This window comes from Artemia sp. Qi Xiang Cuo, chromosome 4 (genome assembly GCF_049724085.1).
Source record: "Artemia sp. Qi Xiang Cuo chromosome 4, ASM4972408v1, whole genome shotgun sequence".
Lineage (NCBI taxonomy): Eukaryota > Metazoa > Arthropoda > Branchiopoda > Anostraca > Artemiidae > Artemia > Artemia sp. Qi Xiang Cuo.
Window position 1 is genome coordinate 45,502,639 of NC_142797.1, and position 121,549 is coordinate 45,624,187.

The window sequence follows — 121,549 nt, forward strand, 5'->3', positions numbered from 1 at the left end:
AGTGGTGGCAGCGAGTTAAGGTCCTATCAGTCAATTTGATAATAAAAGAATTCAGCGCTATCGAAGAGACGATTAATTTGGCCTAGAAAGTAGTCTATTGTGGTGGCATATAAAAAGACAAAAATACGCAATTAATTAATAAGAAGGTCTATAATGGGCTATTGCCCTTTTAGACAAAAATAAAAAAAAATAATATGAAATGAATGACTTAAGTCAACAATAGGGGAATCTTCGTATTTAAAAGTATTACAGGGTTTAAGGATAGATTAGAAAACGTTGGAAGTTGGGTTATTATTTGAGTGAGTTGGTGGACTTTGATATAATCTCCAGTGACGAAGGTTATAAGAGTATTGAGGACAGCAAATTAGGAGAATTTGTCAATTTGTGCGCATATTGGACAGGGAAGGTGAGAAGCACCTGTCCTATTGAGCAATCTGCCCTGGAGGAGATTATATTTGGAATACGAGTATCCAGGAGGGATACATGAGTGGTTTTACAGGGTAGTTCCCCTGTTTGAGTTTAGTCCAGCTAATTCACTAGTGGAATATTCGCGTGGTTTTTCTGATTATTTTCTCGTCCAACCCCTGTTAATTCATTTTTCGGAGATATAATTCACTCGCGTAAGACTGCTTGTTGTGTAAGAAGTTGTTATTCCCTAATTAAGTCTAGACATTCCGGTTATTTGAAAGATTGTTCATCTCATTACACGGAGCTGATAATTCACAATAGTAATTGCGTACCATAATTTTTGCGTGACAGTTTTTGAACTTACCAAGATTGACTAATTGAATAAGAGATAATATAATCAAAGAGAAGTAGACGCGGTAAAATGAGGGGGTACGAAAAAAAGTTAGGAAGGATATATGAAAAAACAAAACAAACTAACCCCTCAGAGTCTGTGCCAAATGAAGGAGAATTATGAATAACAGAAAATACGGATAGATATAGGACAGATATAGAACAAATGAATTCAGAAAAGGAATTGAAAAGAAATAATCACAAACGAAATTTTGAAATTATGTCGGACAGAGATGAGATTAAAAGGGCGAGTGAAGCCCATAGAAAAAAAGAGAGAGAGATAGAAAAGAAAGGGAGAAAGATATGAGACACCGTATATTAAATTTGGAGCAAGAGAGAGAGAAAAACATGGAGAAAGAGACGCGAGCCAGAGAGGTAGCCGAAAGTAAGCACATAGAGTATATTAAAAAATTACAGGATGAGATAGATCAAATTGAAAAAGATTGTCAAGCCAAAGAAATACTTCATCAGGCCAGTATGTAAAAAATTGAAAAAGATAAACGAGAAAGAGAAAGATAGACAAGAAAGAGAGAAACATAGACAAGAAAGAGAGGGTAGAAAGAGAAAGAAAGGAAGAGGCTGATAGAATAGATAGAGAACGAAAGGAAGAGGCTGATAGAACAGCCAGAGAACAAAAGGAAGAGGCCGATAGAATAGCCAGAGAACGAAAAAAGGAAAATGATAAAATAGCTAGAAAGAAAGAAGAAACACATCACCAAGAGTTTAAAAGAACCATGACAGATCTAATTCCAGAAAGTGAGATTTTATCATAACTAACTTCTAGGCTGTCAGATACCCATAATAATTTGTCTAAGAATCAATTGGGAGAAAACAAAAATTACCAAACATTAAACACTTTTACGAGAAAATATCAACTCCGTTAACTACGGGGGGAGGTGAACCGGCCCATAAAACAAATTGGAAGGATGTGCCGTCCTATCGTAAAAATGAAATGCTTGATAGTCAAAATGATGATAATCTGGTAAAAATTTATTTCTTGGAGCCTTTTTCTAAGAATTACCAAAATAAAGAAAAGAAAGTAACCTATAAAAGATCGAATTGGGCTATAGCACATAATCAATGAAATATTGACGAGTTTGTTAAATCACATAAAATAGAAGGAAAATTAAACGGAAAATTGACCGAAATGGTAATTGACTCAAAGAGTGAGCAAACTTTTGTGCGAATGGACCTGATTAAAGAGACGGAAATAGACCATAAAAATAATATTACAACATTATGTTATTACGGAGATAAGCACCAATGCCCGTCTGCTTGGGTAAGAATAGAAATTGCAAGGAACGACGGTAAGGTCCAGAGAAAAACGATAAAAGTAGGCTTAGTACCTATGCTAGCAGTGGATGTTTTAGTAGGAGGAGACTTTGGAGATATCGGAAATCAGAAATCCAAATTTCCAGAAAATGGAAAAATTGAGGACACTTTTAACGAGTGCGAGACGCCGAAAAGAATTTGCCAAAATGAAACACCAATTGTACCAGAGAAAAAGGAGACAAAATTTATTGTACGCGCTTTTCCTCGGAAAATTCGAGAAATTTTTGTAGAATATGAAAAACCAAATGTCGGAGTACAGTTCCCATTTGATGACGAAATATTTGTTTCTGCGTTAAAAAAAAGAAGACTAAAAGAGAGAAAAGAGATATTAAACGGAGCTACAATGAAGTGATGCAGTCAAAGATAGTGGACACTGGAGTCCAAATTAGATATAACGTTGATTTATTATTTTGCGCGAATGACAGAATTGAGAAAAGTAGAGACGAAAAGAGGAATGTAAAGAAGAGACAAAATTTGGAGATTCAGCCTGCAGTGGCGAAAAATAAAAAAATGTTGGATGGGCTTTGCCTTGAAAACATAGACAATAAGGGGGAAAAAGAGGTCAAAGACCCATGGAGAATAAAAGAAGATAATTACAAAAGAGAGATGAATGACCTACAACGGGTTGGGGGAAAGTTGGGAGATATTGAATGTCGAGTCGGAGTGTAAAAATTTGGAAATGAATCTGAAATTAGTATTATCAATTCAAAAGATATGTTGATCCTTTATGAGGGGGAGGAATCCCTTGGGGAAGATCCCCTGCGGGAAGTTGCAAAAGATAGCCATTTTTCCCAATGCACAACTGGCGGACAAGTTGTGATCCCTTTACCGAGATTTTGCTTTTTTGATCTGGTGTCCTTGGGGGATACTCTCTCCTAGTTACTTCATAGTTCGCCCAAGCTGTTGTCCAGCAATCCCACTCAGAGTTGTTACTCTTCATGGGAATCAACAATTATTTCCAGCAAATTGCACTCAGTGGGAGATGTATCCAAGTTTAATTTTCAATTAGCATCAACTTATATTTATCAGTTAAATATCCCGTGGGAAGGGAACCAGAAAAAGGCGATTCATGGTTCGGTCAGATTTTTACTTCATTTTCCTGAACCCTTGTCGTTTTCACGGGCCTGTGTATTTTCGGCCTTAGACTATTTGAAATTATGCCAAGGGGCAACTTACTTTTTTATCGAGATTTGGGGTTGTTTCCACAGATGAAAATTAAGAGGGTAGTGCAGATAATTTTTCACAATGGCTGGCATGATTACATGTGCCAGAAATTGATTCTCTGCTCCTCTCAAATATAAATTCGTGAGACCGAGCAAAATTTGTTGTTTTTTATTTTTTCTGTGCACAAGGAATTCCTACGAATCTTGGGGATTTGTATTTTCAAAAACGAAATGCGCATGTTAGACGATCTAGACTATGGTGGTCCTACAGTAGAGACGGGTCGAGGAGAACCGATCCAGAGCCAAGCAGAGGAAGCACAGGCATTGGTAGAAGAGAAGATAAAAAGGAAATTTAGTGTTTATTTTAATTTGATATTGTGTTTGAATTTCCAGCCAATCCAACGGGGATGTGGGCCATTTATCTTAGGAGGGAGGTGTTGGAACCCGTGGTCCCAGTTTTGTCAGATAAATGTCCCTCCCAGATTCATTTTTTCCGGCCCCTTAATTATTTTCCTTCCTTAAGTAATAAATATTAATTTTCCTATTATTTTCTTTGACGCCATTTTGGGTCCTCTTAACTGCGTACGTGCTTAAAAGACCACGAGGGAAAAATTGCGCAGTTAGGGAGATTGGCCAGTAAATTAGTAGTCCTGGGATTGGCTGGAAAGATTCTTTACCACCCCTAGTAACCCCTACCGCGTGCTGCGGCTAGCGGGCTGAGAGGATAAGTCCATTTTTTAGTTAGTTCATTTTATAACGCGTGACAGTGAATATAGTAAGCCTTTTCTATGTACTCTTTTTAACTTTTCAGCTTAGTTCGAAACTAAAGGGTTAATTAGAAAATCTTATCGGTAAACTTTGGCTTTAAATGTGGCCATAGAACATCCGATCACGTTAGTATAAAGGAACCGTTGGAGTAACCGCGGAAATCCCACTAATTTGGGGCCCAAGAGGGATCGTCCCCCTCCAGTAAGTGGCATAGAAACTTTTTGCGCCATTTTTGCCTTTAAAAGTGGTGACCCCGCACAATAAACCTCCAATAGTTCACTTTAGATTTTTTTCTCTGAAATGCACGAGTTAGATTATTTCAGTAGGGTTTTGTAGTGGTTTACCATGTCACTGTTACGTTCTCTTTCTGTTTCAAAGTTCATTTTGGATCTTTTTTGTTGAAATACAAGAGTTGGAATATTTCAGTAGTGTCTTGTTGTGGTTTACCTTAACATTGGTACATTCTTTTGATGTTTCACAGTTGACTTTAGATTTTTTTAGTTGAAATGCAAGAGTTAGATTATTTCAATAGTGTTTTGTAGTGGTTTACCATGTCACTGTTACAATCTCTTGATGTTTGAAAGTTCATTTTTTTATCTTTTTAGTTTTAATGCTAGGGTTAGATTATTTCAGAAGTGTTCTTTCTTTGTTTGCCATATCACTTTTACAGTCGCTTTATGCCTCAAATTTCTTTTTGATAATTTTCGTTGAAATGCAAAAATCGAATTATTTAAGGAGTGTTTTCTTATTTTTTACAATATCACTGTTACATTCTCTTGATGTTTCAAAGTTCATTTTGGATTTCTTTCGTTGAAATGCAAGAGTTGGAATATTTCAGTAGTGTTTGTTGTGGTTTACCATATCACTGTTACATTCCCTTGATGTTCATTAGGTTCATTTAGGTTCATTTAGCGTGGCACGCCACGCTAAGTGAACCTAAATGAACCTAGCATGAATGCTGTTACTTGAAAAAGATTGGTATTATAGGTTGGCTGCAGGTGCCCGGGTGAAGGAAAAATCAGTTGTGCTGCCATCTATACCTTAATTGAAATGGATGGTCGCACTTGCCTTAGTAAAAAAAAATTAACCTATTTTTTTGCATGTCTCTCTCACTAGGCCCCCTGGGGCGAATTCAAGAAAGAGTTTGTTACTTACTTACTTACAATTTTTTTCATAATTTCATGAATGAAATTTCTGTAATGTGTATCCAAGAGATGAATTCAAGAAAGAGTTTGTTACTTACTTACAATTTTTTCATAATTCCAAGATTGGAATCCCTATACTGTCTATCCAATAGGTTGAATTCGAAAAAAAGTTTGTCATCTACTAAAATTTTTTTCATAATTTCTTTAATGATATGTCTTGAATGAAAGTTTCATATTGTGTATCCAAGAGGTTAAAACAATAAAGAGTTTATTACTTACTTGCGATTTTTTCATAATTTCTTGAATGAAATATCTGTAATATATATCCAAGAGGTGAACTCAATAAAGAGTATGTTACTTACTTACAAATATTTTCATAATTTCTTGAATGAAATTTCCATATTCTGTATCCAAGAGGGGACTTCAATAAAGAGATTGTTACTTACTTAGATTTTTTTCATAATTTCTTATATGAAATTTCTGCATCGTGTATCCAAGAGGTGAAAACAATAATGAGTTTGTTACATATTTACGATTTTTCATAATTTCTTGAACAAAATATCTGTATTGTGTATCCAAGAGATGAAATCAATAGAGTTTTTTTACTTACTTACAATTTTTTTTATAATTTCTTGAATGAAATTTCTGTGTTGTGTATCCAAGAGGAGAATTCAAGAAAGAGTTTGTTACTTACTTACTTACAACTTTTTCATCAATTCTTCAGTGAACTTTCTATATTTTATGTCCAGGAATCGAATTCAAGAAAGAGCTTGTTTACAGTTTTTTTTTCATAAATTCCTGAATTAAATTTCTGTATTGTGCATCCAAACGGCGAATTCAAGAAAGATTTTGTTACTTACTTAGAATTTTGTTTTATAATTTCTGGAATGAAATGTCTGTACTGTGTATCCAGGAGGAGAATTCAAGAAAGAGTTTTTTACTTACTTACTTACAATTTTTTCATAATTTCTTTAGTGAAATTGCTATATTATCTGTCCAGGAAGCGAATTCAAGAAAGAGTTTGTTTACAGTTTTTTCATGAATTCCTGAATTAAATTTCTGGATTGTGCATCCAAACGGCGAATTCAAGAAAGATTTTGTTACATACTTAGAATTTTGTCATAATTTCTTGAATGAAATGTTTTTATTGTGTATCCAGGGGGCAAATTCAAGAAAGAATTTTTTACTTACTTACAATTTTTTCATAATTTTTGAAATAATCTAACTCTTGCATTTCAATGAAAGAAATCCAAAATAAATTCTGAAAAATCATGAGAATGTAGCAGTAACATGGTAAAGCACGAAAAGCATGACAAGGTAAACCACGGGGAAAGAGTACTGAAAAATTCCAACTCTTACATTTCCAGGAAAAAGATCCAAAATGAACTTTAAAACATCAAGAAAATGTAACAGTGACATAGTAAACCATGACAAAACACTATTGAAATATTCCTACTCTTGCATTTCAACGAAAAGATTCAAAATGAACTTTGAAACATCATGAGAATGTAACAGTGACATGGTAAACCACGAGAAAACACTACTGAAATAATCTAACTCTTGCTTTTCAATGAAAAAGATCTAAAATGAACTTTGAAACATCAAGAGAATGTACTAGTGAAAAGATAAACCACAACAAAACACTACTGAAATATTCCAACTCTTTAATTTCAATGAAAAAAATCAAAAAATGAACTTTGAAAAATCAAGCGAATGTAACAGTGACTAGATAAACCACGACAAAACACTACTGAAATAATCCAACTCTTGCATTTCAACGAAAATGATCCAAAATGAAGTTTGAAACATCAAGAGAATGTAACAGTGAGATGGTAAACCACAACAAACACTACTGAAATATTCCAACTCTTATATTTCAACGAAAGAAATCCAAAATGAACTTTGAAACATCAAGAGAATGTAACAATGAAATGGTAAACCATGAGAAAACACTACTGAAATAATCCAACTCTTGCTCTTCAATGAAAAGGATCCAAATGAACTTTGAAACATCAAGAGAATGTAACAGTGACATAGTAAAACACTAGAAAACACTACGGAAACATTCCAACTCTTGCATTTCAACGAAAAAGATCTAAAAAGAACTGTGGAACAATCAAGAGAATGTAACAGGGACATGGTAAACCTCTAGAAAACACTACTGAAATATTCCAACTCTTACATTTCAACGAAAAAGATCCAAAAATGAACTTTGAAAATTCAAGATAATGTAACAGTTACATGGTAAACCACAATAAAACACTACTGAAATATTCAAACTCTTGCATTTCAACGAAAAAGATCTAAAATGAACTGTGAAACATCAAGAGAATGTACCAGTGTCAAGTTAAACCACAACAAAACACTACTGATCTATTCAAACTCTTACATTTCAAATAAAAAAATACAAAATTAACTTTTAAACATCTAGAGAATGTAACAATGACAAGGTAAACCGCGAAAAAGCAATACTTAAATAATATAACTCTTTAATTTCAATTAAAAAAAAAATTAACTTTCAAAAATAGATGGAATATAACAGTGACTAGGTAAACCATAACAAACACTACTGAAATATTCCAACTCTTAAATTTCAAGGAATGAAAAATAAAAAATAAACTTTGAAACACCATGAGAATGTAACAGTGACTAGGTAAACCACAATAAACACTACTGAAAATTCCAACTCTCACATTTCAACGAAAGAAATCCGAAATGAACTTTGAAACATCAAGAGAATGTAGCAGTGACAAAGTAAACCATGAGAAAACACTACTGAAATAATCCAACTCTTGCATTTCAACGAAGAAATCCAAAATGAACTTTGAAACATCAAGAGAATGTAACAGTGACAAGATAAACCATAAAAAACACTACTGAAATAATCTAACTCTTACATTTCAACAAAAAAAATCTAAAATGAACTTTGAAACGTCAAGAGAATGTAACGGTGACTAGATAAACCATAACAAACACTACTGAAATAATACAACTCTTACATTTCAAGGAAAGAAAAATCTAAAATGAACTTTGAAACATCAAGAGAATGTAACAGTGACTAGATAAACCACAACAAACACTACTGAAATATTTCAACTTACATTTCAATGAATGAAAAATTTAAAATGAACTTTGAAACATCAAGAGAATGTATCTGTGACAAGGTAAACCGCAGCAAACACTACTGAAATAATCCAAATCTTGCATTTCAACGAAAAGGATCCAAAATGTTCTTTGAAACATCAAGAGAATGTAACAGTGACAAGGTAAACCACTACAAAACACTACTGAAATAATCCAACTCTTACATTTCAACAAAAAAATCTAAAATGAACTTTGAAACAGAAAGAGAATATAACAGTGACAAGGTAAACCATGAGAAAACACTACTGAAATAATACAACTCTTGTATTTCAACGAAAGAAATCCAAAATGAACTTTTAAAAATCAAAAGAATGTAATAGTGACAAGGTAAACCACGACAAAACACTATTGAAATATTCCATCTCTTACATTTCAAGGAAAGAAAAATCTAAAATGAACTTTGAAACATCAAGAGAATGTAACAGTGACAAGTAAACCACGACAAAACACTACTGAAATATTCCAACTCTTGCATTTCAAGGAAAAAAATCCAAAATGAACTTTGAAACATGAAGAGAATGTAACAGTGACATGGTAAACCACGACGAAACACTACTGAAATAATCCAACCCTTGCATTTGAACGAAAAAGATCTAAAATGAACTTTGAAACATAAAGAGAATGTACCAGTGACAAGGTAAATCACGAAAAAACACTACTGAAATATTCCAACTCCTACATTTCAAAAAAAAAAAAATCTAAAATGAACTCTGAAACATCAAGAGAATGTAACAGTGACAAGGTAAACCACAACAACGGAGACAGGGGACGGGGGAGGGTAGTGGGCTCTTTGGGGGCCCCGGGGGCCTTTGGGGGCTGGGGGGCCTTTAGGGGTCCGGGGGGCCTTTGGGAGCTTGGAGAGCCTTTGGGGGCCTGGGGGCCCTTTGGGGGCCCGGGGGCCATTTGGGGGCTCGAGGGGCCTTTGGGGGCCTGGGGGTCTTTGGGGGCTCTGGGGACCTTTGGGGGCCCGGGGGCCCTTTGGGGTTGGGGTAGGGGTCCTCACAACACCGTTCAAATGGAACTTGTGTATTATAACGACCACAGACTTTCACCCAAAATCATCTTCTAAATCATCTTCTAAAATCATCTTCTAAAATGTCTCAAACGGTTTTGCCCAAATAATCCCTAAAATGTCTCCAACTGTTTCGCCTGAATCATCTTCTAAAATGTCTCAAATGGTTTCGCCCAAATCATCTTCTAAAATTTCTCAAACGGTTTCGCCCAAATAATCCCTAAACGTAATTTCTGCGTGTTCCTTTTGTTTTGGCATCCCTGCGCTTTCACATTTGAAATTCCTATGAAAAAGTTTCCGCGTTAATCTCTTCATCTCTAAGGTGTTTACTCTTTTAAGGCTTCGATAGAATATTAATTTATCGTTAAGTCTAATGACCTGAGAAGCCATATTTAAAAAATAGAATATTAATTTATCTCTGTCACTAAAGACCATTTATCCCTCAGACCTAAAGATCAAAGAAGCCATGTTTCTTAATTCCCTTTTTCGTGGATCAATAATCCCCCTTGATTATGTAATCAATTTCCCAGAAATCTACTTTCCCTCTTGTCCTAGTCGATTATGCAATCAATTTCTCAGAAATCTGTCCCCCCTTCGTGGATCAATAATCCATGAATAAATTATGTCCTGTCAGCATTAGACTTGATTATAGATGGCAGCATGCTGTGTATTCAGGAGTCGAAAGGGCTTCCCTACTACTGCTTTGTAGAGTAAAAACAAATTTTGAGTTCTTTCCGTTTTTTTGTAAAGTAGAAGAAGTCATATGAGGAAAACAGTCTGCGAACTTGACGAAGAACTTCATTAACTTCAGTCTCGGCGCGGGAGATCCACACAAAGTCAAGTTCATATAGAGAGAAAAAAATAACGGCCAGATTCTGAAAGTCCTACGGTCGGATTTCATCCTTAATACCGAGTCGTGTTATTTTTTAAATGTAATAAAGGGCTTTTCCACATACAAACCACAATATTGAGACAAGTTTAAAAATTATCAGTTGAAAAAATAATTTTATTTGTAGACGGTCTTATAAAAAAACATTGTTAAGTTATAAACTGCGGAATAACAAAATTATAAACCAGATAAAACTCAAAATTCAAATTTGCAAACTTTTTTCGAGTGAAACTTAGTATGCACAGCCTAGATTATGAATACATGATACTGACTTTCAGTGAACACTTTTGTAATCAAAATGATCAGTAACACAGCATTACAGTCCACTAGCCGACTTTACATCACAGACAACGTCATACAAAAATCAACTTATGGATAGTTCCAACTATCAACTTACCATAGCAACAAACTGCCTTTGGCCAACACAACCTCCTCCTCAGACCATAGTAGAACTGAATGTTTTCGCACACAGTATTTGTGGATAAGATCAAAACAAACAATTATTCACCCATGTACTGAGAGGTGCTCAGGCACTTCAACCTGCGCTTTTTACGTTAAAGTTTGGCCAGTGATTTCTGGAAAGCATCTTAGAGAAAATATAATCAATTGTTCATTCTTGTTAAGAATAAAAAAAATTCTTAACAAGAATGAACAATTTCTTGTTAGAACAATTTCAAGACACTTTTTAAGTGTCTTGTTCAGCGACTGTCTTAATTAGCTAACTGAGCCTATTAAGCTAAATGAGCCCCTTCATATTTTGCAATGTGATACAAAAAATAAAACTTTTCACCATATCACCGTTGCATTAAACGACCCATTACTGTAGTATCAAGATAAAATAGCACAGCATTAGTGCAATGAGATCGGTGGCATGCCCCCTTTATAACTGAGATAATTGTTTTTTCATTTCCAGTTTTTACGGTGTTATTTACTTTGATTAAAAAAACTTGTTTTTTAAATTTGTGCTTGCGTTAAATATCCTATTCATGGCATTCATAAACATGAAAATGGTGACTACTCCTTTCCCTCAACCTTTAGCCTAAAATCTTAAACTGCACCTATCTCACCCATTAAGTTACCAATATTTTTTGGTAGTTATCAAGTGCTATTGACCAGAGCTAAAAAACCGTATCTCTCTTGGTTTAAGTTGATTTTCTTGCCACGAGCCAACTTTCTAATTTTGTTATTTAGAAAGAAGCAAAGGGCAAGCTCCAATATTAGTTTCGTGTGTTTGTTATCAGTAAGAGAACTAATAAGCTTTAAAAGGCAGATGTGGTACCATTCACTTGCCTCATTCCCGGTCACCAAAATAAAACTCAGTTAAATTCATGAACAGAAGTGGTTAATAACAGTAGATAGCATCATTTTCACACCCATGAAAAAAAGGCCCCTATTTAGTTCGATATATTTCATTTTATCCGGGTTGCAGCGGTAGCTATCAACCTAGTAAGTGACGATCACGTCCAATGTTAAGAAATATAAAAACCCATAACTCCTAAAAAAAGAGTCAGATCAAAACAAAAAATACACCATTAGAACCACCTTGTCCGAAATACCTGTATAGGAAGCCTGTATAGTTTGACTTTAAGAGCAAGGGAAATATATTGGCTTGAAAATCAAGAAAAGTGACAGCTGCTACAGAATTCCGCCCAAACGGCATCTTTTTTTTCTTTTTCTTATATACCTTGGCACTGGAACATCGTAGAGAGTCGTTCAATGGCTCATTTTAAAGGAAATAATTGGGTTAAAAACCTTTTGTAACTAAAATAAATTATTTTTAAAACAGAATAAATTTTTCCGCTAAAATGATACGTAAAGGATTACATTAAAGGACGAACTATGGCCCATAATAACTGGAATCCGGGATGGGGCGGTAGCTAGCAACCTAGTAAGAGACGATAACGCCCCATAGTAAAAAATAAAATAGTTACATTAAACTACGATCATTGGAATAAAAACCATTGCATACATTGGATTTAGTTAGCAACTTGATTGTTTGAGGTTCGTCTCTTAATATTTCAAAGAAGAAAAAGCCGTAGGCTTTTTCCTGTTTGTAATCAGGTTTACATTCTATATCCGGGTTGCAGCGGTAGCTAGCAGCCTAGTTTACATTAAAAGACGATCATTGGCATAACAGACACTTGTAAATATTGAATTTAGTTAGCTACTTGATTGTTTGAGGTTCGTCTCTTGCTATTTCAAAAGAGTAAAAACCATCATTTTCCTGTTTGAAATAATGTTACAGTGAGGACCGAAGTCTATCTCATAGTTACTAAAGCAACCTTACATTAAAAGACAATTATTGGAATAAAAAACCATTGCATAAATTGGACTTAGTAAGCTTCTTGATTGTTTGAGGTTCGCTATCTGGGTTGCAGCGGTAGCTAGCAACCTAGTTAGAGACGATCACGTCTAATGTTAAGAAATATAAAAACCCATAACTCCAAACAAAAAGTCAGATCAAAACAAAAAGTATACCATTAGAACTGCCTTGTCCAAAACCCCTATATAGGAAACTTTCTGTCATTTAACTTTAACAGCAAGCGAAATATATTGGCTTGAAAATCAAGAAAAGTGACAGCTAGTACAGCATTCTGCCCAAACGGCATCTTCTTTTCCTTTTTTTCTTTTCCACAGATAGCTTGGCACAGGAACATCATAGAGAGTTGTTCAACGGCTCATTTTAAAGGAAATTAATTAGGTTAAAAACATTTTGTAACTAAAACAAATTATTTTAAAAACAGAATAAATTTTTCCACTAAAAGCTTCATTTTTGATGTCTTTTCATACTGCAGTCTTTCAAAGATATTTTATTTTTGAAGCAATCAAACAGTTCGTGGTAAAGTTGTATTAAAACTTTATATTCCATATCCGGGTTGCAGCGGTAGCTAGCAACCTAGTAAGAGACGATCACGTCCAATGTTCTGAAATATAAAAACCCATAACTCCTAAAAAAAAAGTCAGATTAAAAAAAGTACACCATTAGAACCGCCTTGTCCGAAACCCCTGTATAGTAAACTTTCTTTTATTTGGCTTCAACAGCAAGGGAAATATATTGTCTTGAAAATCATGAAAAGTGGCGGATACTACAACATTCTGCCTAAACGGCATATTTTTTTCTTTCTTTTTTTTTCTTTTCCAAAGATAGCTTGGCACTGGCCCATCGTAGAGAGTTGTTCAATGGCTCATTTTAAAGGAAATTAATTGGGTTAAAAATATTTTGTAACTAAAATAAATTATTTATAAAAGAGAATAAATTTTTCCACTAAAAACTGCATTTTTGATGTCTTTTCATAATTCAGTCTTTTCAAATATATTTGATTTTTGTGCATAACTCCTAATCGTATACCAGCGGTAAGATTTGAACCCACGCCTCCGAAGAGACTGGTAGCTGACACTGGCTGACTGGTGGGCCACTCGGACACGCTGCCTGTCATAACTGTATATGTTAATCCGGGTTGCAGCAGTAGCTAGCAACCTATTAAGAGACGATCAGTCCAATGCTAAGAAATATAAAAAACCAGAACTCCTAAAAATAGAGTCAGATCAAAACAAAAGTACATCATTATAACCACCTTGTCTGAAAACCTACTAGATAAATAATTATTGTCTTTATAGTTTTATTATTGCTATGACGTGAATAGATAAAAACGACATTATGTTGTTGTTTCTGAAGACGTCATGAAATAATATAATTACGCCATGATGTCATGAAATAATTACATTAAAAGACGATCATTGGAATAACAAATCATTGTATACATTAGATTTAGTTATCTTCTTGATTGTTTGAAGTTCGTCTTTTTTATTTCAAAGATCCGGGTTGCAGCGGTAGCTAGCAACCTAGTAAGAGATGATCACGCCCCATAGTAAAAGTAACCCATAGTTATGGGTTACTAAAGTAACCCATAACTCCTGAAAAAATATTCGGATTAAAACAAGAAGTACACTATTAGAACCGCCTTATCCAAAACTTCTATATAGCAAACTTACCGTCCTATGGCTTGAATAACAAAGAAAATAGATTGGCTTGAAAATCAAGAAAATTTACATTAAAGAACGAACTTTAGTCCATAGTAACTGAAGTATTACAAGGAATCATTATATAGATGATGAATTTTCCTTAAGAAATCATCATAGGCGAAAATTTCCCATACCGGGAATCGAACTCAAGCCAACTAGGTGAGAGCCAGCTATCCTAACCACTATGCCATGTAGAATATTATAAAATATCTTATCAATAAAGTTTATGTTAAAGATCCGGTTGCAGCGGTAGCTAGTAACCCAGTAAGAGACGATCACGTCCAATGCTAAGATATATAACAGCCCATAACTCATAAAAATAGAGTTAAATCAAAACAAAAAGTACACCGTTAGAACTGCCTTGTCCTAATTCCCTATATAGGAAACTTACCGTCCCTTGGCTTGAACAACAAGGGAACCACAAGGGAAATATATTGTCGTGAAAATGAAGAAAAGTGGTAGCTACTACGATATTCTGCATAAACGGCATATTTCTTCTTGTCTCTATTCTTTTCCACAGATAGCTTGGCACTGAAACATCGTAGAGAGTTTTTCAATTGCTCACTTTAAAGGAAATTTCTAGATCTAATGCCATGTGTAATTAAAAATTTTTTTTTTTTTAAATAGAATCAGTTTTTCAACTGAAAACTGTATTTTTATGGCCAATCTTGATGAATGCCAGCTATCCTAACCAAAAGTTACAAGCACGGATGCTTACCATTGTACTATCGGAGACTTACGAATACATATAAGACATGATAATAAATTCGTTAATCCAGCTTGCAGCGGTAGCTAGTAATTTGGTAAGAAACGATCGCGCCCATAGTAAAAAACTAAAATAATCCATAACTCCTAAAAATTGAGTCAGATTAAAACAAGAATTATAGTAAAGAACGAACTCAAGCCCATGATAACTATTAATAATATATAGGGATGTAAGTTTCATTGGTATCATGGATGTAGATATGGCTGAAACCTATTAAAGAACAAATCATGGCACATATATAGCATGGCTAGCTAAACATAGTTATGTTCGTTTCCGCATGTCGCAAGGAATTTTCATTATTTCCACCCTTTCTCTAATTTTTTTTTCTTTTTAGATTGTGGAATTTTGTAGAATGTTGGTCGAAAAATTCCTTTATGAGAAATTTATTTTGCAAAAAAGTTATTCGGGTATGTCAAATTTCTTATATAAACACAAAATGTTTATATACAATTACGTATGTTAGTCTCCCATTGACTCGCCAAAACTAGCGAAAATTAGAATGCAAACTATGCAATATTTTTACCTCTCATTTTTGGTTTTTGAGTTTTTACTTCTGAGTTCTGACATGATTTCAAATCTGGAATTCAACATGATTTTTCAAATCCAGAAGGGAGGGCTATTTTGTTTTTTTTCCGAATTTTTAAATGAAAATACCCAACAATAGTATTTATAAGAATCTAGAGGGAAACCTCCCCCTCCAATTGGTGCCATTGCAGTTTCCGCATTAAAATTTTATAAAGATGGCAGTGTTTTTGCACCTTAGTGCGAAATTCTCATTGTGACTTCAAATTTCAAATCTGGGCCTCACCATATCTGGAGTCAAATCATATTAAAAGTATAAAACAAATTATTTGCTTTAATTCGTACATTTAATTTGCATCGGAATAAAACGCAAAAAAATACTTTGAAAATCGCTTGCATGATGTGGAGAAATCGCAACTGCCCTTGACTTATCTTATAGAAGATTTTTCAGTTCATTTGTTGCTGTTAAACCACTATTATTGCTACAAAATAATCGGCGAAATCTCACAAATTACTACGAAATGTTTGCAGAAATGATCAGTTTTTCAATGTAGTCATTTTTTAACAATTTGCTATTCACGTGATTCCTGAAAACGTTTTCTCGCGTGCACTTGAAAATTACAACGCATGTAACCGTTTATTTTCCCACAAAAGAGCTCGTAAGAAATCGTCCGTAATCTGAACAATTTCTGAGGTATGTCGGAACTAAGGGTTACTGTTTTACGGTCTTCAGAGCAATAAGAATTCCTTGTTTTTAAAACCAACAGTGATAAAAAAAAATTTTCGCAGGTGAAAATCCTCGGTGAGCGATGAAATTTCACAAAAATGGTGGCATTTTCAGAGCATTGTAGGAGAATTCAATTTCAATTGCAAATTTTCATGGGGAACGTGTAAAATCTAATATTAGATTTTTGGTTTAAGGTTGGCATGCTTGTAAAGGCCACACATTTTCAGGTTGACTGCGCTTGACGTTGAAAAATATGTTCAATAAAATTATCCGTAATGGCGTAAAGTTTCACAAGGTTTTAGATGTCACACATAGCACAAGTTAACTGAGCTTGAATTTGATAAATATTTTGGATATAATTAGGCAAAGATGGCGGTAATGTCCCAAGAAATGCAACAATTGCACTCCAATTGCAAATTTTGCATTGTGAATGCAAAATTTTGACGGGAAACGTTGGACATGTAAAACAATTTTGTTGTCATTTTGTTGTAAACAATAAATATCAGACTTTTACTTCCTATGGTAGCATATTGAATTGCAAATTTTTATGGGAACTATGGAAAACCTTCTGTTTAAAAATTTTTGGTTTAAACTTGTCACGATTTTAAAGGCAATAATTACAAAATCGACTGCCCTGGAAGTTGGAAAATATAAGCTGTCATTCCATACGAAAACTGGCAGTATGTGTGACAAAATTTCGCAAATATGGCGGTGGTATTTTTGTACACAGCTACGTGCGCTCCTCCTCCATCCCAATCCTTTAAGAGCCTTCCTTTTCCCACCCTCCCATGAAATTCCCATTTCCCTTAATTCTTTCCTTGCATCCTCCCACCCCATTCTATTCATATCTTAGTATAATGCTAAAATAATCTGAAGTCTAGATTATACCCTTGATCGTACCAAAACGTGTATGGAACAGACTACGATCACGAAAACCCTTCCAAATTTTGAAACAAAATTTAACAATTTTGTAAAAAAAATTGTCAGTCATTTATTTAGACTCATATTGATTTTATGCACACTTATTCGCGATTTCGAAATAAAATAGAAAGAAGGAAAATATCGAAACAAGGACTGAAAAAGACAATTGAACTACTACGAGGAGGCAAAATATAGGCCCTGACCACGAGGGCTCATCTGACGTTTTTTTCCCCTCGGACGAATATTTAAGCAAAATCTATTATTTTCGGTAAAAGGTCCGGTTTTGTCTAATGGTTGAGATAGAAATTGATCGTACTGTTTATATCTCTCTACAGTGCCCGGGATTATCAAAATGGGTACAGGATTATATTTGGATTAGCGCTGCATTTCGTGTTGCCAATTTTAGCAATTCAACGTGTGCTGGAATATAATCCATGGATTTCGAATTTCCATTGAAACAAATTTCCAAACAAATCCTCAAAACTGCTTTAGAATATGCTAAAAAGTGACTACGTCAACTAAAATTCTTTTGTTGGAAATATGAAAACAACAATGTTTCAGAAGAATCATATTTTCAGTCACCTTACGATAGCGCTGAGGAAAGAGGTGTGCGTTCTAATTGGTTATGCATAGGTTCAATCCCGCGTGTCGTAAGGAAGCTTCGTGAATTTTAAATTTTCTCAATTTTTTTTTCTTTTTACTTTGTGGAATTTTATAGAATGTTGGTTGAACAATTCCTTTTTAAGAAATTTGTTTTGCAAAAAAGTTATTCGGGTATGCCAAAATTTTTATATGAACACAAAATGTTTATATACAAACATTTGTATTAGTCTCCCATTGAATCGCAAAAACTAGCGAAAATTAGAACGCAAACCGTGCAGCATTTTTACCTCTGTTTTGGCTTCTGATTTTTTAACTTCTGAGTTCTGACATGATTTTAAAAGAGACGAGAATTTTGTATTCCGCAATCCAAGTACGATGAAATAAAAAAAAGGACGTGAATTACAAGCAAAAATTTGCAGTTTCTCAGTGGCACCAACTCACAAAAACGTAGGGGTAGGGAGGGAGGAGGGCACATTATTTTTCAAATCCAGAAGGGCGAGGGGTTATTTTTTTCAAATTTTAAATGAAAATACCCAACAAGGGAATTTATAAAAATCTAGAGGGAAACATCCCCCTCCAGTTGGTGCTATTGCATTTTTCGTGTTAAAACTTTATGAAGATGGTAGTGTTTTAGCATCTCAGTGCGAAATTCTCCTTGTGACTTCAGATTTCACAATTGGACTTCACCATATCTGACGTCAAATCATATACAAACTATATAAACCTTGTTTGCTTGAAATTCTCGATATTTCCTTTAATTCCTACATGGCGCTATTGGCGAAAAAACGCAATTCTAACATTTAATTTGCATAGGAATAAAACACGCAAAAAACACTTTGAAAATCGCTGGCACGATGTGCAGAGATCACAACTACTCTTGACTTATCTTATAGAAGATTTTTCAGTTCATTTGCTGCTGTTAAACCACCATTATTGCTACAAAATAATCAGCGAAATCTCACAAAATACTACAAAATTTTTACAGAAACAATTTTTTTCATTGTAGTCCTTTTTTAACAATTTGCTACTCACCTGATTCCCGAACACGTTTTCCCGCGTGCATTGGAAAATTACAATGCATGTGAATGTTTATTTTCCCACAAAAGAGCTCGTAAAAAATTGTTGCTGTGAATATATCTGCTGTTGCTGCTGGATAAGTGCTGGAGTCCCCTGCAATAGCATTTAGCAATAGCATTGTGACTAAGTTGTATTTTTTTCTGTGTGACAGCTGACAGCATCTATATTGCTATCAAGAGTCACGTAAGAAAATATGTCTTCATTGAACACTCAGTTATAATTGAAAAAAAGCAAAGTTTTTTTTATACTTCCGTAGTGTAGGTGTTACAACTAAATTGCCATATACTGAGTGTCAACTGTCAAGCTGGTCAAAATTGTCACTAATTTTGCCTGGTAGAATTGTCAATAGATGGTTGTTTTACGAGTTTCTTTTTTCATTCTTAGAACACATGGTGACTATGGGGCCAGGGAACATTCACACATCTTCATTACTTTTAGTTCAAATTCAATGTAAAAACCAATGGCTGACTCCTAAAACAGAGCTTTCCACTGGAAAGCAGAAGTAAGGATAAAAGAAACAAAAACTTGGTGGACAACTTCAGATATTCTTCTCCATCTTAGCCTTACCAATTTAATTACAGATCCAAAAATGTTTGCTTTAGCTCAGAGACTAGAATAAACCCAACTTTTTGGTCTCAGGCAAGAATTACACACAGCAAACTGTAAAATAATACTCATCGAGCTAGCCAGAGGTCAGCTTTCTGGCCATAATCATCCTTTGTGAGGAAGGGGGTCTTCCCCTCCTTGCCCTTTTTAGGTATCCCCTCTGCTCAACACCAATCGACGTTTTGAAATCGTCATTTTTGCTGAAACTATTCTTTAGGTCTATTAACTATACTTCCGGGGATACCACGCCCCTCCCCCATAGCCGTGGGGCAAGAACAGTAAATTATGCAATTTGCCAATTGTTTACATGCAGAATTTATCATTAGGAAAAGCTGAAATATTTAATTCTGGGTGTATCTGAAAAGGCTAAGGGCATTACGATGAAGCTTTGGAGAATGTTGAGGGACATGTTATACTAAATCAAAAGGCACTAGGCTATATGCACCCAGTTTATCAAAAAGGAGGATCTGCAATATTTGGAGAACTGCTGAGGGCGTTTTAAAAAGTGATCAGAGGGTCACCAGCCCCGCTCCATGTCCTTTTCAGCTGCCCTCCCTCCAAAAGTATTTTTATAAAAATTTTGAAATAGAAATCTTGTTCAAAATAGTTAAAAGCTCAAACAACCATGCCTATGGGGATGACGTAATCCCCCACAGCTTTGGGGAAGGATGCCAAACCTAATAAAACACATTGTATGCGTGCTGGTTGTCAGAAGGACATATCATCAAAAACTAAGGAATGGCTGAGGTTATTAAGTTGAAAACTTCAAAGAGACGTTGAGGGGATGTTGAAGAGCTATCGGAAGGTAACCAGCCCCCTTGACTTTTTTATTTTCTCCCGTCCATCACAACTGATCAAAATTTGGGTAAAGGGATTTTGTGTAAAACAATCAAAAGGTCTAGTAACTATGCCTTCGGGGATGCAATGCCCCCACTGCCTCCAGAGCAAGGATTATACATTATTCAATTTGCCCTTTTTTTACAAGCAGGAATTATTATTCGAAAAGGGGGAAAGTTTGATTCAAGGTTTTTTCGAAAAGGCTTAGGGTGTTAAGGTGAAACTTCAGAAAATGTTGAGGGGTGCATTTAACTAAATCAAAAGATACTATGTGCATTCTGTTTATCAAAAAAGTGCATATGCAATTTCACAAGAATATCTGAGAGAATTAACTTTAAACTTTCAGTGCTTGTTGAAGAGGAAGTTAAAAAGTAGTCGGAGGATATTCAGTCCCCCTCCCATTCCATTTTCAGCTGCCCTTCAAGTTTGTCTTTACTTTTGTCAGCTTCTGTCTCTTTGGTTTCTTCTCCTTTATTCTCCAACTTTATTGTCAGATTATAAATAAAAGTTCAAAATAGGGATAAAATCCTTTTTAATAGACAGTGTATAATAAATTTCACAAAAAAATACCAGATATTTCGGTCACATATACAGTGACCGTCATCAGTAGTAAAAGCTCAGTTTTACTACTGATGACGGTCACTGTATATGTGACCGAAATATCTGGTATTTTTTGTGAAATTTATTATACACTGTCTATTAAGAAGGATTTTATCCCTATTTGGAACTTTTATTTATCGTCATGGAAAGGCAGTGTAGTCTCCGAAATTATTCATTGTCAGTTTGCGGCACATATATCTCCATTTTTATTTTTCTTCTCCCGACAACGTCTTTTCTAATTCATAATATAATGCGAAAACAGGCTTGCGGCTCTATCTACAAAAATTCAAATAATCAATGCTTTTTCACTATAATGATTGTCAATTTTTACAAACATTTGCCACTACTTTCCCTAGTTACTCAATTAAATAAGGTGCCACAAAACAATACAAGTTGTGTCATCCATAGTCAGCAACGATTGAACAAATGGAGTAGGTTGATGTGGCTTTGGGGGTGTTGGCACATCAGCAACTGGAGCCACCGATGGACTAGTAATTGTTACACTGCTCCCCATAAGTATGGGTATTTGACTCGTAGAAAGTTTGCTATTTGCCACAAGAGTGGCAAGTGGTAGAGAGACCTGGGCTGGAGCTTTTCAGGCTATGAGAAATGCATTTTATTGAAAAATATGTAGGTCTTGAAATTAAACTGAATAGTTCACACATAATGATATTAATTACTGAAAGCTCAGCAATTCAAGACTTTATTTCACTGTAATTTTTATTTATTTTTCCAATGTTGTAAGCATAAAAGAAATTATTTGTAATATAATTCGCTTTCAGTAAAGCGCAAACGACACAGTAGGCTTTAACATTTACAGTTAGGGTAGGGGGAAGGAAGCAATTGCCAAACTCTTGTTTGTAGTGATTTTTTTTCGCTTTAAGCTCGATTTGAATATTCAGTTTAAGTTTTACACGTTTTAAGATTTACTAATTCATTTGCATCAGGACCGTTGTATGTTTGTTTGCTATGATTGTTTATTTAATTTTTTATCGTTTTGGGTTTCATTTAATTTGTGGTCGTTCATTGAGTTTCATTTAATTTGCGGTTGTTTTGAGTTTGAATAATTATTGGAATTTATTTCTGCTGCTTTTAAGTTTAATATGGCTCTTTACTCTTCTTTGACAACTTTCTTTTTCGGAAAATTTCGTTTTAATTAATAATTGATAACAGTGTTTAGCAAAACAAAAAGATGGAATAAGTGTAAAATTCAACTTACTATAAAAACGAGGAACTAGTCAACTTAGGTAAAAAATCTAAAGAAGTAGTTAACATAAGTTTTTGTCAGAATATGGAATTAAATACATGTTTCAATGAATTTGATCCATGAAAGTAGTCAAAAGTAGATGTAGTAGCAGTCACAGTCACAGTTGGAAGTAGCAGTTTTGCAGTCACAATCAGCCTCATTTGTACCCGCAACTGAAGCAGTTGTAGTAGTGGTCCCGAAAGTTTACAAGTTAATACCCTTACCCGTTCCTAAAATATTGCAGATTGACCTTTTCGATGACTTGGATACAGATAGTTTATTTTAATTTAGCTCAGCATACCCCTCAAGATCTCCCAAAATTTTGCCGGAATACCCTTAGCCTTTTTGAAGAGCTTGTTCAAAAACAGCTTGTATTGTTTAGTTATTAGTTTTGTGCCACCTTATTTGATTGAGAAACTAGGGAAAGTAGAGTCAAATGTTTGTGAAAATCGACAAGAAGAGATGGATGAACTAGAAAAGAAGTTGTCGGGAGAAGAAAACGAAAAAAATGGATGTAGTTGTACATAAATCTGACAAGAAAGTTGAATAATAAAGAATAAAAAACCAAAGAGACAGAAGCTGATAAAAGTAAAGAAAAACTTGAAGTCAGAAACAAAAAAAGCAAAACCAGAAGAGAAAAAAAGTATGCCGAGTATGGAAAAGAAACTAGCTAGTTTCTTCGATAGCTCAATTTGAAAATTCTTTCAACACATTGGAAGTAGTTTAGTGACCGAATTCTTAAATGTTAAACTTAAGAAGGTAATGAAGGCGGATGAGGGTGAAAGAAGGTAAATCTGGCGGTGCTTCACCCTCTGATTCTTCTGGAGTATCGAGATTAACCAATTTACTTGAGCATTCCTTTGCCGAAGAGGAGCTGCTCTTTCTGTAACTTCTTCTGCCTTAGCTTTTGATAAATGGACACAATTACCTTACCTTAAATTACTTTAAATCGCATTGTCAAGCGAAATAAGGAAAAAATCCTGTAGAGTCGCTGGTCAGTGACGATGGGGAGCCATTGGTTCGGCGACGTCCTACACAATACTCAGTCATCTTCTTTCTCTTTGCCTTCTTCTTTTCTGTATGCTGAGCAATAACTTGTTCAATTTCTTGATTGCCATCTAATTCAATCACAACTGGCTTTGATATACGCTCACCATTTAAAGTATTATCTCGTGTACATTCCTCATCATTATCACTTTATGGCACTTCCTACCCTCAGAATTAGCCAATGATAAAATCAGGGTCAAAATCCTATGCAATATTTACACTGTTCACAGCCAGTTTCATTATTTAACACAGTTGGTGCTGGTGCAGTGAAAGTTGATTAATTATTCTCCAATTTTCCGTTTTTTTTTTGTATGTGATTATTTAAATTTTAAACATTATTTTTGCGCCTGTCGTTTTTTTATAAGATTTTACCGTTAACTTTTTTTGTAATTTATAATAATAGGAAAAAACAGAAACCATTTATTTCTACATTTCAAGGAATATGATGACATATCAGGGGATACAAAAAAAGGGGAAACAAAAAAGGCAAAATCAGAAGAGAAAAAAGTACACACTGGAAGTAGTCTAGTGACCAAATTTGTATATATTAAACTTAAGACCAGCAGAAATAAATTCCAATAATAATTCAAACTTAAAAAGATCAGAAATCACTATTAAAGAATAAATGAAAATCTTATCATTTTTTTTATTTCAGGTGTCGCTGGTCTTTTGGCGACCCAAATTTAGGTACAGTCTTGGTGATTGTTGCACTTGGCATTTGTTTCAAGGCTGGTGTGGGTTTTTTTGTAGCGTCGATTGTGATTTTAACCTTTTTGCACCGGTAGATATAAATATGTTATTCACATGCACATTAAAAGATTATGGAATGGACCTATTCAAAAATGACGCCACTCGCTTGAGAAGCAAATTTTTAAGATACGTTTGTTACATCATACTTGTGTACAAAAGTAACCGATCTTAGTATCTCTCCAAGCTGACGGGCAATGTAAAGGACACCCCCTGGATTATGTTCCCCAAATAGAAGAGAAAATGATAAATTCATGGAGCTTAGAAAAAATATTCTCTGGAGAGGCAAGATATGGCAAACCTCAAAAAGCATTAAAACTGAAAGACGTTGCCAATAGATGTATGGTTTGACGTTGCCAACAGCTGTTGGAAATGCAGCTAAAACCACTCCGATAATTTCTAGGGATGAAGAGATGGGTCTGTTCATCCCGAAAAAAATGCCCCTTAGATTTTGGGTCAAATATTGCAGTACTTTACATGAACAGAGCTATTGCTAAAAAAGAAACTTCATAGCTTTTACACTGCGTCCATCATAAAGGACTGTACTAAAGAGATTATGGCTAATCCTTCTTACGTGAAGCCATATTTAATACGAGCAAAATGCTACAAACATACCAGAAGAGTTGATAATGCTCTTAAAGATCTAGAATCAGTTCGGAAGAGGAGTTTATAAGGAAATGAGAAGCAATGATATACAAAGAGATACAAGACGATGTTGCTAAAAGGGACGAAATAATAGAAGAACTGAAAGGTCAGCTAAAGCCAATCGCTAATTGGTCTGAACCCATTTTGTTACTCCACTGACAACTTCAAATTTGACCTAACGACAACTTTCCTATGCCTCCAGCAATAAGCTATAATAACCGCAACGGCCGCCCCGGGGGGGGGGGGTTTGACCCCCCCCGAAATGTTTGTCTGACTCGTAAAAACGTAACAAAAATGGATATAAACGATTTTTTTATGCATTTTTGGTGTACCCCCCCCCCCGAAAAAATCTTTGAGCAACCCTCCTCCCTCAGAATAAATCCTGGGTACCGCCTTGGTAACCGCAATATAGCTCCTAAATCGATGAGGCAATTATGGATAGGGAACGTCGTTGTCTTTCCAGTTCGGTTCGAGGACATCCTGCTATTCGTTTGGCCCCAGATAGATCACCAAAAAACATGAATTGTCGAAAAACTTTGATCCATGATATGCAACACGTAATCTAATTATCTTGACCAGTCTTTCATTATTCTACGGAGCAGCATTCGGTACTAAGCGTATCCTCCCGTAGAAAATTCTTTCCGAAAAATCTTCCACCCCCGAAAATCCCCCAGTGGATAATACCCTTCCGAAATGTTCCCCCATAGATAAACTTGAGTAGCCAAAGGGACAGTATGACAAATAAAAATTATTAATAAAATAAGTATTTTTTGTATATTATACCAAATTTCCAAAATATAACAATAATTTATATTTTATAATATCTTGTAGTAATAATTTTATACACTTTTAATTCTTTTTTTCGTGTTATTTGGGGGGGGGGGTATCATAACAGGGGCGGATAGAAGTTAGAACAAAAAATCGCGAAGAAAGGAAGAAAATTAGGAAAATTAAAAGCCAGGGGAAAAATTTAAAAATTATTCAAATATGTCGGTAAAGACCTCCGCGTGAACGTCCTCAGTGCAGAATTAAACTGATAAAAAAATAAAAATCAAACATTAAAATAAACCACCAAACTGAATTAGGACGACCCTTTATTAGTAACGGTCAATGGGTAATTGTCATCTATTTCTTCCTTTCGCCGCGATTTTTTGTTTTATCATGATTAGCCAGTGTGGTCTCAGAAATTATTTAGGATAGATTTAAAAAAAAAATATTTTAAAAATACGAAATTAGTGGCAAATGTAGAAGGGTTGCACTGTGATGGAAGTGCACAGCGATAACAGGCTGGGACTAAAAAGTAAGAGTAATTACTTCCCATGGACTTGGTCTGGTATCGATAATTACAGTATATGATACCAGTTCACCCCTTTCGATTCTTATCTAGGTTGAAATACCTTTAAGAAGCATTTTTTGTTTATCTTTTCCTATTCATATACACAATTTTAATGTATTTACAAATTTGTACATAAAGTATTTAAACAACAGAGAACCCTACTCTAGAGGTCATGATGTCAGGTCGATGTCGAGCAGAGTTTCCATCTATTTGAAAAATAATACCTCTTTCAGCCCACTCAAAATTCTATAGGAAAGATATTACTACTACTACTACTACTAACAACTCACCGTAGCACTAAGCCGCCTGAGGCCAACACAGCTACGCACGCTCCTCCGCCACCCCAATCTATTCAAAGCCTCCCTTTTTACTTGCGCCCACGAAGTTCCCATTTCCTTTAAATCTTTCTTTATGACGTCCTCCCACCCCAGACGGGGACGACCTGCTTTCCGTTTAGCCCTAGATGGTTGGCCAAAAAGAAAAATCTTCGGCAATCTGTCATCCTTCATCCGCACAACGTGCCCTAGCCACCTCAACCTTTCTTTCATTATAGCCCTAGAGAGCGGTATTGAACCACATTTTTCGTATAGCCTATTGTTTGAAACACGGTCAGTCAGCCGGGTACCCAGAACAATCCTTAAGCAATTTCTCTGGTACAGATTTATTCAACATTTTAATTCTTATGCAGAAGAACTGACAAATCGGGACAATGCCAATCAATTGCAGTTATTGATATAGACAATTTAACAATAAGAAATCGGAGGCTATTGGACCAATACCCCTCATCATATCTGGGCATTGGCGCCCATCAGCGGACTTTTAGGGAGGATGGGCTTAGCTGATCTAATCGGCACTACCAAAGCTGTATAATAGAAAATAAAAAAATATATACACTACATACATTATTCCGCCAGGGGGGGGGGCTGGAGCACCCCTCCCCGATATGGGCGTCCATGTATCTTGGTTTTGCCTGGACGTGAATTGAATAACAATCAGATATTAAACATACAAGAAAATTGTTCTACTTTCAACGAACAAAATTATTCCGTACATGAGGGGGGGGGGCTGCCCCCCCCCCACCGCCCTCGCTTTTTATGTTAAAGTTTAACTTTTGTCCCATTTGTTTATGAACGACTGCTGAAACAAAAGGGCCATTAAATTAATATAAAACGCTTTATTGTAACGAGCGAGGGGTGTAGGAAGGACAGCCCCCCTATTATGCGGAATAATCTAACAGAAGGGATTACTGGATCTCAGCCAAAAATTAGTTTTACGTTGCTTAGTAACGTAAAGTGCTGTAGCAACCTTGGTCGGGCTGACTGACAAAACTATAACAGGAGAAACGTTTTGGTCTCGTTTCTTGGCAATCAATTAAAAGCCATATTAGTTCACCCCTCAAAACAAATTACATAAGTATAGCCTACGGCCGGCAAAATACCAATGCCTCTAATTACTTTCGGTTAGCCATTAAGCTTCTTTGATTAATTTTATAAATAAAGCTGGCACCTTTCCTCATTCTACATATTAATCCATTAATCACAAGAAGCGCTTAGGTTTGCTATTTTTATTATAACATTTGAATATAGGAAGTTTCTAATTTTCTCTTTATGACCTATCTGGTTTTCTTGCTTTCAAACAATTTTGTTTCTCCAGAATCAAAATCTGATTGTTATCTGATATCTTTTTACCTAATTTGTAATTACCAGTTACTCCTTAAAATTGACTCGATGAATCAAGCGCAATAAATTGTCAAGGGTACTTTTTAAGGTTTTTAAACTAAAGATATAGCTTTACATTGCGAATGATGCTCTTTTCAAGTCTCTCTGTAAGTAACCCCACAACTAGAAAGGTTTTTCTCCAGTACATGGACACAACCCATGCTAATTCTGAAAAATCACACGTAAAAAGGGCTCGTCAACTTCCAACACATTAGAAATTCATCTAGTCGCCGTCAATAGTTTCCCCAATGTCACTTATAAGGGCCCTTGTGTAACTATCAATGAGATGATGAGGTCAATGTTTGAATACATGGAGTGACAAAAATGAAGGTGAAAAGTAACGCCACCAGATTCACTTTTCTCAGAAAAGGCAAGATAAATAAACTCCCTTTCCTGTGTTCTTCCAGAGCGCCAAAAACTTGGTCAAAGGTTTTCTTTTCTAAAATTTTGATGGGAACCGTTGGACATGTAAAACAATTTTGTTGTAAACAATAAATATCAGACTTTTACTTCCTATGGTAGCATACTGAATTGCCAATTTTTATGGGTACTTTGTAAAACATTTAGTTTCAAATTTTTTGTTTTAAAATTGGCACGCTTTTAAAGGCCATAATTAAAAAATCGACTGCCCTGGAAGTTGGAAAATATAAGCTGTCATTCCATACGGAAACTGACAGTATGTGTGATAAAATTTCGCAAATACGGCGGTGATATATTTGTACACAGCTACGAGCACTCCTCTTCCATCCCAATCCATTCAAAGCCTCCCTATTCACACCCTCCCCTGAAGTTCCCATTTCCCTTAAATATTTTTTTGTATCCTCCCGCCCCATTCTATTCATATCTTAGTGTAATACTAAAATAATCCGGATTCTAGATTATACCCTTGATCGTACCAAAACGTGTATGTAGCAGACTACAATGTCGAAATCCCTTCCAAATTTTGCAACAAAATTCAACGCTTTTGGAAAAAAAATTGTCCGTCATTTATTTAGACTCATATTGAATTTATGCACACTTATGCGCGGTTTCGAAAGAACATAAAAGGAAGAAAAATATCGAAACAAGGAATGGAAACGACAATTGAACTACTACGAGGAGGCAAAATATAGGCCCTGACCATGAGGGCTCATATGACAGTTTTTTTCCCCTTCGCACGAATATTTAAGCAAAATCTAGTATTTTCGGTAAAAGATCCGGCTTTGTCTAATGGTTGAGATGATCCTACTGTTTATATCTCTCTACAGTGCCCGGGATTATCAAAATGGGTACAGGATTATATTTGTATTAGCGCTGCATTTCGTGTTGCCAATTTTAGCAATTCAACGTATGCTGGAATATAACCCATGGATTTCGAATTTCTATTGATGTAAGCAAATCCTCAAAACTGCTTTCGAATATGCTAAAAAGTAACTACGTCAACTAAAATTCATATATAAAAACAACAATGTTACAGAAGAATCATTATTTCTGTCACCTTACGATTGCGCTGAGGAAAGAGGTGTGCTTGCCAATTGGTTGGGCATAGGTTCAATCCCGCGTGTCGTAAGGAAGGGTTGTGAGATTGTAATTGTTCTTTAATTTTTTTTTCTTTTTACTTTATGAAATTTTATAGAATGTTGGTTGAACAATTCCTTTTTAAGAAATTTATTTTGCAAAAAAGTTATTCGGGTATGCCAAAATTTTTATATAAACACAAAATGTTTATATACAAAACATTTATGTTTGTATATAATTAATTACATATGAAACATTTATGTTTGTATATTACAAACATATATGTTTGTATATATAGTGTAATTACATATGAAACATTTATGTTTGTATATAATTACAATATTATATAATTGTATATAATAGAGACCAGAAAATATAAAATGGCAATACCTGTTGGAGTTGAAGATACGATAAATGAGAGTAGGCATCAACCTAATTTGGGAATAATTATGAATACTTTTTATTTTTGAATAATTTACCAAAACACCAATAAGCCATTTAATTTTCATCACCAACCACAACAAAAATAACTTAAAAGCATTTGAAAAGAAACCACTCCACTTTACACACCAGTGGGCTTTGGCATAACTCTTTGGATGGCATTCACTTTATCACCAAGACTTAAAGCCATTCCCTAAAAATAAAAATATAGAAATAAGTCAATAATCAACTTAAATGGCCATGCCTCCTCAGAGGTGGGGTTCTATAGAGATTAGAATGGTTCAGTTACCAAATCGAATAACTTCATAAAAAAATGAAGAAAAATGGGATAGAAGACAAATTTCCAATTTGCGTTATAATATACCAGTCATCTGGTGAATATAATCCACATAATTTTTTTTCTTTTTTTATTGTATTTGCTCCTGTATTTCAACAGGAATAACAAGTCTTTAAATGTATTACAGTCCGAAATTAGTCAAATTTACATCTGAAAAAAAAAGAAAATAAAAAAAATACAAATGGCAGAATCATTCTAATGCTTTTTTATGATTATGGGGTATAATTTTTTTCAATTTTTTAATCTTATAGAAAATTTACTAATAAAGGAGCAAACTAATTTGTCTTTACTAATTTGTCAAAACTGTGCAAGGGTTTCTAAAGATTTCCAAATGGATTCTGTTGTGTCTTTTTGCGCAATGCTACCCTAGAGATGGGTCCCAAGATAGCTGTGAACTGATCTAAAAACAAATCTATTAAATCTCTCTTGTTTAAGCTTGATACTATAAATGGAATATTGTAGTTTGAATGAAAGTTCTTTTATTACTCTGTAATCAAAACCGTCAATCAAGAGACTTGCGCAAAATCTACTAAAAAACTTGAAAGGCAGAGTTCAATCTGCCTGGCTTCCTGTTGACTTCATTTCATCAAGGCACAATTTGATACGGTGGTGACACTTCACTTGATGATACCACACTCATCAGAACTTCGTGCAGTTTGATTTTACAATCAATCGCTTCAAAAAATTCCGCTAGGACAAGGACAATATTTAGGGAGAGAACAACACAATTTATTATGGAAAAAATTCAAACACTTGGTTTTTAATTCAGCATTCCAATATTTCATTACGACTTAATTTGTATTTCTAGCTACAAAACATGAGTCGAAGCTTTAGCCTAAATTCAGCTCAAAACTTCCCACAATCTTTGATGATTAAGAGCAATCGTTTGCTCTTAATCACTGTGATGGCATACCAATTGGCTTACATCATGGCATTTTTGTCTGATGAGCGTAAAAGTAGGACAGCAAAATATTTTCGAGAATTATTGAATTTCAAAAAAGAAAAAAACATGAACACATGGAAGTTGCTGAGGAGTTGATGAATCCAAGTTAAAAACAATACAGAGCTGCTGGAACTTGTCACAATAGGTAAGGAAACATCTCTTTGCAGATACATACATTTTAAGGCTCATTCGTCCTAGTAGAGGCGGTCTGGACCTTAAGAACAGTAAAAATTAATTACTATAATAATTCAAATTCAAAACGACCAGAAATTACTATTAGAGAATAAATGCAACCCAAGACGAACAGAAATTATAATAAACCAACATAGAAAACATATAGATAGCAGGTATTAATTTAGATGAATAATTTAACCTTAAAGCAAGTAGAAATTAAACTGAATGTTCAAGTCAAACTTAAAAGAAATAAAAATACTATAAACTGCGTTTTACTTAAAACTATATGTTTTGTTATGCTTTTGTTTTTCAAAACATCGACGACAAATAAATATGAGATCATTATAATAATCATGATGACTGGGAAGAACTAATGAAAATAAACTGAATATTTAATATATAATGATTTGGATTCCCAGAAGCTCATGAATTCAAAATTTTATTTCGCAGTAATTTCTATTTTATTTTTCAATATTGTAAATATATATGAAAACATTTGTAATGCGCAAATCACGCAACAAGCTTTAGAAAAGCTATAGCATAACTTACAGCCCTTACCCCGGGAGTTGGGGGAGGGGAGTTTGTCAACCCCAAAGACATAGTTATTTGGACTGTTTTGAACAAAAAGTCTATCTCAAAATTTTGATCGAATACACTTGGAGAAAAAGAGTGTTGGGGGGGGGGGGGGAGATTGCCGGCCGATCACTTGTTAATCTTTAGAAGGGAATGAGAAATATCAATGTCCGGTCGAATGAGCCACCTCCGAAGTTTATACGACAACCCCGTCTATAAAAAGCTCATATGTTAACAATGGACAACTTGCATAATTTACAACCCTTGGTCCAGAGCTGTGGGGGGTTTTGTCCTCCCTGGAGGCACAGTTATTTGACCTTTGGCCTATTTTGAACAAAATAGCAATCTCAACATTTTGATCTGATGCATTTGAGGAAAAGAGGGCGTGGGAAGTTGCCCTCCAATCGCTCTTGATTTTTAGGAAGGGTACTAGAACTTCTGATTTCCACTCGAATGAGCCCCCTCCAAAGTTTATACAACCACCCCTTCCATATGAAGTGCCTCTAGGGACAAATAAAAATAAATAAATAATAAAGCATTGAAGCCTTATGGCTATTTACTATAGACAACACTCCTGGCCTGAGCAACATGAAGTATTGCAGAAGCAACACTTGGATTTTGTCTCTTCGCTATAAATTAACACCATAAAACGCACCTTTAAAAGTGCGTTCCAAGAAAAATTTCTTCTCCGAGAGATTTCACGACACGTTTCTTAATGAGAAGAAAATGACATAAGAAAACGCTGTTTCTGCTTAAAAGCACCATTATTCTCTATTTTACTGACATCCAATAATTGCTATTAACTTTAAAAATGCATCATGTATGGAAGCAGATTCTGTGTTACTTTGGTCCAAAACATAAAGACTCTATTTCCAATTTATTTGATAGTAAAAACAGTTTGATTCAGGAAGAAAATTTTTCTTACCATCAAATATACATAAGTAGTCAATAATATGTACTTAGTACAAGTATCTAATTCCTTCCTTTATTTTTGAGCAGGGTATTATATTCTTCCTTACCAGCCACTCCTCGTGATAAAGACAGAAGCAAAGGTTTCTGGCCTCGAATACATGTGAGAAACCAGCAATAGGCTGCAAAGTTGCAAACCAGTGATAACTGATGATTATGATCTGCCAATTGATGTCCCAAAATATAAAACTTATATCAACGCATTACAATAGTCAAACAATCCGGCTCGAGCTTCAATTTTTGTGTAAAACCACAGATTGAGGACCCTTACTACTTTCTCGCAGGAAACCAAAATTTACAACACAAAAAAGAACAGAAAAAAAAAGGCAAAACCAAAGTGTTGCTTATACAACACAATTACAGAGATATAAAGATAGAAAGGGGGAAAGAAGAGGCATATATAAATAAAACTGATAGACGACAGGAAGACAAAATGAGGAAAAAAAGAAGGAAAGGACAAGAACAACAATACCTGAGTTTTTGCACGAATTCGAATGTGTCCTACAACAGAACCATTGTTCTCACCTAATGGCTTCTCAATGCTGACGTTTGCAAGAGCATCTTCTCCAAAAATTGACTTGGCATACAAATTGGCTGCCAGCATATTGCAATCTCCTGCTAAAGTCTGTAAAAAGGGAGACAAACATTTTCTTTCTTTTTTTAAAGGAGCTATTTAGCAATAGTTGAGATAGCCCTAGTTGCTGCAAAAGAGTGCTGAACAGGATAGAGTTCCTCCTGAGTCATTGACGGCACATAAGGCGTCAAATAGACGTTTCAGTAGTTCGATCTTTTTCACAGGAACTGATAGCAAGCCTGTCATCGAGCCAGGCGACAGCTGGAATCGATCCCTGGGCCCCGTTTTGCCAAGCAGAGTATCAATCCACTCCGCTATCACAGGATAAGGCCGAAACAGGTCAGTCTAGAAAAACACCTCAAGATACAATCTCTAAGATAAGAAGCTGTCCGTTGATATAGAATCTAAAGTAAATCTGGAAGTTCTTAACAGAATATGGGAACTGTTTTATCAAGACAGTGACTACAGGGAATAGTTTGGAGATCAGAGTTGATCATCTTCTTTTATCACATCTAGAATTATCAAATTAAAACTTGACCGTAATAAAACTGTAGACCCCACCCCTCTCCACCCTACCACATTTTTTTTTCTTTATTTAAAGGCTAAAAAAGAAAATAATTAAAACAAGAATGATGAGATTTGTACCGAAAAATGTATCATAAATGCGCTTCAAACCCATTACTTTTTGAATAATGGTCAGGTGTCTCTACTAGGCATGGTTTAAATGTGGTTTACAGAATGAGCAGAATACACACTACATGTTTAAATCTATATCTTATGTATGATGAGTATATTAGAGCTGTGTCAATTTGCAAATACAGGAATTGATGGACCCTTAAATACACAGATGTCTTGCAGTAGAAATTATTTACGGCACGTCCTTGGGACTAACCATGAATTAAATAATGGTCGACTAATAAGGTAACGAATTGACTATAATACTGACATACTATGAAGATAGAATTTTTCGTTAATTATCTGTGGCCATAGCATATCTGTTCTCTAACCTTAATCTTGTGTAATACATAAAGTTATTAATCAAACTTTAAAAATGTTACATTCAAAAAAAAAATAACAAGAAAAGTGAGAAACGGATAAATATTCAACACAATATGAAAAATATTCACTTTCCGAGTAAATAAATCCTTTTTGGTCAACTTTCTCTCAAAATTTTGATGAAAGTAGTTGAGCTAGGTGGAAAAAACTTTCAGAGAATTTTCATATGAGATAATATCTGAAAGTTTTCAACCCATTCCCAACGATTTTCATAAACCTTTGTCCCTTTCCCCACTGTTGATACTCAACGGACAGTATATTCCAAATTTTCAAAAAACAACAGCAATTCTCATCACAACGCCATCTAAAATAAACTCATCACACAGCTGTGTCAGTTTCTTGGCTATATTTACCTCAAGGGTTACCACTCCTTGAGGGAGTATCGCACACTTACAAAATATAAAAGCTATAAACTAGAATTCAAATATATTTAAAAAGTGCAACATTCGACAATTCAAGGAAGAAGAAAACAAGTTTTGGTTACACAGTAGATTTTATTGCTGTCTTGCATTACAGCTAAAGTGGCACAGCGAAAAATTTAATTACAAAAAGTGAAAAGGACTTTCGGAGATCCAGAAAATCTATATGCTTTGGCAAATTGTGTCGATATTTACCCTGGCGACATATCGAGGCATCTACTATAGAATAATACGGGATAATAATTCAAGTATATTTGCATATAAATAGCAAGAGATGAATCGAACAAATGATAAACGATGAGTTCTTGTTCATAAGAGGAACGTTAAGCATAACGGAACGGAATCTTTGTTTTGCCACCAAGACTTTCAAAATCCATAACAGCCACAAAGCTAAACATAGCTTAATTGTAATGACCGTAGAATTGCCATGAAAACAAAGACTATTTGAAAAGTTTTGGTAAGATTACGAATTACAGTCTATGGCATTTATTCAACTTAAGAAGCCCCTTTCTCAACATCTTTTTCTCGGCATTTGCTTCGCTTTAATACTTAATTAAAAGACAAGAGAGTAAGGGAAATAAAACTGGCGTCTTTATTTATATTAATAGTTAAAAAGATGCTATTGTTAGGTTCAGTTGGCTTCCCTTTAATAAATGTTAGAAGTTAATAAACACAAAATATCTAAAGGCCTTTGTTCTGTGCCGCAGAAAGAAAGGATTAAAGGAAAAGAGAATAGTGAGTATTCAACCCAGAAACTGGAACTGAAAAATGGAACCTGATAGGATGATATTCTTAAATTTATGTTCCCGTATCTCAATTTTAGCCCCTAAACAAGCCTGAAAAACTTGCAAACTTATGAGACTAATAAAACAAGCCAGTTCTCCAGGATTCGACTTTAAACCCATCTATTATCAGTCAACAGAGAATTATAAAAAGCGGAATCCCTCAGAACGCATTATATTAAATGGTTTCTAACCTAACCTAACGAAAATACCAACTAAAATATTTAATTAAAATATATCTACATTGCAGTTTTTCTCTCTCACGCTAAGCTGATTATCACCAAGTGAAATATAGAAAGAAACCGGTTTTTGTCAAATCTTACAGAGCGTAAATCTTGAGTGTGTTCCATTTACTTAACAAGTGCCAGCACTCTACAGAAATGAGATCACTACAAAGAACAAACAGCCTTGAACATTGAATGAAGGGGGGATCATCACAGGATCTTATAGGTTGTTGGAAACATGAAAATATATATATTAGGCAACAATTCTTCCTTTTTTGATAATGGATTTACAGACTATTTTTAAGGGAACTGTCATGGAAAACTTCCCAGCCATGATCATACATGTTTCTATATGATATATTAAAGTATCAACCTTATATTCCTTATGTTTGACTAGGGCACTTGTTCTTTCCTCTAAGTGAGCCCTGGTCTTGACTGGGCAATTATCCAAAGCAATCAAGACTAGGAGTTCCACCCCCAGCATGGTGCTCCCTGACTAGCAAGTGCAAAGTTAAGATTATAATGTTGTCACTGAAAGCAATTTAGCTTACTTAAGCTCATTTCTGTTTATTCAACTTTGTAATAATAGATATTATTCATTCAAGTTCATATTCTTTTTCATTAATACTACGATAAATTCGACTTCTAGCTGCCCAAAGTAGATACGACGTTATATACATAAAAAAAAACATGGAACTACCCCTACTACTACTAAGGGCTCAATGAAGCACCTAGCCACCTTACGCTAACACAGCTGCGCACGCTCCTCTCATCCCACTCTATACAAAGCTTCCTCCTTTACCCCCTCCTAAGCAATACTAATTTCCTTTAAATCCTTCCTTACGATCTCCCACTCGAGGATGACCTGCTTTTCCTCAGGCCCTAGACGGATGGCCGAAAAGGACCATCCATGAAATCAGTAAGCCTTCATCTACAAAACGCGTCAAAGCCATCTCAACCTTCCTCTCATTATAACCCCTAAAAAGTGGATTAGAACCACGCAACGGAACATCGGTTCTATTTTCTTACTCCTTATGCTCATATAACAGATTTGGAGCATTCGTCACTTAAATATAATCTTTGGAGGCAAGAGATATTAAGCACAGGTGGAATCTTCATCTGTAGCTTAAGCTTCTCTATTTCAAGTTTTCTACCATATTTTTGAGCCTTATTTTTTTTTTCCCTGTGCAGCATCTTGCAGAGCAAAACGGCCAAACAACTATTTATGATTAAAAATTATTATTTCAAGCAAATACAATTCCCTTAACTTGTACAACGAATGTGTCACGCTAAATTTCTTTCCCAAAATCCTATCAATTGAACACTATTTTTTTAGTTAAAATTTTGCAACAACATTATTCAATAGACAAATACGCAAAATAAACCGTGCACAGAAGTTTAATTAGATATGTTGTGCAAGAAGTCCAAAGGAAGAAAAAGAAGAAAAGATAAAGGTAAAACCTTTGCTGGTGTCAAGCACTTCATATTCGTAGATTTAACCAAATGCTCTAAATAATTGTGCAGGTCGGTAAGAGTAGTGTTCACAGTGACTTTATTTTCCCATTCGAAATCTGCCCACATTTGCCTGAATTCCTCAAGATTACACGCCGCTGGAACAATGTAATCCATGATGTCAACGTGAATGTCATTTATAATGATAACATTTCGATCTGATTGAGAGCCACCCACATCATAAACTATAACAGAGACAAAGAGCTTTAAATTTAACCGAAATAGTAGAGACTTTTAAGGTACAATGCAGGATATACATACATAAAACCATAAAAAGACAATAAATATCTAAATGCACACAGAATATGTAGGATTAATTTATTAAAATTAACCAACCCCGAAAAAATAAAAAATAGGCTAAATATCTAAATAAACACAGAATATGTAGGATTAATTTATTAAAATTCACCAGTAGGATAAATTTATTAAAATTAACCAAACCCGAAAAAATATGTTAAATATGCTAAATATCTAAATGAACACAGATTATGTCGGATTAATTTACTAAAAACAACCAAACCCGAAAAAATGAACCCCAGATGGTATATAACTGCAGCTAAACCGCTTGTTCAGTCATAATTTTTAAAACTCTAAAAGTTCAACATTGTTAATGCTGGCTCAAACACGGCTGAAAGTCTATATTTTTTTTGTGCCTTCATAAGCGAAGTTCAAATTTGCAAATTGGCTGACACATTTCAAAATTTGCCAAGGGGCTCTAAAAAAAATGTGTCAAATTTGTCAAATTTGTTCAAATTTGACACATTTGTTATCATGTTCAAATTTGCAAATTGGCTGACACATTTCAAAATTTGCCAATGGGCTCTAAAAAAATGTGTCAAATTTGTTCAAATTTGACACATTTGTTCAAATCTTCAAATTTGCAAATTGGCTGACACATTTCAAAATTTGCCAAGGGGCTCTAAAAAATGAGTAAAATTTGTTCGAATTTGACACATTTGTTCAAATGTTCAAATTTGCACATTGGCTGACACATTTGTTCAAATGTTCAAATTTGCAAATTGGCTGACACATTTCAAAATTTGCCAAGGGGCTCTAAAAAAATGTGTAAAATTTGAAAATTGGCTGACACAATTTCAAAATTTCCCAAGGGGCTCTAAAAAAATGTGTCAAATTTGTTCAAATTTGACACATTTGTTCAAACGTTCAAATTTGCACATTGGCTGACACATTTCACAATTTGCCTAAATATAAGCTAAAAAGATGTGTCTTTCTTTCTGAGCAACGATCGCTTTCTTTTTATTTTCAGCTTTTACCAGAAGGCTAATGCACTTATGTAACAAAATGCTTTTGCAAATTCTTAATGGTTAATACAATTTTAAAGAAAGTAAGAGACCGAATTTTCATCATGTAGTTTAATTCATTCAAGTAAGCATTAAGTTAGCTATAACTCATATTCTACAGGAGATATGTTTATGAGAGTTTGGCGAGGATTACGAGTTCTTCTGCCACAAAAACACACACGCTTCAAATTTCTACTTAACTCTTAATTTAATGTATCACACAAATATATATTTTTGACCTATTCAATCAGCCAGTTTACAACGAAGTTATAATAAATAAGAATCTAAAGTGATCCAAGCTCATTTTAAATATACCTTTTAAGAGCTTTTGTTCTTAAAGCATATCAAAATAACTCAATTCGGGATTCTTCAATGAAGGGGGGGGGTGGATTTCACTAGCTATCAGAAAATATAAGCTATCAGCTATCTAGAAACTATTCGTTTCTAGAGTTACATAAATAAAGAGAATGCAACTTTTGCACGCTAGTTTTTCTTCAGCTTTTCAGATGTGCTTAATACCTATTATTGTTATGACTTTCTCAACTTATCTCTTCTAGAATTTACTACTCGAAGCAATCTACAACGATTTGCTGCCTCCAGAAAAGTTTCAGAAATTTTGTAGTGTTAACGCGGAAAAAATAAATAAAGAAAAGTTTAACACCATGCAAACTGTACGCCGCCGACGGAAATCTTGATTTCCATTTGGTATAAATGCAAAAATTGTTCAGGAAGTCTAGAGTAAAATGAGGGAAGTAGATGCCCCTAGGATTAAAACAACAAGTTTATGTTAATAACTTGGTTACGCCTATGTCAGTGTTTTCTCTGGTTTTTAGAGGGTTTAGTTATGAGATTCGTTCGGTGGGGGAATCGAGAAGTGGGTTATTGAAAAATAAAGTATTTTCTAAATCATTAAATTACGAGTATTTTTTTTTAGTAATGGTTGATGGGGTTTAAAGAATAAGTTGAGTATTAAGTTAGTGGTAGTAGGGTAGATGATGTTGTATTATTATTTTTTTTTTTTTTTTTCCTATTTCTTTTTTTTATTTTTATTTTAAAAAAAGTATAATAAATTATAAAAAACTGAAAATTTGTATAAATGAAACGACTCGTTTTTGGTGAATAGATGGGAAGAAGAGAGAAATTGAAGAAGCATGTTCTCAGCTAAGATTATTAAACTTGTCTGAAACAGCCAAAACTTGATAGAAACAATAAACTCCAGCTCAGCACCTTATCTTCAGGCCAATGTTCTAATTAGCACCATTTCAAAAGTTGATAAGTTGATAGAAACAATAAACTCTAGCTTATTTTCTGGCTCATATTCTATTTGCACCATTTCAAAACTTGATAGAAACAATAATTTCTAACTCAGCACCTTATTTTCTGGCCCTTGTTCTATTTAGCACCATTTTAAAAGATTTCTAAATTTCTCAGCGAATATTGATAATTTCCTTGAGATAAAATCAAGGCACCGAAATTCTATTCTATTGCTCTGTAAAATAAGAGGAAAAAGTGAGAAGACTCAATCAAAAGCAAAACGGCGCCAGTTTCGTGTATTTTATAGGGTCTCGAGCGTAAGCAACCCTTGAATTATCCATGACATTTCAGATTAATAACTATTGTAATTTGTGATGGTATTATTACATCTAAAAATGCCAAGGACACACCGAATACATTTGCTTCGTGGATTTGCAGCCTTCGAATTACAAACACAGTACAAGATAATACGATCATGTTATTACCAGAGTGCAAAGTTTAAAGTAACTAATTAGTGTTTCACCGCTGCAATATGATTCTACTTTTTAGCCAATTTTGGCATAAACAAGAAAAGAAGAATTACCAATATTTCCAAAAATTATGCCATTTTCAGTGGATGCAACTTTAACGCTGGCCTTTATGTTGATAAAATCGTAAGGAGTCATAACGACAGAAGAGGGTTTTTCTACAAGTTTCAAATCGCCGATTGTTGCTAATTCTAGAGTACAGTTTTGGAGCGTATCACCTAAAAAAAATAAAATAAAAATACATATATAAGCATGTTCTACATATGGAAATCATGATGAATGTAGAAAATTATTTCTAAGACCACTCTGGCTATGTCTCATAAAATGAAAAAAAACGTGAAGAAGTCAAAACGAAGACACTTCCAGCCAGTACAAAAAGGAAGAATAAATATACAGATATTTCGATTGAAACTTCCATTCAACTATCCTCAGTGCAAAAAAGTAAAATAAAGAGCAAAAAATATACAGAAAAAAGTCCTAAGGACAAAATGAAACAAAACGAACCTCAACAGAAAAAACACTAGATTAAAGTTAGCATCAAGAAAAACTAGATTAACAAGCAACGGTGAAAGGGTAACTAAATAACAGCATCAAATATTTAATGGGTATTCAAGATTGAAAAGTCGTTTTGCGCAAAGCCTTTTAGTTTATTGTTTCAATTCATTTATAAGCACGATGACAAACTACAAGAGATTTATGCTTTAATCTAATTTACTGAATAAACAGACAAAGCTACATACTTGTCCGATTCACCATAAGAACATCAAGGACAATGTCGAACTGATTAACATTAACGTAAGCTTCCGCATAAACTGGGTCAGAAAAACCTGTAAGTTGGCTGATTTTGCTTAACAGAGTTGAATCAAACCCTTCATCTTTTTTGTCTGAAGATTTGCCAACGGCTTGATTGAAGCTCATCTCGAATACATCTTCAGCTTTATCACCACCACGAGAGTTCAAAACATTGCCGAAAGCCGTCTGTACATCATAATCTGCGTCATGGCTATAGTCTTGATCCTGTATCAGAGCCTGTGGTTAGTATCAAAGAGTGACTTTTTTTTTCAAAGGCTAAGTCATTAGTCTTTCACACATTTTACACAAAAAACAACTCTCAGAATAAATATATGACTTTCCACTTAGTTTCATTTATTCAAAGGACAAAGTTGTCGTCACTATATTTTCTTATAATTGCATGTCCTTCAAAAGATTCATAGTAACAACTTTGTTTAAATTAACACCTTGAAATGTCAGATGACACTTTTTAAATTGACAAAATATTAAATAATTCACCAATTCATTTTCTATACAAACTGATTTCAAAGAATGAAAAGTTAGGTGATAATTTACTGAATATTGGACCAAAAAAATAAACTGACAGTTTTAAGATTTACTGTGGTATGATAAAATAAAAGTTATTTGAAATCACAACACTTTTTTTTTCGTCATAATACCCTAAATTGTTTATTTTCATAGACCACACTGCCTTTTTATGACGAACAAATAAACGTTCAAATGGGGATAAGTCCATTTATTAGACAGCGAAAACGGATACAAAAGTCTGGATATTATGATCACATGTACAGCGTTCGTCATCAACAGAAATACAAAAACATTAAAATTAAAGCTAGAATATTTATACAGAGCAAAATAATTAATTCCATATTTCTGCTGATGACGATCGCTGTACATGTGATCAAAATATCCTGACTTTTGTATCTGTTTTCGTTGTCTAATAAATGGATTTTTCCCCATTTGAACGTTTATTTGTAAGTCTAAACACTATTTAATTTATAATAGTATAAAGAAAGAAAAACAACAACTATTAAACATATAATTTTTAATAGTATAAAAAAAACAATAAGTTTTAAGCATATATTTGTTTTCAATAAGGTGCAAATAACACACCAGAATTTAGGAGCTTGGGGGGTGGTAGCATGTTAATTTTTTTAATTATTTAAATTTCAGGTCGTTATATGCCTCATTTTACCATTCATAGTAATTTCGGTTCGTTTTAAGTTGGACTCATTATACTATATTTGTGCTCATCCTATGTTTCGAAATCACGCCTCACTTTTCTTTGAAAAGTAAACAAGAGTTCAGCATAGAAACGGGACATTTTTGCAAAACAATCTTGGTACCAAGGGAATTGGAAAATACCATGGTAATTTAAAAAAACTCTCACTGAACAAAAGACTAAGAAAACTAGACCTCTGGCCCCAAGAAGCTGTAGAGTGCTGGAGCAACTGTAACTAATGGGTCACAGTTGCGGAGCAACACATGCAACTATATCTCACGGCTAATAAAGGTGTATGCTCTTGTCTCCAGTTTGAAGGTGCGTTACGATTATCATAGGTTATTATTTACAGGGTCTACGTCTAATTAGAGAGCTTCTGAAAAGGTTTATGTGTGTACGAAGCAATTGTCAAACTCTGTATCCGCAATGTTCTTGTTTTTAGCAATACTTAGACTGTGTACTATTTACTGGGTTTAAAGAGCATCCGTGAAATGGCTCACTGTGTTAACCTTTGTTTCTTAGCGTAGGGTTCATTTTCGGGTGTAGAAGAATGCATGTCTTCTTGCTTACTTTTAAAGGCATTAAACTTTTAAAATTTAATACACGGCAATTCCGCTTAGGTTGTCGAACAGACGATATGAAGTTCTATTAGTATTCGACGTTTTCTTTATTTATAAAAAATTAAGCTTGAAAGCTATAGCGTTTTATTTATACAAAATTTAGCGAATTCGCAGAATCAAAACTTCAAAAAAGAATAAGTCACAGAAGAATTTTATTTACGGAAAATCAATATAAGCTCCACTTCTTAGAAGATCAAAATCTGTCTATCTGCGTTGAAAAAAAAAAAAAAAAAAATCTACCTTGTCTAAAAAAAAGTCAACTCTAGGATGTCAAGGAAAAACATACGGTGTGACAACTTTAGCAATTAATTTTTAGTCAACAAAAGTACTTTTGGGTTCGTTTTTGGATATATTCATCTTGCTTACTTTTCATGGCATTTAATGTCTAAAATATAATAAGCGTCAAAACCGAAGATTTTAGTAAAAATATAAAGAAATTACTCTGACAAACTATGTACAATCTACATACCCTTTTGGTTCCACCTTGTTCTTCACTATAAACTTGGAGCATGTAATCAGTAGACTCCTTGCTTTCAGAAACATAAGCATTGTATAGAACGGGGCATCTATTCGACAAAGCTCGCAGACAAAGAGAAATCCGGTTTTCTTCATCATCAGTTAGGGATTTTGTGACCGCACCTGAAATAACATGGCCAAACCAAGTTTGAATCCATTCTGGCTATTGCTCGGAGGACAAAGCATCAAAGCTATGCCTTTAATAAGCGCTCTCAAATTTACGGCAGTGTTGCCAACGGGGTACAATTGTAACGTTTTTGGTTAAATTTAGAGGTCCTGGTACAATACGGTACATTGGAAAATCTTTTCGGTAAAATCAAATTTTCCGTTACATAATGGCTTTGCTTGCTCCTTTTTTCATTCAGATATCTGTTCCAAGTTTTATTTCATCGAAAATTTTATTCCTGGTCCGGCAAATTTTTTACCTGCTGTTCAAATGGTACAAATTAGTCTCTTGCGGCAGAGTTTTAGTCGGAGAACTGGTACAGTTTATTTCAAAGTGTTGGCAACGCTGCTTTACGGTTTGTTGTTGATTACAGGTTTTTGAGGGTGGTCAAAGAGAGGAAAATCAGTTTTTCATTAATTGAAAAGCCATCCCAGGAAGTCTAACATTGCGAGTAAAACGATCAATATTTTTATTAAGTTGCTGCCATAGCTGGCTTTACCAAAGTACAGTTTATCCTTAGTTAAAGTGTCGTGAAATACGCCTTATGCTTAATGCGTTATGCTTATGCTTAATGCGTCTTATGCTGAAATGCGTCTACCTGACAGAAGAAGCACGAAGTTAATTGAAAATTGAAGTTAAGTCCTAGAAGAAATTGTTAGCCAATAAGCATTCTGAGACGAACATTCTCATTGGTTAGCATTAAGTAAGTTCAAATCAACTGCGCCCCGCTTTTGGCTTGATCAAGCAATCAAAGGTAGATAAAACCATACCGTGAATGATGAACAGATTCACATTTAACTGTTTTCAAAAACCACTATCACCTGCATATCGGTGACTATCGGTATAACAATAGGATATCCATTCTTGAATAGCTTTTTTTATGCGAAACATGAACAAATTATTATTGTTAAAGAGAAAAAAATAATATTTTTTTTAACTTTGAATATTCAGATTCTCACCTTACATAACACGAAGAGTGAAATATAAATTTATTTTTAGACTTTAGAATCCCGCGTCAATCCCATTTATTCATTGGAAACAGTATACCTATCTAAATTAATAAATGCATTGCAAAAAATAAGTGTTATATAAGCCAGTCATAAATAGACCTTGTTTTCATTATTTTGTAAAAGATGGAACAAGTTGGGGGAACAAGTAATCATACTTAGAAGTTATTGTATAGCTAAACTGAAAAAAAACAATCAAACTATATCTTTCAGTTACATCTTGAGGAAGAGCTAGCATATTCTAGTGGGTCAACGTAATATGTCAGATGAAACAAATTCATAAAAGAGTGAAATAAACATTCTAAATACTTAATACTTAGATCTAAATAAAATTAATTAGATCTAATAAAATTAATTAGATCTAAATAATAAATTAGATCTAAACAATCTAAATACTTAGAGTGAAATCTAAGTAAATCATACTTAGAAGTTATTGTATAGCTAAACTGAAAAAAACAATCAAATTATATCTTTCAGTCACATCTTGAGGAAGAGCTAGCATATTCTAGTGGGTCAACGTAATATGTCAGATGAAAAAAATCCATAAAAGAGTGAAATAAACATACTAGATCTTCCTAGCCGTAGCATAGACGTCACGATGAGCATCGCTTCAGCAAAAAAGCCATTGATTCGATTTTCGTCCACTTTCATTGTTTGAAATTTCAAAGCCAGTTTAACCAAACTGGAAGCCAAGCAGACAGATATTGCAAAATCTGAATCCAACATGTACTTCTTTAATACTGGCAAATGACTAGCCTTACCAGAAACCCTGTAAAAAACGGGAACATCAGAGATAGTTAAAAGTCAAGATATTTGATTTCTGTTAGGAAGCAGAAAACACGTCACAATTCAAACGGTAGGCAAAAGATGAAACACAGGTGATCAAAAAAGACTCCATGAACAAGATCACTTCTACCATACAATTTTCTAATATTGTATGTTTTATTTTTTTTTTCTTCTCAAAATATCAAAACTTTAATACTCCAGTAATTAAACGTTTTAATTAGAAAAATATTAATCACCATTACAATCATAGCTAAAATTGATACAAGTAAACTGTTACTTATACGTCAACTACAAACCGAGATACGAATCAGCTGGAAGCCCCCTACTTTGACAGTTCAGTTGTAAAAAGTCTTTATTTTTACCCTCATAAATGAAGGAAACCATTTTTCTTAAGATTCCTACAAGCATTTTTATCACTACAGTTATTAATAAGAAATTCTTGCAGCTTGAGGGCACCGAGGGACAATTCCCTTCTCTAAAATCCTCAGACCCAGCCCGATCATTATTTTCAATCCACCCTTAAAGCCAAACATTTAATTTGGTAAATTCGATTATATTAAGATGTTGCAGAACCCTGCAAATGAATTATTTTAAGACCTGTCTCAAGTTTCTACTAAATAATATTTAATGTTTATCTTCCTCGGTGTACTCTCATTGTTTATCTTGAATATACCGCTAGCCAAAGGGGGATTTCAACCTATTTGTGGTACACTTGAATGTGTCATGTGTTTATTTCTGTCATGGTTTTGAATTGAAACAAAATATTCAATTTTTGTCCTTTATGTGATACGAGCCAAACAATAAAAATATTGGAATAAGTATTTAGAAGGCAGAAATATGGCTAAATAGGATAATTGGTCTTTCCAAAAAAAATACTCTTATAGATTAGTCAAAAACTAATAATTTGAATCACTGAATAATTTTAATAATAAACAAATTAATGCCAGGCTTATAGAGTCTTAGCTGTTACGTGATACAAACACTTCTTTCCAATTCCTATTTGCTAACAAGATGTTAGGATAAGTCTATATTTTACTTGTCCAATCACTTGATTTTTACCCACTTTACTGCCAATTAATGGCTGTGTTTTCCTTCTGCAAGTAACACTTTCTAGAGCTCTGTGATAATTCATTTTTTCGCTCATTTTCAGCCGATTTTTTAAAATCTTTTTCAACGATTCTTTATTTTTAAAATCGACGGGCGCTTAAAAAAAAATGAAGATCTTCTCCATTACAAACGTAATTCTTGTTTTTTCTATTATTTTAAGACATATATGGCTGCGTAAGTTTCCACTAAACCAATTTAAATAATTAGATTTCAATTTGTTGTCCTCAGTATGTTTTGTTGTTCTTTGTACTTAAGAAATTCCTATCAATGTAAGCAAAAGCAGAACAAAATTGAACTGCCGGATTACTGAACTTGAGAGCTTTCAGGTGGTCAATAGTTAGAAGCACAAACTTGAAAGTACTTGAATTAGTTTTCAATTTATTTGCTCAAAAAATTAAGAAGATCTTTCTCAATAGAACCACTTGCTATACCTGAACTTCTCTAGACTAAAACCCATTCTCAGTCATCAAACCCATAAAAAAAAACAGTCATGTTAACTACACTTCAGGTGCATTCCTAAAGGTAATTATCATTAATAATAAATCATTGTTTGAGCTCTAAAATACCAGATAATAGAAAAGTTTTGTAAATCCTTTGCATTATCGGTGCAAGTGGAACTAAAATGGTAACACCCTTTGCTTATTATGAGCATATAAGGGGTAAACTTTGTTATGTCCCATTTTAGCCGGAAGATAATAACAAAAAATTGGTTACAATTAATGTGAATGTGGCTTCTGGAAAGTATCCTTCGCATCGACATTAAAGCTAATATTTGAAACTATTCAAATTATCTAAAGTTAATGAATTTTAGTCTTGAAAGTAGGAACTATTTTTCTTGCCTTCAAGGATTCACCATTTTACGAAACGTAATCAATGCACAAAAGTGCGTGATTCACTGGCACTTTTGTCAACTCCCTCCTTTATCAAAGATTTTGTGCTCATAAATACGACCTGATATTATCTCCCCTCGCTCGCTATGGTTAGCAGGTCAGACCTTTCTCCCTCCCAAGCTTCTGTTTCTTCTGCGTTCTCGACAGTCTTTTTTTCGGCCTTCCTTTCCGTGTCAACATCATTTTGTTATTTATTTATGCTCTTCTATTGCTTTTCTTTTATCTATCAGCTTTTTTGAATCCATTTCTACTATAGCATCAAATTCCCAGTGCTATATGCAATGCATGAGAATAACATTGGTGCGGTTAAGGAGGGAAATGAGGTAGGTAGTTGGTTTTGTATTGAATTAGGAGATAAACAGGGTTGCGTTCTATCCCCATTCAAGTGAATCATTTTGATAGACTTTGTCCTAAGGAAAACAATAAGGGCTATAGGAGAGCATGGGGTCAGATGGGAAACTAAAATTCTTCTAGATTTAGAAGATGATGATTTGCGCGTCCTAGATGAAAACGTTAGCAAAATGAATGAGTTTTTCGAGGTTTTGATAGTTCAGGGTGCAAGAATAGGTTTGAAAATTAATGCTAAGAAGACCGCGTGAAGGCGAAGAAGTAATGTTGGGTAACGAGACGCTTGATCAAGCTGAAAGCTTTACTTACTTAGGTAGTATTATTAGTAAAGACGGTGTAGGTAGCAAACATGCTTTTACCTACGCCCTGTATCCTAAAAGTCGTATTTGTGTTACTGATGTCCTAACTGTATTGCTCTGGAAGTGTCGAAACATACGATTGTCAAAACTTAACATAACTCAAATTTAAGTAGCGTATGTTTCTACTGAGTTCAATAATATAACTGAGTTCAATCAATAACAGTATAATTAATTGTGCAACATACTTACTTGGGTGTTAAATACGAAGATTCCGTAGCGTAGGTGCCATCAGCAGTGATCTTCGTAGTTGTAACAATGGTTGACTTTTTCCCAGTTGCTACTGCTGGTTCTGTAGCTTTGTCATCATCGCTAAAAAAAAGAGAAAATAGAATCAACAAAGTAAAAAAATAACATAGCTTTAGATACTTAGTTGGCAATACTTCTGACGAAAACGACATTGATACGGCAAGTATTATTTTTCTATAAGATTTAATCATATAAAATATGAGATTTTAATATTATGTCTAAATTGTATATTATATTGTTATATTGAAAGTTTACGTTCCCTTTGCACGTTTCCTTGGTGTGTTATTTTTTGCATTCCCAAGGTTCTAATTTTTCAACGTTTCAAGACGGCAATTTGCTTCCATTTGATAGCTGAGATTCATATAATTGCATCGTTTAAACCAGTTTTCATTTTTTTAAGGTTAATAAACAAGGTGAAAACAGGCGAAAATAGAAAAAAATTCCTATTTTTTTTTATGTAAGTTTAGACCATTTTCAAAGAACAAATCTAACCAATATCATAATTCTGACTATGTGAATTGATAGAGCTGAAGATTATGAGCCCAGTGATACAAGTGTCTTGTTCTTTCAGTACAAGAAGAATCTGTAAGCTTGTCACATAATCCCAAGTTTCACAGAGAATATCAACACAGTGAATAAGATTCATTTTTTGGTATTGAGAGAAATGGAAGGCGTATAATTCAGTGGGAAAAGTTCAGGTAACATTCTCCAATTAATCAAACAATTCGTGGTAACGAATTGTAAGTAAGAAGCGACCCGGCTCAATAGTAACCGAAACTCTAAAAAATGGAATTTTGATACCAATAGATACATCAAAAGAATCAGATTTAAATGCTGATTTCAAATATATAAGTTTCATCAAGTTTAATCTTACACATGAAAAGTTACGCGCCTGAGAAAATGTGGCTGATTTTCGAAAAAAGGGGCAAAGACCCCCTAAAAGCTATAGAACCTTAATGAAAATCATACCATCATATTCAGCGTATCAGAGAACCCTACTGTAGAGGTTTCAAGCTCCTATCTACAAAAATGTGGAATTTTCCATTTTTTGCCAGAAGAAAGATTACGGATGCGTCTTTATTTGTTTTTTTTTGTTTTTTTCTTTTTCCCAGGGGTGATCGTATCGACCCAGATGTCCTAGAATATCGCGGGAGGGCTCATTGGAACGGAAATTAAAAGTTCTAGCGCCCTTTTTAAGTGACCAAAAACAATGGAGGACAACTAGGCCTCCTCCCACGCTCATTTTTCCCCCAGTCACCCGATCAAAATTTTGAGATAGCCATTTTGTTCAACATGGTCAAAAATATTTTAACAATTTCTTTTAGGATGACTTAATCCCTCAAAGCCCCCAGGGAAAGGGCTGAAAGTTATGAACTTTACCAAATGTCAACATATGGTATTGGTTATTAAGAAGCATACAGACGTTTTCAGGGGAAACTTTTTCTGGTAGTGAGGGGTGGGGGTGGGTCGGGGGTTATATGGGAGGATCTTTTCATGAAGGAAGTTTTCATGGGGGCAGGGACATGGTTATGAAGGGGGCGCCGGATTTCCCATCAATGAAGGAAGTTTTCATGGGGGAAGGGACATGGCTATGAATGGCACGGGATTTCCCATCATTATTTAAAACAAAAATCAGAAATTAAATATAAAAAAACAAGTTTTAAGAGCTATTTATTCTAATTAACGGCCTTTGTGATTAAGGGGTCATTTTTAAAGAATTGGAACAAAATTCAAACTTTAGCTTAAAGAGCAAGGTATTGACTAGGGTTACGTAAGTTAATTTGTAAATTACGTCAGAACCAAATTTAGAGACAGCCATTTAAGAAAAGAATAGTAACATTTTTATGCAAATTTTGTTTACTTATTCAATGACGGTGAGCCAAAATAAAAGCTGCATTAACTAAAAAACGATCAGAAATTAAATAAAAAACAAGTTTTTTAAACTGAAAGTAAGGAGCGACATTAAAACTTAAAACGAACAGAAATTATTCCGTATATGAAAGGGGCTGTCCCCTCCTCAACGCCTCGCTCGTTACGCATAACTTTGACTCTGTCTCACAACTTTATTTTTTAAAACAATAAAAAACTTTAGCGTAGAGAGCGAGGCGCTGAGGAGGGGACATCCCCTTTCATATACGGAATAATTTCTGTTCGTTTTAAGTTTTAATGTCGCTCCTTACTTTCAGTTTAAAAAACTTGTTTTTTTTTTTAATATTAGAAAAAAGAAAGGCTTGATTGTTATAACACAACTACATTTTGTTTAATGAGCAGCCAAATTTAAAAATCAAAATCTAATAACGAATAAAAAACGCTCGACTGGTGAAATATTTCCTTTTCCTTATTAAGAAAAAGTAAAAGAAAACCTTGTTTAACCCTCAGTTTATTTTAACAGTATTTTATTTTCAACGGAATACACAACTTGTACTGATCCAAGTTGTTTTTCATTTTTGACAAACTTAGCACTCTTTGGACATGATAGGAAGGTAAAAAAAAATAAAGCTTATTTACAAAGCAATAAAATATGTTGTTTAATCAAAAGGTTACCGCATTGTGGTTCACAGTCTTGGCCCTTTGTCGGTATGGAATTTTACAGAAAACAAAAGGATTCAAATTGTGCACTTTAACTTAAAATTGGACATTCTAATTGAAAAATATCTTTCAATACGATTCTGAATATATATATATATATATATATATATATATATATATATATATATATATATATATATATATATATATATCTATACTACGCGCCTCAAGAACAGTTGCGTAAATTCACGAAAATGAGAGAGAAAAGTGGGGGGGGGGGGAGGGGCAAAATGTATTTATGCAATTAAAGAGGGCAATGTCACCACCCCCTGTTTAAAGTCTCTGCTCACGAATAGGCATTTAACTAATGCCACCACATTCCCAACTCAACCACTCTTTAGATACAATTTTCCTTTCTTTGGTAAATGATCTAAAATAACAACCCTGAACTCTATCAAGTTTCGAGAATGGTTTAGAAGATCAAAAAAGAGTTCATCTGTAGTGACTCAAAATCATGTTTCATCCTTATTAAAAATAAACATAAGCCTTAAATTTACCATATCATTGCACTGGAGACGGGTGAGATCTCTGAAATAATTTCTACGAGGACTTTATCCTAAAACAGTTGCCACGTAGAGCAAACTACCATCAGCTAGATCCAGAAATCAATTTCTCAAATCCTTTATGGATTTTTGTTTAACTTTTTACATGAAAAAAAAAATGCCATTTGTAAAAAAAAAAAAAAAAAAAAAAAAAAAAAAAAAAAAAAAAAAAAAAACAGAAAAAAAGGAAGGTAAAATTTAAGACTTTGCCATAGTATAGAGGTAAAAAACACAATGTGAAAAGTGCATAATCTCTATCACTTATTGGAAATAGTATCCTTTATGGATTTTGGCTCAAATCCTTTATGTGTAAAATCCTTTATGGATATTTGTTTAACTTTTTATATGAAAAAAAATGCCATTTGTAAAAAAAGAAAAAAAACTGAAAATAAGGAAGGGAGATATTTAGGAAAAAGAGAAAAAAGAAAAATTCAAGACTTTGCCACAGAATAGAGGTAATAAACACAATGTGAAAATTGCATAATCTCTGTAACTTATTGGAAATAGTAGTGGTGAGTTACTAGAATACACAAAATTTAAGTTTAACTGATAGAAGGCCTATACACCGAAAAAAAACACAACAAAAGACACACAAATACTTCTCCTCAGTATAGTCAACAAAGGTATTCCAAGAAATACAAAAGCATTTCTCGTATGAAAAGGAAAAAACGGTGAGTTCCTAGAATAAAAGAAACGAAAAAGAAGGCCTATAAACTGAAAGAAAAAAAAACATACTTCTCCTCGGTATCGTCAACAAAGGGTATTTTTCCCAGACCCACGCGCATTTCCTGCACAATGGCAATAATTTCTTGGGGAGTTTCTGCGTATTCGGCAAGGATCCATAACGTCGCACGATGAACTTTGAAAGATTCAATGCTTTGGAAATATTCTAAGAGTTTCTACAATAAAAATAAGAGGTAAAGACCAGACAAAAAGGTAATATAAGCTTTCATGCAAATTTAACGTTACGGTGCAAGACCAAACCCTCAGCGGAGGGAGCATTGAGCTATCTAAGAATATTTTCTTCTAAACAGAGGAAAAACTGTAAAAAAAATAAATAAATAAAAATAAAATAAAAACAACTATTTGTAAATCGCATTTTGAAGAAACTAATGTGTTCCGCATTTATCTTAAGCCGCCAGATTTTCATGCTAAGTCCATGAAGAAGGAGGGAGTGCAACAATTTTGGCTCTTTGGCTGAATTTTAAAATTGTACACTTTTTCTTTTTTTTTTACTAAAAATCCAAATGAGAGTTCATTTTAAAAGAAATCGCGAGTTAGACAAACTTAAGCCAAAAAAATTTGATTGTGGCAAGTGGCGGTGTCACATTTTAAAAAGCTAGTCCTTTTAAAAATGCATACGACTGGATAATAAGAAGCTGTAATTAGATTAAGCACGTTCACGGGTAGTAAAACAGAATTGTAACTTTTTTTAAGTTGCATAGGAAAATTTAAATGGCTCAGTTCTAACTGAAATCGTGAGATTACCTGAATCTACACACTTACCACCGCGTGGGATTGTGCCCATGGAAACATTTGTGCATTTTTTGCACAAGACACTTAGACATAATTGTAAACTTGTTGTTTTCCCTAAAATCCAACTTAAGAAGCTTGCGCCTGCTTCTTAACAAGGAGAGAAAAATAATAATAAAAAAGATAAATAAAAAAGCGAAAGAAACTCATATAAGATAAACTATAGTTTTTTTTTTTATCAATCACAAACCGATACCTGCAGCTAACGTTTATTATTATTATTATTATTAGTATATTATTATTGTATATTATATTATTGTATACTATATTATTATATATTATTATATTATTATATATGAGTATATTATTATATATTATATTACGTATTATAAGTTTATTATTATAGGCGTTTGTTATTTTTTCTCAAATCTTTTTATGTGATTTTCTAGCGTATGTTGACTGCTTAATATAATATTTTTCCCATTTTTCTTTTTTCTCCATTAATAAAGGCTTTCAGACGCGTAGCCAAAATACGCATACAACACTAATATTTCAGACTGAAAGATGAGTATTTTCCTGTCAGAATCAATACCACTTAGAAGCAAAATACTGAGTGCACCGAGGGGTAACAACTGGGCATTTTGAGGGACACCTGGAGGCATGAGGCACGAAGGCACGCCGGAGGCATATTCCAAAGGGCGCAATATGTAAATATATACAGCTTGCCTCTTATTCAGTATATGTCGAATATTTCAGAACCTTCAAAAGCGATTTTTTAAAACTTGGAAAAAATCATTTACGGGTTTATTTGGCAAGGAAAAGAACCCCCAAGACTGAAAACAACTAATATGTACCTAAAGAAGAAGAACGGAGGACTGCAAGTTGTTGATATCCATGCAAAAACTAGGTAACCCTACGATGGCACTGATGGTGTCACTTTTTCCTATTACACATGCAGCGTTGCCACCAGCTCAAAATAAAATTCCGATTTTTCTTCAAAAAAAAAAAATCCCGAAATTTCAAAAAAAATCCCGGAACACGGTTTTTAAGTTATACAACATAGGGCTGCACGGTGATGACGTAAAAAGCAAGGTGCGAAATTCAAAGTACCGTGAAACGTGGTTTCTAGTTGTAACGAACAACTGATTGTCAATATTCCTAGTATTATTTCGACGTGAAGTGTTCTGGTGGATTAGTAGGATCTACGACAAATATTTCAGGCCAAAACAATTTGCCAAAGTTCCGAAAAAACGTGTCTACACATCCACGTTTCATCGTTATTTGAATTTTCCGCCCAAGAATTGACGTCACGCTTCGCAGCCCTATTCAATATGGCTTGGCCAGCGGTAAAAGTTGCCTTTTATCACGTCTTCACACGCCCCTTTTCCTTTTATCATACATGCTTTTATGTTTAGTGGCTGTGCCAAGACACACCTTTGGATCTCGGATTCTTAATTGTACTAAAAAAAAGGAATCAGCTGCTTTGACACGAAAGAATCCGGAAGAAACACAGATCCCTTTTTCCCGAATGTACTTAGAATCCAACTTTCTTGGTATTGAACCCAGGCCTTTAGGTATTTGAAGAGAAAACTGTAAAGCAACAGTTAGAAAAACTGTTACTACCGAGTTATTAGTAAAAAGTGCTAAGTAAAGCAACCAACTAAAAAAAAAATAACTAAAAATCCAAATGAGAGTTCATTTTAAAAGAAATCGCGAGTTCAACAAACTTAAGCCAAAAAACTTTGATTGTGGCAAGTGGCGGTGTCACATTTGAAAAACTAGTCCTTTTAAAAATGCATACGACTGGATAATAAGAAGCTGTAATTAGATTAAGCACGTTCACGGGTAGTAAAACAGAATTGTAACTTTTTTTAAGTTGCATAGGAAAATTTAAATGGCTCAGTTCTAACTGAAATCGTGAGATTACCTGAATCTACACACTTACCACCGCGTGGGATTGTGCCCATGGAAACATTTGTGCATTTTTTGCACAAGACACTTAGACATAATTGTAAACTTGTTGTTTTCCCTAAAATCCAACTTAAGAAGCTTGCGCCTGCTTCTTAACAAGGAGAGAAAAATAATAATAAAAAAGATAAATAAAAAAGCGAAAGAAACTCATATAAGATAAACTATAGTTTTTTTTTTATCAATCACAAACCGATAACTGCAGCTAACGTTTATTATTATTATATATTATATTATTATATTATTATATATAAGTATATTATTATATATTATATTATTATATATGAGTATATTATTATATATTATATTACGTATTATAAGTTTATTATTATAGGCGTTTGTTATTTTTTCTCAAATCTTTTTATGTGATTTTCTAGCGTATGTTGACTGCTTATATTTAGTTTCTCAGATATTTATTGGTACGTTTCAGTAATCATCTCGATAATCAAAGCTCAAATGAAAACTCTAAGAAACTGGACAAATGAGCTTCAGTAAATCGAACTAAGCTCGGTTAGAACAAGTATAAACACTAAGTCTTCTACTACTAAGTCTTCTACTGAGCAGAACAAGTTTTCCGATGGTATTCATCGCTTCCGCTGCCCTAGATCTTGGAATGTATTTGAGACTCATAAAATTTTATCAAGAACTCAAGCGAATGGGGGACGAGGGGCACACGGAGTTGAGCTGGAAGGACCAGCCCCGCCGTGGGTGGCCTCCTCGTCCGTCGGAGACGTGGTTCAAGATTCTGTTTAGTTCTGTGCCCTCATGCACGTCGGTATTAAGGTTATTTTTGTTTTTTTGTTGCTGGGTTGGTTGTATTTTGTTTTTTTTTTGTTGATTAAGTCTGGTCGTAAAAAGGGCTGAAAAAAAGGAAAAAAAAGAAGGAAAAAAGTGCCACCGCAAGAATGAGTTTCTTGTGGACGGAGGACGCCCAGTCTACGGGAGAGCAAATAGTTTTTTTTTGTGTTAAAAAATTTTAAAGTTGTAAGAGTAAGCCTTTTGGAAGACCACCTTTAAAATTCGAATTCGTATTAGTGAAAATTGAAGGATATGAATTTTAAGAAATTGAAGTAAAAATGCCACCGGAAAAGCGTCTCCTAGAGAGGGAAGGACACCATGGAACGAGGGGAGCGATAGATATTTGGCAAGAAAAAGTTAAATGGTAGTATGCCTTCATGTCCACTAATACATTGACTGGTATATAATAAATTTTTCTTTGAAGTTTAGGTGATATGATAATGCATAAAGTTGTAAGATTTATATGTTTTTGTATTAAAATATCACCGAGTGGAGAGGAGGAGGGAGAAAAAAAAAATAAACAATTATCTCTGAAAAATGTTAAACAAAACTCCTTCTGTTGACACACAGAACATGGCGATGGTGGTGGTTATGGTCTTGAGGTCAGTTTTGGGTTTAGGTGCCATTTTTAACATGATGAGTGCGATGCTAACGAGACATAAAAAAAAGTGGAACCCTTTCTTCTGGATAAATGAATTCAGCTTTGTGAAGACATCTGAGTCAAAGACATAGACAATGTTGGTGCCAATGTCCATAGAAAAGGGTTCTGCTGAATGCATGATATACAGGCTGGAGTCACAGTAACACTGGTCTACCAATGCGGCAGCTAATGTGAGTTCAGCATTCAACTATTACCCCTGGCACATAATTTCTATGTTCTCGGGGAACGGTATCGCTATATTCTGCGTGTCAAAAGAGTGACATCCTCACCGAGACAAATAGTCTCACTGTAGGACCCGCCCAATTAATACTCTCTTTCCCCTGCCAACCGGTCTGTAAACGCACCATTCACCGATACGCAATTCCGATTTCACACCGACCTCTGCATTGGTTTGTGGTGACTCACGTAGCCCTACTCGTCGGCCCTGGACCATCACTCGTTTTAATCGGTCACTACTCAGCTTCTCAGAGCTTTCCCTCAGAAGCCACAACAGCGTGGATTTTTTTATTGGTGTTATGGAGCCGTGAGAAGTCTTGACAAGACAAAACCTAGAATTCTTCATGTTCGTCACAGACTCACTAACCCAATTTTTCTCAACTTGGTGTTTCACACAGTGAGCAATCACTGGCAAATCTTCAAAGAAGCCGTCACTTTCCGAGCCCGATTCAGTGTCAATCGAAGCCTTTTCCTGCTCATCGGACAGAGTTTTTTCCTCTGAGTCATCGTCTGAGTCACTGTCGTGAAGTACAGAAAGACGAACATTCGGTACTTGGTGACCGAAAGCAGAAAGTACGTCGTCAGGTATCAAGGCTTTCATTATTCGCTGGCTTTCAATACGTGCTCGCCCTAGCTCGAGCTTGATTTCATTGTCCCCGGGCAAAGAAAAATCGGAACTGACAGACACAACACCAATGGATCTAACTCGCTTGGCCTTGGGCAAGGACAACTGTTCATTAGAATATTGAGCTTCAAAATCCGTTATACTTTCATATCGACGAATTCGATGTAGAAGTTGGAGGAACGAAAAGTTTATTACAGTACTGTAAGTGCTGGTTTGAGACCGTATCTTCCTAAAAAAAATCTTGAAACGGTTGGCTATTCATGTCTGAGAGTTTGAAAAGACGTTCGAGCCCAAGCCGTTTGAATCGACGAATTATTCGCACTAGGGAATGCATATTTTTCTCTAGGCAATGGTGAAGGTTTGTGGTAATAAAATTCTCGTTCAAAGCATAATGTCCACTTTTTAGGACCCAGGATCTCCAATGTCGAACGCAGTAAACAACACGACCAAGTAAAGATAACCTCTAAAGAGGAGAAAGTTTGCCGTCGTAAAAAACGCGGCGTACGCTTTCCATAAGCCAAAGATAAAACTGATTCTTCGCTTCCAGGAACACGCTGTTTCAGGTGTGCCGGAGGCACGTGCCTCCATGCCGGAGGCATAGCCGGAGGCACGAAGGAAGGGACACCTGCGACGGTCAGGTATTAGCCCCTCGGAGTGCACAATGTCAATGAAAAGATGCCAAACAATAAAATTTGGACATAGTGTACTATTATAGTGCATACATTAATACCATTTAAATCTAATAAACATTTGAAATCAAAACTGAAGCTTTCATGCAGAATAATGATTTTATATTGCTTTGTCTTGCACTTTGAAAGGCTTAGTTTGCTACCCGTACTTAAGGACAAACAAGATAGTAAAAGTAATTTTAACGAAAAAATAATCAAGACAGAAAAACCAATAAACAATACGCCCTACCTCAACGACAAGCGGTCGCAGATCATTCAATTTCTGTACAGCTTCTCTAAGAAACTCTAACACATCAAGGGCAGCCAACTCATTCAGGTCTGAGACAAATTCCACAAGCATTGGAATAATGGAAGAAGCAACGTTAGGGAACTAGAAAAATTTGTACACAAAATAAGAAATTTCGCTTAAAAAAGTTCGTACAGTGTCCTAACTAATGAGCTCTTCAGAATTCGTCGCTTCAGATTTTAGAATAATATAAATATAGATAGTCATAAAGCTAGCCTATACCTCAATCCTCAAGGTTCTTTCCCAGCCCACTGTACCACTTAAGAAAGGGCCATTCATCTTGTGTTCCACCAAGTCTGGAATACAAACACAGGGTTACCATTTTAGACTCATAATTGAACAGCAAGATTTGTTGGATCAAAGCCGATATATGTAAACTCTACTTTATCAGTGAGAAACTCATTTGCAACACAATACATCAAAGTGTCCTTACTCCTGACTAAACGTCTGCAAGATCAAAATAATAAATTTGTTTCAGGATAAATTTGAACGACTTAGTAATCAGTTCTTTGAATCAGTTTGTAGAGAAATGATTTTGTCCAATGAAATTAGTTTTGCTCCAAAAATACATTAATATACGTTATTTGCTTCCTATTTTGACTCATATCTTATTTAATAGTTGGTTAGTTTTATTTACTTAAATTTGACGAAAGAACCCATGGCTCGGATTCAGAAACAAACAAATAAATTTATTTCTTTTGAGGGAAGTAAGTCAAACAAGTAGCAGAAAAAAAATTGTTTGAAAATGACTCAATTGCACATGAATCATAGAAAAATCACACACACACAAAAAAAACCATAAATTTTCAAATGTCGAGAGGCGAGTTGAACTCCCTACCTGAGCGTCACAAGTGGGAGTTCCTACGTACATACCCATTCAATTTCCTCTCTCAAATTTCTATATTTTTGTTTTCTAAAAGTACATTTCATCTAAAAAATGGAAATGTTCTAATTTTATCCTTGTCAGGTTTTTAACCTGACAAGGTTAAACTTTTAACCTTGTCACTTGTTAAACTTGTATTTTGTTTTGACATTGTTAGTTTAGTTTTTTGTTGTGACGTTGTTTAGTGACTCTTATTTGTTTTGACGTGTTTAGTTTAAACACGTCAAAGTTTAAAACTTAAAAAGTTTTAAACAAACTTTAACCACGAACGACCCCCTTTCCGTTTAGCCCTGAAGGGCTTTCCGTTTAGCCCTAGACGGTTGGCCGAAACGGACAATCTTTTGCATTTTGTCATTCTTCATCTGCAGAACGTGCCCTAGCCAGCTCAACCTATCTCTCATTGTTTTTTAATTATTCAATAAAAATTGACAAAAAAAATAACATGAACCCATCCCCTCCAAATGCCAAAGCATGATATGGAGGAGGGATAGCGAAAAAAACCCATAAACTTCAGAAGGGGTTAAAAAAAAACAACTACAACATCACATACCCTGCTACCACTAGCTTATCACTCCACACTCAACTCCTTCCTTGGCACACCTCAATAAAAGTAAAACACTACCTTAATGATTTATTACCAATTTAATCTATCAACTATGCATCCTCTTACATTAATCATTAAAATCCTATTTGGAAAACAATTGATTCTTCAATAGCCTTTTAAACTCACTTAAAATACTATTTTCATATATTCATTTAACGAATTCCTTAGCTTCGCCCCGCTAAAAATAAGAGACACCCCTGACCTATACGTAATCAAATTATTAATATAAATTTTGTTCATTGACCTTGTGCCACGGGAATGAAAAGAGCGAATAACACAAAAAAAGTTAAAAAAATATATGGAATAATCATGAAAATCTCAGCTTTTTGACAAGGAGAGGACGGAGGGCCATACGTCACAGAAGTTCTTGGTGTGATCAGGACCGGTTGGTCCATAAGTACTGGGCAAAATTTCCCCTGGACCAGTGAGACCCAAATATCATTTTCAATGGGATAAATTAATATTTAGATTACTTTTCAGACTTATTCCTTTTACTGCCACAACGTGCACATCATTTTTATCAGGTTTAGTAATGCTAAAGCAGTTTATATTTCCAGCATCAAAGATTTCCTATGACAAAAGGCTACAGTCAAAGGCTGTTAGTACACGATTATTTCCTGAATTCCAAGCAATGATATGGTATGAGCTAAAACTACGACATTTAACAATTGTCTTTCAACTACAAAAACTTAATGTAAAAAAAGGTGACAAGTATATCTTTAATTAATTTATGAATTGTAGCTGTGAGAAGCATATTAAATCCATTTTAAATGAATAAGAAAGAGGGCTGAACAAACAAAACTGTAAAAGAAACCTTGCTTTAGGTAAGAGCTACTCCCAATGAGAGGAATTTGTCTATTTTAAAAATCAACGAATGTTATACCCATTCAAAATGAGATTTTACTTATACCTAGATTTTAGCTAGCGCTCATTCAAGCCGATCAAATTTTTCACAGGATTTCCTGATTGGCTAAAAAGTTTCATGAAAAATTCTGATTGGCTTCAATTAGCGCTAGCTAAATCTTGATATTAGTAAAATCTCACTGTGAATCGGTATATGTGCAAAACTTTCTGAATCTGTGTAAGTTTGACTCGGCATATTGATGGAATATATCAAAAGCAATAAATATTAAGATATGGAAATGTAATGAAACTGGTAAGATGTTTAATAGTAAAGACATAAACATGTAAGAGGGAGGGGAAAGGGGGGGGGAGATTTCTTCCATCTGGTACCTCCAGGATAATTCGGGCCTTAAAATATTAGTAGCCTACAGTATATGGCCTCAGAATTCCCTTCCTTAACAGTATCCACTGATAGCCCCCTTTCAGAACAGCTTCCCATAAGTTATACTTCACAATTTATAATTATAGCAATCTACAGCTTTGAGATTACCCGAATATTAAAATTGTCAGTCGGTACACAAGTCAACTGGACTGATTACAAGTTACATGCAAAAGCTATTATAGATACGACCTATATTTTTGACTGAAGAGTTCTAGGCTTATCCTTTTGAACTTAATTCAAGCCGAATATGCGTCTAATCTCCCACTAAAGAAAACAAAACAAGCATATGAAAAGAATTCTATATTGAAGTTTTACGAGATTTTTCTATCGACCGAGGGGGAGGGGGGCTCAGCATCTATGGAGCATTCTGATACTGGGAAGTTTTTTTTTTTTTATTTGACGAATTCCTGTCTTGAAGGTGAAACTGCATCATGTCTTTTTCTTGAGGACTCCCATTTTAAAACCATCCAAATTTTTGTAGGCGAATTACTTTTCTTTGGACCAACATTCATAAAAAGACTATCCAAATTTCGAACTACCTATTCAATATGTTTTCTCCGCCAATCTAAATTTTACATTTGACGGACTGCTGGAAAGAGCACTTACTAAAATTCGCCAGCTCCTTAGTAGGGACTTACAAGCGGAAATATCTGCATTGTTACACATTTTCTTTTAAACTAATAGAAAAATACCAAAAGATTGGTTGTTTGATTAAAGTAACTAAATTAAGACTTAGCTTTTGCCTTCATTTTTTAAATCAGCCTTGCCTTGAAAAAAAAACATGTAATTTCTCATATCATCGCTTTTACACAGAAGAATTAAAGCTGTAAACGTTTTGTTTCCCTATCTTTAGCCCCCTTCTACCTTCTAGTTGCCCCCTTCTTTACACAACATAATAAACAGACTCGTTGCTAGTCCATTAATGGGTGTGATACGCTAGAGCAAAAACAATTAAATGTAAGAATATATATGAAAAAAATTGACAATGAAGGTATCTTAGAAGACATAGTTAAAGAATATCCGAAGTCTTAAAGCCTTTAAGCAATACATATCCTTGAACAGGCATTAAGTGAATAATATAAAGAGCCATATTTTAGTTGTTGATGGTCAAGCATACCTTGATGGAGCAGCTATGTAGGGTTTTGATAAGAAGTTGGCGATAACGGCCCATATTTTCGTGCTCTGAGATATTGTGAGTTTTGGCCAATTCTTTTTTTAAGAGGTCGACAATCTCAGTAACATTTCGCTGGGAGACAAGTTCAAGGGTGAGATTCAAAGTTTTTCTTTGAACCTCAAGATCGTGGACGGATAAAACCCTGAAAGAAAATTGGTAAATGAACTGATGAAGAGCTTCTATACCAAAGACATAGAGAATATCTACAATCTAAATCGTTTAATAAGGAGGAAAGGATTTTCCTCATGTAATTTTATTAATTAAAAAATATTGAAATTAAGAATCAATTTTGGTTTATATTCGATTTTATTTAATTTAGTATTAATTGGATTTAAAAACTGAAGCTATGCTTTTATTTTTGATTGATTTGGGCTGTGATTGCAAATTTTAGATTGTTTTTATGATTCAATTTTTGATCCGGTTTTGAAACTGACTTGGCGATTAACTTTTGTACTTTACAATACAAACATTGTCAAATACTTTTACAATTATCGTACAGTTAGTTTATTTTACAAGCATGCATACAGGAATTGTTTCACGGAAAGAGTCCATTTTGGAGGAGGGAAGGTAACCCCTTCCATCAAAAGTAAATTAAATGAAAATTAGTTATAAGGAAATTACACAAGAATAGTGAAAATCGTAGTCTTAGACGGGCGTAGGCACAGTTTTGCCTATGCAAACGACATACAAATTATATGCAGCATACCAAAGTACTGCTTACGCGTAATTACAAATTTTAACAACCAGAATTTACTCGGACCATAATTTAAGGTGTTTCCTTTTAGTGCGTAAGTTTTCGTGCCATTATGCATGAAAAAAAGAGAGGCTTTAGTGGGTACTAGTAAGTGAAATTTTAATCTGGCTATTCAAGCTTTTATCTACCAGTCAGGACGTCGGCACTGAATTGCTAAGAAATAATCCTTCAGTCTGGAACCTTGAAAAAAACTCGAATCTAAGATTAAAAAAAAAACTTCGAGGCTTCAGGCTCACATCCCATAAGAAATATCCCACAAAGACTTATTTGTTTGGAAGGTCTGCCACCAAAAATATATGTGAGGAGGGGGGGGGGCTTTCGATTTATTTTCGTTTTGAGAGGGAAAAATACTTCAAAAATTTCCTTTCTTAATTACGGTATTGTAGTATTTTTTCCGTTTTCCAGTATTACGCAATTTGTTATTTCTGTTTACGTCAAACCTCTTATAATCTGTTTGACGTCAAGCCTCTTATAATCGATTAAACCTCATTTTCTAAAATTGATTCGTAGACTCGATAATGCATAACGTCTAATAGGATTATGGTAAAATAACAAATATCTACCAACATTGGCTTAAAAAATCTCCCAGGGAGAGAGGGCTTCACATCAACCTTGCTTCCAAGAAATATCTCAGGGCCAATCCATACAGTTTCAGTCACCAGAAAATACGTGGCCCTGAACATACTGACTGCCTCACTACGCGAGACAATCCGTTTTTAAAAATTAAGGTTTGATGAAAAAAAAAAAATCACAGCAACTGCTTCCTTCCTGACATTGATTTTTCCACTTACCTTAGAATATCCATTACAACTACTTGGAGAACAGAAACAGCTCCCACAACTTCTCTCAGACTCACTAAACGGTCAAGGACAATAAGCTTCACATTATTATCAGACTCTTTGATAATGAGATCAATATAACATGCAGCAGCGGCCTATAAAAACATATATATTATTTAGGGGAATGATTTTATCTTGCAAGGAGTTTTAAGGTCGAGGTGATATGATTATGTCCACAATTTGCAAATTTCAAAGACGTTTTAACAAATACAATGAAAACAGGTCCACCGAGCATATTTATCCCTAAAAATGAATTTATGCCCAAGAATGAACGGATGGGACAGAGGGAGAAGAGGAGGGGTTGATTAAAACAAATGAAGTGGATAAAGTGGATTAAAACAAAGAAGAATAAATCAGATACACAAACAAATTTCTTGGAAAAACTAGTGAGGATAAAGAACAAAAAACATATCTCTCCGTCCTTACCTATCGGAACCTGGCTGATTCCCTTTAGGTTTTTATTTAACCTTCTTTGATTTTTTTTTTTTTATTAGCCAGAAGCGATGCACCTTCCCAAGTTAGATTAGCGATGGTTTTCCGTGATTATTTTGGTTATTTTTTCTTCCCACGGATAGGAAGTTTCACCTGTAACTGAGGTTAATTACCATCCTGGATAAAATTTATCCCACCACATGGGTGGAGACACATGATACACATTAGCCTTGGCTACACAACTAATCTTTGCATGTAGAGTTCAGTCTATTTTTACCCGTAAAATAAATAGTTGTTTTTATCAGTTTTTGCTTCATACTTTTTCACTACATTAAGGAAAATCTCAGTTAATATTAGAATTGGAATTCAAGGATGAGAGTAAGTTGAAAGAAGTCTCTTTCATAGAGCGGGTTTTAAAATCATTGATAAAATAAGGTTAAAATTGTGTTAAGAATAGTAGTGATGTAAAAACGCTGTCTTTCATCTTATTAATTAAAAAAACTTTTTACAAAATAGGTTTTTCAAAAAAAAATAAAGAACTCCATTAAACCAAAAATGAACAAAATAGAATCAAATAATCTACCAAGTAACTACCACAAATCAGTATAAAAAAATACTTAAAACCCAAAACAAACAGAAATTAAAATAAATAAAAGAGTCAAACTCAAAACGAGCAGAAATTAATATGATAAACCCATATGCTTTCTAAAAGCTAGAATATAATTTGTACTATGCTGAAAAAAATTCAAATGAATTTACTGAAAAAAAATGTGCATTGCCAGTTTAATATACATACAGCGATATTAATTCCTTTAAATCTTAATTAATTTTGATTTCTTGAAGTTATAAAAATGAAAACATTTAAAAGAATTTTTTCAGTAAAGTACAAATTATATTCTGGCTTTTAGAAAGCACAGGAGTTTAGAACCCTATTCATATTAATTTCTGCTCGTTTTAAGTCTGACTCTGTTGTTTATTTTAATTTCTTTTTATTTTGGGTTTTATTTATTTATTGATACTGATTTGTGGTAGTTGTATGCTTGATAGATTATTTTATTTTATTTTTGTTCATTTTTGGTTTAATGGAGTTCTTTACTTTTTTTTTGAAAAAATAATTCTGTGGAAAAAGTTTTTTAACTTAATTTCTGTTCGTTTTATATTGACATAGTCATTTTCAGGGGAAAAGACAGAGGCTCTTCTAAAGTTAAACAACCGCCCCTTTCATAAAAACCTTAAATACCCACTGGGTATAACTTACAAACCTTGCCTCTAATCTCTGGGGTTTGTTTCAACCCCAAATCCTAGTAATATGATATTTATACTATTTCGAATGGAATGGCTATCTCAAAATTTCTATTAGATGCATTTCGGGACAATACGACGTGTGTGAGTGTGAGGGAGGTGGGTGGTTGGGGGGTAGCTGCCCTCCGATCACCTTGACTCTTAAAAAGAGCTCTAGAGCGCCTGATCAGCAATACAATAGTTCCTCTTAGAAATTCATATGACCATACTCTATATGAACACCTAGTATGCCTCCATAACATAACTTACAACCCTTGCCCGCAGTACTTGAGAGACTTGTCATCGTAATCGACCTAATCCCCATATCTTTCAAATACGTTGGTAACAATGATTATATCAAGATTTTTAGTGAATGTGTTTGGGAAATGATGGGCGTGGGGGGCTTTGGCCTTCTGATAACTTTCTCCTAATAAAAAAGGCACTATTCCTCTCAATATCCAATCGAATGAGCCCTTTTTGAAGCTTCGATGAAAAAACTTTCTATAAAAACTTTATATGCCCCAAGAGCATAACTTATGACCCTTGTCCTGAGGGCTATGGGGGAGGGTTGTCATCCTCTAAGACATAATTTACAGACTTTTCAACTAAGCGGAAGAAAATGGACATATCAAAATGTTGATCGGAAATGTTTGGGGAAATGATGGGCGTAGGTGTGTGTGTGTGTGTGGGGGGGGGGGGGGATTCTCCCTCCGATTATTTTCAACAATTAAAAAAGACAATAGCACTCAATTTCCAATCGAATGAACCCTTTTTGAAGTTTTTATGACAATACTTTCTATAAAAACCTTACACGTCCCCAGGACATAACTTACAACATTAACCCTATCGGCTTTGGGGGGGGGGTGTCATACTCAAAGACATAGTTTCCAGATGCTTTAAAATGGCATTAGCAATATGTTGGTCGGAAGTTTTTAGGGGAAATATGGGCGGGAGGGGGGGGCAGCCGCCCTCCGATCACTTTTGACTATTAATAAGGTCACTAGCCCTGTCAATTCCCAATTGAATAAACCCTTTTGGAAGTTTCTACGATAACGCTTTCTATAAGAAACCTTATATGCCCCCAGGGCATACGACCTTTGCCGTAGGGTTTGTCATCTTCAAAGATATAATTTCTGGACAATTCAACTACGTTGAACAAAATGGCTATCTCAAAATTTTGATTGAATGTGTTCAGGGAAACGGTGGGCGTGAGAGGTGGGTTAGTTGCCCTCCAATCATTTTCGACTATTAAAAAGGGCACTCGCTCTTTCATTTTCCAATCGAATGAGCCCTTTTTGAAGTTTCTACAACCCTTTATATAAAAACCTTACATGCCCTCAGGCCATAACTTACCACCCTTGGCTGGGGGGGGGGGTGGTTGTCATCCTCAAAGACCAAATTTCCATAACTTTCAACTACGTTGAACAAACTGGCTATTCCAAAATTTTGATTGGATGCGTTTGGGGAAATAATGGGCGTGATAAGGGGGTTAGTTGCCCTCTAATTACTTTTGACTATTAAAAATGGCACTAGCCTTTTAAATTTCCAATTGAATGAACCCTTTTGAGAGTTTCTACGACAACACTTCCTATAAAAATATTATATGTCCCTAAGGCCTAACTTACAACCCTTGCCCTGAGGGCTGTGAGGGGTTTGCCATCATCCTCAAAGACCTAATTTCCAGAACTTTCAACTACGTTGAACAAAATGTCTATCTCAAAACTTTGATTGGATGTGTTTGGGGAAATGGTGGGCGTGAGAGGGGGTTAGGTGCTCTCTATTCATTTTTGAATATTAAAAAGTGCACTAGCCCTTTAAATTTCCAATCAAATGATTCCTTTTTGAAGTTTCTACGACAACGCTTTCTATAAAAACCTTATATGCCCCCAGAGCATAACTTGCATCCCTTGCTCTGAGGGCTCTGTGGGGGTTATCATCCTCAAAGACCGAAGATCCAGAACTTTCAACTTCGTTGAAAGAAAAGGCTATCTCAAAATTTTAATAGGATTTGTCTGGAGAAAAGGGGGGCGTAAGAGGGAGACTAGTTGCCCTTCAAGCACTTTATACTATTAAAAATGTCACTAGCCCTTTCAATTTCCAATCGAACGAGTCCTTTTTAAAGTTTCTACGACAATCGTTTCTATAAAACCCTTGTATGCCCCCAGGGCACAACTTGCAACCCTTGCCCTGAGGGCTCTGAGGGGGTTATCTTCCTCAAAGGCCTAATTTCCAGAACTTTCAACTACGTTGAAAAAAAATGGCGATCTCAAAATTTTGATTGGATGTGTTTGTGGAAATGGTGGGCGCGAGAGGGGGGTTAGTTGCCCTTCAATCACTTTCTACTATTTAAAAGAACACTAACCCTTTCAATTTCCGATCGAATGAGCCCTTTTTGAAGTTTATACAACAGCGCTTTTTGTAAAAACCGTATATACCCCCAGGGCATAACTTACAACCCCTGCCCTTAGGGCTGTGGGGGGAGTGTCGTTCTCAAAGACATAATTTCCAGATCTTTCAACTACGTTAAACAAAATGGCTATCTCAAAATTTGGACTGAATGTGTTCGGGGAAATGGTGGGCGTCGTAGTTGCCTTCCAATCACTTTCAGCTATTAAAAAGGGCACAAGCCCTTCCAATTTCCAATTGAATGAGCCCTTTTCGAAGTTTCTACAACAACTCCTTCGATATGAAGTTCCCTGTTCTAAAACCAACCAAAAATACACTGTGCCAACATCGTTCTTTACTTAGGCACCGCTATTAAGCTGCCTATCATTATTGTAGAACTTTTACACAAAAGAAAAAGATTCATCTGCTAGCCTAATCATGTGCCTGAGAATCCAGTCGTACCAATAAAAAAGAAAATGACTCTAACCCTTCTCTTTGAGTTCACCTGAAGTTACCATACAGTTTGAACAAAGGAGGTTTGCTCGGACTCGTGAATATCCCCCCTTGAACTGCACGCCATGCACAATAGATTGTTCCTAGATTACTAGATCTTAAAAGATTGATTGTAGTAGCTCAAGAAAAGGACAACAAGACCAGCACCTAGCTCACCAACACGAGCATATTGATATATCTTCAATATATCAAGAGATAAAGCAACCGCAGCCTACAGCACACACAGGATTTAAGCCTAAATAAACGAACCTTGCTGAAAATGGTGATATTGACATATTTTGAGCGGACGTGTTGAGACTTTATATCTAAGTAAGAACTCGTGATTTTTTCCAGTATTTCTTTTCCCTATGGAGAATAATTAGCATTCCGATAGAAATCTAACAAATCATCCCCATTAGTCTTCGTTACTCAACTGATTTTTGCAAAAAAAAATTCTACAGAGTCTAGATCCAATACATGTCAGGAGCCCAAAACGTCTGTGATCTTACTAAATACTCCTTTGCTCTTAAGTTGTAAAAATGAAATGGCAGCGTTTCATCAGTCAGATATTTTGCTTAGTAAACAAAACTAACAGTCAACGATATCTCGCTTACTGTTTTTTTTTAAATTATCTTTGAAATATTTTTTTTAAATGAACGAGATTAGTAGCATGTCTTTGAAAATAAAAGCATTGAGGTTTTAATTTGATCTCAAATCACACTTTTGTAAACATAGACATAAAAAATATAATAGAAGAAAGCTGCCTCAGGTACTCAGTTTTTATCAACCCCTTGGTTTCAAACTAACGCGTCTCGGGCTTACGGCATAGACCAGTGTCACACGTGTCAACAACATGGGATCGTCCGTATCAACCAACAAATTACCAACACCATAATTGAAAATTGAAAAATGGGACTCAATAAGAATCTGAGATAACTAGGGCTTTGGCTTTACATAAATTGGCCATTGACAAAAACAGCCACTATTTGTACCTCTATAAATACTATTTCCATTTGGTTCTTTTTTTTCTCCCCTGCTCTGCTGGCTCAGTTGTGTCGGTTGCATAGAAATAATTCCATACACGGTTTTATCACATTCGAAAAACTATACTACTTTGCCAAGAATTCTAGAGCCCAGAGCAATGGAATTTAGTTTTCTATTCTATACCAGTAAACAATGCATCATTTAACCGTAATAGTATGTATGTGTTTGGCTGCACATATGTTTAACTCGATACACAGCTTCACCCACAAATTCTTATTTCTTAAAATAATTTTAAAAAATTAGTTTCATTTACTATTTTTCTATTTAATTGATTAAGAATACTTTAGTTACCTTTATAGTCGATGGCGAGTTTGATAGGATTACAAGAGTTCCAGCAGCTTCATATCTCACAGCTGATGACGATGAGTTAAGCAGACTAAAGATACATCGGAAAAAACGCGATCTTTCGCTTGGTTTGGCTGTGCAAACCTAAAAACAAGCAATGACAAGCATGTTAGAAAAAAGGTTGAATTAAAAACAAAGGAACAAATAACAAATAAGCATAATTACAAATAAGCAATAAAAAAAGAAAAAACGAAAAAAACTGTTGGTTGAGGAGCCTTGAAACCGCAATATAACTCTTTGATACTATGTCGAACAGTAGAACCGGAACAGTAATTACTCAGGCATGTACACCTGAGCTTTTTTCAATAAGGAAAAAGTGGATAGGCTCAACTTTGAAGAAAAAATAACAAAATGTGCGAAGTATACGGAAATAGAATGAATTATACGAAAAAAAAATTAAGAAACAGGGAGTAGGAGGGGCACACTCCCCTCTAAATATACTCTAGGAATTAACAATGAAGGAAACAAGGATTTTTTATTTTTTTTCAAAAACCCCTTTTATTTTATTCCTGTAGAAGCAGCAACACAGTTTAACACAGACCAACACTTTCATAACCTTAATTATACATTTCTATTTTAAACTTTACCTGGCCTTTGGGTGGGGGAGTCTTTTTAGAGAGGACTGGGGCTCTTCTAATTCATTTTAACCCAATTACTACAAACGTCATGAAGAACTGCAGCTTATAACAATAAACTATAAAAGACTTAGTTATGCATTCAAATTTAACTGCACAACAGCATATAGAACGATAGTGCGTTATTTCACTAACTCTCCTGATACAGAGGTGATAGTCCAAGTAAGCAAGGTAAATTAGATGAAATTTGATATTTTGATTTGATATTAAGAAATTTGATATTTGATTAATACTTATTTAGATGCAACTGTACTAAAGTGATTGTATTCAAAAGAGCCTAGAGCCCCCCCCTCCCCGTCTGCGTATGTACTTACAATTGATAATACACAAAACAAGAAACAAGGTTTGTGTAGTTATTTTCACCTCTTATACTAGTACTCTAGAACATAGCAATTAATTTTAACATGAAACAGTATCTTCATACTTTTAATTGCACGCAAATTAAACGAAGAAAACAACTTAAGAATCCGCATTCTAAACTTGACGGTTACTGTATTTAAAAAAAGGGGGTTTTAAACAAGTAAGTATTCAAATTAATAAAAACGAATATTAGGACCGTCATTCCGCTAAAGAAAAGAATAAAAACTGGTCACAGCACTAGCAAAAAAAAACTTTAACAAGAAATATAATAAGAAATATACAACAGCATTTCTAAACATAAACAGAATTACAAAATATAACAAGGAATTTTTACAGTTTCAGCATTTGATACAGGATCTATTCTCTTTATCTTTTTGGCCTCAAGTTTCTCCCTGTTACTAGAATAACTTTAGGACGCTTATAGCTCCTTCTCGTTATAAGTAGTTCATGAGTGTACGAAATTTCATACATAGAAATTCCTATATAGAAGATTCATATAAGAAAATTCATACACAAGAAATATCAAATATAAAAATATCATATACGATGTTTCGTACATGGAGAAATATGATATATGAAAAATTATATTTGAACAACTATTATCTATTTTTTCAATGTGGAACTTTTTTAAAGCGTTAACAATTAAATAGTGCTAAGGTAGCCTACCTGTTTATGCCAAAGTCAAGTATTAGTATATAAACACCACTCAACAACACATAACCAGAATGCATGCTTATCGGATCAAGGCTTCCCCAGATAGAGTAAATAACTTTCCAGACACTGTGACCACCATATTTTTCATTCTACCCTCTATCAGACAGTATCTAAACATTTTATCAACCAACTGTCTTTAATAATATTTCTATTATTTAATTTAATTAATTTTTTTTACAGATTTGCTATCATGCCACTTACTTTTGTTAAAAGCAACCGAGGCAAAGACCATCTTATTTACGATGAATTCAGGTATATTTTGCAAAAGCCTGGAGAAAATTTTAATAATTGGTTATGTGTTGAGGCCCAAAAGTTTAAGTGCAAAGGTCGAGTTCACACAAAAAGGAAGTGAAGTGTTTTTTATAATGAAAATCATAACCATTCTGCCGATATAAAAAAAAATTGAAGCCAAGAAGATATACAGCCAAATAAAAACAGTAGCGACTTCCTCAACAGAAACAGCCCAAAGTTTAATTGCGCAAGGCACCTCCCAGATTACTCAAAGTGTCGCCGCGTGTCTTCCATCAATAGCTTCTATGAAGCTTGCTGCTTAAACGTCAAGAAGCTAAGTATCCATACTCGGTTACAATGTCCTTGCAGACTATTAAAATACCAGATGAGTTAAAGAAAAATTTAAAACAAGAGGAGTTTTTACTTTTTGATTCTGTTTGCGATAAGCGCATTATTATCTTTGGAACCAAACGGAATTTAAAAATTATTGAGACTACTCAGCATTGGTACGCAGATGGTACATTTAAAGTTGCCTTAGTGTTGTTTGTACAGTTATACACTATACATGCCGTTAAATGTAATGCCCTCTATTTATGCTCCCTGACAAAACTGAGTGTACATACCAAAGAATAGTTGCTGCCTTGAAAAGCTTCAATCCGGATCTTCATCCACTTAGCGTCATGACGGACTTTAAGACCGGTGCTCGCAATAAAAAGTGCTTTTCCGGAAACAGAGTTAGCCGGCTGTCTCTTTCACCTTGGGCAGTCTTTTTGGAGTAAAATTCAAATTTCCCCCGTGATTTCCAGCAAGTATAAAGAAGACCCAGAATTTGTTTGCCACATGATATGTTTCCCAAGCACTTGCATTTATTCCAGCGGAAGATGTCATTTCATCCTTTAAAATCTTGGTTCAAGAGGCTACATATGCAGAATTAGAACGCCCGGACCTTTTTATCGATTACTTTGAGGACACATGGATTGGTGCTAGCCGACGTGGACGAAGGCGTGACCCTCGATATGAAATAAAATTCGTGGAATTGCTTGCATAGAGTCAATCAAGGCATTGCAAGGAAACGCAATTATGTTGAAGGTTGGCATCGTGGGTTTCATTCCATCATTGGAACCGAACATCCATCCATTTGGAAGTTAATTGATAATCTTAAAACTGGACCAATCATTGAATGGAGTCCAAATTTCCCAGTACATGGCGGTTCAACCGGATTCACAGAAAAATCTTTCCGCGACAATGCTCAGCATTTAAAAAATGTCGTCGAGGAATATGGAACTTTACCCACCATGGACTAGCTTCGCTCGGTTGTAAAAAAATTGCACATGTAATTGTAATTAAGTATCACACCTACTACTACTACTAACAGCTCACCGCAGCACCAAGCAGCCTGAGGCCAGCACAGCTACGCACGCTCCTCCTCCATCCCAATCTATTAAAACCATCGCTTTTTACACCATCCCAGGAAGTACCCATTTCTTTTAAATCTTTCTTTATGATGTCCTCCCATCCCAGACGATGACGACCGGTTTTCCGTTTAGCCCTAGAGGGTTGGCCGAAAAGAACAATCTTCGACAATCTGTCTTCCTTCATCCGCACAACGTGCCCTAGCCACCTCAACCTTTCTTTCATTATAGCCCTAGAGAGCGGTATTGAACCACATTTTTTGAATAGCCTATTGTTTGAAATACGGTCAGTCAGCCGGGTAGCCAGAACAATCCTTAAGCAATTTCTCTGGAAAACATCTAGCAAATCTTCATCCGCTTTTCGGAGCACCCATGACTGAGAGCCATATTTGACCACTGTCATCACTGTAGCTTCCAATATTTTAATCTTGGTTTGCAGACTTATCTTCCTATTATTCCAAACTTTTTTTAACTGTGAAAAAAAAAACACCCTGAGCCTTGGATATCCTACTTTTGAAATCTTCACTACTCTAACCATCTTTACTAATAATACCACCAAGGTAAGTGAAGCTGTCCACCTGATCAATCTATTCATTACCCAACTTCACCTTTTCATCTTCATTTTCAAACCTATTCTAGCACCATGAACTCGAAAAACCTCTAAAAGTTCATTCATTTTGCTCACACTTTCATCTAAGATGCTTAAATCATCAGCATAATCTAAGTCCATGAGACTTTTTTCTCCCCCTTTGATTCCGTAGTCTCCCATTGCCTTTACTGTGCTTCTTAATACAAAGTCTATCAAAATAATCCATATAAAAGGGGATAGAACACAACCCTGTTTAACTCCTGATATAATACAAAACCAGCTGCTAACCTCATTTCCTACCTTAACCGCAGCAGTGTTATTCTCGTACACAGCACTAATCATTTTAATGTACTTGTCTGGTATACCATACAAGGATAAGACCTTTGCTAAAGCTCTTCTATCAACAGAATCTAACGCTTGATCGTAATCTATAAAACTGAGGACCAAAGGTGTTTGAAAACCCAGGCACTTCTCAATTATTAGCCAAAGAGTGAAAATTTGGTCGACACATCCTCTACCTTTTATAAAACCGCACTGTTCTTCTCTTCAAACTTTATCTACAGCTTCTCTCAGTCTAAAAAGCATCATATTACTAAGTAATTTACTACCTACAGAGACCAGACTAATCCCTCGGTTATTACCACACTCGCTTTTATAACCTTTCTTACAAAGTGGCTTAATTAAGGTTTTCCTAAAATCGTTAAGTACTTCCCCTTCTTCAAAAATCATATTCATAATCTCCAGTAACTTATTTCTAACCTCAGAGCCACCATACTTCAGAAACTCATTTACCACCCTATCAGCACCTTGAGTCTTATTATTTTGTAGTCCTTTTAGTACTGTCGCTAATTCCTCCTCACAAAACAAATCTTCCTCACATCCAATGTTTCACAAAATTTTTCATTTTCCTCTATTTCTCTTCCTTCAACTCTATCTCGGCTAAGCAAATTCTCAAAATGTTCGGCGCATTTCTCTTTAGTTTTTTCCTTATCGCTAATTGCGGCCCCGTTCCTATCTTTAACTGGGCCATGTCCGCATTGACTACTCCCTCTCAATTTGTTAACATGCCAGTACAATATTTTACTATTATGACGTCTAGCTGCATCTTCCAGATCCTCGGCAATTTTATCCATGGCCTCCACTTCACACCTCCTTAGTTCATATTTTAATGCTTTCTCCACTTTCTTTACATTCCTTTTGTTTTCATATGATCTATCACTAAGGTAATTCTTGTACAAGTCCTTTCTCCTTTCTATCAAACATAAAGCATTTCACTAATATTCTTAGCTGCAGTTCTAGCTTTCTTCCCTAAGACACCTTCAGCAACTTCACAAATTATTTTTCTAAAATTATTCCAACCGTCTTCATTATCAAATTTTAAACTCTTAAGTTTAGTATTCAACTGTTCCTGGAAAATGTCTCTCAAATTCTTATCCTGGAGTCTACCAACATCATAACTTCCCGGGCGGTAGTTACCCTTCTGATATTTCAGCTTTAAATTAACCCTTGACACTACTAGATGGTGATCTTTACTTTTAACATCAATAACGGCACTCCTATATACCCTAGTATCTTGTACTGATCCTGCCAGTCTTCGGTTTACAATAACATAATCAAAGCTGTCTTACCATCACGTGAAGATCATGTTAACTTATGAGCCGTTTTATGACCAAACACCGTACTGGTTAAAACCAGATTGCTTTACCCACGAAATTGCAAAAATCTGTAGCCATTACTGTTTTCTTTTGCTACACCAAATTTACCTAGGCTAGGATAGCATCTATCCCTATATTTACCAACCTGGGCGGTAAAATCTTCCACTAAAAACATCATATTTCTACCTGGGACCCTTTCTATTTGCTCCTGTAACTGTTAGTAAAATTCATCTGAATCACTAGTATCTCCGTCAGTCGGTTCTACAGGGGCATATACTACCATAACTGATACCCTGAACTATTTAGTCATAAAATGAGCAATTAGTATTCTATTATTAATAACTTCCCAGCTTAAACAAGACTTAGCAGCTTCCTTATTTATCATGAGCCCTACTCCCTGCCTATATAACCCCATCCTTCCTGCCTGAGTAAACAAATTCTATATCACCTAATTTCATACTTCTTACTCCTGGTATATGAGTTTCTGAAACTCCTAATAAATCCAGTCCAAATCGTCTGAATTCGTCAGTCAAAATGTCGATACGATAGCCATTTTTTTACGTCGTAACATTTCAAGTTCCAATTTTCATGTTCTTTAAATCATTGAAATTATTTTCGCCTCAGGAAAAGCAATGATCCCAGTGCAGGACAGGGATCACATATCTTCTCAAGTCTACACCAAAGGGTTTAAGCCGGCTTAGATCTGGACAGCAAGAAGTCCCCGGGACCTCCATGAATGGAGGCTTTGTGTAATCCTGGGCCCATCTTGGCCACAACATGGTTTTCAGCACTTGGCGATGCTCTTATCAACAAAAGTCGAAATCCTGCACAGACAATCTCAAGCCTATTACCTCCGACTCATTATATATTCATGCCTACAAATATTATACTACTACGGGGAGGCAGCCCATAATAGATAAATTATCAATAAAGTATCATACCATCTAATTGAAAATTATGTTTTGTTTTAATAAACTGTTTAAATATCCGTGTGTAATTTTTCGTATATTAAACTTCTCAATGTATGATTTTTCATATATCAAATTTCAGTGTATGAAGTTTCGCGGATATGAAACTTCATGTATGAATATTCCGAGTATATATTTTCATATATGAAATTTCGCGCTCCCGTAGTTCCTACTTCAGCTATTTTCTTAAACGTAATTTTTTGACTGTTAAGGCTTAACCAGTTCTTCAATAGCTAGAATCACATTCAAATTGTTACTAACTGTCAAAATACTAGCCTTGCTGATTAAGTGCTATAGTACTTTAATCAATATTAAAATAATTTCTTTTTTCCTAAAAAACGATATGATCTAAATATTTAAGCAAAAAAGAAAATGCATTCAAAATTTAAAACTTGCAGTGACTTTAAGCTGACTTAGTTAGAATCTTTTCTATGTTGGTCCCAGGATGCTCCAGGTTACAATGAGTAAATCAAATGAGTAAAGCAAATCAATAGTAAATCAAATATTTTGAGTGGCACACATACCTTATAAATAAGTTCAACAATAACTAGTTGTAGTATTTCTCCAAAACTTTGAACTTGGTCGATGCAACTGCTCAAATAATCAAGGGCTTTATCTCTATCATTCAAAGTAAGCATCAAAAATGCGTTACGACGACATGACATATCTTGTTCACTCTCAAGATATCGGGCAATTATTTCAGTTGCATCAGGAATCAAAGATGGATGTTTCCTACAGGAAACAATAGAAATCAAATAAAAATATAGATTTTGCAAAACCTGAAAAAACTTTTTTATTATCTCCCTATCAGCACATCACTAACACACAAACTATAAGTAAGAACAAACAATAATTTCTTTTATAATCTCGACTTTCTAGAAGGAAACAAGCTCTTATTCAATTACGAAACAGTGTTTCAGTTGCAAGAAAGAGGAAAGAGAGAAATACACTGAAAAAGGAATATAAAAAAATGCATATGCCAGAAAACTATGAAAGAAAGAAACTAAAAACGAATTAAATTAACACTTGTGAGTCAAGCGAAAAGAGATCCTTAGTTACACTTTCGATAAGTTAACATAATAAACTATAGTTTTGTTCTTATAACCACAGAGCAAAAGAAAAAAAAGAAAGAAAAGAAACATTCCGATGTAGTTTTTCAAAGACTCATCAGGGTTGCGAAGAAAAGGTTCCAGTCAAAGTGTAAAAGGTCTTAAATAGTAGTCTAAAACGGATGATCTCTTTGCTCGAGCCGAACAAAGACCATGGTGATCCTTCGAAAAATGTATTCTTGCGCTAAAAAGGAGAAATTCTATGGAAGGTTTTCGACTCGTCATCTTAATACGAAGGTACTCTTTTTCCATCAATAATTACTTTCCTCCTCCCACGTCTTATACGCTATAGTAAAAGAGCTCATGAACACAATTAAATTTCCTCTGTCCTATCTTAATCGGTTATTTCTGAGAAAAAATGAATGCAGAGATACTATCAGTTACCAGAAAGAGGTTAATAAATCCTTGTTTGCTAACAATAAGGGAAGATTGAAAACCAAGGGCTGACGAGTCTTGACTTGAGACATCCTTTCGGCTTCAGGGAAAGATTACCACCACAAGGTTCCATTAACCATCTTAACATAAATAAAGCTTAGTACACAAACAGATCATTCTGTATTTAAGTGTGCTCGATATATGCAAAACTAGTATTTGAACTGCTCAGAGGTCAAGTCAATCACCTTCACTTCGTTTTGTATTTTGGAGTTAGAACTCTCGGTCACATGTTAATCATGAATATACGTAAGAATTAAGAAAACTCCCCAGAATAAATATTTATACCCAAGACAAAAAAAAAAGAAAAAAGAAAAAAAAAACGAATAAAACATTGGATCAAATAATTTTCTCTAAAACCCTATTTGACCGCTTCCATACTTAAATTGACTTTGTAGCCCACAAGATTCGGCACAGAAGGTTCAAACACTAAAATTTGATACTCCTCTGTTACATTTCTTCAAAATAAAATCAAAACCTTTCTGCCAAAGCCTTAAATTTCAACTTAAACCGTCTTCTGGAGCCCCTTATATTTTATATGACTTGATTCAAAAAGCATTTTTAGTGAACAAGAACTTGGATACAGGGTTTTAGTTAAGCAACAAAATCTTTTTAAATGCATATACGTTGACTTTCAACAGAAGGAACATGCACAAAATCCAGACGGTTTACAAATGTTCAAATCTCTGGCTCGGTTTTTTGTTGCAAAGAATGTTAAATTTTCACTACAAAATAAGCAAAGTATAAATATAAATTGTGATTGGTGCACCTTAGAAACAGACGTTGATATACACAAAGTAAAAGCTGCTGATCACATTATTTTATACATTCTTTATTCCACTACATTTTTTTTACACTCAATTAAGTTTATGTTCCCTGTGCAATTTTTAGTGTGTTATGTTTCTGCTCTCTTAAGCCTTTGATATATCAACGAAGGACGTTATATTTGATATAATTCCCTAGCTTAGATCCAGCTCTATCCAACTGCCGAAATAAATTTTTGAAATTTAGTGCAAAATGTTTTTTAGATTGAAAATTATCTTAAATTTAGTTGAAAATAGTTGAAAAATGTACAATTTTCCTATTTTTTTAAGCAAGTTTAGATCCTACCCCATGAAAAAGTCTAAGTAAAATCATAATTCTGGTTCAGTGAATTGACACATTTGACACTAGTAAATCCAATGGTGTAAGCATCTTGTCATTTTGATGCAAGCTACAGCTGCAGGTTCGTCGCAGAATCGCTAGTTGTAGTGGGAACATATACCTTAAAGCTGAAAATTCCCTTATAAATATACAAAACAACAGTTACTTCTCTACTTATTTCAACAACTTAAATTTGCTGACTGTTCACTGCTCTGAATCAGGTCCATCTCTCTTGCTCTCTTTCTACCTCATCTTCTTTGCGTTTTGATTACTCAAAGCATTACACTCTGTGTCGGGCCATACTTCCAGAGACTTAGGAATCTACTTTTTTTAACTAATTGTTAGCTTATTGAAGGATCCTCTCTGCAACTTTCCCCTTCTCCTTTCTGACTGATTTTTTTTAAAACCAAATCTTGCAGTCTTGAGAGCCTTTAGCCAACTGGTTAAATCCCTTTCCAGAAGATTTAAAAAGTTCCAAAAGACTTGTTAAGTTTTATGACAGCTGCTAGCATTGGAGCTTTAATATAACAACTTCCAGACTATAGTAGCATCAGGCTAGAGTACTGTAAAACCAGGTTCCCAAATGTATACACTCGCAGAGTAATTTCATGTGACGCAGAAGAAGTGATGGACGTTCTAGCAAAAAATGGACCCCATAAGCTTAATTTGCATTTGTAAAATAAAATCATTGAAATGTAACTATAACGTCTAAACTGAAGACATTTTATATAGCTAAATAAAATCTTCTGATGGTTTAATTGCTGTAAAATGGCTGGAATTATCGCGTTGGTATCACTCTGTGGGTAACTAAGGCTACGTTCATTTAGAGTACCGGTATCTTCAATATCCTTCGCGACAATCAGAATAAGCTCATAATATCATAATTAGAAAAGAATAATAGGTAGCATCTTCCTTAAATTTACCTGTAAATATTGCACAAGGCAAGAACAGCATTTCTTCTAACGTATGAATGCTTATGTTCAAGACTCGAGATGATGGACGGCATTAATGGTTGCAAAAGCTCTTTTTCGTCTAATTTGCAGAGAAAACGAAGTGTGCTACCACAGACAAATTCATTTGGGTGTTTCAAATCTTTTAGAAACGCATTACAAACCAAAATCATCTCCTAAAAGGATGATAAATATACATATAATACCGTCAAAACATACCTGACACAAGTTTAAAGAAGTGAGAAGGTTCACTCACAACTGTTATATTAATAGATATGAATTAAACGCTTGTTCTGTATAATTGGGTACGGTTAATTTACGAAAAGCATTTTTAAGACTAAACAGACTGTACTAAGGCATAATCAGCAGCTTAATCGTGTACTATGCTCAAGAAAAAAAAAATCAAAGACTTCAAGATATTCGTTAGGCATCTGACCTGTAAACATCTGTTTGTTTTTAAGCCGGATTAAATTTGGAATAAATTAGTGGACAGTTTCTCAATAAATGAAATAATAATTTGATATTTATGGACACTCACCATTGGATATTTTTACCTACTCAGGTGTTCTATTATCGTGCTGTCTTTTTAACTTAATTTAACTACTGAGCAGTGTTTTCAAGAATGACGGACGACTTCCATGGTACTTTTATCGCGGAAAATGGAATATCGAAGGTGGTCGTCAATTCAGGACTCTTTTTTCTACTAGATGCCATTTCTAGTGGAATAGATCGAGAAGAAATCATTGAAGCTGTGTCTTTATCTATAAGCTTGGAAAATCTCGTCTCTCTAAAGATGCTGGTATGGAATATGACAAAATGTCGTATAAAGCCTATCGAGAGGAGGAGTAAAGCTGCTGCGACTAACATGCTAAATGACATTTTAGATCGCATGGTTGTATCTGGTTCGGCCGTTTTCGTTTGGCTTATTATTGTGCCAAAGAATATACGTGAAATTCCAGTCCTGAAAAGTGAATCGTCAGTTAGACTTGACCGATTAGTGTCCTTGTATGAACAGAAGCTTAACCAGCCTTTCTAAGGATATCCTGCATCTACAGGCAATCGTCACCAATAGGCCTCCATCCCTTAGTGAAATCCCCACTGAATGGCCAACTTTACCGTCACCAAGCGAAAAATTTAAACTTCCTCAAAATCAGTTCATTTCCCAATGACTGGTCAGATCCGCTAAAGCGGAAGGCAGATTTAGATCAACTAGAAATGAATGACATTTATGACGTCAGACGCAATAGAGACTCTGTTACAATAAAAGTTAAAGCAGATAAGTTGGGACCCGTATCGAGCTTGATAAAAAATAGATATCCGGAGTGCTGCGTCGAATCGAGAAAACGTGAGTTAGTGGGTATTATGCACGGGATTGAGAAAGATTGTGATTTGGAAGCCATAGAAGGAAAATGTTCGGGTATGGGTGATTTCAAGTGGCTTGGACAATCTTCCGTGGTGAAAGTAACTTTCGATTCAGAATCTTTTATGAAATATTATTTGTGCCATGTTTTGAACATAGTTATGAGCATTTTCGGATTACTGCTGACAGGAAGCTCCCGAGGAGATGTCAGTGTTGCCAGAGTATGTCCCACGATACTAAGAAGTGCGAATCAAGTGCTATGAAATGCGTGCGCTGTTCGGGTGACAACGAAAACTCTAGAGACAAGCCTTGCTCTCTTCCGGTCCAGTGTATCTGGTCGTGTTAATTGTAAATTGTGTCTTTATATTTTATATTTATTTTTAATGTACTCCTCATAGTGTATCCTGAGGGAAAATAAAAGTATTATTATTATTAAACACAGAAAATGCAGTCCAATCGATTAATATTAAGATTCGGAAATGAACGAGAGAATTTTGACTTCAATCATTTTCACATTGTCAAACATGAAAAAAACACCTTAAATCATTTGTATTGAAGGCAGTGTGATCGTCTTCAGTTTCCATGGCATTTTGGCTGGACCGATCTGCACGATTTTTAAGCTATAGACCACCCAGGGGGGCAGGAAACATGAAATTAGGTGATATAGAATTTATTTACTCAGACAGGAAGGATGGGGTACATATACAGGGAGTAGAGCTCATGATGAATAAGGAAGCTGCTAAGTCTTATCTAGGGTGGGAAGGTATTAGTAACAGAATACTAATCGCTCATTTTACGGCTAAAAAGTGCAGAGAATCAGTCATAGTAATATATGCCCCTGTAAAAACCGATTCACGGAGATAGTAGTGACTCTGATGAATTTTACTTGAAGCTACAGGAACAAATAGACAAGGTTCTAGATAGAAATATGATGTTCTTATTAGGGGATTTTAACACCCATATCGGTAGAAATAGTGATAGAGGGTGTCCAAGCCTGGGTAAATTGGGTGTAGGATAAGAAAACAGTAATGGTTACAGACTGCTGCAATTTTGCAGGTATAACAATCTAGTTATAACCAATACAGAATTTGGTCATACAATAGCCCATAAGTTAATATGGTATTCACATTATGGTAAGACAGCTAGCCTTATTGATTATATTATTGTAAACCGAAGACTGGCAATACCAATACAAGATATAGGAGTACTGTTATTGATGTTAAGAGTAAAAATTACCATCTAGTAGTGTCTAGGGCTAATTTAAAGCTGAAATATCGCAAAGTTAAAGAGAAGCTAAAGAGAGATGGGCAGAACATTTTTGAGAACGTGCTAAACCGTGATAGGGCCACAGAAGAAGATATAGAAGAAAATGAAAAGTTTGTGACACCTTGGATGTGAAGGAAGATTTATTTTGTCAGGAATAATTAGCGACAGTACTAAAAGGATTAAAAAATTATAAGGCCCCAGGTGCAGATAGACTGGTAAATGAGTTTTTTAAACATGGTGGCTAAGAGGTTAGAAATAAGTTTACTAAAGATTATGATATGATTTTTGAAAAAGGAAAACTACCTAAGGATTTAAGGAAAACCCTAATTAAACCCCTGTATAAGAAAGATGATGAGACTGAGTGTGGTAATTATAGAGGCACTATCCTGGTCTCTGAAGGTAGCGAATTACTTGGTATGATTATACTTTTTAGACTGAGAGATGCCGTAGACAAAGTTTTAAGAAAAGAAAAGTGTCGTTTTAGGAAGAATAGAGGATGTGTCGACCAAATTTTCACTCTTTATGTTAATAATAGAGAAGTGCCTGAGTCATCAAACGCCTTTAGTCCTCAATTTTACAGACTATGAACAGGCGTTCGATTCAGCTGATAGAGGAGCTTTAGCGAAGGTCTTACCCTTGTATGATGAACCAGACAATACATTAAAGTGATTAGTGCTATGTATGAGAATAACACTGCTGCACTTAAGCTAGGAAATGAGGTTAGTAGCTGGTTTCGTATTAAATTAAAAGTTAAGCAGGGATGTGCTCTATCCCAATTGATGTGGGCAATTTTGATCGGCCGAGTCCTAAGGAGCACAGGAAAGGGGATGGAAGAACACGGAATCAAATGGGGAAGAAAAACGTTCTTGGACTTAGATTACGCTGATGATTTAAGTATCCTAGATGAAAATATGAGCAAAATGAACGAACTTTTAGAGATTTTGCGCACTGAAGGTGCTAGAATAGGTTTGAAAATCAATGTCAAGAAGAATAAGTCGCTAATGCTAGGAATATGTAAAGATGAAAAGGCAACACTGCGTAACGAAAATATTAATTATTGGACAGCTTCACTTAAATTGGTAGTATTATTAGTAAAAACGGAGGGTGCCGTGAAGATGTTAAAAGTAGAATAGCCAAGGCCCAGGGTGTTTTTTTCACAGTTGAAAAAAGTTTGGAAGAATAAGAAGACAAGTCTGCAAACTAAGATTAAAATATTGGAAGCTACAGTGATGACAGTGGTCAAATATAGTTCTGAAGCATTGGCGCTTCGAAAAACAGAGGAAGATTTGCCAGATGTTTTCCAGAGAAACTACTGTTTTTAAGGCATGCTTGGCATGAAACAGCAAAAGAACAAGTGAGTCATATAATTACCAACAAGCACAGTAAGAATAAAAATATACTGTTTCACCAGCCTCCACATCGAGTTCGTCATTACACTCTCTAACAAATTTGAAGCCCTTCCCATAGACGTTGACACTGAGTCATCCTCAAATATCATCAAAGAGGTTTACAATCAGAAAGCTACCACTACGCTGGGGTACGCCAAGAGACCAAAAGATCAATAAATATCAGAGAACCTGGGGCCTGATTGGTGAAGCATCGTAACTTAAAGCAGCAGCTCCTAAAAAGTGGTGATAATAGTGACACAATTCTGAAGAACCAAAATGTGAAGAGACCTAGATAAACAAGTCAAAAGGAGCGCAAGGGGGGGGGGGGGGTAAAAGCAAAGGGGGTAAAAAAAGTTGCCATGGCGGAGGACGCGGCGAAACGTGGTGACTCCAGGTCAACCTTCTTAAGCCCATAGGCGGGTGTGCCTTGTTTGCCTCTTTTTGAATTCTTGATCAGCATGCCTAAGACTCTAGGCAGGCATGCATTCCAAAAACTAATCTGACAAGTATGTGTCCAATAAGAGAGTCCATGCATACTCCTGCCATTTACCCGTGCCCCAGCCATTTAAACATTTGCCTCTCAATTACTTGGACTATCTGTCTTGACTTTTCTCTGTCCTACAGTTACCCAGCGTCTTGATGCAACCTATACAGCCTATTGTAAAATACTTGATAACTTCAATTCAAAATCAACGGTATACAAGATAAATGATGAAATTGTGGGGAAATGCCAAAACGTAAACAGACCACTTAAAGATGCAAATGGCAAAATTGTATCAGATCCATCAGAAATACCCGTAGTATGGGCCTTGTATTTCGAAAAGATTCTGAAGAGACCCCACCAAGTGGATCTGCCAGATATCTCTGCCACCCCCTTTATGAAACTTCAAATCAACCCAGAAGAATGTGATGATGTAGAAGTTGGACAGGCAGCCCGCAAGCCAAAGAATGGCAAAGCAGCAGAAACTGACAGAATAGCAGCCGAGATGATAAGAATATCACTGAATACCTGTATGGATGTGTGGCTTAAACTTTTTGCTAGTATTTGGAAGTCTGAAAAGGTACCCAATGATTGGACAAAAAGTATGCTCATCAAACTTTTCAAGAAAGGAGACGCGACAAATTGTGACAACTCTTCTCACAAATTATTCTTCAGCATATCCAGACAGTCCTCGATAAATACCTACGGAACAAACAGCACGGTTTCCGGCCGTCCCGTTTTTGCACGGATCTCATCTACACACTGAGGATGATGATTGGGGAGTGACAAGACCCGCCATGGAAAATCTTGCAATACTATGGAATTTGTGATAATGTAGTGGCTCTAACTGTTACATTATATGAAAACAGAGAATGCTGTGTTCGGACCCAAGAAGGAAATACTAGAAATTTCTGTTCCTCTTCGTCCTCGTTGTTGACTACATACTCCTTGAGTTTACAGAGTTCAGCATCCAAATTGGAGAAAGCAGACAGCTAGCCGATCTGGATTTTTCTGACAATATTGCCTTGATGGAAAGTAACAAGATCAAACTCCAGGATCTCTTCAATAATATTCATGAAAATGCTGGCCGACTTGGCCTCAAGATTAACACAGAGAAGACAAAGAGCATGGCAACAACTGATTCCCCCTGAACGTAAAGATGGGAGATTGAATGGTCGAACAGGTCTCAGAGTTCAGGTACCTCGGCAACACGGTAGAAAATTTAGGGTCAAGCGAGCGGGAAGTGCAGTTGAGGATAGGGCAAGCTAATGAAGCTTTTAACCGACCAAAACCAGTAAGGCGATCAAAAAAGTATTCTACAAAACTAAAAATGAGGCTATGCAAGTGCTATAATTTAAGTCAACAACAAGAGAGACGGATTCTTGCCTTCGAAAACAATTGCCTTCAGAGGATTCTGAATATCGACTGGAGAGATCACGTCACAAACCAGATAGTCTGATCTATCTCAGGCCAGCCCATGTTTATAGATATCATTCGGCAATGACGGTGGCGATACCTTGGGCACGTGATCCGTATGAAGGGCAATAGGACACAAAGACACATCTTGGAATGGCAACCTCAGGGAACCCGCGGGACAGGTCAACCAAAAAACAACTTGCACGCAGATATCAACAGAACCTGTCCAACATTCACACGACGATACAACCCCAATGAGAAGATGTTTTGGCGGCGGCGTACATGCGGGACAAATGGCGGCTCTTCATGGATGCCCTGGGTGTCGCTGGCGGCACAGGGGGATCTAAGGTTTAAGGTAAGGTGCCCCTGTGAATTCATCAAGCAATTATCCTTTAAACATTCCCCCTTCCAAAAAGAGTGTGCCTATATGCAGCAAAGCTTTGACATGTTTCTGAAATAGTTGAGTCACAAGAAACTACAAAATTTACAGCATCTGAAGAATAAATTTGACTGGAAATGTCTTGGGAATTAATAGAATAAGTCATTGAAGTTCTGTTCAAAATTCATTCAATCTTGAGTATGTCAAACAATCCAAAGCTTATATCTTTTTATAAATACAGATTTTATTCAATGTTTCTTGTTAATGTTGCTATATAGACATACTTACATTCAATAGGGTTCCATTTGGCCGTCTTTTTGGTACAATTTCCCAGTAGATGAGCATCAGCTTTTTGATAAAGTGGTCTTCTTCAGGTAACACAAAACGGATTATGTGCATCAACAAACCAGGAAATTTTTCTCCAGCCATTGATAATTTGATTATTTTCTTCATTGCTTCTGTTTTAGTTTTTAAGTCCCCTTTTTCTAAAGATAAAGAAAGTAGGCTGAGTGAAAATATTTTTTTTTTATTCAAAGGGTTCATAGGTGCTAATAGATCTTACACTAAGTACTCCATTGCCCCTATGTGGAGGTATGAAAAAATTCCATTGATAAAAAGATTATTAAATAAGGAGTGAAGGAGGCTCAATGTATTATTTTATTCACCAGGTTTCTTTGTATGGAAAGGGTTGTGGGCAACCAGCTCCTCCCTTACCCTTTTTAGCTGCCCTCTCCTTCAGCAATAATTATTATTTTGAGATAGCCATTTTCCTCAAAATAGTTGAGATGTCTTATATTTAGACTTCCAGGGATGACTTGACACCCATGGCCCCTGGAGGGGGGGGGGGGGCTGTGAATTATGTAAGTGGCCCAATGTTCACCTGTATTAGGCTTTATTATTGGAAAAGGGGGGTATGTTTGATCCTGGGATTCCAATAGGCTAAAGGTAAACATAAGGGAATGTTAAACTAAATAAAAAAACTTATACATATATATATATATATATATATATATATATATATATATATATATATACCGGGCCACAGCACTCAACACGCGGCAGGCTTCTATATATAGATTCTCACTGTTGCTTATCTTCTAAACGCAGACAACTAGAGCCTTTTCTTAATGTCATGGTGTCCAAATGGACCTTAAATTAGGAGCGATGTCTTTATAAAATTACATTTTTTTATTGGACCTTTAACTTTTGTGTTAGCTTGTCTTTTGTCATTAGGGAAGACATATCACCAAACCTTTGTTTCTTTTAATTGTTCAGGTGGTGGGACAAAAACTTCTTTTTCTTCCAATGATTTATGTAGTCCATGTTTTTAATTTTCAAATTAATGGAAGGCAATGAAGACCACCTTTGATTCTTTTAATTGTACAGGTGGTGTGACAAAACTTCTTTTTGCCTTGGCTTGTGTTTTGTCATTATGAAAGACTGTCTTTTGTCATTAGGGAAGACATATCACCAAACCTTTGTTTCTTTTAATTGTTCAGGTGGTGGGACAAAAACTTCTTTTTCTTCCAAGGATTTATGTAGTCCATGTTTTTAATTTTCAAATTTATGGAAGGCAATGAAGACCACCTTTGATTCTTTTAATTGTACAGGTGGTGTGACAAAACTTCTTTTTGCCTTGGCTTGTGTTTTGTCATTATGAAAGACCTATCGCCGAACCTCTGTTTCTTTTAATTGTTCAGGTGGTAGGACAAACGCTTCTTTTTCTTCCAATGATTTATCTAGTCCATATTTTTTATATTCAAAGGTGGTAAGCATTGATGATATTACCCATGTCAAATTCCAAAACCCAACTATCCTTGCTATCATTTTTAAAATGTTTGGTTCGTTTCACCTCAGCTTATCTTCTGCCATTACGAAATAAATAGCGCCAAACCTTTTTTTTAACAAAGGTATGGTGGGGCATTGAGGACCTTATCCATGTCAAAATCCCAAACCCAATCACCATCGCTATCATTTTCAATTTTGACACGTTTTGATTCTCGCTATCCAGGTTGATTTTCGTTCATTCGCTCACATGTTTGGTGTCGCATGTCTTCTAACTGTGTGTGTCTTTGCTCTTCATTTTTATTTTGACATGCTGCCACTTTTTTTCTAACCGTGTGTGTCTTTGCTCTTTATTTTCATTTTTGACTCTCTCATTTTCTTGGTGTTGTATGTCTTCTAACCACATGCATCTTAGCTCTTCATTTTCATTTTTAAGATGATCAAATTCCCGTTCTTGCATCTTCTTACTGCCCATATCTTTGCTCTTCATTTTCATTTTTGACACACTTTTGGATTTTGATTACTTCAGAAAATTTAGGAATGGCCTTTGCTTTAGCTGTCTGCATTGGTGTTTTTACAATTGATGTCAAATTTCAGATCTTATCATGCTTGATAGTTCAGGTGTTGGTTCCAAAGAATCATAATTTATAGTAACTGCGACTGCAAATTTTCGTTTTTTGGGCCTTCCAACAGACATTATATTATATAAATAACTGTTGCATTGGAAACTCAACAATCTTATTTATGCTATGCATGACATCATATAAGGAAATTCTTATATGATGTACTAACATAGTACATGATGTCATTTGCATAAAACCAAAATTAATGCTCTTAACAAATTTTCTCAGACTTCTGACCTATCTAAATGTTTTATTTATGCAAGAATACCACAAGATACCAATTTTCCCAAAAAATATGTATATATACATATATATTTGTATTATATGTTGAATAGGGGGAGACCCAAGACTTTACCCTTGGGCACATCACATTGAACTGCAGTCACTCCAGAAAAGAATGTCTCCATCATTGTCAAATACTTTACAGTCTATTGCCTATCTGATAGGAAGTGCTTCAAAAAACTCAATTAAATCCAGATTCAGCCCAACATCTTGGAGCTTAATTTGGAGTTTTTTTATGGCCCTTTTTCAAAAGCCTTTACCAAATCCAGCAATATAATGTTGACCAAACACGCCTGGTCTAGAAGGTTGATGACATAATCATAGGAATCAATCAGCTTTGTTTCCACAGACTGACCAGAGATAAAGTCATATTGGCTTGACAAGAATAGCTTATTACATGTCAAGCGTTGACGAATTTCAGTGTTAGCTATCCCTTCTAGTAGCTTGCTGATTGCAGAAGTTATGTTGATTCATTGCTAGTTGCTTGTTTTCTCTTTGCTACAACCCATATGTAAGGGGGTTATATAAGTTATATAATCCTGAGGAATGCATGTTTCATTAATAGATTTCTGAAACAGGTGAGTGAGTGGGCTTGATAATTCAACATGCAGTTTTCTTCTTTTGAGAAGTTTTAGGTGTATACCATCAGGTCCCATGGATTTATTTGAGTTTATCTTCTTCAGGCGCAACTCTACATCTACCCTATGATTGTAATTGGAGGCATAGAAGTTGTAATGCTATATGTGAATGGATCTGGTGGAGAGGTGTTGTGAAACCAGATGTGAACTGGTTATTTAAAGTATCAGCAATTTGTTTTAGGTCATCCACTATGCAATCATTCTCTTTAAGTCTTGTAACAGAGTGTCTACCAGACAGGGGTGCAGCTTGAGTCTTGGTTTTGCACATAAGCTAATTAAAACTAAAACCATCAGTTAAATTTCAAGGTGTTGGTGCTGCATACCAACACTTTGGAACTTGGAGGGGGGGGGGCACACTACTCTGCTTCATAAGTGCTGTGAAGCAGAGTAGCTGTATGTAAACAGGATAGGACATAAGGGTAACTTTTGTTTCAGTTCAAATATTTGAAAAAGGTTCCCTAGATTGTAGTCAGCAAATCCTGACTAGCCAAGTCTTAACCATGAGCCAATCCTAACCATATAAAATCATCTACAATATATCCAAAACTAGGAAGTTACCATCTATGTTTTTGAAAGATCTATTCAGTTCTCATCAGGCATCCACCTGTGAACACATTGAGATTTATCTATCAGGCTCTTAACCTTTTGGTATAAAACAAAAATAATAAAAGAAATGGTTATGGTTAGACAAAGACTAGCCTGTCCTGAATGCAGAATAAGAGTATTTTCCAACTCAGTTAAATATGGAGGGCACAATTCTTCATTCCATGCAGGAACTGAAAAGTGTGCAAAAATTGATACAATTAATTGGACTGAAAGCTGGTTGTGTCCTGATTGTTCCTCAAAGAATATTTCAATCTCAGGTTACAGATAAAGACTTCAAATTCACCTGTTCTACCTTCCCCTCTTTAACCCTGTTCTCCTAATTCAAGAGCTAGGATGCTTACTATCCTCAAGGAGATTTTTAATGAATCACTGTTGCCCCTCTTGTCACAGAAGAAGACCCCATCTTCCACCACCTCCATCTTCTTTTCTTGGCACCACCACTAGAAACTTAAACCCCTGCTCACGTGCTGTATCAGTCCAGACCAAACCTTACTCAAGTTTTCCAAGTGACAACTCAACATATAAGAATCCCCTTGTTAAAAATTTTAGATGTCAAAGCTAAATCTGCACTATCAACCTGACTTAATCAAACCAGAGTTTGCCTTGTTGGAATTAAAAACAAGCTAGAAATAGCTTTGAACCACATTTTAGAATTATTTGTCATCCCCTGCCTACAATACAATGTAATTATATCTCCCCCTGCCAACTAGATATTCTTAATCCCCCTTTCTTTCTACTCAGCACAACAAAGACGAATCCAAAATCTAATTACACCAATCAATTAGAGGTCAAAAATCCAGAAAATAATTTTAGCCACTAGATGTCAGGTTAAAAATACTGAAGATACATCAATAATTCATGAGCTGGCTAATCTTTCTGACCTTTTCTCATCTCTGGACAATTATATTTCTACTAATCATTGTAGTGACCCCAATGGCCTTATCACAGGCATCTAAAATTGTTTTAAAATTAGTGAAGTGAATAATCTGACAAATAAGAAAGTCTGTTTGTCTCACATATGTAAATGTGCTAATATGATTTTGGCTAGTTCATGCAAAATAGGTGATGACCATAATTTTAGAAACAATCATAATTCAAACAAGTTTCTTATAAAAAAAAACTAGCCATGATAATAGTGCTAAAGAAAATTGCAAGTTTTTCAAGCATAGAAATTGCAAGCTTTGTCAAAGTAAAGTGGTCTCATAATCACACAGCTACAACAGCTACTAACAATCTCAAGCAATCAAAATCACCATACTAACCCAGACCTTACCAAGAGTGATATTTCCTCAGAAATTTGTAAAAGATTCTTAAGTGGTAATTGTAGAGCTAGTCATTGCAATTTGTTGCATTTATATAAATTCTACCTATGAGGAATATGTAGTATACTTGAGTGCAATTTTAAGCATGTTAATATTTGTACCATTTTTCCAGTGGTCATTTTTTTTGTTACACTGAAGCCCATGTTAAGGTTCTCCTTCATTTTATCTACCCCAGAAAGAAAACTAAACCAGTCTAGAAAAGATAGAAATTGTAAGAGTCACTCCTTGCTCTTTAGCCATCTTTTTTAGTGCACCGTCCACAAGCAAATTTATCCTATCAGAGTTCATCAAACACAGCTCAACAATTAACAAATCCTTCCTGATTACCAACTCCCCTCCTTTTTTAATCAGCTCCTGTCCCAAATGGTTGAACAAAAACTATCTTCCTCATCCCAATATTATACTCAGCCTCTTAGAAACGTCAGTACCTATCCCTCCTTCTCCTACTTTGCCAAACAACATCACTTTGTTACCTCCCTCCCTCATACTTATTCCCTTCCCACTTACAGAATGTGGCCTTATACCCTCCACTCTTTCCCACAAACCAACAATTTCTTGATGGATGTGACTTAACATTCCCACCATAGCAGTCACCAGGTAACAACTGTTTAACTGATTATTTTCTTTAAACTGTTGTTTCTGGCCTAGTTAATGAAATTCCTGTAAATTATCTGTTGTCCTCCTTTTCTCTCTGGTCTGGACTAATCTCCCTTTTTAATCATTCTTCCCAAACAAACCCCAGTCTCCGTCATGAAAAAGATGGTCTCCTCCCCTAGATCCACATTCCTTTCATTTCCTTCTGGCTCCCACAACTAAGACACATAAAACTGCTGGCTATAGTAACTATTTTACTTTCACAAAGTTCCTTGTTACAAATGCTGAACGCCGGAATTTTGACAAGTTGATCAAACTAGAGGCCCTCTCTTAAGAAGACAAAATTCATGTAATTGCCATAAAAGAGGTCCAAGCACACAACCCTGACCTATAGAAAATTAATAACCACTCCCAATTCATAAAACTTTGTCCTCATGACCACCCCTGAGGTAAAGAGGGCAGTGGAATATTATCATTTGTAGGTAATTATCTTTTCCCCAAAATAATTCATGCCCCCAACCTTTCAGATTATGATGAAATCATTTGGGTAATTGTAAGACCCAAAGTTTTACCACACCCTTATAATTTGATTGTGTTTTGCTGCTTTTATTATTCTCCAAATCAAAACACTGCACAAAAACATCAATTCTACCAGCAACTGAAAAATAGTGCCAACTTTGTCCTCTGCAAATTCCCAAATGCTGGTACTTTCCTAGTAAGTGATGCTAATGATCTAAAGTTAAATTCCCTTTGTAGTTTCCTTAATTTAAAACAGATAATAAAAATACCAATAAAAATTTCCCCCTTTAGGAGGAAGCTACCATTTTTGTTTATTAATGAAGCCTCTCTCCAGCTTTAATCATAATTTTTTCTGTTACTGAATTTTATTATTACCCAATTTCCATTGATAGCCTTTTTGAACTTGGATTATTATTGGAAACTGGCTGACTCTCAAGAAGAACAATTACATTAATGTTAAAGTTTCTAACTTCCAAAATCTGATTAAAACAAAATACATGGATTCCTTCCCTGGCAAAAAAGTAAGATCATGTTCTAATGACAAATGGTACATTACTAGCCAGTTGAAGAAGCTAATTAGAATGAATCTTCATAAGATGGTAAAAGATCCAAGGCTCACTAATTGCATAAACATATAAAAAAAGAAATAAGTAAATCTGCTTCTTCATATTACAAGCATAAAGTCAAGGATTTGTTTTCTACTAAGCCAAGGCAATGGTATAATAGAAAAAAAATGTGGGAAAACAGATAACAATATAGATTTCAGTTTCAAGAAGAGTCCTCAGCTACAGCTAATGATCTGTACAAATTTCTTTCCTCCACTGTTCAAAGCCTCCCTCCCCTCTTTTTGACACTCCTTATGATTTGTGCTCTCTCAATTTCCTTGTTATTTCACCCTCAGATGTAGAGACAAAAATTAAGAACCTTAAAAAGTGTAGCACTTGTCTACTAGACATCCTGATTGTGCTAATCAAAGCCTTTGCTGACAATCTTTCAGAATCTTTGTCCTTACTTTTTAATAAAATTACCTATACTGGCAAGTTCCCAAATTAAGCAAGATTTTGATGGTGTCCAGCCTGTTACTCTTACTCCTGTTTTTTTCCAAGTTATATTAAAGCTTTTTAGCTGAATGGTTGAAAAAAAGATAGTCCCTAATGTTGGAAACTTGCACTCTACATCTACCACCCACTATCTTGTCATCTACCACACACTATCTTGTTCACCTTATGAACACAATATGTAGCACACTTGAAAAACTGATACCTGGCTCAATGTTATCACAGTGGACTTGCAAAAAGCTTTTGATTTAATTAACTGCAATACCTTGTTTGAAAAACTATCCAGTGACTTTCAAGTTGACCCCTTTTTAATTAGATTAATTGCATCTTTTCTCTCTAATAGAACAAAAGTCATCAAATACTTGAATGTCTATTCTGATCCCGTCCAAATTTATAATGTTGTGCCCCAGGGAACCCTCTTAGGCCTAATTTTATTTCTTGTAATGATAAACAGCCTTGGTGATGATTATCCATCTAGATGGAAACTTGTTCATGATTTAGCTGTCTAAGAGACATAATTAAATTTTTTTAAAGTAGCCCAATAGAGATCTTGGAATCAATATCAGACAAAGCAGCTAATAATCATATGAGAATCAACCCTTTAAAGTCAACAATTTTAACAATTAATTTCCTTAAGACTCCCCCTTCTTTCTCCTTCCCAATCCCTCCTGAAATGTCTATTAACACTATGAAATTACTAGGTGTTACCATCTCTAGCAACTTAAAAGGGGGTTGTCATATTCATGATATCTTAAAACGTGCAAATGCTGCATTTTCTCTCCTTAAACAACTTAAAAAATTAAAATGCCCTAAATTACATTATTTGAGAATGTTCCTCTCTTTTGTATGCAAAACCCTTGAGTATGCCCGTCTTTGTTTTGCATCCTGGTATCTCCATTGAATTGTCAGGCAGAAGAAGACCTTAAGGAAAGGATATCAAAAATTTCCTTGCATTTTTCTAACAATGCCCTTCATAACCTTTGGACAAGTCCCCCTTTTCCTAGTCAACATTCACCCCTGCAACCTCACCTCCCATGTTCTGCTGTGACAAGAATCCCCCTTCTTGTCCCAATAAAAGTTTCCACTGAAAGATATAAAAGAACTGTCATCCCTTACATAGTTGGCATATCCAATTAGTGAATCTCCTCACCTTAATTTCTGCTCTAAAATAAACCTTGGCCAAATTTATTTAGGAAAGCCTTTGCTTATCTTAGGCCTAGGATGATCTCTAGACAAAGTGTATGACAATCTTTTTTACTCTATAGATTCTAAGGCTCATAACGATCTTGATAGCATTTCTAGATAAGGGTCTCCTCAGAAGGAAACATCTTAATGAAATCAAAGTAGACTAGTACCATTAGATTTCTTGTTTAATGCTCTTTTCAAATATTAGTAAATATTGAGACCTTCCATTACTGAGCAATGAATCAGGTGAACATACCACTCAATGTATTTCTTGTGCTCTTTCTGAATATAATAATTGCTTTACTTATAAATTCCATTTTAAGCCCATTTTATAGACCCTTAACAATGATATCTTTTTCTCTTATTTTGGCTAGAAAATGAGTTAAAAATAACAGTTCTTATTTTATAATATACAGAAACATTGTACGTAACACATATCAGCTGCAGCTCCACTATATTCCCCCCCCCCCAAAGTGCAAACTTACAGGCCAAATCATTTATTTCCAATGTGTTTTGAGGTTCTTGATTTTGTCACAGCTGATTCAATTTACAAGTAAACAGTTTGAAACAAGAGTGATGCATGGTAAAATGCAGCCTTTAATAGAATATCTTTAAGCAGAGCTGTTCCATGGATGGGTGGGGCCAGGGAAACATTAATTTCAGTGCCCCCCCCCCCAACTCAAATATAAGCAAAAAAGCAAAATCACAGTGAAAAATTAGATACAAGTGGGCAATCACCCAGTTGCCCCCCCCCCCCGGAAAGATCTGTCTTTAAGGGTCCATAAAGGGCTTAAAACTGAATTTCTGATTAAAGCAGGTAAATATTGAGCAGTCCACATTTCTAACCAACAAAGAAAGTGAACATACCACTCAATGCCTTTTTATGCTCTTTCTGAGCATAATAACTGCTTTTGTTGCAAATTCAATATTAACCTAATCCTTTCTAACCTTACCCAAATATATAGCCCATTTTTAATTACTTATTTTATTTTAAACAAAAAATGGAGTAAGCCATAGGCTTGTCTCATTACAAAATGACCATAAACAAAAAGAGAACAAACAAGAATTAGACCCCAGGGTATTGATTGGTACCACAATAACAAATAAACTCCATAGGCTGAACACATTACACAAACACACAAGAATACACAAAGAGACAAATTTGATAAACTCATTTTAGATAAACGTTTTTAAAATTCATTTCCAATAGAAATGATTATTATATTTGTAATCAGCATAAAAAAAGCCATTGAATGGTATATTCACTTTAGTTGTTACTCAATAATATGATTTGGTAAATATTTACCAACTAGCCTATTGTTGATAAATTCCTTGTGTGGTTACAATTCAAGGTATAGCCTATATCAGCAGATTAGGGGGGTGGGTAGATTTGAATTTGCAATAGAAGTGATTAGCCTATTATATTTGTAAAGAGCATAAAAAAGGCATCAAGTGGTATGTTCACTTTATTTGTAAGTCAGAAATATGAACTGCAAAAAATTTACCAGTTAGCCTAGATGATTTCTTCAAGCACTTTGCTTCAGAGTACCCTCACCCCCTAAATGTGTGAATAGGCCCATAAGCAGGGTTGTACCCAAGATTTTTTTTTTGGGGGGGGAGAAGAGTTCACAAAAAAAAACTATAAAAATCAATCAAAATTTGTTTATTCATTTTTGTTATGATTTTACAAGTGAGACAAACATTTTAGGGGAGTTCTAGCCCCCTGGATACCAGCTTGAATATAGGCTATAGCCCAAATAACAGTTGTTCTCAGAATTTTATGGTGGGCTGTTTGCTACTGAGAAGGAATAGGCCTAATTGTAAACCTGATACTTCTTTCTGCTGAGGCTCTAAACTAGAATCTTACCACATTAAGATAAACTAGCATAATGGGGGTACAATCGAATCATCACCTATCTATTGACCCACCTAACCAGGCATTAGGCTACAGCTAAAACAATAGCCTGTTGCAAGCCTACCTAATTCTTGCTTCAAGTGCATTTCTGAGGGAGTCTCTTGGTCAGGATTCACAGCAATTAGGCCAAAACAGTTAAGTTCCTCCATCCTGTTAACAGTTTGTTTGCTTCTGTTAATAAAAGATTTGCTGTTTCTTCTTTTTTTCTTTTAAAAGTGATATACAATTTTATCACCCAAAATTCATCCCAAAAAGTGTCTATAATCGATAATGGAGAAAACAATACGCTATCTAAAATTTTTAAAATAATAATAGATAACAATAGGGCCTTCGACAAACTCTCGAATGCCTTTGAAATTTAATTGCCTTACTATTTAGATTACTATTTAAGGGAAATTGGAATTTGTTTTTCTCTAAAATTTGAAAAATAATTTAAGCTTACCACCAAGGCCGTACTCAGGATTTTTTTTTCCTTATGTGGTTACAATTCAAGGTATATATTAGCACATTAGGGGGGTGGGTAGATTTGAATTTGCAATAGAAGTGATTATTATATTTGTAAAGAGTATAAAAAAGGGTTACTCAAAGTTTTTTACGGGGGGGAGGTGGGGGGGGGGGTAAACAAAAAACACATAAAAATTGGTTTATATACATTTTTGTTACGTTTTTACGGGTCAGACAAATATTTTTTTTTTGGGGGGGGGGGGATAAATCAAATCCCCTTCCCATGGGTATGGCCTTGCCTACCACCATCCATTATAATTCCAAAATGTGATATCTATTCTTCAAAAGTACATAAGTTTCTCTCAGTAGCATTCAATTGAAATAAAATACAAAGCCAGTTGGAATTTTCAAGGCTTTAGTAGTCAATTTCGCAACTATGGATTTTGCAATCTTCTTGAAAACAACGTCCGAAACATCGTGCAAAAGCCGCCGTGCAATGGTCCATATTGACGGCATGTCATTTCTTAGGCCAAGATATTTAGTTAACTTTATTTTTAGTAGAATTAGCCAAGTATAAAACAGCCGAAGAACATGGGAAGTGCAATAATCCTCAGAGGGCAAGCTTACGAAAAGATTCCTCTTGGGCCAAGCTCGGAAAAGGATTAACCTCCTCTTGAAACCTTGGGTTCTGCTTTGAAATGTCTGAAAAGTAAAACAGGTCACTATAGAGGCAAATTTGAGTCTCCCCCACCCCCTCGTGAGAAACTAAATTCTATGTCGATGGTGCGTAACATTTTCTATTGTAATGAGTATTATTACCAAATGTAAAATAAGCGAAAATGTTTGCTACAGAAAAAAAATACAAGATAAACATAAAAAGCAAAGAATATTCAAATATAATATGACACAAAAAAATAAATGAACAAAAAATTGAATTCTTCCTCATAAGATCTTGGGCTGATCAAATGTTTCAAGCGCTTGAAATTTTTGAAGGTGACAGTGAATGTAGAGAAAGTATTCCAGGGCTTGCAAATCCTTTAGCAAAACTATGTTTATCAATTCTGCTCCTCGTTATAAATTGAAAAAATTTGTACACGTGCTATCATGTTAATTCATGAAAACATAAATTGAGTAATTCTTGCACGTAAACTCTACCGACTTTTCGCACAATCTTTCTTACAGTTCACTAATTGACTGTGAGTAAGGTACCTCACGGGCTGATAGTAGTCAAAACTTTAAAAACTCGAATTTTGATAGCAGTATATATGCGTATCAAAAGAATCGGATTTTGATCGTGATTCAAAATACATAAAGCAATCATTAAGCTTTAATATACTCAGCAAAGCCATGAATCTAGAAAGATTTGTTCCATTTTTGAACAAAGGGGTAAATTGCCCCCAAAGGGTAATTAATCTTAAATAAAGTTACACAATCAAATTCAGTATATCCGAGAGCCCTATTGCGGAGTTTTCAAGCACCTATCTGCAAAAGTTTAGAGTTTTGCTTCTTTTTTTCAGAAGATAGACCACGCATGCGTGTTTATATGTTTTTTTGTTATTTTTTCCCCCAGAGATGGTCATACCAAACAAATGGTCCATTGGCACCATCAGGGAATTCACACGGAGTAATGCAAATTTTACGAGGAAATATTGTTTTGTAGACGTTTAAATGAAAATATTGAGTAATACCCATACTCTTTATATATTAAACAGTTCATGGTAACGAACCGTAAGTATGCAGTAACTAGCCCTAATAGTAACCAGAACTCTAAATAAATAGGCTTTGACAGCAATACACAAAAGAAAAGAATTAACCTTTTATGGTGATTAATTAAAAAAAACTTTCCGAACAAGAAGTTTTTCAAAGAAAAGTAAAGGCCAGATTAAACTTGTGGTCTGCAGAAATATCTATAATAATTCAAACTCAAAACAACCATAAATAACTATTAAAGAATAAATGAAACCCAAACCGGACAGACATTAGATAAACAATCATTGTAAACAAACATATAACAGATATTAATTTCATATGATCCAACATATTTTGACTTATATGAACCAATATTTAGTTTGACTTATGAAGTATATATTCTGCGGAATTTGTCGAGAAGTTAATTATCTTTGGATTTTGCTGAGAAGTTCACTGGGAATTACTGTTGGCCGTGGTATTATTAACGACGGCCTAGCTAGCTGAACGCTTTTGGTCAGCGTAAATAAGAAAAAAATACTTTTAAACAGGTGCACCTTTCTATTTTAAGTAGCTAGTAATTATCATCAAGATGACGGAATTAACGGAATCAACAGAAGTCTAACTACAGATTTTAAAGAAATTAAGTGTGATGTCAATAGCTCTTAAGAAACTTGAGCCCCTGTGTGAAAAAGTAGAAAAAATATCCTTGGAATTTTCTTCAATTTCAGAATCTCTTAAAAAGAAAATTTTTGAAGTGGAAAGAATATCAGGAAATATAGAGGTGGAAGTTCGTGGGCTGAAACAGGAAGTTACAAAGAATAAAAAGATAATGGATGGAATTGAGGTAGATAAAAAAAAGGTGCAACTTAATACTCTATAATTTTGATCAAAAGATAAAGGATTCTAGTTTAAAAAGAACATTCTTAGATGCTTAAATGAAATAGGAAGAGGTGCCTGGCTTATGCAGACAGATTTCAAAGACTTTTTTCGTTTAACTTCAAACCAGAAAGTAAGACCAGTCGTAATAAAATTAGCGTCCATGGAATTAAAAAGAGTCCCTATTTACTTCAGCTGCAATTTTCAAAATGTTTCATTTGTCAGTAGCCCCAGATTACACTTCTTCAGATTTTTTGGCGTGCAGTAAGTTGATACCAATTTTGGAAGCCGCGCGTACGGATGACCATTCAAATGCAAAGCTGAGGGGTGTTAAATTTTTCACGGGGGATATGGTTTTTGCATACGATAGTGAATTAGGTAAAGTGAAAGAAATCGATCGATACAACGAAAAATTATAGCAGTAGATTAGATTAGAACCCATGATCATCAGAGTTAGGACTTAAATCGTAATATGTACAGGCGGTAATGATGTAATGGACAATGTAAGTTTACTCAGTAAAGAAGGATCAATATTAGTTACATATGTGACAGTAATTGAAGTTCACACAGGAAAACGTACGCGTGTTGAGATGGCTATCCCCCATAACATTTTCAATGAACCTGGGATATCTTACGCTTGTACAAATCAGAATGAAAAGATTATTTTGCGTGAGAAAATCGGATCGATAAATTTTGCTGCTAGTGGTCAGAGTTTTGGAAGAGCTACTTCTATATTTTGCGTAGAAGAGGGGGGTGGGTTGTTTTTGTGGGTGGGCAGTATCATACTCCTATTAGCCAAGAACCTGCGGTGGATTTAGATCAGCAGGGTGTAAGACAGGGCAAAAGAAATATTAAGAACATTTGCCTTTTAGAGCAGGATAAAGGAGTGACAAAAATTTCTCGAGTAAGGGAGGCGATTCAGGATTATGGATCACCTGCGCCTCAACAAACAGTGAAAACACTGGATTTTTTAGGGGCATCCTACTAGAGGGGATGTAGTAACGCCAGGGAACCAGTCGAAATTTCTAGAATAGGGAATGCAGGGCCATATTGACTTGTGCTTACGTTTTGTAGTTTGGAATTTGAAAAGCCATAGTATCGAAAAGTTGGAAAATCTATTAGAGTCGAGTACATCAATAGGTTGCGAAAGTTGGGATGTTGTTTGCCTCTTTGAGACGTGGAATTCTCTAGATAATTTTTTTTTATGTGAACATTTTGATGTTTTTGAGTATGGGAGAATAGTTTCGGCAAACGGTAGATATTATGGAAGAGTTTCAGTGCTTGTAAGGAAGGGTTTGTTTAATTTATTTTGTAGGCTAGAAAGTGAGTCTAAAAATTTTTTATGGTTATTATTGTCAGTTAAAAATGTTCGCCTTGTTGTGTGTGTTGTATATTTGCCTCCGAATTTAGTTCTGACAGCCGTAAAGACACATGGGATTGAAAATGAAAGACAGATCTATAAATGAATGTACCCTTGCAATATTTTGTTTTTCTAGGGGACTTCAATGCATGTACTAGTGAAGAGGATGAATTGCAGGTTGGTAAACCCCTTGTAAATGAAAAAGGTAAGAATGTTCGTTTGGAAAATGAATCTGAGCATGTTTTCTTTATTAGGAAAAGTAGGGATAGGTCTTGGAAAACAAATAGATGGGATGAAATTTAATAAATTTTTGTAAATAGGAGGGGTTACTAATTATGAACGGGAGATTGGGAGGATATTTTGGTTGAATAATTTTACATGTTATACGGGGTATAGCCCGAATTTAATTGATAATATTTTATGTAATTTATCTCTCTGGCCCTAAACGGTGGACCTCAGGGTCCTAGAGTTGGTTAGATCTGACCATTTGCCAGTAAGTCTTGAGCTGAGAGCGTGTATTCGACAGTCTAAAAGGATAAATGAAAGGTCTAAGTGTCAGGAAAGGATCCGTAAACCAGTTTGGATAGCGAAAGAGAAAGAAGAATTGGTTAAAAAGGAACTAGAAGGTAAGGAGTTTTAGAATGTTTGCCATTTGATTTTGAATTTTTCAGAACCAACTGAAATGGATCAATCCGTTTCGGTAATTACAAATAGAATTTATCAGAGCTTCAGGCCTTTATCTCAGGATAAGAAACATCCGGCCAGAAAAGACGAGGGCTTTTTCGATGAGGAATGTAGGCTGAAAAGGGAAGAGGTTATAAGGGTTTTCAGGCTACGTAAAGCAACAAACCCGTTGGATCAGGAATTGAATTTGCGCAGGCTAGCTGAATATAGAAATTTAAGGTTAGATAATAACAGGGTTAAAAGAGCTAAAAAGAGAGAGATAGAGATTAATGAAGAAATTAAGATAGCTATTAGTGTGAGTAATCCTAGAGAGTTTTGCTTGGTCGTTAATCGTTCAGTCCAGGACTCGGAAATAAGATTGAATATCCCTCCAGTTTAAGGTTGCCCCTACTTATTAGGGCTAAAATTTCGTAGCGTTTTATAACTGAGGCTTGGGTAAGATCGGTACTCAGAATCCAGTGACAACTGATATTTATTAAGAAAGTAAATAAAAGGAAAATATTCCAACTCTAATTATTTTGAATACTTCCAAACCTCTTCTAAGTCTGTTGTCTAATATTCTATGGGTCTGCTTGTTCAATCCACAAATGTTTACCGAAAAAGGGATTAAGTTAATTCTAGGATATCGAATGCTTCTAATTGAAAGAGTTACACTTGAATAGCTACTCAATGCTTGAGTTCTGGGGTATTAGAATCCCTTAGTTCAAATTTTTGCTTCTCGGTTGTGCCAAACTAGGAGTAACTGTACTTAATTTGTACCAATTTATTACATTAACCCTAACCAAGATATCCTATTGTTATCTCTTGTAAAAAAAGCGATTTGTTTTCCTTAGACTTTTAATAAGCTTTATCTTCAGCAGGGAAAACTCTTAATTGAATATATCTAGACATAAAGGGCTGGAAAATCTTCGTTTGACAATATTATTCCCGTTTTCCTTAACCTGTCTGTATAAACATTGAGGCCACCTTTGTATAAACAGTCGGTACGGGGTTAACGAAATGAAAGAATGACTAAAAATGGAATAGGGTTCTCATCCGCATAAACGTCAGAAGAATCCACAAAGGGGTAAGTAATGTTGTTGTCCGATAATTCCAATTTTCTGGATGAAAGATCTTTATAAACGTCAAATGAAGTTCCAAGGAACACTAGGCTGGAAAAGGGAAGGAAAAAAGGCTCTCCTAACGTTGACTTCTTGATTAAAGTTCCCTCGCCTCTTTGAACCCTCGGTTATTCGAAGCTTCTTCTACAAGTTTAAATTTCTGGGAAGAAGTTGATCTTAGCCTATTCTAACCTTTAAAATGCTGTCTTAAGTCTAAATGACTCAAGCCTTGGCTAAGTGAAATATACTAACCAAATTATAAACCCAAATCACCAAATTATAATAAAATGTCGGGCTTTGACTTCAGCACTAGTTTTTATGTCTCCTATATACGTATTAAGTTTATTACTTAGCCTGGTTTATCCAGGTGACAGAAATCTTTCAGAAGTTTACTTCTTATCTCAATTTTTATCTTCAAAGGGGAATTAAGACAGACAGTGGTAGCCTATTTTAATAACAAGAATACACTTACTCGTTGTTAGTTACAACGACTTTTAACCCATTTCGGTTCCAGAATCATTATTTTAAGCTTTGTCTTATTTTGTCATTCTTGTCTCCCATTGGCCAGAGACCAGTTTTGATGCAATCCCTCTTTTTGTACCAAGACTAATAATAATTCTTTGTTCAAAAATGTTGGTTTCCGCTTTCCCTATATTCTAAAAACCCTGTTTTGTTGTATATCTTGTCATGTGATATTGTCACGTAATATTTTAGCCATTCAACTCTGATTTTAAAACAAACTGGTTTATTTGCATTTTATGGGCCTTGTTGAATCAAGGGTACTATTATTCAAGTCTGATTTCACAATTTTAGGTCTGTTTTTCTTACACAAAGATCAAAATAATGCTTCGTTATTTTTACCATTACCCAAAATTCATAATAAAGCTTTGCTATTTTTAAAATTTAGTCAGATTCTGATGGCTTTCTCACAACCTCCCACACTTAAATTCTTAGTACAGTTATTGTTTTTTTAAAGAAACCATAACTTTGCTAAGAATCAATTTAATTCATTTTCTTCTTGCTCCACAGTTACGGGAAAGCCTTGAGACTTTTGTTTCTTGTAGTCTACCTTTAGTTTTTTAATTTTTTAAATATTATTCCAATTGAAACTAGTCCAACTAAAGAGATAAGTGGATTAAAAATATTGAAAGTAAATTTCCAATAGTTAGCTATTTTCTTTCCTCTGTCTTCTCGTAAAGAAATGTGCATTTTCCTCAGTTAATCTATGCCAATTTGCGTCTCGGAGTTGTTCTGGAAATATATAGAGATTAAATCTTCAAATTCATTGTCCTAGTCATTCTTTATCCCAGCTAGGGAGAGGTTCCCCTTTAGGCTAGTTATAGATATGCTTGAAGGTACTATTTCCTTTGTAATGTGTCCCCTATACATCTCGTTTATCTTTAACATTTCTGCAGTTAGAAAACATTCTTCTGGCTATTCCACTATTGAGCTGCCCTTTATATACGTGAATTTACTGTTTTTCTCTGTTTTCCGAAATGTATTCTTATTTCTTCTTTGAAAGGAGATGTAATGATATACTTTGTCTTTCCAATTCTTTGGAATAAGATTTTATTTTCCTTTATAATTTTGGTTGTACACACTTTGTTAATTAATGCACTATTTTCACGTAGTTTGCTAAACTGCAGGAATTCATTTGTCAGCTCCTAATAAGAGATTGGTGGTTGCATAATAGTGGCACACCCTTTAAGTTACATTCTTTTTCTATATTGTAATCTTCTAAGAAATATCTAGTTTGATCTTTACTCTAAACCAAAAAAATTTAACTTGTTTTCAATTTGACAGAAATACGAAGTTTTTGACACTGGGAATGGAAAGCTGAACATTTCGTACATTCTAAACTCATCTTGTTTATTTTATATAGATAAATCACAAATAACTAACAATTTCAATTGTTGTGTCGCCACATTGCAGCTAGTCGATTTATAAAGTTCCAGTAAGCCGTAGCGTCTAAAATTAACTGATATTCTATAGCCTATTGGTAGTGAATTTTCAATTTTGAAAACTGTTCTAAGCATGTCTGCAGGATTCGTAACAATAAATGGAAACTTTTATTTTCTGCTTGAAAAATAGAAAGCATTACTGTTTCTATTTTATTTACAAACTTTTTTATTTGGATTGAACTATTTGTCACCTCCTTGTTTATCTGCAATTTCGGGGTTCATGGCTAAGAACCTTTTGTGGTCGTTTATCTTTTTAAGTTGTCTTATATTTACTAACCGTCTTTTAAAAGTTTTTAACCCGTGCAACAAAAAGACGTTTTTATATAATTCCTATAATTCTTATCCCGTATTTTACGGATATTCTCCTATGGGTATTGTGTTTTAATCTCAACAATATTCTAAATCTTACGGGCAATGCGTTTACTCTCATCAATTTTTTTTGGATGGTGCTACTACTATATTTTTACCAGTATGCATTGGTCACCATTTGCGCTAAGTTGCAATTTTCCTGTGCTATCCCTTGACCGAATGTAAAAAAGATGATAAGGGAAAATATTATCCCTAAGAGTGGGATAACTAACGCTAACTTTATTTCTTCTCAAACAGAGTTCATAATTCTTTACTGCCTCTTCAACCTGGTAGTAAATATATACAAAGACACCATATTGTATTAATTTATTTAAGTTTTGACTGCTCCCATCTGGGCCCCCCCCCAAAAAAAAGGACTTGAATGCAGGAGACGGATGACTCTATTAACTAGTTTTTTCATAAAATGATCTTAAATTGACGTCGTTTTTTTCTTTTCAGAATCATCCAGTTTATATAAAGAGCCATTCACGGAACCAAATGGAGATCTCCTAACCTTATCCTAAAAAAATGGGATTTCCTTTCTTTCCTAAATTCGAAATTTTTGGTTCTGTGCTCTACTCAAAATGTCAAATCTTGGAAATACTTCGGTATCCTGCTTACTTTAGAAGTCATTTCAGTAATATGCCAGCTTATTTTGTCTCAATTTTTAGCCTGGGAGACTCCAATTCAGGTTCATGACCATGAATGCTCTGTGATTATATGCATATGCAGCCTTTGCACGTTGGGATACAACCCTTTTTCGTATCCCCATGGATGCAAACCTTTTTTTTGCTTCCTTAAGAGGTAGACGTAACCCTTTTTTGCATCCTTAAGAGGTTGACGAAACCCATTTTTGCATCCTTGAGAGGTGTCCTCTCAACCTCCCTCTGAAGTACATGACTCCCTGTCATGACATGTCCGTGACTGCTAGTCACACTAGGTCTACTCCAAACAGTTAACCTAGATCTATATAAGTACAGAATCTGGGCCTGTGCCTTCCGGTGGTTCCTTAACCATCGCTCGGAGGCCGCAGTTCTATCGGCAAAATTTGCCCGAAAAATTTTGCTGGGGTTGGTTTATAGGCACTGGAACTAAACAATATTTTGCTTTGTGTCCAATTTCACCACAGCGGATATAGGTTGGAGGTTTTTCACATTCCGATTGTCTATGTGGACCCTAGCAAGTCCAACATTTTATGCGAGCGTTTTTTCTTTCACTAAATTTATTCCTGGAATAATTACCCCTAGTTGGTCCTGCCATATCTGTTCTAAAATAGCTAGACTCTCCAGAATCCAAACATTTCTTTGGGTTGTTTTTATAATTTCCTGCGTTTTGAAATTCTACTCTGGAGTTATCTCTTTGTCCTCAAGAAGAAGTCTTGTCTCCTGAGTCAACCACCGTTGCTCCCAAAGGCATGTCTGAGGAGTCCCTATACATTAAATCAATTGATTCAAATCTCTTTGCCAGCGCTAATAATTCATCTTTGTCATCTGTTGCTTTAGTTTGTCCATGAACTTTCCTTCCCATTGAAGGGAACATACCACTTTTAAAAATGCTAACAGTTATGCCATCTGCCCTTATACCAGGACAATTTTTTGCATACTCTAGTGACTTTCAACTAATTCGGGAGTAAAATTGATGTACCAACTCATATGGTCTTTGTTTCTCGGATAGGAGTTCTTGCAGTTTTTGTGCGGCTGGTTTTTCATGTAAAAAGGCTTCTTTTAGAAGTCTTCTTAAATGATCTAAATCTCTGATTTTAGAAATGTCTAAGCTCGTCGCAAATCTGTGGGTTTCTCCCCGTTTATAACAAATAGCTTGATTAATCATAGCAATGTCATTTTTTTCTAAACTCCTTTGTATTTGTTTAAGGGTCGTAATCCACGAATGGATTTCTTTCGAATATGTCAGTAACGAGATGGGAGGGGTTTGATCTACTAATAGATTTTGAAGCCTACTTGTGACGGTGACATCTCTATATTACCCTTCTAGAGTGTTTATTCTAGACTTTGCTTGTTGCAGTGCAATTTCTAACTCTTTGATTTTGTTTTCATATGAACTCATGATGGTTCTATCCATATAAACTCTTAATGTGGGAGACGTTTTGAGCCTGTAAATTGTTTTAGACCACTAAAATTAGTTAGTTTATAAATTGCGTAAGAATTAGCTCAATATCTCGATTTAAATTAACCGTCAAGGCTAATAGTAATATTACACTTTTGAAGATGATTTACCTATGACACTAGTATTAAAAAAATTTAAGCAAACTACAGACGATACGGACACTGGAACTTGTAACAAAGAGAAAGAAAAAGAGAAGAAAGAAAGAATTTTAGGAAGGTAAAACTGTCTAAACTTCCTTTCAAGTCAAGTTATGCTGCTTAAATGAACACTTTTCCAAACTTTTCTATCGCTGCTAGGCTTAACGATAATCGTAAGCAACTGAACAAACACCTTCTTGGAAGGAACCGAGAACTAAATTTTACCAAAATTCATAATTTTAAATAATCTCCCCCCCTAAACGAAAGTTGCACTGAACTCGAGTACCGCTGTCACCAGTTGTAAGGTTGCCACTACTTATCAGGGCTAAAATTTGGTAGCGTCTTATAACTGAGGCTTGGGTAAGATCGGTACTCAGAATCCAGTGACAACTGATATTTATTATGAAAGGAAATAAAAGGAAAATATTCTAACTCTAATTATTTTGAATACTTCTAAACCTCTTCTGGGTCTTTTGTCTAATATTCTATGGGCCTGCTTATCAATCCACAAATGTTTACCGAAAAAAAGGACTAAGTTAATTCTAGGCTATCGAATGTTTCTAATTGAAAGAGTTACACTTAAATAGCTAGTCAAGGCTTGAGTCCTGGGGTATTAAAACCCTTTGGTTCAAATTTTTGCTTCTCGGGTGAGGCAAACTAGGAATAACCGTACTTAATTTGTACCAATTTATTACATTAACCCAAACCAAGATATCCTATTGTTATCTCTTGTAAAAAAGGGATTTGTGTTCCTTAGACTTTTAATAAGCTTTAACTTCAGCAGGGAAAACTCTTAATTGAATATATTTAGACATAAAGGGCTGGAAATTCTTACTTTGACAATATTATTCCCTTTTTCCCTAACCTGTCTGTATAAACATTGAGGCCACCTTTGTATAAACAGTCGGTACGGGGTTAACGAAATGAAAGAATGACTAAAAAGAGAATAGGGTTCTCATCCGCATAAACGTCAGAAGAATCCACAAAGGGGTAAGTAATGTTGTTGTCCGATAATTCCAATTTTCTGGATGTAAGATCCTTATAAACGTCAAGCTAAGTTCCGAGGAACACTAGGCTGGAAAAGGGAAGCACAAAAGGCTCTCCTAACATTGAGTTTCTGGTTAAAGTTCCCACCCCTCTTTGAACCCTCGGTTATTCGAAGCTTCTTTTACAAGTTTAAATTTCTGGGAAGAAGTTGATCTTAGCTTGTTCTAACCTTTAAAATGCTGTCTTAAATCTAAATGGCTCAAGCCTTGGCTAAGTGAAATATACTAACCAAATTATAAACCCAAATCACCAAATTATAATAAAATGTCGTGCTTTGACTGCATCACTAGTTTTTATGTCTCCGATATATGTATTAAGTTTATTACTTAGCCTGGTTTATCCAGGTGGCAGAAATCTTTCAGAAGTTTACTTCTTATCTCAATTTTTATCTTCAAAGGGGAATTCAGATAGACAGTGGTAAACTATCTTAATTACAAGAAAACGCTTACTCGCTGTTAGTTCCAAAAAGACTACCCCATTTCAGTTGCAGAACCACTATTTTAAGCTTTATCTTATTTTGTCATTTTTGTCTCCCATTGGCTAGAAGCCAGTTCAAGGCTAATAATAATTCTTTATTCAAAAATGTTGGTTCCGCTTTCCCTATTTTCAAAAAAATTTGTTTTGTTGTATATCTTATCATGTGATATTGTCACGTAATATTTTAGCCATTAAACTCTGATTTTGAAACTGACTGGTTTATTTGTATTTTATGGACCTTGTTGAATCAAGGGTACTATTATTCAAGTCTGATTTCACAATTTTAGGTCTGTTTTCGTACACAAAGATCAAAATAATGCTTCGTTATTTTTACCATTACCCAAAAGTCATAATAAAGCTTTGCTATTTTTACAATTTAATCAGGTTATGAAGGCTTTCTCACACAGTTGAGACGCGCAAATCTGGAAAACGTACGTGTGATGAGGTCCCCATAATGATGTTAATGAGCCTGGGATATCTTACACTTGTGTAAATCCTAGTGATCAGATTATTTTGTGTTAGAGAAGCGGATCGGTAAATTCTGCTGCTAGTAGTCAGAGTTTTGGGAGCGCTGCTGCTTTATTTAGTGTAGAAGAGGGTGGTCAGGCTGCTTTTGTAGGTGGGCAGTATCATACCCCCGTTAGCCAGGAACCTGCGGTGAATTTAGCCCAGAAGGTTAGCCAGGAACCTGCGGTGAATTTATCCCAGAAGGATGTAAGACAGGGCAAAAGAAACAGCGGGAGCATTTGCCCTTCAGAGCAGGATAAAGGTGTGAAAAAAAAAATGCCCGAGTGAGGGATGAAATTCAGGATGACGAATCAGTTACACCTCACCAAATGGTGAAATCCCTGGTTTTATCTCAGGAGCATCATGCTTGGTGGGGGGTTATAGTAGCGCCAGGGAACCAGCCAAAATTGCCAAAATAGGGAATACGGGGTCATTGTGACTTGTTCTTGCGTTTTGTATTTGTAGGGAAGTAGTAGTAGGGAAGAGTAAAAAAATCCATTAGAGTCGAGTACATCAGTGAGTTGTGAAAGTTGGGTCATTGTTTGCCTTGTTGAGATGTGGAATTCTCTAGATAATTTTTCTTTATGTGAACATTTTGATGTTTTTGAGTGTGGGAGAAAAGTTTCGGCAAACAGTAGATATTATCTTTTGGCGTTTGGAAGGAAGGGTGTATTTAATTTATTTAGTAGGCCAGAAAGTGAGTCTGAAAATTTATTATGGTTATTATTGCCAGTTAAAAATGTTCACCTTGTTGTGTATGCTGTATATTTGCCTCCGAATAATAGTTCTGACAGCTGTAAAGATACATAGGATTGAAAATGATAGACAGATGTATAAATGAATGTACCCTTGCCGTATTTTGTTTTTCTAGGGGACTTCTATGCATATACTAGTGAAGAGGATGAGTTGCAGGTTGGTAAACCCCTTGTAAATGAGCCAGGTCAGAACTTTTATTTGGAGAATGAGAGTGAGTATGTTTTCTCTTTTAGGAAATTTAGGGATAGGTCTCGGAAAATAAATAGATGGGGAAGGAATTTAATACTTTTTTTTGTAAAAAGAAAAGGTTGCTAATTATGAACGGAAGATTTGGGTATGGATGATTTAACATGTTATAGTGGGCTTTGCCAAGGTTCCTAGACTAGACTCGGACCTCAGGGTCCTAGACCTGGTCGGATCTGATCGTTTACATGAGATTGTAAGATGAGAACTCTTGAAGTTCACTCAAAAGCTTTCAGAAAAAAAATATTGACTCAGAGTTAAAAGTGAACACACCTATATTAAATTGGATATTTCATTACAAACCAGTAAGCTTTTTAAGTGAATTTAATCCCTGTGTGTCAGATTTCACAATCTTTGGCAAAGGAGTACAGTTCCCTACCTAAATAAAGTTATTAATGCTACCCTGTGACGTTGTTATTACATTACTGGTCGAACAACTGTCTCTGGACTGAGGTTTATGGATTACGATTTAGATTGTGGCTTATTACGAGTGAAACAAGGCGGCTGAAAATTTGGGGTTTAGCCACGTTCAAAAATTTTTGAGTAGATCACTCACAGAAGGTATAAAACTTGATATGATTGTCGAAAGTGCTATTAACTATTTCGAACACGATGCAGTTTCACAAGCTAAGAAGACCCTTCATAGTGAGCTGGATATTCACACCCAGGTGGTTTCATATGCCAAGGATGATGACAATGTTATTGATATGTGCAAGTTGCTAGTCAAGGCGACAAAGCAAAATGTTCTGATTCCAAAGCTTGTCATTTTCAGTCCGTGTGAAGTACCTGCCATCGGCGAGTCTGTTCATACCGCAGTAATTTCGAAAATAAATGAGTTTTCGAGAAAATGAGATGGATTATGTTGAATGCTAGCCGCTTTCCGACCAGCCTGTCTGACAAGTTGGGGTTTAGCCACGGTCAAAAATTTTTGAGTAGATCACTCACAGAAGGTGTAAAACTTGATATGATTGTCAAAAGTGATATTAACTATTTTGAACACGATGCAGTTTTACAAGCTAAGAAGACGCTTCATAGTGAGATGGATATCCAAACCCGGATGGTTTCGTATGCCAAGGAGAATGACAATATTATTGATATGTGCAAGTTTCTAGTCAAGGCGACAAGGCAAAATGTTCTGATTCCAAAGCTTTTCATTTTCAGCCCGTGTGAAGTACCTGCCATCGGCGAGTCTGTTCATACCGCAGTAATTTCGAAAATAAATGAACTTTCGAGAAAATGAAATGGATTATGTTGAATGCTAGCCGCTTTCAAACCAGCCTGTCTGACAAGTCTTAGCATTCTCAGTCCAAACCCTCCTCACCACTATATTCTATGATACTTAAGAACCCCCCAAGAGATTTAAAAGGCGCAAATGAACGAAAAACTTTCATCGATAAGGTGTTCCCTTATCCGAACGATATAGCTGAGTTACGCCGCTCTAACGACGAGTGGAAACTTGCTGTTCGGTCCAAGAAAACCGCAGTCCAGATAGTCGAAAATGTTAAGCGCGCCAAACCATCGCTCAACAGTTCTCTCAGGGAGCCTGCTTTTGTCGCGGCAATTAAGCGAGTGCGAGAAGATTTAGACGAACTTTTGCTGAAACAGCTAATCCCCAAGTGCACTAAAACAGTGCAGTGTGGCAAGTCCTAAATATTTAAAGATTACTTTCTGTTTCGAACTGATCTTGATATGGCTCTGAAAGCATCTATGAAAGTGGTATATGAACACCTTCAGTTTGAAGAGTTCGTGTTCCTACCACGTTGCTGCTGCAATTGTCATGCGATTGGTCACCTCGCCGTGAATTGTAAGAACAGTGTACTGTGTTTTAAATGTGGCTCCGTCGATTACAAAACGACGCCTGATCAGGGGTGTCCCGAGACTCATTTAATTGGAGGGGCGATCTTCTTATATTTTAACGATTCGCTACCTTATTTATGCTGAATTTTCTGCAGAGATCAAGAATTATGCTAAATTTCGTGCAATTATGTAAAATTTCTGCGAAAATTTTCGCCTTCGCCAAAAATTTTACCGAATACCAAAAATATTCGAGGGGTGGCACGCCCCTCCCTTGCCCCCCTCGGGACGGCAATGTGCCTGATACTTCATGCCAAAAAGTGCCTTTTGCGTTTGTTGCAAGACCAATGGTAATATGTGTTATAGTGTAAAGCGCCCGAAAAACCGCAAAACTTAAATCAATGGACTCGTTTCTACTATCATGGAATATAAATGAGTCATTTACAAGTAAATTTTCAGTGTTGCAAAGCGTCAGATCCAGCCATAACGTGATTCTCTTCCAGGAACTTTTTGCTACTGAACATGGTATCAACATACTTACACTTGATGGCATGACGTAGCAATCCTTGCCTACTAGAAAGATGAATGTTACTTTCTTTAAATTGGCTCTCCGTTCTACCTTGTTCGATCTAAATAATCATTACTTAGCCGTGAGAGTGAACTCCTGTGTTTATATTAGTGTGTATCTACACACTGATAATTCCGACATTCAGTCAGAGCGATTATTTGCTTTATCGTGCGAAAAGTTAGGATCTTGTTTAGAAAAAAGTTTAGCGTCTCGGTTTACCTTTTGTTATAGCCGGAGACTGTAATTATAATTTGTCTGAACCAGATACTCAGGCGTCTCCACGTACTACTATAGTTAAAGGTTTACTTAGTGATTTGTTTTGCGTGTATTAGATAAAATGTCCGATATTACGGACATTCACAAGTCTTCGCAAACCTCTAACTTGGACCACGTTGCCGATACAGATAACGTTATATTTGATTATCAGCTGTCGTACCACTTACCTATAACTTGCTCTATTGGTGCGCCATATTTGGTTTCTCAAAGAAGTCCAGTAGCGCGTGGTTCCTCAGCACAGCGGTATCGTCGTGATTGGTGAAATATTGACCAAGCTCAGTTCCTCAAGTTAATTGACTCGATTCTAAGTAAAAATTAATGTCCCGTTTCACCTCCTCCAAAAGTCACTCCAGTTGCCGGAGAATCATGTCCTGATTTTTCTTGATGTATATAGTAATGAAATTTGTCATTCCCTCGCTTTGCCATAAACTGTCCCCATGTATCTTAAAAAAAAAATTCCTATATTTTCCACAAATCCAGAGCTATTTACTTCAGGTGGACAAGTAAAATTTTGGTTTTCTATATAGAAAGATTGTGGGTGTCCTCTTACCGGACATGTGAATGACATATGGATCTCTACAAAGCGGAACTTATCCAAAATTCTTGCTCAGCATCGTAGAGATCTTATCAATAGGTATTTTGCCCGTGCAAAACAAGATCGAAATATGGTATTTAAAATTGTCTCCTCATATGGTATTAAAAATTGTCTCCCCCTTCTTCGTCACCGTCCTCAGCTGAGATTGCAGAAGCTGAGTGGTATGTATATTATGAATCTGAGTTTTCTGTCCCTGATCCCATCATAAAGCAATCTTATGAAGTAGTTCTGGATCAGTTTCTGGGTGCTCGACTCGATGAATATTTTGTGGTCAATGCCCGTCTTGTCGAAGATGTCATCCAAATATTAAAATGGAAACGTTCATGTGGTACTGACCAAGTTAGTGCTATTCATTTGAAATACAGGGGAAAGCTTCTTGCAGATAATCTGTCTCTGCTTATGCAGATGATTTTCACTCAGGGTACCGTTCCTTCCTCTTTTTCCATCGGAAATCTGACTCCTATCTGTAAAAAAGGGAAATCTGAAGCCCACTGCACGTCATTCCGACCTATTATTGTAGCTACATCCCTTTGCAAGCTCTTTGAGTTATTATTTATTAGGGAACTTGAAAAAGTCTGTTATACCCCTCCGCACCAGTCCGGATTCAAGCAAGATACCGGGTGTGCCGACACTTGAACCGCTGTTGCAAATGCCCTGATTGATGCAGAATTGTCATGAGCCTTGTTATGGGGGGACAGGATGTCAGACGTGCATTCGATTCTCTTATCCACGCCGCGATGCTTCTGAAAGCTGGTAAATGTGGATTGACTCTGGCTGTTATTCATTCTCTTTGGGATTTATATTCAAGACTTCATATATGTGAGAAAGCCATCATAACCTGACTAAATTGTAAAAATAGCAAAGCTTTACTATGACCTTTGGGTAATGGTAGAAATAATGAAGCATTATTTTGATCTTTGTCTAAGAAAAACAAACCCAACATTGTGAAATCAGACTTGAATAATAACACCCTGGATTCAACAAGGTCCATAAAATGCAAATAATTCGGACCGTTTCAAAATCAGAGTTCAATGGCTTAAATATTACGTGACAATATCACATGACAAGATATAGAACGAAACAGGGTTTTTGAATATCACAATCCCTCCTTCTAATCAAGACGAAAATATTTGTTTTGTTACGTTACAGGAAAATAAAACTGAACCAAGGTCTTTCCCATTTATGTGGACTGCTAAAATAGCAGACCAAATTTTTGTAAAATGTTTCCTGGATAGCAGATGCCAAAGAAGCTTATTAAAAGATGAAATATTTCAAAAATTTCCGGTAGATGTTGGTAAACGCCTCAAACCATCCCCCCGAATAGTGAAATCTTTAAGTGGAGAGACTTTACCAGTAATAGGAGAAATAAATATAGCATTCTGCATTACAGATGAGGCAAAACGAAATGAAAGATTATTTTGGAAATTTTTGGTCGTCCCAGACTTGAAATTCGACGTAATCATAGGATATGATATTTAAAAGAATCTAGATTGTACGCTAAATTTAAAATATAATAAAATTTCTTTAGCGAACACAAGTAAGAGAAATAAATTCCCTTGTGTTTTTTACTGAAGAAATTTCGGGAAGGGGATCGGCATATATAGCGAAACAGGTCTGTATTTAGGCCAATTGTTTCAAAATCATTAAGGCCAAATTGTCGAATCACTCAGCACCCTTTGTAGCTCATGGCGACACTATAATGTTTACCCCGAATATTGAGACTCAATTACACGTATCTCCGTCGCTATATGAAACTTATGACAATTCAGTAAAAATAGTTTATTTTAATACTAGCGATGAATCTCTAAACTTACCACGAGGTAAAACCGTTAATTCATATGAGGTGATAAACAATGATTATTTAACGGATACGACTCTCTTAGCAGCAGGAGTAATAGAAAATGAAGAAGAATCCCTCTCTATAGAGGATGAGAAAATAGTATGGGAAGACAGTGAATTTTTGAAGAGAATTAAAACAGGTCCGTTAAGCTGAGAAAGAAAACAAATAGTAGAGACAGTCTTATTAAAATTGTAACGAGCCTTTGCAACCGGACCTTATGATGTAGGACAAAATAACCTCCCAGGATATAAAGTACAGATAGACCCAGATATACCTATTAAGTGTGTCAAACAATTCCCTTTACCATTTTTAATGACGGAATGCTTACAAAAACACATAAACGAAATGGTAAAAGTAAGAATAATTGAAATAAGACGTTCCGAATATACAGCTCCAATATTTTGCATAGAAAAACCCGGAAAGGATGGGGAAATTCCACCAAAAAACTTATGGGATGTAAGTAACAGTCGGTTTCTCATAGATTTAAGGGCAATAAATAAAGCGATAAAAGACTCACAGTGGGGTATTCGAAAAATTTCAGAGGTCATCTTTGACCTATCTAATAAAACCAATTTCATTTCAACTATTGATATTAGAAATGGATTTAGTCACTGCAACATAGCTGAAGACAGCCAAAAATATTTTAGTTTTTCAAATAAGGGGATTTCTTGTGTATTTAAACGATTACCACAAGGGTCAGTTTTCTCACCTCGCGCTTTTGTTGAATTTTTAAATTACGTCTACGGAACCGAATTTTCTTCCTTTTTGTCAAGTTATGTAGACGACTTGACAATACATACTTGAGGGAACTCTGAAGAATATTTGAAACATATTGAACTAACCTTAAAACTGAAAATTTAATCTAAGGCTTAATATTGATAAATCCCAATTTTTTCAGAAGAATGTGACTTGTTAGGGTTTCGAGTCTCCACGAAAGGAGTAAAACCATAAGCCCAAAAATTAAAAGCTATAAGGAAATTAGAACCACCAAGTGACGTCGCATGAATTAGGTCATTCCTAGGCTTAACAGGTTATTACAGAGGTTTCTATCATAATTACGCAAAATTAGCCGAACCTTTAATTTGACTAACTAGAAAAACGTTCCTTTTGTCTTCGGCCCAGAACGAAGCGTAGCCTCTGAAAAAATAAAGACAGAATTATTAAATCCAAATAGTATTTTTCTAGAATTTCTTGATAAAGACAAAAAATTCTACCTCGTCACGGACGCCTCGGAAAAAAGTATTGCTTCAATTTCAATGCAACAATGCGAAACAATTGCTAGTGGTCTTTTTAACAGTTGAAAGTGATTAGAGGGCAAGTAATCCCCCTCTCACACCCACAATTTCCGAAAACATATCAAATTAAAATTTGGAGATAGACATTTCGTTCAAAGTAGTTGAAAGTTAAGAAAGTTAGGTCTTCGCCAGCGTTGTCGTAGATACATCAAAAAGGACTCATTCAATTGGGAATTGAGAAGGCTAGTATCCTTATTAATAGTCAAAGGCAATTGGAGGGCAAAATGCCCCCCCATACGTCCTTTTTCCCCCAAACACTTTCGATTCACATTTTGATATAGTCATTTTGTTGAACGTAGTTGAAGGGTCCGGAAATTTTGTTTTTGAGTATGACAACCCCCTCAAAGCCCTCAGGGCTAAGGTTGTAAGCTATGCCCTAGGGGTATATAATGTTTTTATAGGAATTGTTGTCTTACAAACTTCAAAAAGGGATCTTTCGATTGGAAATTGTGAGGGCTATTACCCTTTTTAATAGCCAAAAGTAATCAGAAGGGGGAATCCCCCCCCACCACCCCCATCAATTCCCCAAAAACTTCTGATCAACATTTTGATAGGGTTATTTTTTCCAACGTATTTAAAAGGTCTGGAAATTATGTCTTTGAGGATGACAACCCTCCCCCAAAACCTTCAGTACAAGGGTCGTAAGTTATGCCTCGGGGCATATAAGGTTTTATAGAATGTTTTGTCACAGAAGCTTCAAATAGGGCTCATTTTATTGGAAATTGAGAGGACTAGTGCCTTTTCCATTATTCGAAAGTGATCAGAGGGCAAATGCCCCGCTACCCCGCCCCTCACGACTATCATTTCCCCAAACAATTCAAATCCAAATTTTGATATAGCCATTTATTTCAACCTATCAGAAAGGTCTGTAAATTATGTCTTTGAGGATAACAGATCTGCCCAGCCCTCAGGGCAAGGGTGGTAAGTTTTGCCCTCGGGACGTTGAAATAGCAAGTGTAGTCATATAAACTTCGGAGCGGGCTCATTGAATTTGTAATCAGACGCTCTAGTACTCTTTTTATGAGTCAAAGGAATCAAAGGGCAGCTGCCCCCTCCCCCTAAACACACCTTCGTATTGTCCCGAATTGCGTCTAATAGAAATTTTGATATAGCTATTCTATTCAAAATAGTCTAAATATCATATAAGAAGGCTTTTGGGGTTGAAAAAAATGCACCAGAGATTAGGAGCAAGAGTTGTAAGTTATGCCCTGGGGGTATTTAAGGTTTTATGGGAGGGATGGCTGTTTAACTTCAGATTAGGCTCAGTTTTCTCCCTGAAAAAAGACTATGTCAATATAAAACGAACAGGAATAGATAAAAAAAACTTTTTGCACAAAATAAGTTTTTCAGAAAAAAGTAAAGAACTCCATTAAACCAAAAATGAACAAAAATAGAATCAAATAATCTACTAAGTATTCAACCACCACAAATCAGTATCAATAAATAAATGAAACCCAAGACAAAACCAGAAATTAGAATAAGTCAAACTCAAAACGAGCAGAAATTAAATCTGAGTAGGGTTCTAAACCCTATGCTTTCTAAAAGCCAGAATATAATTTGTACTTTGCTGAAATATTCTTTTAAATGTTTTCACTTTTATTAATTACTTACTTACTTAGGTCCCGGCCATCCTCGTGGGACCTTTTGGGGCCACTCCTTTTGCTAGCTCATGCGTAAGGGCTCAGTACGTTGCTCTATCTGGTGCGATACGTGACAACTGGGCTATCTTGACATTGTCGAAGTGGAAGTTCTCCATCCATCGTTTTCGTGGTTTGCATCGTGGACGAAGGCCTTGGAGGGATACTTCAAGGGCGATTTTCGCGAGGTGGCTTGGCTCCATTCGCTTGAGTTGGCCGAACCTTTGCAGTTATTGCTCCTTGATTTTACATAGAATGGTTTCAGTGGACTGGAGCCTTTGACGTACTTCCACATTTGTGATTCGGTCAGTGTATTTGATTCTAGCAATGCGACGGAGGCATCTCATCTCGAAAGCTTGAAGTTTTCTTTCGTCTTCGGTTTTCAGAGTCCATGTTTCGCATCAATAAATAACTATAGGGATTATTAAACAGTTGAATATGCGTATTTTGAGTTTGTTGGCTAGGTGGTTGCTTTTTCAAAGGTTGGCTAGTCTTCGGAAGCTAGAGCTAGCAAGTGCAAGTAAATGTTTCACGTCAGAGCTATGGAAATTATCTGAGAAGAGCAGGCTACCAAGATACAGGAAGTGGTCAGCTATTTCAACCTGTCTCCCGCCTATGGTGATAATGGGCGGGTTGTCTAGTTTACGTCTCGTAGTTACCATGACTTTGGTCTTGCTGGCATTGATCTCCATCCAACCAGCTTTGTGGTATCGTAAAGTTTATCAGCTTGTGCCTGCAGTTCTTGTGTACAGTTGGCTAGCTCAACAATATCATCAGCGTGGGCAAGATTGTCTATCAGCAGCCCTCCTATTGTTGCGCCATATTCCAACTGAATCAGTGATAGAACGACATTTAGAAAAAGGTTGAAGAGATGTGGTGATAAGATGCAACCCTTTAGTAGTCATGACGAAGTTGTGAACTCTTCTGATAGCCCATCAACGGTTATTATTTGGCCTCGGAACTGGTCGTACAGACTCTTGATTACCTGGACTGTCTCATAAGGGATCCCGTAGTGAAGGAGGATTTGCCCTTCACGCCATATCAGGTCAAATGCCTGACGGAAATCAACGAATAGTTGGTAGAGTTCTTGGTTGAATTCGATATATCGTTACATCAGTTGTCGAACGACGGATATCTGATCGATTGTGGATCTTCCAGGGCGGAATCCGGCCTGATATTCTCCAATGGCAAAGGCAGTTGTTGCTTGTAAGCGTCGAAGTAGGACTTATGTCGATACACGTGAATGGTGGCTTATCAGGCTGATCGGACGGTAGTTTCCACACTCTTTTTTTGACCCCTTTTTGTGAATAGGTACAATGGCAGCCTTGCACCACTGACACGGTACGTGGCCAGTTTCCCATACTGCAGATACCATGGCGTGGTACAGATCAGTTACATCATCCGATCCGACGTTGATGAGTTCAGCGGTGACTCCGTCTGGGCCAGGGGCTTTGCCTTGTTTGAGCGACTTTATTGCTGACTCGGTTTCTGACTTGAGTTGGGGTGTTAGTCTGAGTTCTTGGTCGGGTATGGGGAAGCGGGTTAGTATTTCAGGATCCGCAGCTACTTGTGGATTCAGTTTATCGTTAAAGAAATCTTTCCATCTTTCAAGTTTCATCTTTGAATCGCTAATGTCATTTCCGCCTTTGTCCAGGATCACTGATATTTGCGGCTCTTTTTCCGGCTTAACTTGCGTACCATTCTGAAAACTGCTCCGCTGTTCCCTTTCTTGAACAGTACTTCTCAGTCTTCACATTTCTTCCGCAGGTTGTTACGTTGTGCCTTTATGATCTCTCGCTCTACTCTTCTCTTGAGGAGCTTGTAAGTATCAAGGCTCTGGCGGGCGGATTTATTACAAAAAAGTTTCACTTTTATATCTTTAAGAAATCAAAAATTAATTATTTTAAGGAATAAATATTAGCATATGTATATTAAATTGACAATGCACATTTTTTTCAGTAAAGTACAACTTATGTTCTGGCTTTTAGAAAGCATAGGGTTTAAAACCCTACTCAGATTAATTTCTGCTCGTTTTGAGTTTGACTTATTTTAATTCTGTGTGTTTTGGGTTTCATTTATTTATTGATACTGATTTGTGGTAGTTGTATGCTTGGTAGATTATTAGATTCTATTATTGTTCATTTTTGGTTTAATGGAGTTCTTTACTTTTTTTTGAAAAACTTATTTAATGCAAAATGTTGTTTCGATTAATAACATTCTACAAGGCCTAGGCCCTGTATTATTCCTAAAAACAATTAAGCGGAATTCATATACGTGTCTAGCTAGAATCTCGTATCTAGACATGTGTTTGGCCGGAAATCAATGCCTAAGAAATTACCGTTCACAAGAAGATACTAAAACTACAAATTTAGTTTCAAATAGATTACAGTTGTCACTTTTAGCCAATCAAGAGAGCTTAGGCAGGCAAAATTTTCCAAATTGTGCCCCTATTTTTCTTGTCAAAAGATAATGGATGAAACAAGCCAAAAAATTGCCTCAGTGTGCTTAACTATTATGTATGGTGTTGCGTATTTGCCTAAAATGGAAAAAACAATTAATGCGAATACAAGAATTAAATTTCAGCTTAAAAATGTAAACATAGATGATGAAAATAGTGTAACTTGACACATTCTGATTGGCTGTAAGCGAAAATCCTAGCTTTTGAGTTCTGGAGTCTAGAACTGGGTGCTAAGCTGTAACTTGTTTAGCCAATTACCGAACTTTACTTGTGAACGGTAATTCTCTAGACATTGGTGTCTGGCCACAGACAAATGTCTAGACCTGGGATTCTAGCTAGATACGTTAGTGAACACCGCTTTATGTTATCCCCCCTCTTCTAATGGTAGTGCTCCCAGGCTTCTGCAGTAGTTACTTTTGGAGACTGGGGTGGATATTTAATAATTCACATAAATGACCTACACTTAAAGTGAACATACCACTCAATGCCTTTTTCCTACTTTAGCTACTTTTGGCTATCTTGGATAGGGGTTAGGTTGGGAAAATGAAACTTTTAGGGATGGGTCTACAGGCTAAAGTATGGGTAAATTTTTCGCGATTCATATTATTGGGTTACGAATAAAGTGAACATACCAATCAA

At 35.3% G+C, this 121,549-nt stretch overlaps 1 protein-coding gene across 1 annotated transcript; it reads right to left on the minus strand.

The window, feature by feature from the left end:
* Positions 1–29,651: 29,651 nt before the first annotated feature.
* On the minus strand, positions 29,652–96,916 carry betaCOP (coatomer subunit beta). The gene is made up of 17 exons (XM_089088330.1): positions 96,759–96,916; positions 86,456–86,652; positions 79,851–80,053; positions 76,768–76,975; positions 69,626–69,763; positions 63,653–63,795; positions 62,051–62,249; positions 58,105–58,245; positions 52,181–52,344; positions 48,258–48,377; positions 45,145–45,347; positions 43,359–43,528; positions 40,996–41,272; positions 40,312–40,473; positions 37,123–37,358; positions 33,079–33,231; positions 29,652–29,803 (listed from the first exon to the last, which is right to left on the minus strand). The coding sequence occupies exons 1-17, from the start codon at positions 96,841–96,843 to the stop codon at positions 29,732–29,734; spliced, it is 2,871 nt and encodes a 956-aa protein (XP_088944456.1). The 5' UTR covers positions 96,844–96,916; the 3' UTR covers positions 29,652–29,731.
* Between the last annotated feature and the right edge of the window lie 24,633 nt (positions 96,917–121,549).

Bases quoted from the DNA above. Each gene is read 5' to 3' on its own strand.
- betaCOP (XM_089088330.1), bottom strand. From the start codon at position 96,843: ATGGAGGAACTTAACTGTTTTGGCCTAATTGCTGTGAATCCTGACCAA. The intron at 63,796-69,625 runs GTAACTAAAGTA...ATGTTTTTATAG, and splicing joins ACTCGCCATCGACTATAAAG to GCCGCTGCTGCATGTTATAT. The intron at 58,246-62,050 runs GTATGCTTGACC...AAATTTTTCTAG, and splicing joins TACATAGCTGCTCCATCAAG to TTCCCTAACGTTGCTTCTTC.